At 42.4% G+C, this 142,938-nt stretch overlaps 8 protein-coding genes across 9 annotated transcripts; 3 read left to right on the top strand and 5 right to left on the bottom strand.

Annotated features, from left to right (window-relative positions):
• Positions 1–26,532: 26,532 nt before the first annotated feature.
• Positions 26,533–37,465, bottom strand: qtrt2 (queuine tRNA-ribosyltransferase accessory subunit 2; the record flags this gene model as incomplete). The annotated part of the gene is made up of 8 exons (XM_083901327.1): positions 26,533–26,764; positions 26,849–26,963; positions 30,753–30,904; positions 33,653–33,852; positions 35,008–35,217; positions 35,763–35,839; positions 36,896–36,951; positions 37,248–37,465. The coding sequence occupies 8 exons, from the start codon at positions 37,463–37,465 to the stop codon at positions 26,533–26,535; spliced, it is 1,260 nt and encodes a 419-aa protein (XP_083757453.1).
• Positions 37,466–38,330: 865 nt separating this feature from the next.
• Positions 38,331–54,305, top strand: ccdc191 (coiled-coil domain containing 191; the record flags this gene model as incomplete). The annotated part of the gene is made up of 18 exons (XM_083901497.1): positions 38,331–38,405; positions 40,999–41,037; positions 41,811–41,967; positions 42,060–42,212; positions 43,153–43,331; positions 44,253–44,476; positions 45,439–45,442; positions 45,536–45,601; positions 45,687–45,877; positions 47,451–47,700; positions 48,417–48,814; positions 50,711–50,808; positions 51,052–51,134; positions 51,210–51,311; positions 51,479–51,622; positions 52,642–52,794; positions 52,981–53,135; positions 54,173–54,305. The coding sequence occupies 18 exons, from the start codon at positions 38,331–38,333 to the stop codon at positions 54,303–54,305; spliced, it is 2,604 nt and encodes an 867-aa protein (XP_083757623.1).
• Positions 54,306–55,070: 765 nt separating this feature from the next.
• On the bottom strand, positions 55,071–59,507 carry zdhhc23b (zDHHC palmitoyltransferase 23b; the record flags this gene model as incomplete). Its single annotated transcript, XM_083901496.1, has 4 exons — positions 55,071–55,347; positions 56,811–56,978; positions 57,438–58,118; positions 59,371–59,507. 4 exons carry the CDS (start codon positions 59,505–59,507, stop codon positions 55,071–55,073), a joined length of 1,263 nt encoding a protein of 420 aa, XP_083757622.1.
• A 3,851-nt stretch (positions 59,508–63,358) lies between these two features.
• gramd1c (GRAM domain containing 1c) lies at positions 63,359–77,030 on the bottom strand. Its single transcript, XM_083901415.1, has 17 exons — positions 76,923–77,030; positions 76,559–76,682; positions 75,204–75,304; positions 73,682–73,777; positions 73,516–73,596; positions 69,331–69,449; positions 69,055–69,214; positions 68,104–68,263; positions 67,871–68,014; positions 67,667–67,785; positions 67,439–67,581; positions 67,258–67,361; positions 66,041–66,211; positions 65,484–65,550; positions 64,595–64,714; positions 64,192–64,297; positions 63,359–63,477 (listed from the first exon to the last, which is right to left on the bottom strand). Exons 1-17 carry the CDS (start codon positions 77,025–77,027, stop codon positions 63,409–63,411), a joined length of 1,989 nt encoding a protein of 662 aa, XP_083757541.1. The 5' UTR covers positions 77,028–77,030; the 3' UTR covers positions 63,359–63,408.
• Positions 77,031–78,431: 1,401 nt separating this feature from the next.
• On the bottom strand, positions 78,432–86,400 carry atp6v1ab (ATPase H+ transporting V1 subunit Ab; the record flags this gene model as incomplete). The annotated part of the gene is made up of 14 exons (XM_083901591.1): positions 78,432–79,071; positions 81,081–81,252; positions 81,611–81,705; positions 82,261–82,464; positions 82,556–82,619; positions 82,726–82,840; positions 83,465–83,587; positions 83,672–83,780; positions 84,541–84,703; positions 84,922–85,073; positions 85,152–85,289; positions 85,379–85,593; positions 86,062–86,190; positions 86,319–86,400. The coding sequence occupies 14 exons, from the start codon at positions 86,398–86,400 to the stop codon at positions 78,979–78,981; spliced, it is 1,854 nt and encodes a 617-aa protein (XP_083757717.1). The 3' UTR covers positions 78,432–78,978.
• A 4,073-nt stretch (positions 86,401–90,473) lies between these two features.
• Positions 90,474–93,835, top strand: naa50 (N-alpha-acetyltransferase 50, NatE catalytic subunit). Of its 2 annotated transcripts, none has more exons than XM_083902007.1 (5): positions 90,474–90,679; positions 91,697–91,830; positions 92,038–92,157; positions 92,244–92,310; positions 92,407–93,835. In XM_083902007.1, the coding sequence occupies exons 1-5, from the start codon at positions 90,672–90,674 to the stop codon at positions 92,582–92,584; spliced, it is 507 nt and encodes a 168-aa protein (XP_083758133.1). In that variant the 5' UTR covers positions 90,474–90,671; the 3' UTR covers positions 92,585–93,835. The 2 variants fall into 2 exon arrangements, with proteins under 2 accessions (XP_083758133.1, XP_083758132.1); XM_083902006.1 differs by having other exon boundaries at positions 91,694–91,830.
• Positions 93,836–94,379: 544 nt separating this feature from the next.
• Positions 94,380–103,827, top strand: usf3 (upstream transcription factor family member 3). Its single transcript, XM_083901396.1, has 7 exons — positions 94,380–94,472; positions 95,246–95,371; positions 95,472–95,503; positions 95,595–95,674; positions 95,768–95,864; positions 95,991–100,990; positions 101,952–103,827. The coding sequence occupies exons 2-7, from the start codon at positions 95,328–95,330 to the stop codon at positions 103,758–103,760; spliced, it is 7,062 nt and encodes a 2,353-aa protein (XP_083757522.1). The 5' UTR covers positions 94,380–94,472; positions 95,246–95,327; the 3' UTR covers positions 103,761–103,827.
• A 1,549-nt stretch (positions 103,828–105,376) lies between these two features.
• Positions 105,377–133,888, bottom strand: boc (BOC cell adhesion associated, oncogene regulated). The gene is made up of 18 exons (XM_083901394.1): positions 133,680–133,888; positions 120,848–120,980; positions 119,600–119,872; positions 114,879–115,025; positions 113,908–114,051; positions 113,002–113,301; positions 111,732–112,004; positions 111,388–111,656; positions 110,726–110,900; positions 110,154–110,207; positions 109,659–109,868; positions 109,186–109,361; positions 108,864–109,086; positions 107,975–108,160; positions 107,667–107,878; positions 107,494–107,576; positions 106,463–106,626; positions 105,377–106,358 (listed from the first exon to the last, which is right to left on the bottom strand). The coding sequence occupies exons 2-18, from the start codon at positions 120,960–120,962 to the stop codon at positions 106,183–106,185; spliced, it is 3,180 nt and encodes a 1,059-aa protein (XP_083757520.1). The 5' UTR covers positions 120,963–120,980; positions 133,680–133,888; the 3' UTR covers positions 105,377–106,182.
• Between the last annotated feature and the right edge of the window lie 9,050 nt (positions 133,889–142,938).

The following is a 142,938-nucleotide window of genomic DNA, read 5'->3' as shown; positions in this document are numbered from 1 at the left end:
CCAGTTTAGACATAATCAGTGTTGTTTCTGCAGGACTTGTGTAGCTTGTGTAGATATTGAGACCAGCCGCCTTCTGGGGAAAGGAGATAACGAGAGGCTCTCTCCCTCTCTGTCTGGATCGAGATTGAGATTTTACCGCACAACTCGCAACCAAAGAATAAAACACAAGACAAATTATTTTTGCTGCCGGCAAAAAAAAAAAAAAAAAAAAGTAATCAAATCAGATAAGTGTTCAGTCTGAAAAATATCCTGTGTGGATTCATCTTACAAGACAACAACTAGGATGTGTTCATTGCTCAACTTGTCAATATCCTTCAAATCGTATCGACTATAAATCAGAATTCATGACGTACACACAGAAATACTCTATGCACGAGCGTTTCTTGAGACATCAGAGGCCCCAGAGCTAAAGGGGATTATCTGTGCATCGCTCCCGTACTTCCTCAGAGTCATTAGTCTTCTCCGTACTTTGTGTTTCAGGGTCATTGTTGCACTGCTCGGCCGCTTCACTCTGCTTAGTTGAGTGTTAAATCCAACAAACGTGACTGGAGTTTGTGGCGCGATCGTTATCTTAAACAGGCACAGTGGGTTTAAGCTGCTGCTCTTGATAGCATGTAAATTGTTCTCATTCCAGTGGTGCCCGAACGAATGGACGCTCCTGTGCATAACAAACCTTTACAAAGAGCCGCACCTTCTCATGCATACGCAGTTGTGTGCGTCTTGCTCCTTCAATTAGGAATTCAACCTTCAACTAAGGGTGCTTTCACACATATAGATCGATTGCTTTGGTCTGCACCAGTCAGAAAAATGTTACAATGTAGCAAACAAACGTGGGTACGGTTTGCTTTCACATATGCATAGTTCTAAACAAACCAAAATAGACCACGAAGACCATCGGCACCGGAACCAGATCAACGCGCCTCGTGGAAATTCGGGGTAACATCGTATCTCCTCTCATACCCATAATGCATTAAACTAGACTGTTTCGTTCTATTTCCTCTGGTTGCTTTCACACCAGAGGAACCGTACCAAAGTAGAGCGGATTTGGTGCACACCAAAGTACCGAGATTACTTTCACACCTACGCAAACCAACCGAACCGAGGGACCAAACATGTTTGGTGCGTACCAAATGCTGTTAGTGTGAAAGCACCCTTAAAGGTGAAGTAAGTAGTTTATAGTGACATCTAGAGGAGAGGTAGAGAGATAATAAAAAATAATGACAGACGAAAACTCACAAGAGAATAATAAAAGAGTGATATAATAAAGTAAAGTGCAGAAGTCTACAGGCCATACCGGCAAGATCCTCAATCCGAAACCCTCAAAGAAGTTCGGTTCTTTCACGATGGTCCATAAAACGCAAAAATAAGACACCATACTGTCGTGAAATTATGTTTTCTCTGAAACTCTAACCTCAGCCTTCACCTCCAAACATGTCGAGACTTAAAACTCAAACGATGTAAAAAAAAAAAAACCTCCATAGAGCAGAGCCGTTTCCTGACCGGGCTTATTCTGTGCTAATCTGAAATTATTTCAGCTAAATCTTACACACTGGACCTTGAAGTGACTTTGGCTGTTGGTGGCAGACGCGCTTGGTCTGAGCATTGCAGACTATCATCATCATCATCATCATCATCATCATCTACTGGTATTTTCACACACAACCATCCTGGCTTCACAAAGGACAAAAATATACAGTGAGCAGCCGTTCTCTGAGCAGAAAAATGCCTCTCTGATGCCAGAGGTCAGAGCAGAACGAGCAGTCGGGCAACAGTAACTCACAGAAATGAAACACTCGTTATCAGCCACACATCAAACCCTGGAGCAGATGGGGCTACGGCGGCGGCGGCGGCGGCAGAAGACCTCGCCGAGTGCCACTTTATGAGGTGTCCTGTGCACCTCATAAAAGAGAGATTGAACCTGCTCTGATGAAAAAGCATGTAACATTATCCTGACAATTGAGCAGCAAACACATGCCGGAGACTCCCAACTACAGAGTGAACAGTCAATTAGGAAAAAAGGCCCTGCATGCAGCATGATAAGCTCCTGAGGAAAACTTCACACACACAGCTTTCATTACTATGCACACACACACACACACACACACAAACCGACAAACACACACTATCACACAGAAACACTCAAAAGGTTTACATGCGCTCCATTCCGGTGTTTTCTTAGATCCTTCGCGGGCAGAGGAGGAGGAGGAGGAGATTAAAGGGCAAACGCTGCTGCCCTCAGAATTAGCATCACAATGCGGCCGCGTGATCATTATCAGCCTCAACCAGCGAGCTACTTTTGGAATTAATGAGCGGCGGTGGAAGAAAAAAAAAAAAACACAAGATAGATCCACGACTACCTTTACCAACACCAAACCCATCAGGATTCATCTGAGCAGCAATCTGCTCTCGGAGAGCGTCTCCGGGCGCATAATCGGCTCCATTTCCCCCAGGAGAAACAGATTAATTCTGGGGTAAATTATGGCAATTATAAGTGATTATTCTACCTATCAAGAAGATGCGTTGATTCCTTGCAAATTAATTGCACTCGGTCGCAGATAAGACGCGGTCCGTAAAAAGAGGCACATGTTCGATAATGTGTGTGCATAAGTAATGCATCCCATGCATGGTCACATACACCGTCACACACTATATAGACCCTCAACACATGGGCTGGCCCTCATTCTGTCAGTCTGTCAAGCAATTTAACTCCAGCCTCAGCCTCCACCGTGGCAGCATTGACAGGGAGCAGCTTTCATGTGGACTGATTTATGAGAAAAATCCCTGTGTGTTCATTTACAGTGGACGAAGACAACAGCGGCCAGGAAATGTTATTAAATTCCCCCCCCCCCGTAGAGGCCAAAGTACCTGGATAATTACATCACATTCGATGGAAATCTGCCCCAATAGCTCACTAATTAAACACTTCACTCGCAGCAGAAATACGTCACCAGAACTGGGAGTACATTTCTGCTTTATTAATGCCAGATTATTTCTTAATTTTCCACACACAGAGACAACAAACGCTACTAATTTTTTCCCCTCTAAAGTGGAAGGATGTCTACTCTGTCCATTCACTTCAAGCATGGGTTTTAAGATGGGAAAAACCCAGTCCAGTAAAGTCCAGTCCAGTTTTTTCCTTTGTCCATTTAAGACAGTAGGCAAATGCAAAAATCTATCCTTTACATTTTGAAGGGGGTTAATGTCCATAAAAATGCTTGACACTTTGCATGGAGGTCAGGTCTGGCAAACATGTGATATTGGTATAAGGCTTGAACCTGCGCGTGGCACCAGGGCTCTACAGCACCCCCTGAGGCCAAATGTGGATGGAGCAAGATAAGATGAAGTTGCACCGAATTTCACGAAATTTGGTGGGAACTTGTAACAGCCCAAGACGAACAAAAAAGTCAATTGGGACCATGGCCTCAACGCAACAGGAAGTCAGCCATTTTGAATTTGGCGTCCATGTGAGGTCAGCTGATTGGCTGATCCTACAGATTTTTACTCTCTGGCTTTGACCCAGTGTTGGTGTATTTGTGTATTTATACTTTCTACAGTATTTTATTGTATGGTTTTGTTGTTTGTTCTTAGGTTGTTACAGCTGTTGTTTTTAAAGTGCTTTGTAAATAAAGTTGGACTGGATGGGATATCTGTACAAATCAGTCCCTCTCAAGCACCTGAAGACGACTGCATTTCTTAATCAGCGCCTCTACAGACACACCCCGTCTCTCCGTTTCACAGTTGACCTCGCTGCTATCTACACTTCTGCTCTCACTTTCACATTTTCCCGTCCTGTGTTTTTCACGCTCTGCTGGGTGAGATACTTTGCACATCAGGCCAAGATCCCACACAGTTTTTTTTTATTATTATTAATATTATTTCCCACCTCATTTGTCTCCTGCTTTTGCGTCATCGTGTTTGAATGGTTCCATTTCCAGGTCATTACGCTTCACAATCACACATGTGCTGTGTCCATGTATTGATTGTTTAGTGATGATGCATAGGTGGTTGTTACTATGAGGTCTTATTGGCTGTGCTGCAGCTTACGAGATTGAAACATCATTCTCACCAAAGCACTTTTCATTCCGCACATTTTTTTTTTGCACCGACTCGTATTAAAAGGAATATAATGATATATGAATATACACACAATGCTAAAAGGTTTATCTGCAAGTCTAAAGAGCACAGACTCCGTCTGACAGTCACTGATCTGAAATACAGCTGAGCAGGTTGTGATTTGGTCTCCCGTAACAATTGTAGACATTTTCTTTGCTAAATGTTGGAGATTAACGCCGTTTTTTCAGGATTTTTACGACATTTTAACTCATCTACAGTTGGGAATTGTTCGGTTCGATTCTCGCGTCGGACAAAATCGAACCCCAGTTCGTTTGCAATGAAAATTAACCTTTTATAACCTTTTTATAGCCAAAAAGGTTTCTCCTATGAAGACAAGCCAAATAACCTTATTATGGTTCTACTTAGCACTTTTATTTCTAAGAGTGTAGAGTACAGAACACTATAAAAGCACCAGAAGAAGCCCTGATCATCCAGCTGCAGTGGAGTTCCTCTGAAGCTCTCACAGACAGACTGCCAGCAGACATCCTCTGCTTGTTTTTAAATAAACCTTTTAAATTGTCTGTTTAATGCGTCGCTGGTGGTTTATTGGGAGTTTCCTCGCTCCTTGTTCTCATTGCGATCAATTTTACCGCCCCTCCCCGGCCTGGTTGCAACACTATCTTATAGCCGTGTACTCGTTTCGCTTCATATACAAACGTTCACGTGATCAATCTTCTCGTGTCACACAATAAGCACATTTGCTCCCGAAAAACAAAAAGGGTCTTTTGATTGTTTCTGTGCGTTTCCTTTTCACCTCGCCGCCGCTCTAATCTATCACCTTCTCTTTAATTCACCAGCCGCTCTCTGTTGCCCGAGGCTTCGTCTCCATCTGATACCAAAACGCCTCTTTTGTCTCGCGTATACACCTTTTTCTTGCCATATTCTGCATTTTTATTCCTCCACCACCATAATACACACTCTCTCTCCGTCTCAGTCGGCCAGCTGCAGCGGGCCCCTGCTGCCTCTGTTAGTCCTGTGAAACTTGTTAATTAAATCTGCAGATTGAAAGACCCCGGGGAACAATGTTTAATCGATGGGCACAAATAGATGACTTTCATTTCCACACAATTCCTCCCATAATGCTAGTGCTGAGCGAGTGTGCTTATACAATTAAGAGGCCGTCTGAAGAGGACAATCTCAATCACTTAATGCTAACTGTATCTTCTCCTTTCCTTGTGTTCAAAACATGCACTTTTGCCTTTGCCCTATTTTCCCCGTGCTCCGTTCTCTCTCCTCATCTCATCGCCTCCTCTGCTGTTGATATGTCACTTACAGCATGAAAGATTGCGCCTCCATCGGAGACTTTAATGAGTACCTGGAGCTCAGCAGAGAGAGAGGGGAGAGGGGGGAGCTTCTTTAACCAGCGACTGTCATCTTATTCCCAAAGCCAGACCAACACCACGCGGTGATTCACCGGGAGCAGAACAGAGGTTACATGCAAATCGCGCTCTAACTGTGCCTCGCCGCGTACAAACGAAGACAAATATCCGAGCACATGTGCACTCGCTTACATACCGAGTGTACTCAGTAGTCAGACAGAGGAGAGTAGTAGTGTGTGTGTGTGTGTGTGTGTGTGGCCTTTCTTCAGCTGCAGGCGGCGTCCTGGTTTTCGCCCAGCTGTTCTTTTGGCCCCGCAGCGAACTGTGAGTCTGACCTCAACATTTTTCAGCAACAACAACACAGCTGGCTGTAACATCAGCGCGGCAGCACCCATGACAACGCTGAAATGCAAAGTCACAGACAGAAAACATGGCTGCGATTCATCACAGACGCAACAAACTGCTCTGAGAAAAAGTGAACATCAATAGCCGTCTCGTAAAGATTTAGTTTAGGTGCACAAAATAAATTCACTTATTTAGTTTAGGTGCACAAAATAAATTCACTTATTTTAAGCCTCATGTGAAACCTTTTTTCTTACCATTGCTTAGACGCTGGTAATATTGCCAATGCTTTTATGAAATTTTTCCGCAGCGCTGGTTTGTTGTCACACTAAAGTCAATGAAATCAGTCCCGAGTGCAAACGCAAGAGCAAACATTTTTCATATACATCATTTTATTTCCTCTCAATGCAATTTCATGCCTCGCATATAAACACTACGCAAACCTATGATTTGACTGTGATTGGATTTGTGACATGGTGGAGTCCCAGTGGGTGATTTTAATTGAAAATAGAGCAAAACAGACACTGACTGGAATGAGATGGAAAAATCCAAGCTCCTTTGTGTGTTTGAGCTGAAGAGATGTAAGGTTTCAAGGTTCTGTGACAGCAACAGGGGCTAAGTATCTAAGAGGCTTCTGGCTTTAGGGAATAAAAAGCCTGAAATAATAATATCCTCTCCTGTATGGATTTACCTTTGTGACAAATGGCAGATTTTCTGCCCTTCCCCTACACTTTATATGCATCTTTTTCTGCTTTGTTTGAATACACCTCGTCTTTTCTTCAGCTATCTTTTTCTTTTTTTACATTTAGAGTATATGGAAAATAATCATAAAACTAGGACAGGGAATACAGCAGACCTCACTCTCTGCCTCACTCAACAGTCTTCGATTTTATTCAATTGAGGTTTTTAGGTAGGACGAGTTTGCTCATTTACATAGGGTGCAAATCACCAAAATTCAAAATGGCCGACTTCCTGTTGCGTTTAGGCCATGGTCTCAATTTGCTGTTTTGTTCATCTTGGTCGATAACATCTTCTCACCAAGTTTCAGCAAATTCGGTGGAACTCAATTTTGCCTCCACAACTCAAATTTTCACCTTAGGGGGCACAAAATTCAAAAAGGCCCACTTCCTGTTGAGTTGAGGCCATGGTCCCAATTTGCTTTTTTATTCATCTTGGTCGATAACATCTTCTCACCAAGTTTCAGCAAATTCAGTGGAACTCAATTTTGCCTCCACAACTCAAATTTTCCCCTTAGGGGGCACCAAATTCAAAATGGCCCACTTCCTGTTGAGTTGAGGCCATGGTCCCAATTGACTTTTTTGTTCATCTTTGTCGATAACATCTTCCCACCAAGTTTCGGGAAATTTAGTGGAACTCAATTTTGCCACCTCAACTCAAAATGTTCACCTTAGGAGGCACCAAATTCAAAATTGCCAACTTCCCGTTGAGTTGAGGCCATGGTCCCAATTTACTTTTTTGTTAGTTTTGGTTGATAACATCTTCCCACCAAGTTTTGGGAAATTCGGTGGAACTTCATCTTTCATCATTTTGCCTGTTTTCACTTTGGGGGCGCCAAATTCAAAATGGCCCACTTCCTGTTAAGTTGAGGCCATGATCCTAATATACTTTTTTGTTTGTCTAGGGCTGTTCCAAGTTCCCACCAAGTTTCATGAAATTCAGTGCAACTTCATCTTGGCTTGCACCATCCACGTTTCACCTCGGGGGCAGGGCACTATAGAGTCCTTGAGACGGGGACGGTGTGGGAACTATGCCAATATCGCATTTTGGCCACACCTGACGTCTATGCAGAGTTTCAAGAGGTTTTATGCACTTTAACCCCCTCAAAAATGACCGCAAAGCCAGATATAAGAATAATCTGAAGGATAACAATAGGTTCCTCCCACAGTACCACTACACAATTGAAGTTAACAAGTAATTTGAATTTGTAAACTTAAGATAAACATGAAATTTAACACCTAAAGCAGCATCATTTGCATTAATGTCTCTCACCAACATGGATATGCATACAGAAAATGACGTACTGCCTCACACACAGCACTCATTCACAGTGGTGTAATGACACATGAAGGTGCTTTAATGCTTATTGACATTTCAAATGACTCGGTCTTGTATAAGGCCAGTGCTCTTGAAAGGCAGATCTAAATAAGCCACTTTAAAATCTGTGCCCCCTTCATCCGCCCTGCTGATCACAGCACAGGTGCCACCGCGCCGCTAAATGTCCAGAGTGGGCGGTGAGTAAGCGAGAGCTGGAGACTTGTGGCGCACAAAGGTGGACAAGAGCAGAGATTTGTGGCCCGCCCGACAGCCGCTTCATCAACGACAGAACAAACTGCTGGAGGAACGCCAGGTTTGAAATGAGCGCGGCAGCTCCATCATTCACAGAAATACACTCTGCCCTGTGTGTCGGGAGCAAGAGGGAGAAGCTCTTCTCACTGTACACCACGGATTATTGTAAGCAAACACAAAAGTCACTGAATAAAATGCATCTAAGGCTTTTCCTGCTCACTCTCCCGCACCAAAGTCCAGAGAGAAAATCTGTGTTTTTAACAATAATACATTTGAAGTTAGCGGTGGATGAGGCAGTGGATGGACATTTATCACATTGTCTAGGTTATGCTGGAAAAAAAGGATATAAGACACTCTATATTGCATATTCTTATAGCCTTTGTATATACTAGAGGTGAATTAATCGATTACTAAATTAATCGTCAACTATTTTGGTCATTGATTCATCGGTTTGAACAAGATTTCTGATTGTTTTAGCTTCTTAAATGTGAATATTTTTTTAGTTTCTTTGCTCCACATAAAGAAATCAAGACATCGAGAACATCGTTATTTCCAGGTTTGACAAACACTGACCAACGTTTTTTCGGACATTTTATGGACGATTCATCGAGGAAATAATCGTCAGATTACCCTAGTGTATACGGTACGTTTAAATGTAGCAATGGAAAAGAAAGAAGCAGAAAAAGCTCTTTGTTCTAATAAAAGCAAATGTCCATGTGACGCCCACTTCAAAAATCCCCAGCTGTCACTAATGTATGTGGAGCAGTAAAAAAAACAACACTCTTCCAAACTGCAGCCGCTGAGGATGTAAGGTTGTTGAATATTGTATGTGGAGGGTGAGGGTGAAGGGAATGACCTCTGACAGCGGCTCCTATACGGCCTGAATGCATAGTATCCACAGTAACCGCGCCGCCGTCACATCGTCCGACTCTTGATTTAATCGAAACGCAAGGAAATTGCCTTCACACTTAATTAGTGTCTGTGTTTCTATCACCGTGGCAGGAACAATCTCAGCGCTGCTTCACAAGCCAAAACCTTTACCTTTAAACATCTGTGTGATAGAACCCTCCCTTCCTTCCTCCCTTCCCCATCACAACCAGATACCTGTCGTATATTTGTCTTGATTTCTATGCTCCTGTCCTGAGCTGGTGGAGGAGGAATCACATACGTTCATGATGGAACCCACAAGAAACAAGCAAAGGTTCATCTTTTCTACATGATTTTGTGCAGTTAAAATGCCGAAGATTTCAAGTGTTCAGCTGGAAGAAGAGGTCGTCATCAGGTCTGTAAAATTATATTAAAGGCGCCATATGTAAGAATGTGGCCAAAAACGGTTACTACACTCAAATTCAAAATACCGAGGTTTTTTAGGTTTCGTTTTCTCCGCCATTGTAGCTCAGATGTAACTGGCAACCCGTGGTTGCTCGGCAGCTGAGACTCTACTGACTGCAATGATTGGTAGACAGCGGTAGGTGGCGCCACATGCCAAAACATGATTTCAAAACATAAACATGATTTGCAGTCTGCAAAAGATTTTTTTAATGTGAATATTTTGTCTGTACTGTTGTTGTTGGTGAGTTCAGTTTGTTATATGAACATTATTCCTGAATCTCTGTGACATATTAGGAGGATTTTTACAGCCAGTTGCTTTACATTTATTACATAATGCACCTTTATATAAGAACTAATACGAAATATCACACAACACATTGTTTGCTTTAGATCAGGGGTTCTCAAACTTTAATGCTGTATGTATATTAAGTCATAAAATTACCGGGATATGAAAGCATGTTAAATTTAAATATTAATTTCACTGAGTTTATTCAAGATTTAGAATTTAATTTTAAAGGCTGAATATTCAGTTTATGTTGCGGAAAGGGAGTTTTCTGTGGCTCTTCATGGAGCCGACTTTCCAGATCCACAATCTTGAGTCTCTAAAGAGGAGGAGGAGGATTTTTATTGGATTCTAGTGCCTGCTTTACACTCTAGATCTGGGGTGTCAAACATATGGCCCACGGTCCAGAACTGGTGCACAGGATGAACATAATTATGTTAAAATACCATATTTTTCAGTTCCAGATATCTGTAACTAAACGTTTTGTGCCTTTTCTTAGATTAACCGTGATCTGTAGCTGTGATGCACATAAAGACATCATATTGTTGAAATTGCACTTATTTTCCTCAATGTCACGTTGGTTATGTTTCCTTAAAAAAAGATACTTAATTGAATGTAAAACAAAGGGAAACCTAAACTAAAATGAGCTCTAGGTGCATGTTGGCCCTGCTGACTTCCATGTGTCCTTCTCAAAGCCATAAAAACAACAACACTAAAAATCTCTGCAGTGTAAGGTTTTTCCCTCTGCAATTAACTCAAAATCAATCCCTCCGTCAATCTGCACATCGCAAGCAGTAAAAACCTTTACTACGAGAAAGACACACCTCCGAGTGATATAGCAGTGGGAAGTTGTCCAAACAAACGTGATTGCGGTCTCCTCGCCTTCTCAGAATTAATGGCAGCAGTCGCACAGCTGTGGTCAAAACACAGGTGAGGATGTGGATGCCGGGCGTCAGCTGATGCAGCAGCAGCAGCAGCGATAACCTTGAGCTTGACAGACTTTTGTTCAGGCAGTCATCGCCACTATTTCAACCGCCATCGCACCAGACGTCCACATCGGTCATGAAAGAATCAGGAAGTCTGAATATATACAGTTCTTGATCTTTATGGGACCCCAGATCCACCGTTATAGGATAATATAATGGAAACTGTTCAACTTTTCTATTACTTCAAATACACTACCGTTCAAAAGTTTGGAGTCACCTATATATTTGTTGGTGTTTTCCATTAAAAGTCAGACTTTTATTCATCAAAAGAGTTGCAAAATGAATAGAAAATAGTCAAGACATTGACAGGATTAGAAATAATGATTTTTTTTCCAAATAAAGAAGCAGCAAAACTGTTTTCAGCTGTGCTAACATCATTGCGCAAGGGTTTTCTAATCATCCAATAGCCTTCTAACATGATTAGCAAACACAATGTACCATTAGAACACTGGAAATGGGCCTCTATACACCTATGTACATATTCCATTAAAAACCAGACGTTTGCAGCTAGAATAGTCGTTTGATGTTATATTCGTTGGAAAAAAGTGCTTTTCCATTTCTAAGTGACCCCAAACTTTTGAACGCTAGTGTATCTATCTGCCAATCACACGGCAGCATCTCGGTGTGTTTAGACATGCAGACAGGGTCAGGACGACGCGCTGAAGTTGGAGTTTTCCCAGAAACTGCTGATCTACTGGAGTGGAATTTACATTCAAAGACCATGTAACTCCTTCATTCCTGACAAACCAGGGTCCACCGAGCTCATAAAGCAATCCAGTCATTCCTGAAGCTCAAACGACTTCTTTTCAACGATATAAGTAGACCAGCAGTGACGGCCACCGAGCGGCGGCCCTGTGGCGCCCTGCACATTTGCATATTCATAGACTCATCGTTCTCGCTGAGGGAGAAGATAAAAATTTCTTCGGTTGTTTATCGGACTTTAATTCGTAAAATAATCCATTAAAAACAAAATTCATGTATTTTTTTTTCATATTTTACAAGCTGTGTCTGGAGGGGATCGTTAAAGGGTAATAATAACAATAAGAAGAAGAAGAACCATTTCTGATGAGTCTACTTCACGCTGTGCAACAGATGTGACTTATGTGACGCGCAAGCACGCCATGTGCTTTTGATGTACCTTTCAAACGCATCAACCTCCGATTCTACGCCACCGGCTATAATCACTCATGAAGGAGAGAAGAAAAAGAGAGCAGGAACAACTGGATTCCTCTCCACGCTCATCATTCCTCTTACTTGAGACTTCACTTTCTGCTTCCTCAAAGGCTGTCAGCTGTCACTTCTCCTGCCGTCACATTCACATCATTCCTTTTCATTCCCCATTCATTCAAAACTTTAGGATTTTTACCTCCCATCCATCCCTGCAGATCAAGATATCCCCAGAATGCCCCCCCGTTAAACCGAAACCGTAAAAGTTTACCCATGTGGATCCTCGCCACACAATCCTCCACTGATGCCTCCCTCTGGCTCTCTTCATCAGAGCAGCGATCACTATTTAATCAAGGCTCTGCAAGCGTTCGACAAGATGTTGGAGTTGCACTCTTCACAACAAAAAGCTGTCATTACAATCAGATTCTGTTGATTTCAGCATCACCCCCCCCCCCCCAACAGCCGAGATGTGACAAATCACAAAGACGGTGTGTGTAACATAAATTATAGGTGGGGTTATTGGCAGAAATGTAATAAACTACCAATAAGGACAAGGTCATCTTAGCCCTAAAAGGTTTGCATTTGCCATTTATTACAATTAAATAACTTACTGATTTTAAAAAATCATCAGCATTTTCTTCATTTTCAGCAGGTGTTTTGATAAAGTAATGCAAAGTCTGACTTTACTAAAGGTTTTGGGTGAGACAATTCCTAACAATTTGATGGTCCTCTAATTTTTGTGTCTTAAACGAGAATGTGATTATTAAAAAAAGACTGGTTTCTAAAAATTGTAAAAATCTGAGTCTCCAAGCTTTAACCAATGGATGGAGAGAGTGAAGGAAATGTGTTTAATGGAACAGATGACTTTCTCTTTCAGTTCGAGAGGAGCAATCTTTCCCAGGAAATGGGTGAAAACTACTTTTATCAAATCAATAGAGGACGTGGCTCTTTAACACTTTAACCCTTTAAAGGCATGCACCAAGAAAAAAGCAAAGGAAAATTATTTCTTTGCATTTTTTATTATTTTATTTACTTATGATAACAATAACGACAATCAATATATATATATTTTTTTTTTGTATATACATTTTTTTTAATTAGACCCTACAGTATTTCAGATACAGTTCTCTACCAAACGGTTGAGATGTCTGTTCATAATAAACCTGGTTTGCATAATTCATAAAGTACAACATTCAGAACAAGTCACATTAAGTGTTAGTGAGTTCAGCTTGATGCATTTTTCAAAGACATATAGTGACTTAAAGTTTGGTCGAACAAATGGTTGAGTAGTACCTTAAAGTAAAGTTAAGTAAAAACACTGGACATTAAATATAACGTTATCAACAGAGGAGCCTCCGTGTTTTTGTTTTATTTTTATAATTTATTTTATTTTAAGGAAAATGAAACTTAAGGGACAGGAAATGACATGAGCCACAGAGGCTACTGGGAGCTAACAGCAGTTAGCATTTGGAAAAGTGATCATTTGCAGGCTCTAGCAGGCACATTGCCGTCATATTTAACATGTATCCACTGGACAGATAAATCCTCTGAGGCTGGAAGTTTGTGTAGGACTCTGTGCTGCACTGTGGAGCCAAGAATAGAACTTTTCGCAGACTTCCGTTTTTTTTTCGGGCGCCGTTGCCCTCGCCAACACTCTCTCATGTTTTTTACGGACAAAGAGGAGCTCAGCGAGACAACAATTCCAGGAATTTTGTGCATTGCGACGTCCCAAGGAGCGTGGAAGTCAACATCCCCTGTTTTATCTCCTGTACTTAGACTGAGGAGGACCACAAAAAAACATGAGTGAGTCATCTTTTTTTTACACTTTGGCAACTGGTAGGGCCTCCAGAGTCCAGATATAAGGATTTAAATGATTAAAAAAAGTTGGTTTTGCATAATATGGGACCTTTAAATTGAAAATACTAAATAAAAAGTATTAAAAAAAAGTGACCAACTATAATGAATCAGGTGTGTAAATTTTTTTTTCCTGCTTAATGGAGCTTTAATTTAATAAATCATGAGGGGGTTTGTTTATGAAGCAGAATAACACGCTGACCTTGGCCTGGTTCACAATGGTTAATCATGTGATTCAATCCAGTCGGGGACAAAGACTGTGAATGAAGATGTGAGTGGTTGTTGTTGCTGAAGCAACACAAGAGAAATGACTCATGATGATGTGTGAAGGCATTTTTTCTCCACCTCCTCCCATAAACTTTATATTCTATAAAGGAATTTATATTACACAAACAAGACCATATTGCGGTTTTATTTTATACGCAATAACTTCAGAAATGACTGTAAACAACTCTATATTACAGCCGACTTGTTTATGAATAGGTGATTTGCAGCAGAGAGAGTTATGATTGACGGCAAGGTAATCGCATAAAGTCCTCCATCATTAAGGCTTCCTCCTCTACCACACGTCGTTTTTCTCTTTTTAACAACGCCCCCCTCATGAGCCGTGAAAAAAAAAAAAAAAAAGGAATCAAATATGACTTGCGTGAAGATCCATCACAAATTACCCCTCCGTGATCCTTAAGGATATCTCATAAACAACTCCTTCAAGGTTATATCCCACATGTATCACACCATTAGGAGAGGAGGCATCCATAAATCATCAGTCATTGTGAAACAGGGTGCCTATCAATATATACTGCAGAAAGACAGAGAGCGGCATCCTTGGAGATTCCAGTTTTGCTGTAAACACTTCAAGTACAGCAAATCACTTTTGACTAACTCCCTGAAACATTCTCCGACAGACAGACACCACTGTAGAGATTTTCACAAACGGAGAAAAAAAAAAAACACAAGAGTATAATTAGATCCAAAAGTAATCCGTGTCAATCATCCTCCAGCCATGAACAGCGAGGGGGCGGGACAATCAGGTTACAGCCAGACGGGTGTCAGACGCCGAGCAATGTGCTGCGTCAGCCGAGAAAAAGCTGCTCAAAAACCAGCGGTCAACTGAGGGGTTTGGTCTTCATACACACTGGTGATGAAGAGCCTCTTTTCTGTGCTAGCATGTTAGCTTTCCTACAAAAGTATAGATTGCTACTACTAAAACGTTAAAGCTCCCATAGACCGGAAGTTCCAATTAATGCTGTTTTTTAGTGTGTATCTGCGCTGTTACCTCGGTTATGAAGCCCTACAGTTTGGAAACAAACAGTTCAGCCACTGCTGAGAACGCTGGGTTTTATTGTATTCTCGGGCTCTGCAAGCGCTCTGAAAAAGCCTGGTTTTGTTGCGTAAGGATCCCGTCTCCTGAACAGCGGATGCTCCTGGTCCGGGCACATCCGGTTGCGTACATTGAACCGCAGAAGAAGAAGAACGTCCGTTGTGGAGGTATTTCACTTGCAACAGTGTCTTCTGATTCTGGGTCCGACTCCGGTCAAAGGCGTAAAAGGGACTGAAACAGCGTGGCTGACGAGAGCTTCAGCGAGGAGAGATTTCGATCGGCTCATTTGCAGCAACTAGGAGGTTTTTAACCATAAAAATAAGTTAATGTATGTAAGTAGACCTCCATAACTAACATATATGTGCAATAGGACCACTCTATGGGAGCCTTAAGTCCTGTAGTGCCGAGTTTGAGCTTCAAATCATATGAACCACAAGTCTGGATAGTGCACCAACGACCATCGTTCTCTTCTTCTTTGCTAGGAATGCGTTCCATTCCCTGCATCCAGACTAATACCACCACCCGATGGTTAAGTGGGATACTACAAGACTCTGACGTGCGAGTATACCAGGGTCCACGATGTGGCCGACGATGTGTGCCCCAGTGCCTGATTTTGAAAAATGCCAAGAAGTGACTAAGAGCTGAGCAAGGAAGAGAAAGATGAGAGTTGCAGTCGTCGAACAAAACAAGATGCTCAAACGACATGGAGAGAAAGGCGATGAAGTGACAGCTTCGGTGAAAAAGGGGGAGGAGTCTGGGACAATGAGCCTCGCACTGATGAGACAAGACGGCGTCACGAGCGTGGACTGAGAGCCACTTACAACATGTATAACTTCAATACTTTAAACTACACTGTGTGAGATTTACACATGGATCAACAAATAACATCCCTACATATCCAAATCCTCGGGGTCCATGTCGTGTTCCGTGCTAGTGTACTCAGTCAAATGTGCCTTTCCCACTAGCGGCAATTTCTCACCAGGTGTTACTCCTCATTTGTGTTACTTTGTTTTGTGTGCGCTGGTGGACTTCCTCGCGTAACCTTAAGTAAGTTTCCATGGTTACCGCCTTCTGACAGAGAGTGGAAAGTGTTGCGCTACAGGGAGCGGCGTGCACAGTCGGCGGCTACACAGACGATGACGACGCTGACGTCACCCAGACCCGAGCAGACCTCAGCGTAAAACACACGTGAACACAGAATGAGCGCATGACCCCCGGCTTTAGGACGCTTATTATGAGAGACTGCTGTGCCGCCGGTAATGAGCACAGTGGGAGGGGCCTAGCTTTGTCTCTGCTGTGTTTACAAACAGCGGCACACAATTCACATTCAACCTTTCGCTGAACACCACCTTTTGTTCGTATGAAATTATGCTGAAACGAGGCCTTTCCCTTTCATGATTTTTGATGCCACCTTAGTCGGTCTTTGGCGTTATTTGATATCATTTCCATAAACCCCGAGTCATGGCTGTTTGAAAGTCCAGTTGGTTGGTTGTTCATGTCCATGTTTTTGTAAAAACTCAGCCAATCAGAACGTGGTGCAAGTCAATATATATCGACGATAATGGAGCAGAGAGCAGATTATTGCAGAGCGAGAGAGAGACTGTGTCTGTGTGAAACTAATTAAATATGTAAAAGGTCATTAGACATCTCATTCAGATAAAGCAACACAGCCAGAAAAATAACTCCAAGTATAAAATCCACTTAAGTCCCCTTAAGCAGAAGCCAAATACCTTCAGGAGTCTTCACCTTCAACAAAACAAAGCCATATATGTAACGTATGTTGTGCGTCCTCTCTTTTGTGTCTGATCTTTGTTCTCCATGGTCAAATAGTTTCAAATAAATTCCTTAAAATTAACTCCTCACACACTCCAGGTTCTCCAAAACCTCAACAGCAAAGACAACCTACAGCTTGACCTTTCGTTCAACTTCCTGTGACCTCCAGGGCGGCAGGACAATAAAAATTTTTTGCTAATCCAACATCTACTGTGTGTGACTAGACTAGACTAATTATAGAGCAGATTACACAAATGACCAGAGAGAGAAAAGAAAAGGGCACAAATTTAAAAAAAAAAAGAAACAGCTGTTACTACATCTCACAATAATCAGACCTTTGGGAGCTGAATCGCTCTTCAGACGCATCATAACACCCACCATTTAAAAAGGTGCCAAAAATGAAAAATGCTTCTTTTTCCCCCCACCTCCTCTCTCTCATTGTTCTGCTATCGATTGGTTAAGACAAATATGTTGGGGAAAGTTTTTCCAATGTTTTCTTTATAGAAAATTTTAATCGTTTTTTCTTCTTATGGTGGCATGTTTTTTTTTTCTTTCTGCTGACTCTGAGACAATTATTAAAAACAAAACTTCACTACAGTGCAGTGTGAATTCAGGTCAAGCCCCGACAAACCTGCAGTGTGTTTGCTGCTGCACTCCGAGAGAGTAATTCAATGACTTTGTTTTCTGAGCGCAACTAAATTAAATCCTGATTGAGTGAGTATGTGCAGTCGAGCAGGAGCGATTAGTAAATTGGTATTTGAGTAAATTGAAATTAATCAGTGTTTATGAACTCCTTAAACTGAATAATTGTTTCTTATCCAAACTACGTACTCTGGCTACGTGATAGAACTCCATATCGAGCAACTATCATCCCATTTGTACGACTTTTTTTGTATTTATTTTATTGCATTTACGAAATAAAGACTACAACAGTAGTCAATATCATGAGAATAAAGTCGTAATATTATGAAAATAAAATTGGATTATCATAAGAATAAAGTCGTAATATCATGACAATAAAGTCGTAATATTATGAGAATAACGTTGGACTATCATGAGAATAAAGTTGTAACAGTATGAGAATAACGTTGGACTATCATGAGAATAAAGTAGTAACATCATGAGAATAAAGTTGGAATGTTATGAGAATAAAGTTGTAATATTATGAGAATGAAGTTGTAATATTATGAGAATAAAAACAGAATGTTATGAGAATAAAGTCGGAATGTTATGAGAATAAAGTCGTAATAACATGAGAATAAAGTCGTAATAACATGAGAAAGTCGCAATATGACAATAAAGTTGGATTATCATGACAATAAAGTCGAAATATCACGCAAATAAAGTCGTAATATGATCACGAGAATAAAGTTGTAATATTATCATGAGAATAAAGACGTAATATTGCGAGAATAATGTCAGAAATCATGAGAATAAAATTTGAATATTAGAAGAATGAAGTAGTACTATTACGACTTTTCTATTACGAATATTACACTTTAACTTTAACGTGTTGTGTTTTCACATCACATGAGGGCAGACGTCTGCAGCATTACTGTACATCATGGTCTGCAGCAGAGTCGCAGCCTGATGAAATATTCATTCAGAGTGTCTGGGGGGGTGGGGTTAAAGCGGGGGTTCCCGCCTGAGTCTTTGACGGCTGATGATTTATGTGTATAAATGAATTCTGGAAGACATCAGGGAGCTAATAAGTCGTCCGGCCTCCTGTTTAGTGAGCAATCATTTCTCGGCGGCAGAGTGGCGGAGGAATCACAGCTGCTCTTCTCCGGTGGTCAAGGGTTACCATGGGGACAGAGGAGAAGGTCAGCGGGGCAGCGAGATAAGGTGACACTATGATGGCGTTGTGTTGTAAATGAAAATGGCCAAAAGTGAAGTGGTGCCATGAATGAATGATGAGACAATACTGTAGAGCTCAGGAATGAACAGTGTCTCTGTGTGTGGGATTCTCCCTTGTGTTTCATTTCCTGCTCCTTTTAAGATTATTTATGAATGTTTAGCATAAAATTACTATCTACTACTACATTTAATTACTATCCCAGAGGAGATATGATATGACATGAAGTTGAATATCTGGAATCCACCAATTAAAATACACTTGTAAACACATTCTTTAACATAAGAGGAAATTATAATTAAAAAGGATTATTTACATTTGAAACTAGCAAAATAAAAGTCATAATATGACGGGAATAAATGTGTAATATTACGAGAATAAAGTCGCAATATCACAAGAATAAATTTGTGATATTACGAAATGTGTAATATTATGAGAATAAAGTCGTAATATGAGAATAAAATCGTAATATGAGAATAAAGTTGGATTATCACAAGAATAAAGTCATAATATGAGAATAAAGTTGGATTATCATGAAGTAAAATATATCCATCGATCTGAATGTTAAGCAAAAAGGCTGGAGGGGAGAAAAAAATATCTGCAACAACATTTTAATATTAATGGCGAGGCTTCAGATGTAAAAAAAACAACAAAAAAACACATACATAATAGAATTAATAAACCATCTTATATCATAAAGGAATTCAGCTTTTCAACGTGAAACATGAATAAATGAAGGATGGAGAGTGAGCTATGTAAAAAGTGGGTGGTCAGGAAAATTAAGTATTTATCGAGTCTTACTAGTAACTTGTCAACTGTAGATTTTCCTAAAACACCGCACACTATATGAATTTAACTGATTTTTCTTCAAAAAGTAAAAAGCCTCGACTGTTGTTTATTTGCAAACGGCGTTGGTGTTTCAAGTTTATTGCATTGTCGATAACGTTCCGCGAGGAATAATCCCAACAACACCCTTCTCCTGCATCGCAGCATGTGTAACGGGAGGCTGCGAGGTGTGACCTTACAAAGGAATCGATAATGGCGTCGTCTTCACTCTTGGACACATTCGTCTTCAATTTTATTAAAGGAGCACACTTTAGAACACAACCTTTCCAACACAGTCCTGCCCTTTCTTTTCAGACTTCCTTTTCATCACCTGGATGAACTCTGGTTTATCTGAATGTGTCAAAACAAACTCATACTAAGGCTGTATTTGTCCATATGAGACTTTCATACACACTAATCATGCCAACACAGACCTGGTTCTGCAGAGTTTGTTTGTTTCCTGCCTCGTTCTATTTCATCTTTTTCTTTCTTTGTTCTGTTAATCACGCTAATGCTCCTCAAAAGGAGTGAAACGCTCCACTGGCCTGTCCTAATATTCATGGCTGCGGCGACTGTAGCACCTTGTCAAATCCATGATTCAGACCTTGTAAGAACCATGGACACTTGCCTCTCACGGTGATAAATACTAGCACTTTCTCTGCGAAAGTGTGTGGATGTTCTGCACTGACAACACAATCCCTCACAGATAAAAACAAACCCCTCTGACCATCATTCCCTCCATGACACTCTTATGAAACTTTGTTATTTGCTTTTTCATGAAGCAGATAACAACGTGGTCGCCGCTGTGTGAAGTGGAACATTAACTCCAGACTATTATGAGAATAAAGTCGTAATATCATGAGAATAAAGTCGCAATATTACGAGAATAAAGTCGCAATATCACAAGAATAAAGTCGCAATATCACGAGAATAAAGTCATAATATTATGAGAAAGTCGCAAAATTACAAGAATAATGTCGTAATATGAGAATAAAGTTTGATTATCACAAGAATAAAGTTGCAATATCACAAGAATAAAGGTGTAATATCATGAGAATAAAGTCATAATATTACGAGAATTAAGTTGCAATATCAGAGAATAACAGCATAATATCACAAGAATAAAGTCTTAATATTATGAGAATAAAGTCTCAATATCACGAGAATAAACTCATATTATGAGAAAGTCGCAATATCATGCCAATAAAGTCATAATATCACAAGAATAAAGTTGCAATATTACGAGAATAAAGTTGTAATGTCACGAGAATAAAGTTGTAATATTACAAGAATTAAGTTGTAATGTCACGAGACTAAAGTCGCAATATCGCGAGAATAGCCGCGTAATATCACAAGAATAAGGTTGCAATATTACGAGAATAAAGTTGCAAAATTATGAGAATTAAGTTGGATTATCATGAGAATAAAGTCGTAAAATGAGAAAGTCGCTAAATGATGAGAATAAAGTTGTAATATTACGAGAATAAAGTCGCAAAATCCCAAGAATAAAGTTGTAATATTATGAACATAAAGTTGGATGACGATGAGAATTAAGTCGTAATATGAGAATAAAGGATTGGATTATGATGAGAGTAAAGTCTGTGGATGTTCTGCACTGACAACACGATCCCTCACAGATAAAAACAAACTCCTCTGACCATCATTTCCTCCATGACACCCTTATGAAACTTTGTTATTCTGAGAGAACGCAGCTTTTCCATGTTGTGGCCGCCGTCTGCGACAGCAGATAACAACGTGGTCGCCACTGTGTGTGAAGTGGAACATTAACTCCAGACTCAGAGTGCAGATTTGTCTGGGAGGGCGGCAAAGAGAAAGAAACGTGTAGAGATCAGCAATGAATCGCAGTTTTCCATCTGGATAATTGGTCGAAATAAGCACCGAGGGCCACCTGCTGACTGCCACTCACAGCTATTTTACATGGAAAATGAGCCCAGCGTCAGTCACAGTGCAACAGAGGTAAAGGCTATTTTAAGGGTTAATGTTCAACCTTTAGTTTTAAAAGAGCCATTTGTGTCCCTTCTCCATCTAAATAAATGTAATGTGGAGCCGGGGAAAAAAAACAACTTGAACCATAAAAAACATAGTTGGTTGCATTAATGAAATCTAAATATTAGAATAAGAAAACTGTTGACATTTCATTACTGTTTTTACCTCTTTGAAATAAATAGTGCTGGGGTTTCATTTCTAACACAAGTTTGTCCTCGATCCCTAAAAAAAATAAGCGTTCACTTTGAAATAAATAAAATAAAGATAAACATATTTTTTGCAAAGCTACAGGGAGCCACTGCAGAGGCAACAGGTTGCAGACTCCTGCTTTAGTGGTACTTCAAGTCTAAAACTATAATTTAAGATTATTCAGAAGTCAATAAACAAATAGTGTACAGAAATAAAAACAAATCTATAAACCACAAAGTACGAGAAGGTGCTCTGACACCATCATACTGACTGATTGCTTACAACCTGTAACGTCCTTTTTAAGAGTTCATCCAACTTTCAAGAAAATTGCTTCAGTCGTTTTTTGTTTTAGAATTCCAAAAGTCAGACAAACAGCACTGGAAACATGACCCTCCTCTCAGCTGCATCTTCCCCTTATTCACTCAAAACACAGATGGCTGCCTGAGTTCCCTCAGAACAATAGAAGCTATTATTTGTCAGGCTGTGTGAAAATGTAATTTTTTCTCTCAGGAGTTGTAAAGAAAAAAGGGAAAAAAGTGTGAATATTAAAATTACATTTGCCAGGTGGCCACGCGCAAACTCGATGACAAGCGCACGCTAACTTTTCTAGCCTGTCGTTTTTTTTGTATGCTTGGCTTCGCGTGTGGTACCTGCCACCTTCAGTCCAATCAATCACATCCGACGCTCGGTGTTGCTGACAAGCCGCATCTGGCGGCGTGTCGTACATTAAAATGCTCTGTCAAATCTGCGGCTGCGGCTCACATCGTGGTGATCAAAAAACGTGAGGCGAGTGTGATGTGGAAGGAGACGAGGAGCTTGAAGGTACGAGCTACTGCTGCTGCTAAATAACAAAAGCTCTAACAATTTTAGGTTTTTCCCGCATTTATATTGATATTCTTTGAAAGATCTAATATTGATACACAAAACTGTCAACACCCAAGCCTCAAAATATCAAATTTTTGCTTATTTTAAGCATAAAAGGGCCAGAAAATGATCCTGTAAGTGCTTTTGCTTATTTTTACAGAATATATTTCGGTATCTGGCAATAAAATAGTGTATTAACGATTTAAAATGAAGAAAAACACAAATATACATATAAATACATATAAAACATTAAAAAAAATCTTTTTCGGACCTCAAATAATATTTAATTTTATGTTTTGGCATGTGGCGCCACCTATTGCCGTCTACCAATCATTGCACTCAGTTGCCGAACAGCCACGGGTTGCCAGTTACGTCTGAATGGCCGGAGAAAACAAAACCTAAAAGACCTCGGTATTTTTAATTCGAGTGTAGTAACCACTTTTGGCCACATTCTTACATATGGCGCCTTTAAATTTTAAATTCGAACATTATAAAACATATTTAAATTAATATTTCCATGTTTTCCTGCAACAACACAACTAAAATTACCGTAATAACCACATGTTGGCTTTGACGAGCAAATTCACAGCTTTCAGAAACCGTTGGAATTTTTTCCCAAATAGCACAAACCGTCGCGTACTTACGGTATCGCAAAGTGCGATTGCGAAAAATTCACTCCTTGTTAAAGGGTTAATGTCTGGTGGCGCCAACAGCCGAGTGAGCAGATTTATTACTTTTCCAATCGGGGTTCACAGCCGAGGGCCTTTCTCTACAGTTTGGGTTTTTTCTGAATTCCGTTTCCGACCACAGTCCAAAAACATGCCAAGATTAATTAACTGAACCACAGGTGTGAAAGCGTCAGCTGGGATTGACTCTCAACTACTATTAAACTGAATTAGGACGTGAATCGCAGCCTAAACGACACAGAAACTTGTTATTCCATGGCTATATTTCATAGAAAACAGGTCTGTTACTGTGAACTGCTGATGCATCCCATATGCTCCCTCCTGATTCCACATATTAAGCATTATATTTGCACATGCAGCAACAACGTCATCAGGTGTTGGTGCTTAAACAACAACGCTTTACTTTTACTTACAGTCTATTCATCTTCATTGTGCTGCGGCTCATCATTATTTCCATCACTTGTGTTCTACTTTATATTAAGAGTTGAAGGTCAGACGCTTGATAAACGTGTCAAAATGAATAATGGGGGCCGGAGTTTACTGTTCTACACCTATTAGCAGCTATTTCACTCAGCGGCCATTAGGGAGCGTCATCAAAGGACTTTGAACCCTTGTTTTCCAGGCAATGCATATTAACCAAGTGTGGTTTCATACTATTATGTATAACTATATATGTCTTTGTCAGATGGTGAACGCGTCCACTGAATCGTCTTCTGAATAAAACATGAGAGAGCAGGGAGGGCAAAAAAAAACTCCACTCACTAACTTTTCTATTTATTCTTAACTAATCTGACCACACGGACATCTCGCGGTGAGATTGCAACTCCTCGACTGGTGTCTGCCTTTACAAAGTCAACAGGGAACTACGGTGGCCTTCAAGCACCAGAGAGGTGGTTCCTTCTTAGTTGACCTCTGCCAAGGAGGTATACATTTTCGCTGGAGTTTGTTTGTTTGTCTGTAACTCGAAAAGGCGCCAACGGATTTGGATGAAATTGTCAGGAAATGTCCGCAATGGGACCAGGAACAAGTGATTAAATTTAGGCCGTGATTCGTAGACGCGATCACTATTTTTTCCCCTATTTTATGGGGGACTTAGTTTCAGCTTGGGCTGGTTTGTTGGTTTGAGCTGCTGTAATTATATTACTAGTATATATACACATTTCTTCATGTAACTTCATAAAAGGTTCAACATATGATAGTTTTATACAATTTAAGGTGTGATTTTGTTTGTTTTTGGTCCATTAAAAGGTGAATGTTAAAGTATAAGCGCAAAACTCAAGTCTTTCCTTTTCTCAGACGTTTTTCACGATAATTTATCGATTTGAAAATGTGATTAGACACTTTTAGGCAAACATACTTGTTTAATTTCTGCCAATAAACACTCTCGCGTTTTCCACACATCAGGTCCCTACTTTTATTCCCTCCCACTCTTTCTATGCCTGTATGAATTTCCGAAACATTTATGCACATTGCCCATTTAAAATGCTTCACGCGGTTAAGTTAACCCCGCAGAAGTCAAACAAAAAGCCTCATTGCTGTTCCATAAATCTGTCACACACTCCACTCTCTGTCTGGCCCCTTGTCCCCCACAGACATCTGCATGGTCTGGCAGTCAATTATATCCCCTCACCTTCAGAAAAAGCCTTCCTCTCTCACAGCATAGGAGGCAGCAGAGACCTGTATCTTTAACTGATCTTTATCCTTTTTCTCCAGCAGCAGAAATACTGGAGCTGTCAGCTCAAACCTTCAGTTAACCTCTCTTCCCAGAGACACGCGAGACAGCAGCCGCCGCCGCCACATGCTGAGAGCGATGGCGACTGCTTTAATGTGACGTACAGTCTCATCACGCTGTTTAGTCCGTCAAACTGAAAAATACATGACACATGAGAGACTATTAGAAGGTATATTTGTTACAAATGACAAATGCTTGTGGAACACAGATCAATAAAGTGTGAAATGAAAAAGAAAACGCAAAGACCTCGAGGAAAATGTTATTATGCACAAGATTCTTTTAATGTAATATCAGCAAAATCTATTTTGGATTTTCTTTATCTTCTGTCATCATTTGTCAGTGAGAATGTTCTTCTTGTGGTTTATGCTGCAGTGTCAATGAGTCCAGAGGACATTAGTCATTTACTGACCTGCTATGAGGCCACAGGAAGATGCACGCAGGGAATCAGTCATAGTCAATAGTCCGCCTCCATCCATCCTCGTGTTTCTTTATGCAAATTCCCCTTGACCTCTTATCCATATCCTCTCATTCTTCAGGCACCCAACCGTATCTGCTCAGATCAATGCTTCAAATTCAAAAAAGAGGAGCAGCCTGACTGATGGTGAAACCAGGCCACACACAAACACCCAAGGCCCAAACAGCAGTGGAGGGGGACCTTATGACCTCGTTATGACCTGGTATGAACATCCATACTGTGAGATCCAATCAGAAAGTGGACAGCTCCAAGTACAGGACACCACATTTGGAGGTGGTTTGAGGACGCGTGTCCACGTTCTTCAGCATGTGTGAATGCAAATGTGTCCTCAGAATGCCTCCTCGCTGCCATCCTCTGATCCACTGCAGTTTCACTGTACTCTTCTAAGCTTCTAAGCTTTTAGCTGATTTATGTGGAGCCACCATAACAACTTGAATACAGATCACCATATTGTTAGCCTAATAGAATAATTGCCTAAGTCATTTTTTTTGGTAATTGTGATATCTGCCTAACTTTACCAATGTTTTTTCTTGTTTTCCAAAAACATTTAAAAATGACTTAGGCAGCTATGCTATTAGGCTAACGATATGATATGATATATATATTTTATAGCAACTAAAATCTTGTTTCATGTTACAGCGGCACAAGTAGGGCTTCGTTTCACTCAGGTTTTCCCAACTCTTGGGCAGACACAACTGTTCAGTCACACTTGTTAAAAACGTAAATTCATCTCTAGCAGACGTGACACGATGTGAGACGAGAGCCAAGTTTGCAGGGAGACACTTGCACACACCAAGTATAGTTAATGCCAGGCGTGAACAGTTGAACTCATCGCGGTCCACTTGTGATCAAATTTCCTGGGGAATATGTTAATACTAGGTCTGAACACAACCTTTGAGCTGTAAAAAAAACACTTGAGGGAAATGACTACAGCAACATATGTAGTCTATGTGGCATCACAACAAATCCTCTTACTGTACAGTGAAAAGCAAGTTTTGATTGCCTCGGGGCAAATGAGTCCAGTGATCTTCTGGGGGAAAAGTGACATCAATCCCGCTTCCAAATTACCGATTTATTCTTCATACTCCCGTCTCCCTGTGTGCTAATCCCTCTGCCTAATTACCTGTCTCTTGAGGACGTCCAGTTTGTCACTGGCCAGCGCCTCTCTCAGAGCATCAAAGAAGCCGTGGTAGTGGGTGGTGTTGTGGATCATGAGCAGGACTCCAGCCAGCAGCTCATTGGTCACCAGCAGGTGGTGCAGGTACGCCCTCTGGTGGTTCTTGCAGCAGTAGCAGCCACACCCCTCCACCAGGGGCCTGAAGTCGTCGTGGTACCTGGATACAAATAGAAGAGTTGTATTCATGAATGAACCACAGACGACGCAAGCACAGCTGCTCTTTAAATGATCCACCACAAACCTCTTGTCGTTGAGATTGATCTCAAACGACGTCATCTGTGTTTGATCAAGACAAGGATCTCCGTTCCGTTGAGTCTCTCCCACTGTGTCCTTCTGGTCGCCATCGAGCTCCAGCACTGCAGAAACACGGACGTCTCATTAATCACAACACACCACCACCATCATTCGTTCTCCATACGCAGAAATCTGTCACGCTGTCAGCCGAGCGGCAGAAATCAAACACCAACACTTACTAATGCAACGAGAGCCGGACCCCCTGTTATACACAGCTGTGTGACCTATATTTTCTCCACTGATAGCATTATTGCTATCTGCCTATGCTTTGACGATCAAAGCCTGTCTTGTGCAGATGGATTCTCTAACTGCACTTAATCTAATGAGGAGAGAAAATAGTAACAGAGCTGATGATCTTTTATCACCAGAATGAGAGGAAGAAGAGCAGAAAAGGGGAAAGAGGTCCATAATGACGGTAATGATTAAACAAACAAGATATAAAGCACAATTGGTTGAGTGGAAACTGGAGTGTGAGCGAATGACTAAGTGTATATTAAAAAAAAGCATAAAACTGAAATTATGTAGTGGTTCTTGGTGGAGCTTGTGGAGGAGTGTGACAATAAAAGCCATAAAATTAGGTTTGATTACAGCAAACAAACATGTTTTTCCTTGCAAAAAAACAACAGCGAGTAAAGATGAGAAGAAAATGTTTTTTAGATTTTCTGGGTACTTTGAAACAAATATTTCTAAACCTTTATCATGTGCATTTCAACACAAAATTATCCAACTTTCCTCTAAAACATGTGATTGACAGATAATAAATCGTTTGCAATAACAACGAGGCTGCAAATACACTTCAAATTGTCAGCCATAGTTGTTGGGAGCATAGCAGTGCACTGGTGGAGCGCACAAAAGAACTCACAGAAATAACAAGATTGCATTTCATTCACAGAAAACACGGCCACACTGGAGGAACTTACTTAGCTTGTGATGACTTCTGACATCATAGCACACAAAAATGTGTGTAGAACCGTGTGTTTCCTCAACCCCGATCCGTGCTCCAACTCACCAGATTCAAACGGTCAGCTCGTCGTCAAGCACTGCAGAAGCCTGATAACGACTTCTTTGAATCAGCTGCGTTGGACCAAGGAAACTTCTAAAAAGAACCAGGGTTGAGCAACAGTGGCGTAGAAGATGCATGACCCTGTGACACTGCCCCTACTGTTCGTGCGTGTATTACATCTTACAGACATCCAACGCACAAAAAGGCAAAGACTGCTCCTCTGCTAACCTAAACTGTTTAGGTTTTCATCATTTTTTCTCCCCCATAATGATAAAATTGTGTTGCTGTTGCATTTTTGTACCTTGTGGTATAGAAAAATCAGATTGGACAAACATGTTTTTCATTCTGTTAGGAAAAAGAACCACACAGAGATAAGACACAGTAAAAAATAGGGAAAGGGAAAGTTAAGAGTGTAAGTACGGAGGGAAAAGAATAAGTTAGCATACGGTCTGCTGTGTAAAAAGGAGATTAAATTTGAAGTGTGTTTGGGGGGTGTTGACCCCCCTCGCAGCCTTTAACTACCGGCCCCCAAACCGGCCCCTGTAATTGGCTGGGAGGGGAACTCGAAGGACTCTTTAGGTTTGACACCACCGCTGCTCTCACCTACACTGAACTCCATTAAGCTCCTAGTGCAAAATCGATTAGTGCCGTGCCGACACTTGTTGCTGGCGGATACCAAACTTCACTCTTTCTGTCAGACCGGTTTAACGCAACTTTTTTTAATGAAGCACATGAGTCCACGGCGGGGTGAGTGGATGTATTTCCCACAGCTCCTGTCATAACACTTCTTTTGCGATGCACTTGGGACAGTTGTCTGAACGACAGGCCCAGACTTAATTGTTACCTTAAAAGGAGCTGCTGTGTGGCACATCATTGATTTCATTTCAGCAGCTGAATATCTCCCCCACCCAATTATTTCAACTGACTCTAGGCTAGATATTACACATCAGCTATTTTACACAAGCACAAACATATATATATATATATATATATATATATATATATATATATATTTAGTAGCCATAGGCTCTATGTCTGAGTTTAATGCAAAATGAATACATTTCTGTTAATTGTTTGGACTCTGGCTCCTGCAACAGTCACCTCTGCCCCTTTGTGCACCCAATTAATGTTGTTGATACCTCATAGAAAGTAAAACACTGGTTTAATCATCTTTAGGGATAGTTCTTGGGTTTTCATCTCAGAAAACCAGCCACACGCCTGCTTAAATGAACAATATTGTAGATATAAGTTTGTATTTTATTCACTTTATAAACTGCTCACTCTCTGCAACAAAATCCAATGTAGAAAATAAGCAATTTTACACAACAGCACACAAGAGTTGTTGGTCCACTGCTGCCAAAGTTTGACAGAAATTACTAAACAAGGCTGCAGTGGACCAGCAGCTCCTATGTCCCTGCAAGCTAAAAAAAAAAACATGCTGATTTCTCCATGGACTTTGGTGCAAGACAGAGAGCGGCTTACAAACTTCCTGGCTCTGCACCATTCATACTGTTCCGATGACATTTCAGAGTATTTACACAGCAAAAAATTAAAAAATCTATCAGTGAAATCATCAAATTTCATTACGGTTCATAACAAACGAAGAGTGCGAAAGAGACCTTTACCAACTCCCAAATTACACAGTGACATCATGTCAGTTTGCTCTTGGCACACACTGCCTGCTGCAGGAGAGGAATGCCAGTGTTTTGTGGGGGTAATTGACGTCATCCCACTTTTAAATAAGTCATGCTGTGGCTTTGGGGAAGGTTCCGAGACCTAAAAAAGGTCATTCGGCTCGACAAGAGCAAAAACTGTTACAAAAAAGGTACAGCGAAATTTGCATATGTCTCATGTTAACCCTATGTCCCCATTTAAAAAAGTGGAATAAAAAAAAAAAGTGAATGCCGTGATTCAAGTGCTACGTGTCTCAAAATATAATGAGTTACATATATCTATATGTCAGTGCCAGAGGAAGAAGAAAGCTGTTTTTGCAGAATGTATTTGAACATGAATTATATATTTGTTTATAATCATAGGGGAGTGGGGTTAATGCAACTGAAACAGGGAATGTTACAGCAACAGATAACATTTCTTTGCATTTCAAATATATATATATATATACTATACATATATATATATATATGTGTATATATATATATGTATATATATATATATATATATATACATATATATATATATGTGTATATATATATATATGTATGTATATATATATATATATATATATATATATATATATATATATATATATATATATATATATATATATACTATACTATACTATACTATATATATTATATATATATATATACTGTATATGTGCATATTTAAGCATGTCCATGAGGCTGGAGTGAAGGAGAAAAACTAAGCCTGGAACCACAGCGTCACCGCTTATTGAATTTAAACCAATTTAAACCTTTCAATCGATTCATTTTATTCAGTTTTGTTTGGTGTATTTAGCTAAAAATAGGAAAGGTTAATTAAAATTCAAAGAGCTTCTGATGAGAGACATTTTCCTCAAGCAAAAGCAAAATATATTTGATTTAGTATTTGTGTCGGTGGCTATGTATAATCAACTCAATTGCATGTCCAAGATTATATGAAATGATGTTATAATAAAATATTATATAATATATAATATACGAATTGAATGGATCATAAATAAGCACTCAAATAATCATATAAAACAGGCCTACATAACAAAAACATTAAAAAAAAATTGGGGAATTCAATAAAAAATGCTTCAGTAAAAGAAATAGGACCAGGTCCAGATCTGAACTCAAAAGGTTGTGACAAAACTACTCCACCACACCTGCAGGGGGCGCTCTACCTGCGCGTTCCGGGTCCAGGGAGACGTCAAAGTCGAAGCACAGAGCGCAGCCTCGTTCCGTCACCTGGAACGGGAAGAAACCCTCAAACAGGTCCACGCCGGCCTCCACGCAGGCCAGCACCTCGTCAGGTCGTCCTACGCCCTGCAGCAGTCTGAGAGTCACGAAACAAAACAGTGAATTAATTAACTGAATCATTAACATTAATGGAAAACACACCAGCAGCCTTTGTCTACGCCATAACAGCACATGAATACATATTTTGCGCCTTTGCTCGTCCTGGGATTTCCAGTTAACTGGTTCCATCTGACTCTGACTGCAGGCGACAAGGTCAAGCCCAATTTGGCTTTCAATTAAGACTCGGCTGCACACTTCCCATCAGGAAGCAGCATTTCCCTCACAGCCAGAGCAACCTGCGGGGACGGTGTCCCACAGTATTCAAAAATTAGCTCGTTCACAAACAACAAAGTCATCACCCAGACATGCGCAGAAGTCCTCTGTCATTTCCATTTGTGTGGAGCAGCATTAGAGGAGGAGGAGGAGGAGGAGGACTTTTATAGATTATTCGATGGTTTATTTTTACATATGCAAGAATGTGGCCAAAAACAGTTACTACACTCAAATTCAAAATACCGAGGTCTTTTAGGTTTCATTCTCTCCGCCATTGTAACTGCCAACCCGTGGTTGCTCGGCAGCTGAGACTCTACTGACTACAATGATTGGTAGACGGCGGTAGGTGTCGCCACATGCCAAAACATGATTTCAAAACATAAACATGATTTGCAGTCTGCAAAAGATTTTTTTAAATGCGAATAGTTTGACTGTACTGTTGTTGGTGAGTTCAGTTTGTTATATGAACATTATTCCCGAGTCTCTGTGACATATTAGGAGGATTTTATGGCCAGTTGCTTTAGATTAATTACGTAATGCACCTTTAAAAGTGATATTGACGTCGTTTTCCCTCTGATATTTATCCTACTTAATGTCCGAGAACCAGAGAAGGAAAACTTTCCTGAATTATTACAATGATTAATTGTTGATTAATGAAATAGATTCATCTTTAAAAAGGTCCAGTCTGTAAGAATGAGTGACATCTAATGGTGAGACGGCAGATTGCAGCAAACGTTACACACTGGACTTCATTTTACGTTGCTAACGTTTTACGTACGTTATTAAATCAGCATACATGTCTTATGATTTCAGAAATGTGAGTAAAAGAAAGAATACATTTTCAGCACACTGTCCAAAATTGTTGGTAAATTAAAAAGAGCTGGTGGTAAAAATGGATAAAAGCTTAGCGACACAGATAGCATCCTTAAAGGCTGGACTGAGGTAATGACTGTTGACAGACAGACTGTGGAGGGGCTGAGGGAGCACAGCAGAGAAGAAGCTGCTCTGTTTTTACTTGTCATCAATCAAGCGGGATAATTAATTGATTGAGCAGGACGCAACAACTGGGCCCCATTCAGCATCTCAAACACATTGTTTTGCACACAAACGGCCACGAAGGCATCAGTCGTCGGTGAACTTCACCGCTACAATGGTGTGTGTTCGTTGACTGGAAATCCAACATTAGAAAACATAGTTTGTTCGTAGCCGCGTGACTTCCATCTTAAATGAATAATGAAAATGGAGATCAACGAGTCAGTTAATCAATCAGGTGATCTAGACTTAATCAGTTGGACACTTTTCAAATGAAACACTGTCAGTGGTTTCATCACCTCCTCCGTGGAGGACACCCACGAAAAGACTGATTGGAATAATTTCATTCACTGATTAACTTCTGTAAGAATTTTATACATCCATCCATGCACTTTCTACCAGATTATCCTGCACATACACTCACTGGCCACTAGGGGTGGGGAAAAAAATCGATTCACATAAGAATCGCAATTCTAATCGATTCATAAACTTCAAAATAAAATTTTTATTTTTTTTTAAGTTTCTATTTTTAAAAAACACACAAAACGCCGGTTTGTGTTATTTGTGTACAGTTTATTTTTGTAATTTCTGGGAGAAAAAGGCAGCTAGCTAGCTCAGCTTTTATTTATGCAAGTTATTTTTTTGTACAGTAAGTACGTTTTTATTTGTTTTGAATGAATAAATGTTTACTGTTTTGCCTTTATGCGATTACATCATTGGAATCAATTTATATAAAAATCACATTATCTTATACAAGCTGTATTGTTTTGATGTCATAATTTGCCTTAACACACTATGCATTGTATCAACTTTTTCAGTCGAGAATCGCATGAATCAAGAATCGATTTTCAATCGATCATGACCCTAAGAATCGGAATCGAATCGTGAGACACCCAAAGATTCACATCCCTACTGGCCACTAAACTAATAACATTAATCTAATCTCACATGATAGCAACTCTGTGGCAAGAGGACCTGCTAAAGATTAAACCGAGCATTAAATTGACAGCGTGACAAGGTTCTTGGTGCCAGAGAAGCTGATCTGAGTATTTCACATACAGTATAGCGTTACCAGGAAACTGTCTGATAAAGAGGAAATATCCAGTGAGTGGCAGTTCTGTGGGAGAAAAATTACTTGCTTATCAGAGGAGAATGACCAGACTGGTTTAAAAATGATAGTGAGGCAACAGGAGCTGAAACGATTAATTGTTTTGAAGCTTTTTTCATGATTAAAACAAGATTTCTGATTGTTTTAGCTCCTTAAATGTGAATATTTTCTTTGTCTCTTTGCTCCATTTTCTGACATTTTGTGGACCAAACGATTCATTGATCGTTAGTTGCAGTTCCAATAGCAACCATCTCTAAATCCACAACATCTTGAAACTTGAAGTGCCAATCCTGCTACACTATTAGACAGTCCCTTGTACCTAAAAAAGTGACTGTTGAGTGTATTTCCCATGCAGTAATGGGCAGTGCTAACCTGGGTTTGTCTTCAGGCAGCTCTTTGATCACAGCGCTGATGAGCTGGGTCTTCAGGGCCTGGTCCATGGAGCCCGACTGGAAGCCGTCCAGGCAGAATCCTGCCACGGGCCTCTTCGCCGTCTCCCTCGCCGAGCGAAGCCTCTCTTCCAGGATGTCTCCTCCCTCCACCACCCCGAACACCTCCGCTCCCTCCAGCTCCTGCCAGTGACAGACAGGTCGGTGATTAAACAGCAGACGGAATGAGATTCTACACGATAGGTAGAACGTCAGAGGACAAAGACGGAGGAGGAGATAACTGCTTGGGCCCAACACAGATGTTTAACAGATTACAGTTACATTTTCCAACCACTCATTTTGAATGACAGGATTTGTGGGGACAGAAAAAGGTTCAATTCTTGACAGACGCCCATCTGGAGTTTGATAACTTGAAATTATGTTGACTGAACTTGGCGGCGGTCATTCAGTGCAATGCAGATATAAAGATTGACCTGAAGTACACTGTCAGTTCTGTTTGTTAGACATAATTCAACATTTTACATTCAGTGTCCCAGTGGAAATTTGTTATTGCTCTAAGCAGTAAAAAAAACACATAAAAGCAGTATTTACAAATGACACGCAGGCAATGAAAGCATCAAAATAGAATGTAAGTCTTGTGGTTCTTATAGCCACGTCTGTTCAGACTGTGTTTGCAGTAACAACTTAAGGTTGTTAAGAGTCTTGATAAGAATATGAATTTTAGACTTATGGCCCAAACCATGTGCTCTGAGGTCACAGTGACCTTGAATCCTTGAGCCAGATGTTATGAAATTTCCTCTCGGGTATTCCTGATTAATCACGTTTACATGATCACGTCGACCTTGACCTGTGACCACCAAAATTTGAATCAGCTCAACCCTCAGGTTAAAGTAGATCAATGAAGCCAAACTTGAGCAAACAGTATTCATAAAAGTGGGACACACACAGAAAAGACAACATTAACTAAAGCAACACAACTACAAACATCAATGATGCAGAGGCATTAAAAAAAAAAAACACTCTGGCAATTGCAGAATGAAGCATATTAAAAATTAATGAAGGATTGGATCAACGAGCACCACGGTTAGAAATGCACCATCTTATTCACTGAAGGATAACGCAGTAAAATTGTGATATAAAGAGATATGCAATAATCACCTTCACTGTGGAGGCTGTTTCATTATCTATGATAATAATAATAATAAAAATAAATATATTGCTTTGTTTACAGTATCGCAATATTTAATCATAACCCGCTGCATTATGCATTACAGCCCAAGTTATCTGTAAACAGAACTACTCTCACTGTGTGCATTGTATGTGTGTGTGTTTGTCAACCTTTGAGTTCTGATGCACCAGCAGACACTCGTCCAAATGTGCGAGCGTACGGTCCACAGACTTCCGAACGCGCTTGCGCGAGGTGTTGCTCTGCCACGTCTCTCCGTCGGCCATGCTCTGGTACCAGTCTGGCTGCACGGTCTTCTGCAGAGCCATGAACTTCGCCACAGTCAGTTCCATCCGTCCACCACTGCCCCACACCGACACCGTCTGATAACAGCAAGATGAGGGGGACAATTTGCGTAAATTAGTGTGTAAATGACAAGTAGCGTTACTTGTCCATCGTGCATCCAGGGAACTTGGAGCAGCATGGTGAATGAACAGCAGCAGCTGTGACTGGCACATACAGGCAGTAATTTGGGAAAGTGCAGTTCAAGTTGTTGTCTCGCTTTACTAGCGCTGTTGTGCTTCTGCCTTGCCTCCATCATTCACAACGTAAATGTAAAAAGAACACCACCATACTGAAATAGAACGACACACAGCAGGAGTGTTGCGTGGAGTAGATGGGCTTAATCAGAATTGTGTAAACTAATTTGACAATGCTGTGAATGTAGCAGACAAGACGTTTGTTCATATTTGAAAAGGTAAACAAAAGCTTTCACTGCATTATGTTTATAAGATTATATTAGTAGTAGTTGCTATTAGCAGCAACTACTACTGGATGACAATAAACTTAAATTAAAACATTTGAAAACTAACTGCCAGTAAGTGGAATTTTAAAATGTTTTTTCACTGAAGCAAACATCAGTACTCACCTTGTTAGTAGTGTAGCCTGTCGGGCAGAGGGCTGCAGGATCATGAAGCGAACAGTACAACACAGTATCATGAAGACCTACACAGAACAAAACAAATGGATCAAATTATCGATCAAAAAAGGACAAAACCAGACAGGAAAGTTTCATCCAAGGTGTAACATTTACCACATATTAATGTGATAACTTTGGACGGGGGGGGTATCAGGAGGCCTCATCAGCAAACACAGCTAAAGCACCAGATCAAGAGGTGGCAAAACAAAAGGTCTCAAATGCTTTTATTTCCCTCATTATTTAATCACTACTCTTCCTTTCTAGGGTGTTAGAGACAGATTGTAATGATCTCCTGAAGTGAGATGAAGTGGCACAACAGTGATTACATTTCCAATTTAAAAAATTAGCTTGTTTGAGGCAGGGTAAAGCTTACTAACCACTGATGTTACTGCTACTGATGTACTGAAAAGCCTGATGAGTCCACTCTTTGGGGGCATTCTTATAAACACTCAGAACCGCACTAATTTAGTCGGCTTTTTCACACTCAACTTAGCGTACATCATAATTAAAAGCACAGCAATGTCCTCCAGTATGTCCATTTTGGCCATAGACGGTATATAAAAAGGACACCGTCTGCTGGTTACAAAAAAACTCAATTTGAAAAGGTTTCTATAGGTAAATGATCCAAATTCTTACTTGATTTAATAATAGTAAACATTTTACTACTTATTGAGTTTTCTTTCCAAGTGAAAACCACTTAATTGAGGTTTTAAATGTTCTTCCAGAACAGAAAACAAACAAGTCAACCACAACAGCATTAATTCAAAGTTATGAATAAATGCTTTCAAATCTGGTCGAGTGTTTCATTAAAAATGAAAGAAGAGTTTGATAGATTTATGAATATAAACATATCCTGCATCAATAGCAAGAGAAGTGAATTGGCTATATAATTCCCCGGCAGTTAAAAAAGCTTTTAAGCTTCGACAAATACTGAATTCAGTATTTGTCGAAGCTTAAAAGCTGAACATGCTGAAATAGCACTAGGTATCATCATCGTCATCATCATCATCAATCAGTGCTTTTCCATTGCCTCTGCTCCGGTTTTACTATATGAAGAGGAAAAAGTTACTGAACTTACATACCTGCAAACTTCCTGAAACCATCCTTAAACTCCTCCAACACTTCCTGGTGCTCACCTCTACAGGGAGAAGTGATCGAGATGCAAGTTAGATTTCACAGAGTTCAATTCTAAGAAAATTAAAGGAAAATCAGCTCAACCTTCACTAATGATACGTAAAATATAATTTTCTTTAATAGGTGACCAAAAAAAACGTTCAAATGCTTCTTGTTTATGACTTTCCCCCATTGTCCTCATGTCAGGTTTCAATAAGAAAAACGATGAATGAATAATTCTGCTCATTCACTGATATTAAATAACAATTTCCTACTGCAAAATATTGCTTAACTGTGTGTGTTTGTGTGTGTAGAACTTACATGTGAGACAGGGTGACCTGTGTGACAGAGGGAAGGTTGCTCGCGGTGTGCAGTGTGTCTTGTGTGAGATGCGGAACTGTCCCAAAGTGTGTGTACAGGAGACAAGCTGGCACGTCCAAGGACTGCTGTGATGTCCTGCCGAGACCTGTCAGAACACCCAGGCGACTACTTCCCGAAGCCACCCGGCACAGCTCCAGCTTCATCCTGCTGCCTGCCATTCAAACTAAACTAAATGCACCAACAACAACACAAATAACACCACAGCGTGTCTCTCAACGTCTTTTAGAAGTTGTAGTCTCGACCGACTAACTGTAACCTAGCTAACGTTAGCTCCAAGCACAGACTGTCGAGTGCACGTGAATTAGCCACGCTGCTATCTACACATACACTTCCGCGTTCCGTTAAACTTAAGCCGAGTTAAGAGTTGTTTATATTACTAAACATTAAAGGGCTTCCCTTTTAGTTTTGCCGTATTCCAAATACAAACCGCTTAAAATCCAGAGAGTTTCGCTCACAATTTAAACTCACGGAGGAAACTACAAGTCGCTGGAAAATGACGTCATCATCGCGCGCAGTGACACATCAAAAACTATGGTGGTTTCTTGCGTAGAGCAAAATAAGAGCTTAAACATACGTTTAAGTGGTCAAACTTTACACGATGAACAATATATGTATATATATTAAACATTATATACACATACTCATATTTCTGTTTGCATATACTTAATTAAGGAGTCAAACACGGTTGCTATAGTTACCGGAGCACGCGGAACTGCACACTACGTTTGTTTGGGACATGTAGTCCTGAGAGGCGTCGATTTGTGTGACATTTCGGGCACGAAAATTGTTCATTTCACTGCATTACCCAGAATCCTATGCGGTCAGACGCAGTGGCAGTTGTGTACGCGGCTCCTCTGCCTTTGCCAGAGCGCTTTGTGGCCACTTTTGAGACATGTGTTTTGTTGATCTATATCGTTTAACATTCGGTCTTTATGGTTGACGTATATTCCTGGTGGTCATGTACACTGTATTGGAATACGTACTACGTCACAGTGCAGGTAAAAGTCTATAACAGAGCCGATGATGACGTCCTCAGGTGATAATCCTGACCTGTTTAAGTGGAGGAGCTTCAGCAAGAGTAAAACGTCATCACACAAGGTGAGTAAAGTCTATGAAATAAGGAAACATCTACACTGATGTTAATGTTTACCCTTGTTATTGTTATCTTAACACTTTCTGTCATCTAAAACATACACTAGTTTAATGGGTTGGATATATAATATCCCTGTAGTTTTTTCCTCGATGGTATTTTATGTTTATATGAGGAAATCCAACTTTCCATGCATATAATTAAACCAAACTAAACTAAACTAAACTAAGATAACATAAGCTAAGACGGTCCTTTATTAGTCCCACATTGGGGAAATAATAAACATGCATTTCCACATATGTGAAAGTACAACATAGTATACTCAGTTACCAGAATATCTACAGTATGGGCTTGATATTTGACGTTTGCTAGTTTTTATTCGTTTTTGAGACACAGTGCTCGCTGTACAGTCCAACAGCTGCGGGGAGGAACGACCTGCGACAACGCTGTGCCCAGTGCTGTGATGGTGTCCTGCAGAGGGCGGGAGACATTGTCCATCAGACATGAGATAATAGCTTGGCAGTCTTTTCTCCTCTCTCTCCCAATACCACCTCCACTGGGTCAAGGAGAGCATCCAAGGACAGACAGAGCTGTCTTTTTTTAATCAGTCTGTCCAGCCTCTTCCTGTCTTCCGCCCTCTCTCTGTATATACTGTATAATATACAGTATATATGTACTATATACAGTATATATGTACTATATACACAAATAGAGCAGGATTCCTTAAGAGAATTCAAATATTGCATTTCCTCAGCTGCAAAAGCCAAATGTCCTAAAGATGACACGCAGTATTGTTTTGTTTAGTTTTTGTTTTAGCGACAGCTTAGCAAATTAACACACACACACACACACTGTATGTGTGTGTATATATATGTATAAATACATATGCAAATATACATATACGTATTTACATGTATATATACACACATATATACATATAGACATACATATATACACACATACATATTTATACACACATATATGCACATATATATACATACATACATATATATGTGTATACATACATATACATATGCATATATATATATACACACATATGTATACATAAATATACATGCATACATATACATACATACATATATATGCATATATACATACATATATACACACATACATATATACACATATGTATACATAAATATACATGCATACATATACATACATACATATATATATGTATATGTATACATACATATACATATGCATATATATATATATACATACATATATACATATACACATATATACACCTATATATATATATATACATACACACATACATATACATATGTATATATATAGGGTGTGACAGCCTTTTCCAGAGAACAGATAAATGTTGGGAGAACTAAGGACATTGCCATTGATTGTAGGAAAACTCCACAGCTCCTTCTTCAACAAAAACAACAAGGGCAGGGCTATGGAGGTGGTTGAGTTTAACAAGCACTCGGGGACAGTGATCAATAAAAACTTGTCCCATGACCTCAATACAGCAACAATCGGTTAAAAAAATGTCCCTGCAGAGAGTTTGGAAAATAAAATAAAATCCTTTAATGCTGAAAAGAGTTTCATGGATTTATTCAACAGATTTTGGTACCGAGTCGTTTTCTCGAAACCCTCTCGAGGAATCTCTTTTTATGGCTCCGTCTCTCTAACAAAACAAAAGTAATGTGTCCAAAATTGTAGAAGGAAGCCAAAGCAAAGTAATTGGCACGCAGCGGCTCTGAGACGCACACAAGTCCTGTGACAGTCAAGTTTAGAAGAAGACTCGGGTCGATCCAGTCCTGTTGTTGTCGTCGTCCAATTCATTTATCTTCCCCGGAGCAGAGAAACGAGCCTCAGCCAGGAACGACCTGCTGAAAAACCTCCTTTGTTCCATGTGCATTTAATGCTGCAGTGTGTGCTATGATTGCACTTTATTGACAGTGACTGGCGTTTGATTACGATTGTTATGAGTCGTTTGTTTTTTTTTTTGGTTTTTTTTTAATTGTTTCTGTACTGCCAAATGCCTTTCGCCCTGCGTCAGCTGGGATTGGCACAGCGCCCCCTGTGACCCTCATGTGGAGGATAAATGGATGGATGTACAAAAATTCCCCTGGAAGGACAATAAAAGCTCGACAGTTTCAGCCTAATGTGATAGAAAGTGCAGATTTTTTAATGCACAGTTCTTCATTGTCTTCCAATTTTTTTTGCTTTTCAGCATTATTTAAATCCTCTGTATAATGCGACCCTCTGGGATTTGTGACCGTTAATAGCAGGAATGGACTGGTGGCTCTTTCATTGCTCCTCACACGCCTGCAGCCTCTGACAGAGATAGCAGAGTTGCTGAAGGGCTGTCATTCACACGCCTGGGAAATGATTTTGCAGTAATCTGATGGCTAAGCCTTTCCGGGTTGAAAAAATAATTTGCAGACTTGAGAGAATCGGCTCAGCCCTCAATTTGCACGCTGCACCTGCAGCACAAGGTCTTCTGTGAACTGTCAGGACACGTTCAAGCGTGCGAACCGTTATACATTCCCACTGACCCTATGGTTTCTAACAGCATCGACACGCTTGACACTTCTTTTTCTCTCTCCATAACAGGTGCACGCGAAGAGCGGTGATATCGATCAATGGAGGAAGGTGAGAAGAATGGTGTGCGCTGGTGCAGCTGTGTACAGATGTGGCTGGATTTGGCATCCCCTTCTTTTACCGTTTCATATTTAAGAGAAACAGACACAGCTTTCAGGTATACGGGCTAAGAAAACTGCAATACATACTCGATATTTGGAAAATGGCAAGAAAATTGTAGAAAATTCACATGAGACTGGATGGTATCGAGTCTTTAGCTACTATTCTTGCAGTCACAACCATGTAGGTTGGCTGAAGTTACACTTAATGTTAATAATAATATGTTTATTTGACAACAGGGACAATGCACATTAATAACATTGCTGTAAATGCGCCAGTCCCTAATATCCCCTTATGTTAGTAATTATCTATTTATCTATCTAATTATCTATTTATACTTGGGATGAACGGACACTGATCTAAATCACTGGATCGGATATGGGCGAGATAAACATGCACAATGCACGATACAACCCAAAAAAATCCTATATATTCCATGCTTCATCTCTTTGTAATAGCTCCAAATGGCACAAATTCTTAGTTTTAAAAGTCTAAAAGCACTGTATTGGACTAATATCAGTATTTGTGATATAGAAAAGTGGTATCGTGCCATCCCTGCTTTATATTTCCTCCCTTGTGTTCTTAGAAAACCTGTGTCTCCTGTGTTGAATGATTGAAAACACAATATTCTGTGCAAACCGTGTGTAAAAGGTGCCAAACCTTTCAGCCACGTCTTTTATCTGCATTTGTCACCCAGCATTGATGTGTTTTTGGTTGACCCTCAGCGTGTGGAGACGGCCTCGGAGTTTGCTGTATCTGAAGTCTTCTCCCACAAGAAGAAGAAGAAGAAACCTCCTTCAGGAAGCGGCGGTGGCGGCGGCCGAGCTGTGCCTCTGCAGACCTGTGACCAGTTAAGAGATCATGACGAAGCATACAGTGAAGGTGAGTCAGCCAGTAACGTATAAGAGACGTGATTCATGTGTAGTGGAGAGCGTTGGCCTCACATTGACACATGTGGGTGTTATGTCTTGCAGCTCAGGCTCTTCTTAGTGATTGGTTGAGCAGTAAGTTGCGGCTGGAGCTGGAGATGGATGAGGAAGATGACCCGATGTGCTCGGCTGAGACTGAAGAAGCTGCTGCGCTGGCTCGTTCTCAGCCCGCTGCCATGACCTATGACAACTTCAATGGTATAAAACAAAAAAAAACAATGTATATTATGTCATAGTGTCTGATTCTGCAGTATCTATATTATAGGAATCAATCAAGAATAAATTGAATTTGTGGTCTTGTGGTGATAGTGACATAGTGGCTACTGATAGAGACTATAAATGGCTGGACTAGGACTTCTTAAAAAGAAGAAGTCAAACTAAAGATTAATTTCTTCGACTGGAGGCTCAGAGAACACAAATATTATTGTGTTCTCTGAGCCTCCAGTCCACTCACTGTGTGACAATAATATTATCACACAGTGAGTCCGACCTCAAGGTCAAGCGTCAACCTTTTTCCAAGCCAGATCGTTTAAATATTCAATGTTCAATCGATGCATGCACTCTCAGATTTGAATAATCTATTCAAGTCTATTATAAACATCATGTAGTCATATACAGTATAGGGTCATTTATTTGTCCATTTTGCAAATTTTTCCATATTAACATATAACTTATATATATACATAAGTCCTGCAACCTTTTTAAAGGTCTTTCCAATTGTTTTCCTTCTTTCCAGGCATTGATTTTCATTAGAATATGGACTTAAAACTAGCCAATATTTTGCAATTATCCACATTGTGAATTGTATTACTATCATTTGTTTCAGTCGGTGTCTTCAGAGTTGACTGCAAAATGGCAGAGACTTTGAAACGTACCAGGAAACCAGTGTTTTTGTTTTGTTTGTCACGCTGTCCTGTCTTTTAGGTAACCTCGCATGGCTGAATGTGTTTGTAGCGCTGTGAAAAATAAGTCTGGCTGTGTAAACTGCCAGTCTGTTACAGGCAGAAATTATTAGATTTTTTTCCACCACTGAATGAACTGAAACCAGTGTCTGTTTGTAGAGGAAGAAATCAGTGGAAAAAAGGGTATGAAATCAACATTTTTGAAATGTGACCTAATGCTTTTCTTTTTTTTTAAGACCTCTATAACAGTCTGGCTGAGGACAACGAGAGCAGCTCTGTTAATCACGTCCTACAAGACATGCTGGAGCAAGAGCTGCTGGACTCTGGGATGATGGAGGAGCTGGCACTAGATGTTGGTCAAACGAGGAAGAAGTTCAGAGACCCTCTCATCACCATGGAAGCACGCCACCTACAGGTCAGTCTCAAATCTTCAAGCTGTATGTATTTTGATTCGGGCCACAGAATAATAATAACAAGTAAGAGGGTTCTTGCGGTTTTGTGGCCAAATGACGGCTAAATTCAAAATGGCCGACTTCCTGTTGGGTCAAGTTTGTGTCCGTAGACGTACTCTGGGTCAGTCTCTTGTGTCACGTATGAAGTTTTGTGGCAATCGGTCAATGTATGGCGAAATTATAGGGGCACTTCCTGTTTCGTGGCAAATGGTCGAAATTCTGCAAAATTCTCGATGGTGGCCGTGGCCACGCTCTTTTGAATCCGCAAATTTATTTTTTACATTTTTGCCTTTGATGTGTCCAGTACAAATTGTCGCGTTTTTTTTACGTCAGTACGATAGATGCCCTCAGACGAGTTCATTTACGAAGCATGCAAATGGCTGGAAGATGGATGCCAAATTCAAAATGGCCGACTTCCTGTTGCGTCGAGGCCAACAGGAAGTGGACTTTTTTGTTCGTCTTTGGCTTTTACAAGTTCCCACCAAGTTTCGTGAAATTCGGTGCAACTTCATCTTGGCTTGCTCCATCCACATTTCACCTTAGTGGGTGCTATAGAGCCCTGGTCAAAGCACTATGGCAATATCGCATTTTTGCTAGACCTGACCTCTGTGCAAAACTATCAAAAATGACCGCAAAGCCACAGAATAATAATAATCTGAAGGAAAACAATAGGTTCCGGAGCAGTTTCGGACCCTAGCATTCATGCTAATGTGTTCTGTGTTTCATGTCACAGTCTCATAATACTGTTTTCTATGTTATATCACCAAAAACCTTCCAAGCTGCGATCCAGATGTGACTGCTGCTGGTTAGAAGGAAGACGGACACTCGTCTTGCTTTCACTTTTCCACTAATTGCCCACTGATTGCCACTGATTGCCTCTGAAGGTGCGAGAGAACAGGGCCCGGCGTGACGCTGAGAGGCAGAGGCAGCAGAGAGAGAGGGAGGCTCAGCGGGCTGCCAGAGAGGAGGCAAACAAGAGGGAGCGAGCAGCGGAGACCAGGAGGAAGCAGGAGTTAAGTAGACAGGAGGAAATGGTGCGGCAGGAGATGGTGCGACTGCGACGGCAGATGGACGAGAAAGGAGGACTAAAACAGCTGGTGAGACAAAGGTAGAGTCTCCATGGCAACCGCTCGGTCTGTGCTTAAGTGGTCACAACAATCCCCTGCATCTAAAATTAAGCTCAATTTCGCCTTCCCAGTGTTTTCCTGATTGGCCCCACCTGTCTGTAGTGGACGGAATGGGTTTCGTGGTAACTTGTTGACATGCACGTCCGTGATGAAGCAGTGACTCCTGACGATTTCCTGTAGATCAGAGCAGAGACACAGAGTCTTCAAACACAATATTTAAAGGTGCATTATGTAATAAATCTAAAGCAACTGGCCATAAAATCCTCCTAATATGTCACAGAGACTCAGGAATAATGTTCATATAACAAACTGAAGTCACCAACAACAACAGTACAGCCAAGATATTTCCATTCAAATCATGTTTTGACATGTGGCGCCACCTACCGCCGTCTACAAATCATTGCAGTCAGTAGAGTCTCAGCTGCCGCGCAACCACGGGTTGCCAGTTACGTCAGAAATCGAAACCTAAAAGACCTCGGTGTTTTGAATTTGAATGTAGTAAACGTTTTTGGCCACATTCTTACATATGGCACCTTTAAAGTGAAGTTTAAATGGTAACGTGTATGAAACATAGAGACTTCACATGCCTCCTGCAGAGATACTTGATGGTGTCACCATAATATGACCTCCCTATTACCAAATCATCACCATAATATTGCTTGTTACTGTACTGCATGTGTGTACATAATTGAAAATTAAATAGGTGTTTTAAAATAAAAATTAATTAAATTAAATTAAATTAAATTAAAGCAGTAGGCGCTGGGTTATGATTTTACAATAACACAGTGGACAAACTAAACTTTTCTTTTGTTTTAACACTAACTGAGATTTTGTGATTTATTGAGTTGTTCAACACAGTTTTATATCGACTTCCAACTAATTCCTCTGTTATCTTTGGGACTCTCTGTCATCCGTCTTTGAACCCTGTTTGTTTATTCCACAGAGAAGTTGAGAGAAAGGAAGGACAGACGGCAGCGAGTGACCTCCTCCTGTCAGCTCCACCAACACTTTCCACACAACAACAACAACAACAGCAGCAGAGGGTCACAGAGCAGCTTCACAGAGAACAGAAAATACAAACCATTGTTCACATGAACAACCTTAAGGTCAGTGCCGGTAATACATGCGTGTGGGCGTATTTACAGTTAAGTACCGATGTACACAATTATGTTTTGCGTGTGCATTGTTTAGCTCCTGCAGAGGCATTTCTCGGCGTGGTATTCGACCGTGTTGGACCGGAGGTTGCGTACGGGGAAGGCCATGGCCCTCTCAGACTGGAAGAGGCAGTTGAGAGCATGGCGAGGCTGGCGAACCGTGGTGTGGGCAGAACAGAAGCAAAGGGCAGTGGTGAGGACAGAAGAGGAGCTACGGACTGAACACAGGCAAGAATAACAACAACAGCCTTTTTTTACCCACTGCAAATAGAGTAGAACGGTAACAGTGTAAGTTTAGCACACTAACACACAATTAAACTTGTCACCCGTCCGTTTCCATCATTTTACTTCCGATTTACATTCACTGGCCACTTCTGCATAATGTGTACCGGATAAAGTGTCTGGATCTCAGCTCGAGGGTTTGACACATTTGTGTGTTCAGCTCTTTTGTGACGGACGGCTGTTTGAAACACTGTCTGTGTCCATGCTCATTCACATGGGTCACAATACGTACGGACTTGCAGATTTTGTTTTTCCGAGACATTTGACCTCTCGTCCAAGAGTAGCGTCAACTGTCATTAGGACACGCCGGACCATTCAGATTGCTGGTCAGATTCCTGGGTTGTCGCCAACATTTTTCAGACCTGAATAAACCTCTTAGATGAAAGGTAAAATGTCTTCAAGAAAAGTCCAAGTTGCTACGAATTCAATGGACTTCAATGGACTTCTATCATTTCAAACCAGTCATTCTTCTCTGACCTCTGACACCAACACAGCATTTTCACCCAGAGAAGCTGCTGCTGCTCACTGGGTGTTCAGTCAATCCCAGTGTTGGTGGATGGATGTGCGTTAAAATCCCAGGAGAGTCCAAGCCCCATCTGGCACCAAACAACCACCTTCGCCTTCCATTGTCACTTAAATCACCTTTATACCCACCCCCTATTGTGATGCCCGGTTTGAGCTTCAGCAAGTCTCGTCACGACCGCGTCTGTCAATTTACACCCGCTTCTCACAAATTTCAATGTCGGAGCTCCTGAAAGACTTCGCTGACGTTCACAAACCAAAACTGTAATCTGTATTATCGACCGCTTTTGAAATAGGACAACTTCAAAACACGTCGCTTTCTCTGTTTTTCACCATTTAGGACAGTTAGAAACAGGTGTTTTAGAGGTTGATTCAACAAAAATACTACTTTTGTCTGAATTCTTCCAAATTTTAAAAGGGTTCAGTCTCGGGCTGCAACTAACAATTATTTCCATAATCTGTCGATTATTTTCTCAATGAATTGTTTCATCCATAAAATGTTAAAAAACGTTGCTTAGTGTTTGTCAATCCTGGAAATTTTGTCCACAAACCAAGAATGCCTAAAACCTAAAACAATCAGAAATCTTGTTTTAATCATGAAAAAAGATTAATCGATTATCAAAATATTTTGCAATTAATTTAGTCATCGATTAATTGTTTCAGCTCTAGTTGAATCGACCCAAATCTGCAGCAAGAGACAGGCACGTTCGAAATTTCCAAACTTTCCAAAATACAACTTTCAGTGAGGTTTCATTATCTGATAAAAACATGAAGTAGATGGATGTCGGCGGAAACCTTGATATGGCCTTTAAGGTATCAAGCAACTGTCCATGCGTACCTAATAAAGCGGCTGGTGATAGTAAATCTCTTGGAAATGTCTGGTTACGGTATTATCCATAAAAAGTGGTTTCCTGTCTGAAAAGTTTGGAGCGTCTGTGACCTTGATCAAACACTAACTGCTGTTTGAAAGTACAATCACGAGCGTTCCTCCCTGCAGACAGCGTCAGCTGGCCGTGGAGAGCGACCGAAGGCGGTTGCTTCGTCAATGCCTGAGCGAGTGGCAGCGCTGGTGTTGGGTGGAGAGGGAGCAGCGGGAGCTTTTGGCCCAGCAGCGGGAAACCCGTCGCAAGATGGCCGCTCTGATCAATGCTGCGTCGATGGGCAACCTCAAGGCCGCGGGAACCAACGCTTATCAACCGATAACGTCCTCACCTGAGGCACTGAATCAACCACAGACCACGCAGGAGGTGAGAGGTGCACTCAACCAATCGTTATATAATCATATCATTCTTTTTCTTTAAAAGGGAGTCAAATATTCTGCAGCGGGAATCATGACTTAAACATCAGGTCCGTTCTTGGCAGGCGATGAAGGCGATAAACAAGTGTGGGGACCAAACTGGATTAAAAAGACACTCTCCATGTATCAACAAGGGAGGAAGAACTTTCCCTGTTAATGAATCCACACAACTTTGAGGGTGAAATGGGGACAAAAGTAGTCGTAATGTTCATATAAAGGACAGCGAGGAAGATGGAAAAAGGAAAGGTGACGTCCAAAAGGATGGAGGGGGCAGGGCAGGAGGTGAAGATGGAATCATAGGAGTTGATGGTGAAGAAGGAGGAGCACATATTCTCCTTATGTTTCAGGATGTATGGTGATGATTTTACCCAATATCTCTTGAATCCAAACACTGCCAAAGTTGTCCCTGCACACAGTGGTGGCCTGAATAAGTCAGAGCCAAGTTTGAAGCCTGAGGACGGTCCTTACTTGCATTTATAGATAAATTGATGAATACTGCATTGTTTCTCGTTCTTCCTCAAATTTTGGGTTGCAATTACTGAAAAAAACATCAACAGCAGTTCGCACAAGCTCCACAAATGCTCTTGACCTGAACCTAAAGGCATTGTTTGACCCCCCCCCCCCCCCCTATCTATAATTCACCTATTTCTGTTTTATTTACTGTAGGAAGTTCACCAAAGGTCGGGCACTTTGACTCCCGACGCCTCTGCAGCTCTGCAGGATAAAACGCCAGTGGTTGCCGTGACCTCCAAGCCCACTCAAGCGTGGCAGGTGACCCGGAGGCACGCGGCGCCCACTGCCTCCGAGCTCCACGACGCCCGGCAGAGAGGCGACGGCAGCGCCTTCGCCTGCGACAAAAGCGATGTGGCGCCCAGCAGCAGCTTTGAGAACAGACACGCCGCCCAGCAGCAGATCATCACGCAGCAGAGGAAGCTGCTGAAGGAGCAGCAAGAGCAAATTGCCCAGCTGAACGTGGAGAAGAGGAAGATGGGTTTGGAGATGGAGATAAAGAAAGCCGAGCGGCTCTCACAGCCGTCGGTGCAAGGAGGCGCGAGAGCAAAGAGGTAATGTTTAAAAAGCATGGAGATGCTCTCTCTCTGTGTGAGGTTTTGTTCTATAGGAAGCTTCACAGGTTACATTAAAGGTGCATTATGTAATAGATCTAAAGCAACTGGCCATAAAATCCTCCTAATATGTGACAGAGACTCAGGAATAATGTTCATATAACAAACTGAACTCACCAACAACAACAGTACAGACAAAATATTTGCATTGAAAAAAATCTTTTGCAGACTGCAAATCATGTTTATGTTTTGAAATCATGTTTCTGCATGTGGCGCCACCTACCGCCGTCTACCAATCACTGCAGTCAGTAGAGTCTCAGCTGCCGAGCAACCACGGGTTGCCAGTTACGTCAGAAAACGAAACCTAAAATACCTCGGTATTTTGAATTTGAACGTAGTAACCGTTTTTGGCCACATTCTTACATATGGCACCTTTAACCACCTGATAAAAGCAACACAGAAGTCAACAAAGCAGCCTCACCTTATCCCACTCTCCTCACCTGCACATAGACTTATCATCAATGAATAAAATAAGTCATTTAATTAGGTATGAGGATATTGAGTCATGTGCTGTAGAATAAAGTGAAGTGTTCTAGTGCCTATATTTAAATTTCTCTTTAAAAATGAGAGACACTATTGAACAACGCTAATCCAATTAAATTATAAGCATTTTCCACTAATACTTAAGCACACGTACTGGCATAAATGAACCAATGTTAGTAGAAAATAATTTCCTAGTAGTGCTTTGTCTCTCACTGCTCAGAGAGCCTAATGACGCACAACACTTTTTTTTCCCTCACTCCTGGTATCGATCGAGCAAATGTCTAACAACGACAACAACAACACAAAAACAGGATTCACTGCACAACGCCAGTGCTCCCTTTTAACCAGAGACTCCACATAAAACTGGACAGTCCTCAAGTATTCCTCTGGTTTTCTTAAGGAGTTAATGGTCTAATTTCTTCTACTTCAGTAGCACACAACTTTGGAAATGATGCCCCTATTTAGAGGAAGATAGAAGATAATGTTCAGTGTAATTGACAGCTGGCATCTTCCAGTAGTAGCTTCAATATGGTTTTAGTCTTTATACACCGCTTACATAGAGCAGATTCAAGGACCTTTTTTTGCTTATTCCAAGATAGATTTTCCAGCACTGCGTCTATAGTTCATACACATACATACACAATAATGCAATATATGATTGAACACACACACACACACAATATAAAGTGCTGCAGTAAAAGAGCAGAGCAGCATCGTCACACAATGAAATCACTGTGGCATTGTCGGTGTATATGGAGTTTAATCAGCACGGCGCAGTATGTCCATGCTCTACAGTGCTCTGTGAAGCCAGAGTCGTCTCCTATTCAAGCCCATTTTCTGCTCTCTGCAAACCCTCCCTGACAGAGCATTATAAGTTGGACAAGTCTTCCCAACTCCACATGCCCCAAATGTGCTATTAGCTCTAAAACTCTCTCAAGATGATGAATTAGGTTAGCTCGCTCCCGCGGTCCACAGTGGAGTCTAATAGCTGAACGAGTTGGCAGGTGTGTGTGTGTGCATGGGCTGAATATTGTAACCCCTTATCCAGCGCCTGTTGTCCTTATTAAATACAAATAACATCAGAGTCGGTGCAGAGGAAGAAAAAGATAAGACGAGCAGGAGGTTGTCGGGTCAATGTTCATTCAAGGCTTAGTGACAAAAGATGAAATATGTTTTCAACCTGCATTTACAACCTCAAAGACCGAGAGTTGAAAGGCAGAAAGTTCTGCACGTATAGTCCGCTCTGTCAGTCTGAATAACATTCTCTCAGACACAGGTCAGCAAAATGTGTGCATGTAAGGTTGTGACTGTGCTTTGTTTCCCTGCTTACGGCTGTGAATGCTACTGCTGCAGCAGCACGGCTCTGAAAGAGACCGAAGAGCCCGACGCTGTGTGGACACCTCCGAAGAAAACTGTCAAACACCAGACGTGCCCTCATCCGAGCATCACAGGTCAGTCCGCTTAAGTTCCTCGACGACTTCTGCATTCAGTAGAAACACAACAGGAACATTTACATGGAAACTGAAACCTGTGGGAAACCAGGAAACCTTGAGAGCCACGCACTGACATAAAGCCTGATAGTAGATAGCATGGAAGTAAACAGCAGTAGTACTCTACATGTCGGGAATATTAAGTGTGAAACATACATAAACGCACTCCTGAGACTCAATTCACATTTCTTCCTCGCCGTGAAGCTATGGAGGCGCGTGCACGTCAACGCACAGAGCGGAGAAAGGAAATCGAGGAAGTCAAGAGAAAGAAGGAAGAAGATAATCTGGTAATTGTGAAGTTTTCTATTTGTATTGTTTGATTATAGTAGATGCACATTTTGACCAAAAGACTGTTTCCACAGGCTGAGATGAAAGCCGCAGAGGAGCAGAGAGAGAGGGAGGAGAAGGAGGAGAAACGCAGAGCGGCAGAAACAAGGAAGGAGGAGAAGAGGCGAGAAAGAGAGGTGAGACGTGGTTCAGGTTTTAAATATACAATATTGTGAAAGAGCTCCGAAGTGGCAGCGAGGACAAGACGTCATCGTGCACTGACTCATGTTCAGATAAAGTAAGTAGACTTGGTAGGACGGTGCTCTGGTGACACATACTTTTGTTGTTGTTGTTGTGTGAGTAGAAGGAAGAGGAAAAACAGAGGCAGCTGAAAAGGCAGCAGGAACAGCTGAAAGTCGCCCGTCAACACAGCCACAGAGCCTTGTTGCTATGGCGAGGTCTGACCCCATGGAAACACCTCATTCAGCTCCAGCAAACCAACATGCAGGTAGATCGTCGGCCACGAGGCCACACAACGTCAGAATCACATATCAACAACCACACGCTAGACCGTGTCCAAAAAGCCTCAAGGTTCACTATTTGGCAGACGCCGTGACAGTTCCTGCCACAAAAAGTTCACAGGTGTGATCAGGCACTCTGACCGTACCTTGAAGAGCATTTAATTGTCTTACTGAAAGAGAAAATTCAGCTTTAAGCACTGCATTATCTCACATGAACAGAGTAAAAGTAGCACACACACGAGTCCAAGTTGGCATAAATTTAATGTGAATACTAAAACCTGCCTGATTGTGGACTTGCTTGAACATTACAAAGAGCTCATACAACATTGAATCATGTGCCGTGTAGGGAATAACTGCAGTCTTAAGACATTAAATAATTTAAAGCTTTGACATTTTTTCTCCTTTCATGCACATTTTGCCTTTGCTGTCAATCTAACGATTTATTCTTTGTATTTATTGCTTTCTCTGACCATCCTTCCATTTCACCAATATCTTGTCGTACAGCTCACTCTGAATTTCAGAGGTGTTATGAAGATTATTATTACGAAGTACGACAAACCACACGCTGCGTATCCACAGGCAACCCACTCTTCCACATTTAATAGTCTGATTATTGTGTGCAGTGAGCACACTGTTTTGGTAAAAATACACAATACTTGGCGGCGGACTGAAACACCACACAAGCCAACGATACAAAAACACACAAAAACCTTCCTTAGTCTTGCAATTCACACTTAAAAAGCCCCGGCCACACACACACTCAAACACAGAACGACAATACACAATCATTGTAGCTCTATTTCTTTAACGGAATTTGTCATTTTCATCTTTCAAAACGCCCTCCTTTGTCACATCACGGTAAATAAATGCATACATGCTTCACAGTGGAATTTAAACCCTCTGGGCACTTCCATCTTTTCATAACACTCCATTATTTCCTCCTGGCTCATGTGATTGTTTGGATGCATTTATCATTGCCGCCGGTTTGCTTTTCAACCCCCGCCAGCTGGCCCAGAGTCATCACAATCTCTTCCTCCTGAGGCGGTGTACACTAGGCTGGCAGCAATCAGCAAAAGAGTCGCTGTCTGAGAAAGAAGCTTCTGCTGACCAACTGCACCGGCACTTTCTGCTTCGGAGGAGCTTAAGCTGCTGGAAGAGAGTGCGTATACACACACTTTTGCACACACGCCAAGTACTCCTCATCTACTTTCACTGACACTCCTGCATCTCCTCCTCTACCTGCGCTCATTGTCACGGTTTCCTACTTAGTCAGATTAATCGTTTTGTCTTTCACTGTCACATTAAAGTGTCCTCGTCTCTCAAGTAAGCGCCGTTTCTCTTTCAGCTCAAGGACTGGCGGATGGTTCGGGAGGAGCGAGCCGAGCGATTCCATCGAACACGCACACTGCGGAGGTTTCTGCTGGCTCTGCTGGACCATGTGACCCAGGAGAGGCTGGTGCAGTGGGACCTCCAGGAGCTGGCTCAGGAGCACAATAACAGGTCTGCTGTCCACTGACTATGCCATATGCTCGCTGTATGGAGGCTGTCGTGCACTCTGTTAAGTAACGGGGTGTCGTTAAATTGAACAGCTTGTAAAAACTTTAATTACAAGCTGGATTGTAATATCAGACCAATCAGATCACGGCACACAGAGACGCAACAGCACCTCAAGGGACTGACGACATTAACATTAGTTTCATGACTTCTGAAGCCTTTTTTTTTTTAGTATTATAACAAGTTTTATTTGCCTACTTTTGCTCCATAGATTATGACAAAGAGTAGCCACTAGAACATGCACCGCATGAGCAATTATTGGACATTTAACCAGTATGAAATATAAGTGAAGTGGTGATTTTCTAGATTGAAAATTCCAACATAAAATCTAAAGTCTTCAGTGAGGTGTTTCATATCCGCTGTCGGCTGTAAATGTCACATTGCATTAGAATTTATGGAGTCAGTTTTGCCACCGTGAAAACTTTAATATGGTTTAAATTGTTTGGCAGAGCAGAGAGCTTCCTCTGGAGCAAATGGTTTGTGACTCCAGGTAACAGGAAGTGTGTTTGCAGCGATAACTCTCCACCTGGCTCATCTCAGACTCAATTAATTTTGGAATACGGTTGTAACAAGAAGAGGAGTACATGTTGCTACGCTGCCAACTTTTTTGTGGACTGTACTTAAGGGCAGAGGGAAATTTGTGCTTAAAGCAAACAAGCATGCTAATGTCCACACAATGACGAACGCTGATAAGCAGGAATAAAAGTTCACCTTTTTAGTGCAATATGATGGTATATGCCATCATGAGTTAATGATTTGCTTCAACATGTGTTTGTGAACTTTATCTAGCGCTCTGAAGTCGGCTAAACGACTTTGGCCTGCAGGTGAGTGGGATGTCTGCCCAGCTGCCGCTGCGAATGGGCTCCTAGCAGCATCATGTGAAATCTCATTAGGTGTTGTCAACTCAGAGGTCCCTATCATTCAGTTTCTCATTGCTCACTTGCTCTGCTTCCATCTGTCCCCTCCATCTGCGTGCCATTCAGACGGGTGTCGCGGCGATGTTTCCTGTCCTGGAGGCAGCTTCCGCCGGCGCTGCGCGAGGAGAGAAAGAGGGAGGAGCGGCGAGAGAGGCTGGGGCGGAAAGTGGCCGAGGTCCTGCCGGATTTCTGCTCCTGACCGACGCTGCCGGAGATGAACTGCAAACTCCCACAGAGGACACAGTAGCTGTGACATTCCCACACACACAAAGAAAATGGACAAAAAACACTTTTCACATAGATTTAATAAAAAAAATAAACCTGAGTGGTGATAGAATGAGGATGCATATACCAGCGTCCTTTCTGACATTAATGATATCATAAAATAGAAGTAACTTCTAATAACCATACCAGTCATTACGCTTAATGCAGACATTTGCTGAATTTCCCCATAAATATGCATGATACACTTCAGAAGACCAAGTTCAGTTCAGTGCAGGGTGATCATCAAGAGGAAATGACTCTCTGAGTCACTGACCATTTCCAGAAGCATCACTATTATATGCTGCTGTTCTCTGGAGGACAATGTCCCCGTGAGGATCAAGCACACATCACTCACGGTCACTGTTTTTCGTTCTTGTGTTGACGACTCCGACCAAGGCACTAGAATGTAGAGGAAACATAAAGAGATGAAGTCAAAAGGAAGACATCCGGTGATAAAGGTGAATGAAGGAGCTCAGAAATGTGAGTGGACGTAGCTGCATAGAGGAGATGTCCATGACATTAAGAGGCAGTGAATGCATCATATTGTGGTTATTATCGCTATGTACTCCAGTGGCACATCAGTATCTGCAGACACAGTGTGAAAAGTGACCAGCAAAGTCAAGGTTAAAAGGGCCCATGCTGCCATCCAGTGGACAGGAGCACAGCAGCAGCAGCAGCCATTCTCCGATTATACGTTCTCTTACACCAGGTCTGTTTGGAGAGGAGAGGCAGAGTTCACTCTGTCCCCCATGGTCATGAACTCAGCCCAGTTGCCGCAGAAAGCTCGCGAGTAGACGCCGCCCGCGTCCACGCCGAGTCCCCACAGGGCCCTGCGAGTGCTCTTCTCTCGCAGGGCGGCGCGCGCCTCGCGCTCCGTCACGTTGCGGCTGACGTTGACGACCTGCACCAGCAGCAGGTGAAGCACACCCGCGGTCACCACGCTGCAGTACCAGGCACAGGTGAAGCAAAGTGCAGAGCTGGGAGGCAGACAAGGAGAAATAATGGTTAAAAAAGAAAAAACCTGCAGCAACATAACAATGAATCACAACACTGACAAAATGTAGCAAGGTTATTACTCTTTATATAAATCACTGGCCGGGTGCAGGGGGATGCTTGATTTGAACTACAAAGAAGTAATTTATTCCTTGTCTGGTACGAATGATTAAAAACAGTTGAACAGTTCAAGTGGACATTGTCCGTTTATTGAGATTCAGCAACTACTTTATGTCCACTGAGCACAAACAAGTCTCTCTCTGTCCAATCCACTTCGCTTGATGGGGTTCACTCCAGACAGCCTCTGTAAAGATTGATTTTTAAATAGTGTCTGGAAAATTGTGTTTGTGTTTTTACAGCGTCTGGAAAGTTGTCAAAAAGCCACACCGTGCCTCAGGTAAAAAAAAAGAATGATTTCTATGAGCTTTAAGAGAAGGTTATTTCGCCCTTGATTGCTGCCAAAAGAGTAATCTGCACTTTCCTGTTTCCATGGGATCCATCTGAAGTGCAGACAAACCTTTGAACGTAGTTTTAGTCCCGGAGCTTCGCATAGCCAATTATTGAGTTGGTCTTTGTGCAGTTTAAAAAAATAAAAATAAAAAAATAAAAACTTGCACAGAGTGGCTTTGGAGAAATGTATTCTTTTGAACCTTTCATTAGAAATAATCCTTACAAGAGACTGAACAATGAAAGGAGGTGCCTTGAGATCAGTATTGACATTCACTTTTAAAGCAAGTTTCTTTTTTTTTTTGTGGAAAAATTGCATACCATTTCTCATCACAAGGCTTGTAGGTTTTTAAAATACCACTATAATGAACTAACTTACTCATCCATTCATTGGAAGAACGGACTAAATTAAAACCCTAGGAATTTAATTTCACTTTTTCAAGACTGCTTTTATTTTGAAATACACTACCGTCCAATAGTTTGGAGTCACCAATCCAATTTTTGGGTGTTTTCCATTAAAAGTCACACTTCTATTCATGAAAAGAGTTGCAAAATTAATAGAAAATATAGTCAAGACATTGACAAGATTAGAAAAATAATGATTTTTATCTAAATAAAGAAGCAGCAAAACTGTTTTCAGCATCATTGCACAAGGGTTTTCTAATCATCCAACAGTCTTCTTACGCGATTAGCAAACACAACGTACCATTAGAACACTGGAAATGGGCCTCTATACACCTATGTACATTTTCCATTAAAAACCAGATGTTTGCAGCTAGAATAGGCCTTTACCACATTAACAATGTATAGAGTGTATTTCTGATTCATTTAATGTTATATTCATTGAAAAAAGTGTGCTTTTCCTTCAAAAATAAGGATATTTCTAAGTGAGCCCAAACTTGTGAACAGTAGTGTACATTTGAAAGAGATGCCTCTACGCCAACTTTTCTCAAATACTGACAATTTATGAATAAACTCGATTAGATTAGTTTCCAAATACCTGTACTGGTCGTAGACCCCGGGGCAATACAGCAGAGCGGTAAGCAGGTGTTGCGCGGGACAAACGCTGCGCAGCACCAGGCCGATCCCGTACAGAGACGTCGAGAGGAAGAAGACGAGCGTGAGCAGGAAGCTGCGATGGTTGGCCTGACCCACGCAGCTGTTTATCCTGCACACCAGCAATGATACAAGACAGAACATTGTACTGAGACCACAGGGATATGCTTTACATGCAGGAGCACATGAATAGTGGAAAGTGGGAGGGGATGGCAGCCAGAAAATTCAAAGATAATTATTTTGTCCAGGTTCTTTAGTGAAGAAGGAAAAAATTGACTTTTAAGAAGCTGTAAAATGCCAGTGTTTTTCTCAAAATAGTTGGAGATTGATTTAGTTATTGATTCGTCCTAAAGCAAAACATAATGTTTGACTTAAGCAGGATATAGAAAGCAATGATATATTGTGAAATTGTGCATTTATATAACAATTATAAGGAATGATTGCACTTTTTCACATGTATTGGAGTGGATTTGTGTGAATGTGAAAGAAAACTGTAGTGTTTGAGGTGTGAGGAAAGAATGAAGGAAACACCAAAGACACACAGGTATTTAAAACAAAAAATGGAACCCACCAGACACAGTGGTGGTCGAGGCGCAGCACGCAGACACCACAGATCCGACAATGTCCCGCCCTCGGGGGTCGCACCACCCTGCACAGGGAACACCAGTTCTGACTCTCCCTCTCCTTCAGCTCCATTCCTGACTGCTCAGCCCGGTTCTTTACCGTCATCGTCACATCGTGTCTCCCCTCATTGAAGGCAGGGTCCCTGTCTGCCAGAGGGCTGTAGTACGTCACTGTGCTGTGGACGGACTCTTGGTTCGGCAGCACAACGCCAGGTCCTCTCTTACAGTGGACGAGAGCTACTAGGGTGAGGATGAAGCCTACAGTGACCCCCGACAGCTGGACGGGACCAATGTCGCCGCGGGGAAACACCACAGTGAGGAACACGTAGTACATGTAGGCCAGGGAGAAGAGAGCCAGGCTGAGGAAGAAGAGCGTCCGCCCCTTCTTGCGGTGGGTGAAGTAGTAGTACCACAGCACCAAGACGGGCAGAGCAGCCAGGCTCACGATGCCCAGCAGGAAGTGGAGAGCAGCGAGACGCAGCATGACTGGAAGGAGAATAAGAGGAGGGACGACGGACAGGTCCAGTTTCCGGGCTCCGCCCCACAGCCACGGCACACGGATCCTGTCTGTGACGACCTCTGCCACCTTCGATAGAGACTCTGGTTTCTGCTGCTCCTTCTTCAGAAACCTAAAAATGTTATATTTTTGTTTTATATGGTTGTTTTACGAACTGTCCAGGGTGTACCCCCCTATTGCCCTAGGTCTCCTGAGAAAGGCACAGCACCCCCCACGACCCTCCGGTGGAGGATAAAGCGGTAGATAATGGATGGATGTTTTAAAGAATTAATATATATCCTGTCCAGTGTCATTATTGACCTCCACCAGGAGGTATATATTTTGTCTGTCCGTTTGTCTTTCAGCAACATAACTCGGAAAATCACAGACAGATTTGGATGAAATTTTCTGGAAATGTCCACAATGGGACCAGGAACAAGTGATTACATTTTGGGCCTGATCCGTAGACGCTATCACTCTTTTTATTGCTATTTTGTGGGGGGCTGAGCTGCCCTGGCGGAGGTTTGTGCTCTCGGAGTGCTTTTCTAGTTATCTATAACTTTTTGAACCTTGTGAAAGTGTCTCAGTTCAGGGTCTGCATCCTTCGTCCGAGTGCATTTGGAGGTCGGAGAGTGTGAAAACTTCTGAAAAAGGCCTTAAAAAGTGGACATAATCTTCCACTTTGCTGGAAATAACAATATCTTGAAAAGCCACCAGGGGGCGACATCACTAATTGCAAAAAATAGCTCAGTTTGAATGGAAGTCTATGGGGAAATTAGCCTGGTTCACATTGGATTTATGTCAGTAAATCATTCAGACATTTCATGTATTCTTCAATAGAATGTGATATAAATTTAGTAAATTGTGTTTTAATTTAGATAAAAATAGACAATAAATGCCAGCACAAGTGATTAAAAGTGTGAATAGTTGCCAGGTTGCAACATCGCCAAGATCGAGGATTCAACCCTAAATGAGACACGGTTTATGATTGGTATATAAAAATCAATGACATGACAACTCAGTCAAAGCATCTTGACCACTTCCTGGTGAGTGACGACCTGCAGTGTCCAACTGCAAAAAGGTAAGCTCTACTTTTCTAGGCACAAGACAGCACTTGAATCTGGTACATAGCTGTGTCCCATGAACTGTGGATACATCATCCATCTTTTCTTACGACTGACAACTAAAAAGACGAATACAACTCAATTACAGTTTGTCTTGACAGAGACATTTTGCCTGAGCTGACCATTTTCCATTGTTTTCTGACAGTTTGCAGATAAATGGAGAAAAACGTGACACACACACACAGACACACACACAAAACCATAACTCAAAAATAATCAGTCAGTCAGCAGCCTCACAGTTTTGTACACAATATGTCTCACCTGTCAAAAGCATCATCCAGGTCCTCACAGTCGCAGCAGCAGGCTGCTACATGGCTGCGCTCGCCGTGGCTGTTTACATACTCACAGCAGCACAGGGCCTCGTCCTCCTCCTGCCGCCTCTTGGCTCGTTTCTTCATGACCAACAGCTCGGCAGCCTAAGACAACAAGTTAGTTTGTACTTTAATTATCAACAGAGCTGTGTTAAACGTGAGAAAAATTATATTAGACACGTGGTCTTGTCCCACTTTATATTCTAAATTGGTAACAATGGTGTGTAGAATTTCGGGACTGATTTTCCAGGGCCCGATTTCCAAAACTGCAGCGCCCGCTCGTATAATCCTACCTATTCAACTGCTCCCTCACATCTGTCACACATCTGTCACGCTGTGATGATTAACAGCCAAACAAGGCTCTCAGCGCTGCAGCTTTTCCCCAAGAACTGCTGGATATCAGCATTTATAACAGTCTTCAGAATCTCCTCCATCACAAAAAAAACGCCGCTACAGTAGTAATCCTTCCGCTAAATTAAATCTCTCTGCTGAGGATGTGATTTTGTGGAGGAGGTCTGAATGAGACTGATTACCAAAGGGTTCCAAAGCATGACATCGCGTGTTATTGCGATTACTTGGATACTGATCAAGCCAATATGGCGTAGAGAGAATAAAGAGCAGCAGTGTGTAATTGGTAAAGTCTTGAAGGGCCTACAGAGAAGACGGATAGGGCCCCTGCGCTGATTAATGACTGTGTGGTAGCACTCAACAACACATCTGCTGCAGGGGGATTCATGGCATGAATGAAGTCCTCAGCAGTTTTATCTGCTATTGTTACACTACACAGACTTTCTGTGTGTGATTTTGAGTGGGAAATGCTGCAGGGAATGAATCAAGAAGCTTTGCAGAAGAAGGGAAAAAAAATGCATATCGTATGTAAATATACTGTAACGCAGGTGGCTGCTGTTGAGGGAGGCCTCACTGTGATTAGCAGCTGTGAATATATTCATTAGACATGAATTACCCAATTAGTCATGAAACAGATGAGGTGCAGTGTTTGTTTGGCACGTCTCTAACCTAAACCTGTGACTGCTACAGCAGAGAAGTGGTCCACGAGTGTGGCACTGTATGGATTAAATGTTAAAATGTGCGTCCAAAACATACTTTGGCACTTCCAAAAACACACCTGTACAACCTGCCCGAATAAATCTGTGGGGAAATTAAACATGGAGAAGCAACGTTCAGTTTCTATGCTCCACAAATCTGGAACAAACTACATTAACTGTGTTTTAAACCAATTCGAAATGCCCTTTTTCCCCGTTATTGATTGATAATTGGCTAGCAAAATCTCATTTGGGTTATATTTTCTGTAGAACTTGTTGAGATGTGCTGCAGGATTACATTTGCCTTGCCTCTCCTCCACCACAACCCACAAGTCCATCATTAGATAGCGATCTGGTGAAGATGGAGGTCATTAAAGTACAGTGAATTCACACATTCATGTCCAACAATCTATTTTGATGTGCACCAAACCTGTAGGTCATACAGGCATTTAAACAATGCACATTGGGTACTAAAGGGCCTACAATATGTGCCAAGGAAACACACACACACGCACACGCACACGCATACACACACACACACACTTCAGCAAAACAGGTCAACATGTTCAAAAGCATCCAATTGTTGCCACGGTAACCAAACAAGTAGATATTGTATGGTAACAAGCAATTAGGCACGTGTACCTAATAAAGTGGCACTATTTCTGTATTGTTAACTTTGGTTATACTTCCTGTATTTACTCATAATACCATATTTGTTGAAGACACTGTGGCTTAGAAGAACTTCTTTAAGTTTCGTACAGAGTTATCACCTGGATGCTAAAAACACAACAGTGCTAACCTGTTGTGGAAAGGTTTGTTCGATTTGTACCTGACGACGCGCCGCTGTCTCGCGCGAGCGGAACACTGCGTCGAATAAGGCGTAAATACGTCGTCAAACGGGACAAAATAACACATATATGTACATTAAAACAAAGCGTTCACATACCAGGACACTTAGCTGCTACATGAGGACGCTTTGGAATCAGTGTCGCCTGAAATGATTCGCCTTCTTCTGGCCGGGGCGGGCGGACTCCTCCTCACTCAGCGGAAGTGTCTTTCCCGATGTCTGCTGCCGTGTCGTCGTATCCGGTTTCACTAGAAGTCGCTGGATTCTTAGCAGCGTTTGTTGAGCTGGGTTCAAATGTCCGGGTTGATGCAAGTGGAAACCCCCGCAACCGGGTTTCGTGTTTCGTTTGGAGGAGACGGTTTACCCTATGATTTACTCCTCCTGACGTCGAATGAGGTGACTTGACCCCGCCCACGCAGGACGCACTCAAAGTCTCACGAGCACACTGGTGCGTTCACACTCCATAGTCCCCAATTAACCTTATTAAAATACTTAAAGTGCAAGTAAAACACCTACAATATAATGAATACTGTGTATTTTAATGTCAAATGTATGAACAATTGAGCTCAATACCATGTTCCAATCCATATATCGTATATTAAAACATCTGAACTTTGAATCAGGCCTTTGTATATGGTGTAAAATGTATTAACATTCATTTACATAAGGGAGTGTAGTTATAGGTTCTTCAAAATTAGAATTGCTTTCATGTGTTGTTTCATAAGGATATTATAAAAGTGGCACATGTAATCCTATATAAATATGTTAAGATGTAATTATAGTTATATATTTAACAATTACTCAGAATCTGCATTCCATCTGCTAATTTCCATCCATTTTAGAAATACAGTCATCCAAATGTTTCATTTTGCACAAAAAACTACTAGATTTGACAATTTCTGGAGCAATAATTACCCGGCAGAATAAAAATCACTACTCGGAGCAATTTGCAGCCCTAATATAATAGTGTTTCTTAGAAAAAATGGTGGCAGCACATGCAAAGAAGAGATTTTGTTTATTACAACACTGCCCGTCAATATAGTATACACAATATACACAAGAGAAACAAAGACATTGAAGTGATTTTAGGTCGGAAAAACGCTGGAGAAGTTCAAACAGTGTAGAGGTGTCCGGCAACACTGTAAACATCAAAACGAGGCTCAGAGGCAACAAGTGACGAAGAAAAAATAAACCCAAATAAACGTGATCATATATCATCCAAAAAAAAATAACACAGACCTAATTTGCATCTTGTGCTGACGGAGTCAAAAGTGCAGCACTGAGGTAATCTGAGGCAGTCCCACCGACCCCACACACACACACATGGAATTAAAGGAGGAAGACAGACAGACAGACACAGACACAGACAGACAGACAGACGTACGCAGTGTGATTGTACATAAAGAAAACGAGGGGTCAAATCAAGTGTCACTTAATTTACATAGAATCCCCTCAAATTTGTCCATAATAAACTTAACATAAAAACACTATCAGCCGTCATCATCTGATTGGGCTCATCATATATTGCACTAAAAACGTACACTTTTTTTTCTTTACCTGCGAAGTAACTTTAGAATAAAAAATATTTCGTGATTACAAAAGAGAGAGAGAGAAAAAAACTTAAAAAATTAGAGCGGACGTTTCTACTTTTTTTATTAAGGGGAAAAGTGAATCTTAAAAAAAAAAAAAGGATGTCTAAAACACAACCTAGTCAACAGGCACTTGTGCAAAAAAATTAAAACGTGTGCAAATGTATTTAAGCAAGAGAAAGTTGTTAAATAATCTCAAATCACAACAATAGTGTCCACCATCATTTAAGGTCCATCATGAATGCACTGCGGCACATCAAGACATCCAGTGTCACTGTTTTACAAGTCTCTTTAACACACTGTCTGCGCACCGATATCGCTTCATCCTCCCGTCACTCATGCAGTCCTCGCATTATTTAAAAACATCCCGTCACCTCATGCCCCCACCACAGGCGTTAGGAAGCGTGGACTGTACGTGGCAACGTCAGAGGCAGTTCAGAGCCACAGTCCTTTAAACTTTCCTTTCCTCTGCAGAGCCGGGGGGATCGGTTGCTTCCGCGTGTGCAGCGTCACTGCGGCGCTGCCGTCTGATTGGCCATGGCAAAGTTTTGCTGCAGCACGACGAGGGAGCTGCGGAGCTGTGGAGGACGAGGAGAACTGGTTTAGCATTTATATACTGTAAAAAAGGACATTAAACAGCTAAAAGTACACTAAAATTATTCCAAAATAACTATTCTTAGCCTCTAAATATCACATTGCTGTGGACGTATATCAAATAAAGTTGCACACAGGTTGTTTCTCTGGAGTAATTATTTGAGATATTTGTACTTTGTAAAGGAGCGAGTGACAATACAATGTAAAAAGGCTCTAAAATAAAAAATATATACCGTTTATAATCTGTATTGCATGTTTAAAATACAGCCATTACATTTAATTCCAGCTAATACATGTGAATTATTTGGCTTTTTAACATTAATTGGCTGTAAATATGGTTAAAATCTGCTATAACATGAATCATTTATTAAGTAACTTTGAAATATCCATGTTCATTTTTAATCATTGAGTAATATTTGATTTATATTGAGTGTATTTCACCAATTCATTGACAGTGCGACAGTCTTTAAAACCAGAAAACTTCATCACAGTTTCCTTTTAACAATATAACGATATCCAAACTCTGTATCCTGTCTCACGTCATGATATAGATAAAATATCTCTATCTATCTATCTAGATCTATCTATCTATCTATCTATCTATCTATCTATCTATCTATCTATCTATCTATCTATCTATTTAAATATATATATATAGCCCAGTCCTAGTTCTCAGCTTCAAAGCTGAATGTTCTCACCTGCTCTAGAAGGTTAATGGAGTCCTGCAGAACCGTTTTCAGCAGGAACATCTCGTCTTTGGTCCTGTACACAGGTCCCTGTCTGGATCCATACTCAGGGGCCAAGCTGTCAAAAAAACAACATAAAAAAATAAATAATAATAAAGATGATGTTATGAACTTTTTCTCCATAAAAGAAAGCACAAGATACAAAAACAGACGTAAATGGAAGAAGAGGGCCAAGGGCTGGTGTAAGGCCATGACAGTTAAATAAAAACATTGTGACTCATCTGCTTGTACACTATGTGGGTTACACAAATAAATAAATACAAAAGGACTGAGAAACGAAAAGTTTAATCCCCCTCTTCACCCTCACAGACTACAGCAAAGACTGACGCAGCATAAAAGCAGAGCAGTGTCTGACCTGGCCTCACTCCTCTCCCTCAGCCGCTGCTTTGTGCTCAGGTACATGCGGTGGGCGACGTCCTCCATCGCCGATAACTTAAAAAACAGACCCAGATTCAGCACCGTCAGAATGAGCAGACTGGAAAGCAAAAAAACAGGAAGCATCCAAGATTAAAGGGAGTTCTTTTTTCGTATATACACATATAATGCATATGTACACATATATATACATATATATCCTTTTTTAAATTTTTTGAAATTCAGGAAATGATCCATTTGCCCTGATGCACTTTGACAGTGAGCTGACTTTCTTCACAAAAAAAAAAAGCATCTCGGAATGACTTAAAATTTACCATCATAATAGTCGGCATCGCCCTGAACAAGGATCCGTTGAAAATATTTGCAAACCTCTTAAAGAATAATTTTAATGAATTTTTGAAATTCAGGAAATGATCCATTTGCCCTGATGCACTTTGACAGTGAGCTGAATTTCTTCTAAAAAAAAAGTATCTCAGAATGACTTGAAATTTACCATCATAATAGTCGGCATCGCCCTGAGCAAGGATCCGTTGAAAATATTTGCAAACCTCTTAAGGAATAATTTAAATGAATATTTGAAATTCAGGAAATTATCCATTTGCCCTGATGCACTTTGACAGTGAGCTGACTTTCTTAAAAAAAAAAACATTATGAGGTTGCACAGGGTTTGTATTATGTTAGCCTTTACATTTCTTATCATGCAATAACTGAAAAATCTTCTTCAGCTCTCATTATATGAATACATACTTCCTACAGGCACTGCACTAGTTTAAGAAATCAAAATAAGTCAGAGTTTGCGTTGTGTGCTTGTGTTGTGTGAGAAACACAAACTCTGGCTTTTATTTTCTTTTAATCACTTGTTTACTTACATCAGACTCATCACAGCGACTATGGTGGTTGTGCTCCATTGACACGAAGCTTTCATTTCGACGGGGCCTGAAAAAACAGTACAGAACAAATCAATATCACAGATAGACTGTCTCAAAAGGTTTAACGCTGAGCTGTAGTCAATGTTAGAAGAAAACCTTGGAGTATGCGGGGTTTCGTAACGACTTTGAGATATAAACGTTGTGTCAGGATGTGTCAAAAGAGTGTGAGCACATACAACAGTGATACAGATGCAACGTCCTCTGTGGTTTTCAACTGCAGTGATTCTTCTGTTGTGTGCGTTGCTTTCTTGCTGCCGTTGAGGTTATTGTTTACTTACAATTTAATTTACCCCTTTTAACAACTTAGCGGTTAGTTCGACATTTGTGTTGGTGAATTTACGACCTAGCTTTACATGAAGGTGGTGGAAAACAAAGCATTTACATCATATTTAGGTTTTAGGGATTGTATCAAATGTTAATTTTTGTCTTTCTAGCATTTTAACAGCTAATCCCTCCTCCAGATTAGTTACAACAACAGTAGTATTTCATTCATGTACCCATGTTTCCATCTCTGAGCTGCTCTGCCTCCGGCCCGTACTGCTTGTTTGGCTTCATGTGCTCCGGCAGCGTCCGGCTGTACGTCCTCCTCCGTCTACGGAGTCCGCCGATCTTCCCAGAATCACCGCCTCCTTGATTAAGCTCCGCCTCCTCCTCCAGCAGTTCCATTTCTGTTACATCACAGATAATAATAATAAGAACATTTTATTTAGGGATGGGACCATACCACTTTTGTGTCCGATACCGATAGCACAAATTTGAGTATTTCCGATATTAGTCAGATTCAGATTCAGATACAGATCCGATACAGTTATTTTAGCACATTTATTAACGTGTGAAGCTGTTAACACATTTGTGCCGAGTAATTTTAAAGACGGTGTAACCAATATTGTTCTCTTGAAAAGAAAAAAGAAACAGCCCAAACAATGACTCGGCTTAAAATGCTTTTGCTGATTTTTATTTACATTTTTACGATGTGTGCATAGTGAAGCATGCGATATGTAGGTTAATTAGCAATTAGCATTTAAAACGCATAAGAATCAATACAGTACTAGTAATAAATGTAGTGCTGGGCGCGTTAACCCGATAGCGACGGTTAACGGCGTCAACGTTAACGCACGACACGTTTCCATGACGACTTTATGTGACTCAGGATTGTTAAAATGAGTCTCTAAAGTAATGCTAAACTTTACAGGTACGCTGGTTATTTGTAGAGCTGCTCTTTTCATTTAATAAACAGACTGCTCCAGTTCCACTGTAGGCACCCTAAAGGAGCTAATGCAGCTAACGGAGCTAACCGGGAAAAGTTGCCTGGACTCTGGTGCCGCAGCACCTAAACATGACATCATGCGCGTCTTTTTTTCCGGTCATGGAAACACGTCATGCGTTAACGTGCGTTAATCTAGTGCCCAGCACTAAATAAATGAGAAAAAGAAAGAACGCAAACAAATTTTGAGAAGTTCGGGGAACGAGTTTTGAGAAGCAAAAAAATAACGTGCCGAGTCGAGTCGTGCCGGGACCGTGTAGTGAAAAAGTGCCATTAGTCTCCTGGGTGGTAAAAAAGTAAGTGTGTAAGCGCTGTTTAATAAAAGTGGTATTAAAGTAAGAAAGCATTAATGATCATTTACTCAAAGGGTGACTAAAACAAAAACCTTCTTTGCTTTCTTGCAAAGAGCAGCAGAAAAACGTCACATGCTTTCAGGGGCTTTCTACTCACCTAGCTGTCGGAAATACTCCTCTATGCCACTCCAGGAGTTCTTGGTGATGAAGGACTTGACCAGGCCCCACGGCTGCTTCTTATACTTCACATCGGTGTAAACCCTGGCAGCACAAGAAGACTCCTTTAAAATCCCCCCAAAATATCAACACGTAAACTGAACTCTGAAACGTGTCCTTACCTGAGTCGACACTTCCGTTTGGAGTTACTTATGATGCAGTACCGGTTGTGAGTGTAGAAGTAGTCGTGGTAAGGGACGTCGTGGGTGTAGACCTCAGCGTCCACAAGGTAATACTGACCGTCCCTGGACTCTTTGTACAGCGTCTGAAAGAGTGAATAAATAAATAAAATGTCTTTATTCGTCTGACGGAGGACGTAAACACCGTGCGTGACGTGATGTGAAACACACCTGGTTCTCTGTGGCTGTGGAGAACTTGCCGATCAGCGGGTTACTGATGGTGATGGTATAATTCAGATTCCTCTTCATGTTTCCCGTTGCGTCTTTTTGCCAAGCAGCAAAGGTTGGATCTAAAAAGGACACAACATGGCAGCTTGAACTGTGGGGAAATTCGTTTTTGTTTTTTGTGGAACGGCCCAAAGAGTCAACTCTTACTCGTGATCTTTCTGATGTTCATGAATCTGCGGATGAACGTCGAGTCGGAGAAGAGCAGCTCAAACATTTTGGTGGCGCTGATGTGGAAGACCTTGTTCAGAAAGACTCGACCGTGCACCTCGGACAGACCCACTCGCTCCTCGACTGTTCCAAGTCACAAGGGGAGAATATTAAAACACAAAAACACATCCATCCTCCTTGTTTTTTTGTCTTTTGATCTCGTCTTTCCTGACCTTCTTCGACGCTATCTGAACCGCTGGCCTCGGAAAGTCCGTTCTCATTGGCGTTGAGGTCCAGAGAATGCGGCGAGTGCTTGGAACTGCGTTCGGGTGCGACGCGGTCCAGCGGCGGAGCGGGACTGTGTCTCAGAGACGGGGTGTTGCGAGAGTCGTCCTGCAAGAGAAAGTGGTTTTCAAAATTTGAGCTTCAAAAATGTTGTTTTAAAAGTACTTTTAAACATCCCTGGTTTTATTTAGGATACTTCCATTATTGACCTCCGCCAAGAGCTGGAGTTTGTCTGTCGGCTTTGGATGAAATTTTCAGAAAATGTCCGCAATGGGACCAGGAACATGTGATTACATTTTGGGCTTGATCCGTGGGGGGTGGCTGAGCTGCCTTGGTGGAGGTCTGTGCTCTCCGAGTACTTTTCTCGTTTGAAATGAAACTACTCCGCAAAGAACAACTCACTCCAGTTCTTGGCATCTTTGCATCTCCTTCTCCTGCTTCCCAAGTGACAACTCAAACCCTTTACTGTAGATTATTTATACTATGCGTAAATAAACCTCAGATTTAACTTGAATTTAAAAGGTTTGGTGTCATCGTTACCCACCTGCGGAGAAGCCTCCCCAATTTTGTTGTGTTTTTACCTGACGTAATGACAATACAGGCTATTCTAATTCTATTCTAAATGAAGCATTGTAAAGTTAAGCACATCATTGCACAACAGTAGTTTGTTCTATGGCTCAATAAAAAGGTCAGTTTTTAAATGGGGGATAATCATTTTGACCCTGGTAGTTTTGGGATTTTGGGTGTTTGTGTTAAAACCTATTTGCTCTATTTAACAGCACTTGAGAAATACCTTTAAAACAATAAGGGGGGTAATAATTGGATAAATACATTTGCACAAGAAACACTGTGAGCAATAATAATAATAATAATAATAGAAAAAAAAGAACATTAATTACCGTGTTTGCTGAATTCTGTGAACCAGGAGAAGGCAAATCCTCCCCTTGAGGTGTCGATGTCTCCAAAGGCCCAATCTCCACCCCGGACAGCCGGAGGTCGCGAGGTCTCTCCATCTTCCCTAGACCACCGTCATCACCGCCACCAGGCCTCGCAGTCGGGCTGCAGGGGAAACAAACAAACAAACAAACGAACAAACAGGTGGTGTTGAATGCATTTCCATGTATGATAATGACGTGCTATAAAGGAGAGTGAGAGAGAGCCAGGTGCGTGCTCACCTGCTCTGCATGCTCGATTCTGTGCTTATCTGAAGGCTCTCCATTTCGTCATAGCTCAGGCCCAGTTCATGCCCGTAATGCTGCTTCACCATCTGCCAAAACTCCAAGCAGGTCAGAGGCTGAAAGACAAGGGAAACAACAAGTTAATCAATCAATCAATCAATAAATAAATAAAACCTTGAAGAGCAGAGAAGCAGCATAGAAGATGCATGAAGACAGATAATGGTTGTATGCATGAATTACATTTACACACTGTAATTTTAAGTTACTGTAATTGAGTGGATTTTTTTTGTGTACTTGTACTTTTTAAAAGTCATTTTTAAAAACGTAAGTATGTTTTAAATCATATTTGAAAAAAAAAAGTTTGCCCACATTAAAAAAAAAATGGTTTAAAAACTCATGGACCAGAAACTGTTCAGTGAAGGATGAGGTCATGAGGACAGGTGAATGATAAGGACAGACAGGTGAATAAGGACAGACGAGTGAATAATAAGGACAGACGTGAATGATGAGGACAGACAGATGAATAATAAAGACATATAGGTAAATGAGGACAGACTGGTGAATGATAAGGACATGTGTATGATAAGGACATGTGAATGATAAGGACAGACAGGTAAATGAGGACAGACTGGTGAATGATAAGGACTTGTGAATGATAAGGACATGTGAATGATAAGGACAGACAGGTAAATGAGGACAGACTGGTGAATGATGAGGACAGACAGGTAAATGAGGACAGACTGGTGAATGATAAGGACATACGGGTGAATGATGAGGACATGTGAATGATAAGGACAGACAGGTAAACGAGGACAGACTGGTGAATGATGAGGACAGACAGGTAAATGAGGACAGACTGGTGAATGATAAGGACATACGGGTGAATGATGAGGACATGTGAATGATAAGGACAGACAGGTAAACGAGGACAGACAGGTGAATGATGAGGACAGACAGGTAAATGATAAGGACAGGTGAATTGGCGTTAATCAAGTTCCCCGAGTGAGTGACATTTGCGACCTTTGACCTATTTTGACTGATACATTACGTTTATATATTTTATTTTGTAAAGTTTTGCCTTTAATGAAAAACAATTCATGAGAGATTCGTGTTCCCTTGTCCTTTTTGCATGACACAAGAAAGAAATGTTTACTCTGAGTACACAAGTAAACAAACTACTAGTACTTAAGTAAAAAATGTATCAAAACAGCAGTAGAATACTTCTTTCCACCTCTGGTTGTGTGTGTAACCAAGGGCAGCCACGCACACAGGACAATTTAGTCTTATCTTCAAACATTATGGTCTGTGTGTGTGTGTGATTGTGTTAACCCTTGACAGCTCAGTGTGATTACATTAAAAGTCCCCTGAGTGAAAATGACACAGCAGAACAACATAAAGAAGCATTAAGATTTAAATAATTAATACTCTGCTTGCTTTGCGGCAGTTTGGGGTCAAAAAAACAAAAAACTGCTGCCATTCCAGGCGAAAGAAACACATATTAACACAGATATATTCATAGTAAACCACGTGGAAAACAAACGGGGTTATATTTATGATAATATTTCATTTCACTTACTTGTCCGTGGACATTTCCGCACAGCTGTGGTCTTTCACTGGCCCTCACACACACACACACACACTCACACACACACACTGATCTATAACATCCAGGAAGTGCTGGGTCTGCGCGAGAGAGACGCGATGCGCCGCCCCGATCCTGCGCGAGATAAAAGGTAAACAAGAGCTCGTTCTACCTGTCCAGAGTCAGTTTGAAGGCTAAAGTAAATGCTAGTAGCAGCTGCGGGGGGGGGTTTGTGTTTAAATTGCGTGTCTTCGGGCAGTTTTTACACACTTTCACCGACGCTAACGGGAGAGCGTTTGCGCTGTATGTGTGTGTGTGTGTGTGTGTGTGTGTGTGTGTGTGTAAGGAAACAAAGTCCGCAATGCAAATGAGCCGCTGTTGCCACACCTGTGCGCAGAGAGGTCAATGAACTTTAGACGGCGATGTTTTCACTGCACAGGTGTTTGTGCTCCTGTGGTCCCCGCAGACACACACACACACACACACACACACACCCCGTGGGTCGCCCGTCACACTGCCTGTACATATATTTACATAAGTGTGTGGGACCATTATATTATATGCATCTATCTATTTAACAGAGGTGGAAAAAGTACTAAAATGTTGTACTTCCAAGTAAAAGTACCACTGTTATGATTAGGGATGTGAATGTTTGGGTGGCTCTCGATTCGATTCCGATTCTTAGGCTCACGATTCGATTCAAAATCGATTCTCGATTCAAAAATTGATACAATGCATAGTGTGTTAAGGCAAATTATGGCATCAAAACAATACAGTTTGTATAAGATAATGTGATAATGTAATCACACAAAGGCAAAACTTAAGACAAAAGTTAACATTTATTCATTCAAAACAAATAAAAACTTACTGACTGTACAAAAAAAAACAACTGCTTTTTTCTCCCAGAAGTTATAAAAATAAACTGTACACGAATAACACAAACTAGTGTTTTGTGTGGTTTTGCAAAATAGAAGCTTTAAAAAAATAATAAAATAAATCGTTTTTTTTAAGTTTATGAATTGATTTAGAACCTTGGATGATTAGAATCGTTTGGTCCATAAAATGTTGGTGTTTGTCAAACACCAACACCACAAACCAAAATGATTCATTTTTTTAACGACATCTTTGTTACGTGGAGCAAAGAAACAAAGAAAATGTTCCCATTTAAGAAGCTGAAACAATAAAAAATCTTGTTTTAATCATGAAAAAAGCTTCATACCGATTAATGGATGATCAAAAATAGTTGTAATCGATTAATTTAGTAATCGATTAATCATTTCATGAGATAATATTAAGTGGCGGGCCACATGCAATTGAATCGGGGGCCACTGACAAAGACATATCAGTCAACATGGGTCAAAGGTCACAAATGTCACTCACTCACGCCTAATTCACCCGTTTTCATCGTACAAAAACAGTGACAGAAACAACGATCGTGCACAGAATCATCGCAGAAGAGCAAATATTTGGTGTCATTTGTTCTCCGGACTCCCAGGAGAATGAATCCACTGTCGTGTGTTTACTTCTGCTCGCGTCAGCATTGTCCGCAATTGATTAATTAATGACGTGGACGCCGCCGTGCTGCTCACTTTACCACACTGACGCTGTCAGATTGAAACTGCACAGTCATACTGGCCTATATATGAGGACATCACATGGGTTTGGACCATTCCTAAACCCAGAAAATCCAGATCAGCATCAAAATTCAGTAACTTCAATAATCTACACGCCTCAGTTAATTAAATAAAAATAAATAAAGTCTGCTATACGAGGCTTTCACAGCACCATCATCACACCAGTGTTACCGTTCACAAGTTAACCGACAATATGATCTGGAGAATACGTCATCAAAACACAACACGAGCCGTTTGAAAATGATTACAGTGGTTTGCGTCGTCCGCGAGCGTCGACACATTACATTACATTTGCAAAGCTCTATTTACTTTGTGCAGTTTACTCAGAACAGTGCAGTATTTGTCGTACTCTGTCGTACGTGGAAACAAACGATTCCCAAAACACAGTACCTGAGAAAGTGCGTTGTTAGCGACGGATAGAAAGCTCGTCTCTGTCGTCCTGCTGTGAGTAAACCATGCTGCTGTGTCCTCAGAGACACATGGTGTGTGTGTGTGTGTGTGTGTGTGTGTGTGTGTGTGTGTTCTTGTACTTGCGGCATACTGAGGACCAGTGAGGGTTTTTAACCAACAAAGTGAGGTCATTTTTACAAAGTGAGGACATTTTGGCCGGTCCTCACTTTGTTTTCATTGAAATCACTTCCTTAGGTTGTAGACATACTATACTCTAACTAAACTATAACAGAAATCCTCAATTTGGTACAAAAACCTGTTTTCCAGTCCCGGTGTTTCACACACTTTTTTGCCACCTGCAGACATTTTATGGTACTGCACCCAGTAGTTTTTTTTTATAGATGTCATTCATGAAGTAGATATTTGTAATTGTGTTGATTTATAAAGTGTAAATGCTGGTCCTCACTTTGCCAGCACTTTATCCTGGTCCTCAGTATGCAGCAAGTACAAGCATGTGTGTGTGTGTGTGTGTGAACTCTGGACAGACCAGATGATTCCGTCCTGCAGGACTTTTACCTTGTTCAGCAGCGTGTTTTGCCACATGCGGAAAACGGTCTGGTACGTTTTTTCTCGCGCGGAGAAAGACGTGAAGAAGAACTGAAGAGAAGACAGCAGAAAATAATAATGAATAATCAATGACTCAGTTTGGACTTTGACTCTTCTCTTCTTCCAAACCACGCACCTTCTCTGAGCTCATGCTGATCTGGATGGCGTTGGGAATCAGGCGCGCCGTTTTCTCTTTGCTCACCGTCATGATGTCTTTCAACGCCAGCGTAATCTAGAAAGAGGAGGTCAAAGGGCACAGCAGTCAGTGCACCAACACAGAATCCACTTTCAGATTATATAGAATCATAATACAGAGGAGAGCTGTCAGCTCTGGATTGTAAATAACGCATATAAGAAGTTATTTAACGGCGCCATATGTAAGAATGTGGCCGAAAACGGTTACTACATTCAAATTCAAAACCGAGGTCATTTAGGTTTAGTTTTCTGACGTAACTGGCAACCCGTGGTTGCTCTGCAGCTGAGACTCTACTGACTGCAATGATTGGTAGATGTGGCGCCACATGCCAAAACATGATTTCAAAACATAAACATGATTTGCAGTCTGCAAAATATTTTTTTTTAATGCAAATATTTTGTCTGTACTGTTGTTGTTGGTGAGTTCAGTTTGTTATATGAACATTATTCCTGAGTCTCTGTGACATATTAGGAGGATTTTATGGCCAGTTGCTTTAGATTTATTACATAATGCACCTTTAAGCACGAAAACGTGGCGAAGAAAGACGACTGAAGTGACTTTAAGGCGTCACTTTGTTTCCTCTGTACCTAATAAAGTGACCAGTGAGCACATACACTGTGATCACGTGCTGCAGCGAGTGAATCCTTCCTGTAACTTCTGTAACCTGTTGCACGCGGTTGCGAAACATTGCATGACGATTGTTTTCCCGTATAATTACATCATCTCATTAGCATCATCACGCAAAAAAATCACGCATTATAAAAATGACTTTTAAAAGTAGAGCTGCAACGATTATTTTAGTAATGAAGTAACCAAAATGATTCAGTTTGAATGATTTCTTTGTTATTTGGAGCAAAGAAATGAAGGAAATATTAAAACAATCAGAAATCTTTCTCAGGATCTGAAATTGTTTCAGCTCTAATTTAAAAGTACTAGTACACAAGAACCTACTCAGTTAGAGTAACGCGAGTAAATATAGTTCATTATAGGAGATGAGGCTGGCTGAATCAGTGTCTTCTTTTAAATCACTTCTTAAAACCACTTCTTATAGGCTGGCCTTTATGGAATGCTGTCTTTTTATCTGTTTTTACCTTTTTTTTATTATTCTTTTTATCCTTTTATCTCATCTCTCTTATCTCATGGAAAAAAACATTTTTGACAAAAAAAATTGATGAAAAAATAGATGAAAAAAAGTTACATGAGAGAAAAAAAAGCATTGCGAGATGTCGAGATCTGAAGTTTAAAACGACTAAAAAAATTGACAAAAAAATTACAGACTGGGAAAAAAGTGACATGAGAAAAAAAAAGCATTGTGAGATGTCGGCTTTGAAATTCGAGATCTGGACATTTGTCATTGTTGAAATGTACAGTATATAAGAGGAAATAGAGGAAGAGGAGGAATATGTACTGTATATAAGCTCTACATCTATGCATGTGTTGCCAGTGTGTTTGTGGTGTTTACCTTGGTGCCCCTGAACACATTGCTGTAGAAACAGAGCCACTTCTCTGACAGGTAGAGACGTCCCTGAAGGAGGATGTCCCTCTGGAGGGCACATGGGTAATCTACAGGTACAGACAATTATACATGTCATCTATTCATGTTTACATATTTATAATCAGGCCGTCGTTTTCAACAACCACCATGTTTTTATCCTGAGAAACAAACTAAAAATATCTTCTGTGTTTTGATTCTAACACTGTACATTTCATATTATTATGGTTCACAGGTGTAGAACTCGTGAGTACAGAAGGTTTGTTTGTTTTTTGACCTTTTCCTTCTCACACAACACCAGTGGAACAGTTCAGAAGTTCATAATGTTGTTAATCTGTGGATGTTGAAAGAAATCCATCAAGATTTGCCAGAAATATGCTCTATAACAAACAAAGTCCTGGATGCTGTTCCTCCATGTTGTGTTTTACTAAATGTAAAAATAGGAGTCTTTTATTTAAAGTTTTTACTCGAGCCTTCAACTAGCTCCTTTTTATTTCACCCTGTGTTGTGTTTTCTTTGCATTTTTAGTTGTTAAAGTTAAAACGGGTTTTTTTAACCTCTTGACCCTTGAGACTTTTCCTATTTTATTCCACCCTGTGTTGTATTTTACTGTTTTATTTGCATCTTTTAATTTATTTTAAATTTAAAACAGTTTTTTTTTACTTTTTGACCCTTATTTTGACTTTTCCTTTTCATTCCACCCTGTGTTGTGTTTTATTTGCATTTTTTTTGTTAATTTTAAAGTAAAAACAGAGATTTTAACCTCTCTTAGCCTTTTCCCATTTGATTTCACCTTGTGTTTTATTTTACTATTTTATTTGCATATTTTGTTTTATTTTAAAGAGTAAACGGAGGTTTTAACCTTTCAACTCTTACCCTTTTCCTATTTTATTTCACCTTGTGTTTTATTTTAATGTTTTATTTGCATTTATAGTTCATTTCAAAGTAAAAACTGAGGTTTTAACCTCTCGACTCTTAGCTTTCTCCCATTTTATTCCACGCTGTGTTGTATTTTACTGCGTTATTTGCATATTTTGTTTTATTTTAAAGTTAAAACAGGATTTTTAACCTCTCGGCTCGTCGCCTTTTCCTTTTTATTCCACCCTGTGTTGCGTTTTATTGCATCTCGTCTCTTCTTAAGTTTCATGTTCCTTTTATATTGAAGCACTTCCTTGAACTGTAAGGGACTAATAAAGGTTTATCTGATCTTCTCTTGATCTTAACTTTCAGGAGCGTAATCACGGTTTAATTCAGCAGTGAATGAATTACTGAATAATAGTGTGTGGATTATTATTATTATTATCACGTGGGATGATGACACTCACCTACGATGAGCCTCTCTGACTCTGGCAGCTCCTTGAAGAGCTTCTTAAACTCGTCAAACCTCTGTTTGTAGGTGGGCAGAGGAGTCTGAGGTGCAGCGAGACACAGACCCTGAGGATCAGAGCTCTGATGGAGGACAGGAGGACATTACAGAGACATTAAACAATGAGGTGAGTTTAACCTCTGACCACAGATCAGGGACAAACACACAAACACCGTCATTAACCCTCTGGGTCGTTGCTTCCGAGAGGAAACAGCCGTCCCGCTTGTACGAGGTGAAACATGAAGGTGTGACGACGCTGAGCCACAAGAGGGCACTCAAAAGGGTTTGTTTATCATCATCGTTGTCGTTATTTAAGTGTTTACCTCATCTTCCTCTGAGCTCCACCACCTGTCGTCCAGTATGGACGTGGTCTCATCTGTGATGTCGTCGCTGCCCACTCCTCCTGACCGGTTCGAAACCTGGTCCATCTGCTCTTCTGCACTGCTGCTGGGATTAAATCATCACAACAAGGACGGATTAAAATGATAATATGTTTCTGTCAGGGAGAGTTCTTTTGAGATGTTAAATATGTCATCAAACAGGGACAACCAGAGGCAGCAGCAGCAGCAGCAGCCACAGGGGAAGTCATTATTCCGCTGCTACAGAACTGGTTGGACTGGGATGACAGCTCAGGGAGTTTGCTCATACCAAGGAACACAGAGTCATGGTGGATTAAAAACATCCGAGGTGAAAAGTGAAGTGGAAAGAAGAACACACACATGAAACATGCGTGGAGCTGTTTTTGTCAAATCTGGATTTAAAAAAAAAAAACCACACTTTATCTTCACTCTTAGATTAAAGTAGATGAGAAGAACTGAAACAACTATTTTGATCATCGATTAATCGGTTTGAAGCTTTTTTTCGTGATTAAAACAAGATGTCTGATTGTTTTAGCTTCTTAAATGTGAATATTTTCTCGGTTTCTTTGCCCCAAATAAATAAATCATTAATTTTTTTGGTTCGTGGACAAAACAAGTCCAATTTTTTTTAATGGACCAAACGATTAATGGAGAAAATAATCGACAGATTAATCGATTAGGGAAAATAATCGTTAGTTGCAGCTCGAAACAAAACCGAGATTAAAAGGTTTTATTATCAGCCATGTCTCTTTAAACTCCGCATGAGAGAGAGCTTTTACGCGCAGCGCCATGCGCGCACAGGTGAAACTGTGTTTGTTTGTTTCCTTGTTTCCACTCCACACGCGGCTCATTATCACAGAAAGGTGTCTTACCTGGCACGGAGCGGACCCAGGACTTCTGTTGTCTGTGAGCTTCAGCGCGTAAAACCAAAGAGGAAAGGACCAAAGAGGAAAGAACCAAAGCGTCTCCACGCAGCTCTGAAGCTCCGCCGCTGACAGAGGAAGTGTGTGTTTCACAGGTTACAGCAGGTGCATGTCGCCAAACCGGGGGAACTCACTTCAAGGGAGTTGTCGCCTCATTTGGAGACGCCTCATTGGTCTCAGTGTAATTAGTCCAGCAGTTCAAAGTGACCTCTCCCTTTGTGAGTTCACGTGTGATCTAAACATAGACCATCCAAAACGTGGGCGTTCCCTTTCATTCAATCTGTAGAATCATAAGGCCAACATTTACTTGGATTAATTTAATCCATATACTGTAAACTCAGAAACTCTGAGATTAACGTGAACACAAATGGACAAAATATAAAGTAGAAGTTGTGTTTTAACAAAGAAAGTTAGCAGGAAACAGTGTGGAGCAGACAAACTGGATCAACAGCATTTCTACAAACCATGAGGTCAAAGAGGAAAGAAAACAAAGACAAAAATGTTGTTGTTTTTTTTGCCATGTTTTTAATTATTTCGGAGTAACACGATGGAAGCGTTGAACAGCAGCGAGTCCACATTCACACAGCAGAAATATCCACGATACGACACGACCATTAAAAACAAAAACAACAGAAACCTTCACGTCAAAAAATGCTGGCAATAAATATACTGATCTTATTAAATTTATATTCAAGACTCTTCTGTACAGATGGTGGATGATACTACGGTACGTCAAAAAACCCCAACGAGAGAAAACACACACACACACACGGCTACACGAGCGGAAACGATGTAAACAGATCAAATCAAACACAAAGACACGATCAGTGACCATGCAGAGGATCCAGAGTACGCCATGATCAGGCGACAAATAATAATAATAATAATAATTATGAATACAGTACATCTTTCTCTTTTCCCTCCACATGAACTTTATGTGCACACACACACACACACACACACACACAATCACCCACAGAGGAGAACGGGGGGAGCACGCGCTTTGTAGGAATACGAGGAGGTGGAATGTGATTCTGCAGGAGGTTTGGGGTCATGAGATGAAAACTGATAAAGGATGGCGAGGAGGCCGCGGCAGTTTATTCCTCCAACGTACGGAAGGCGTTCTGCATGTCCTCCAGCAGCTGAGCGTACTCGGCCTTGATCTTCACCTCTCCGTCTTTCACCGGGTCCTGCACCAAAAACACACACACACACACACACAGATATATACATGAGACGTGAGGTTAAAAACAAAAACAAGGACCTGCATTCTCACCGCGAGAAGGAAGTCGGAGCAAAAGAAAACATTTAAAAGCACTTCCCTTTCCTCGTCATGATAATAAAGCGTGACTGGGAGGCTTTGGCAGCTCGTACTTGACAATTAAGTCGATTATTATTTGATTACTTAACTGTTTTGTAACCATTTTGTTCTTGAATGTGAAGCTTTTTTTTGGTTTCTTTGCTCCGTATAAACAAGGAAATCATTCAAACTGAATACTTTTTGTTAATTTGTGGACAAAACGACACATTTTTCAACACTTTCAGATTTTTGAAGGACGGGGAAATTGTTCTGACAGATTAATCGACCATGAAAATAATCCCCAGCCCGATATAATAATGCATCTTTTGTTCTTTTCAGCACATGACGTGAATGAACCGAGTCATGTTTCTGTTGTTGCACTCTTTGCTGTAACTGACTGCTGTAACTCTTTTTAAAAAGGTTAATTAAAGCAGAATTTTGACAAAGCATTTCTGAAAATGAACTCCAATACATCTTTCTCTCTCTCTCTCTCTCTCTGTCCTATGATTGTTCCAACAATTCTCTAAAAGCTCTAAAAGCCAAGATAAGGTGAATATAGTAACACTTTCTCTATTGTATAGATAAACCTCATGAAAAAGGAAATCTGGCAAGCTGATCCGGTGAAGTGAGTGCCTTGAAAAAGGTGCATAAATATCTTACATTTGCTTGCTAATTTGACATAAATTTGATGTATATGTAAAAAGGTTCAGTGTGTAAGAATTAGTGACAACTACGGTGGCCTTCACAGGCCAGAAAAAGCTCTGCACACATGTTCACAACTCTCTCCACACTCAATCTCTATTATTCTTTTTCTTCCATTTCTTTTCATTTTCTTTTTTGATGGCGGCCTCTGTAAAACAAGGCCCTTGAACTAAAGTACAACTTGTTTACTGGTTTAAATACACTTATACAAACATGGTTATGGTTAAAATGTGCAATATCTTCCAGTAAAACCTTCTAAATGTTACACACTGGAGCTAAAGTGACATTGTTATAAAAGTACGAATCATAAAAGAAAGCAAAAATATTTAAAATAAATCCTTCATTACAGGGATAAGTAAGTACACTCTTAGAAATAAGGGTTCCAAAAGTGTCCTTCTACAAGGACTGAGGTTCTACCTGGAAACATTTGCTTTTTTCAAGGGTTCCATTTTGATCCAGAGAACCCTTTAAAACTCCTTTCCTGAATAAAGGGTTTAAAAGGGTTCCAGGTTCTACCTGGAGCCAAAAAGGGTTCTCCTATGAGGACAAGCAGAAGAACCTTATATGGTTCTACGTAGCACTTTTGTTTCTAAGAGTGCAGAGGCTCTGAAACATTGCTTGCACACACTCTGGTCCTAATGACAGACTGGAGTCTGTGGCGTCGAGGATCGTCGCTACAAGCTCGACATGTATTTTGTGTTCGGGGACAGAAACATGAGCCGTCTGTCAAAATATCTCCGTCTCACACAGCAGCGCGACTCCGTTTTTTTGACAGCGCCACTTGTAACTCGGTTCACGTCGTGTCTGTGTGACGCCCTCGCACGGAGAAATCACACAAAAACAGCTCAATGGTAAAAAATTACCATTAATAAAGTTTCCATTTTGGAATATTAAATAAATTTAGCAAAAATGTTCCGCTCCTTTGCAACCCTTATTAAAAGTAACATTTTTTGCTGGCTGGTGAGTGCTTTGTATTCATATTTTAATGGTCAGAGCGTCGCAGTTAAGAGCAGTTAGTGATTCAGGGCTTCAGGTGCCCAACTGTCACAGTGAAGTCTATACAGTGATTTGTCTTCCAAAACATAGCTTTTTATCCTGTCAAAAAACACTTCTTTCATCATTCAAAAAGCATGTTTGTCCAGATCAATAAGCAGCAAACGGGAACACAAAAACAAGTAGTTGAAAGCACACACAAACCTTGAATTTCATTGAGCTGAGCCTGTAGAGGATTTCGCCCATGTGCTCCTTGATCATGGCCCAGGTGATCTTGTTGTCGCTCTGGGCCGTGGTCTCCACCGCGTGCCTCGCCATGTCGTAGAACGCGATGGTGTTGGAGAGAATGCCCACGGTCTTGAAGAAGGGGCAGAACCTGAGGAGATGAGACATAAGTTTCAGCATTCAGCAGATGATTTTTACATGAGGACGTGCGTCACAAAGCAGTGGTGAAAAGACCTTTTTTTCTGGGCGGGATGAAAATATCAACTCAACTTTTTTTTTTCTTCACCAACTAGCAAACCCTGGGTGACCAGCGTTGTCTTTTTTAATTTTTTTTTAAACATATTAGTTAATTCAGTGATGCCGCAGCAAGTTCAATCATCTCTGTGGCTCCCGGGTTTTGGATGCTTAAGTCAAAAAAGACACGATAGAGATGAACTCTGACACTGCACAGTCAAAAGTTTTCAGTCATTACAACTCGTCTTCTTCTTCTACATTTCGGACGGTGTTACCTGTCATAAGGAGTGTAACCGTTCTGCTGCAGGAAGTCGTCTTTGAGCAGTTTGGCCACTTCCAGGGTGATTTTATCTGTCTCAGCCAGCGATGCCTGTTAAAAGAGGTTATTTTTTATTTGTAAGTGAAACTTTATAACAAGCAGATATATAATATATACATTACCTTTCAAAAGTTTGTGGTCACTTAGAAATGTCCTTAGTTTTGAAGGAAAAGCACTTTTTCTCAATGAATATCACATTGAATGAATCAGAAATAAACTCTATATATTGTTAATCTGGTAAACGACTATTCTAGCTGCAAACGTCTGGTTTTTAATGGAATATGTACATAGGTGTATAGAGGCCCATTTCCAGTGTTCTAATGGTACATTGTGTTTGCTAATCGCGTTAGAAGGCTATTGGATGATTAGAAAACTCTTGTGAAATGATGTTAGCACAGCTGAAAACAGTCTTGCTGCTTCTTTATTGAGAATAAAAATCATTATTTCAAATCTTGTCAATGTCTTGACTATATTTTCTATTAATTTTGCAACTCTTTTGATGAATAAAAGTCTGACTTTTAATGGAAAACACAACAAAAATATGGTATAGGTGAGCCCAAACTTTTGAACGGTAGTGTACATACACACCGTCACCGTCTAAATTACCTTTCCAACAAGCTGCACAATCTCGGCCAGGTCCTCCTCCTCCTGCAGGATCTCCTTGGACTTGGTGCGCAGTGGCACAAACTCTGGGAAGTGCTTGTCGTAATACTCGTCGAGAGCGCGCGTGTATTTGCTGTAGCTGATCAGCCAGTTCACGGACGGGAAGTGTTTCCTCTGAGCCAGCTTCTTATCCAGACCCCAGAACACCTAAAGGGAGGGTGAAAAGCACTTAACGTCACAAAAATAACTGAATCTACTCACGTAGAAAGACAGCAAGAGCTAGGATGTGTTTGTTTACCTGAACGATACCGAGAGTGGCTGAAGTAACAGGGTCAGAGAAATCACCACCGGGAGGTGAAACACTGTGGGGGTGAAAGAAAATAAGTGGTTTTCATTTGTTTCAGTCCAAAAAAAAAGGATAAATGTGTGGGGTAACGTCTCCCTCTAGTGACCTAAAGCGGTACTCACGCTCCTACGATGCTGACGCTGCCCTCTCTCTCGGGGTTACCGAGACACTTCACCCTGCCGGCGCGCTCGTAGAAGGAGGCGAGGCGAGCGCCCAAGTAGGCGGGATAACCGCTGTCTGTGGACAGTTTTATACACATTAATAAATCACATTTAAGCATTAAAAATGGAAACCTAGAAGCGTTAAGGTGTAATGTTAATTAACTCTAATTAACTGCAGCACAGCCTGCCAACTTGACGATTACTCTATTAATGGTTTAGTCCATCAACTGTGCACATCATATTCAAAGACTCAATAAGCTATAAAATTAAAAGAAGCAGCAAAAATCATATATTAACAGTAATAACTACTCCGTAGAATTTAAAGGCCTGTGTCAATTTAAAGAACCGTGGCCTTAAAAAACTTTAGATAAGATATACTTGAAACATGAATCTCTCCAGTATTAAACAAATAAATGTCTGTTTCCTCTGACAATAATAAGAAGGAAATGAGAGTGTGAGATTGTGTAAAGTTTGGCGCCACGCTGTTACTTCCTTTTTCAGAAAGCAGAACCTGGTCAACGACGATGATTTTCTACCCACCAGTTATTCCCTGTTAGTATTTCAAATTCACATCAAACCTGACACCATGAAAAGAAACGTGGCTGTTTTTCTATTCCCCCACTGCGCCAGAAATCCATTACACATTCATGAAGCCGTCTTTTCGCCTTTATTCACATCTGCGAGAGACGTCAGAACTCACCTGCGGGCATCTCAGCCAGACGTCCAGAAATCTCCCTGAGAGCCTCGGCCCAACGGGAGGTGGAGTCGGCCATCATGCTCACGTTGTAACCCATGTCTCTGAAATACTCTGACAGTGTGATTCCTGCCAACGTAAACTGGAGTCAGTGCCCGTCATTCATCTACAGCCCAAGTATTTTTTTTTTTACCCACTCTTTTAATCAGGCACCTGTGTAGATGGAGGCTTCTCTGGCAGCCACAGGCATGTTGGAGGTGTTGGCCACCAGCGCTGTTCTCTTCATGATGCTCTCCGTCTTCCCGTCCACCTCCATGGTCAGCTGTTCATGACAAACAATGACAACAACAGTGTTTTATATCATTAATGCTGGGTGGGCACGTTAGCGGTAGTTAACGCATGACGACTGACCGGAAAAAGTCATGTTTACGCGACTCCCGATTGATAAATTGAGTCTCTAAAGTAACGCTAAACTTAAAAAACAGAGGCACACATACGCAGTACACAGATAAGCTGGTTATTTGTAGTGCTGCTCTTTTCGTTTCATAAACAGACCGCTCCAGTTCCACTGTAGGCGCGCTAACGGCGATAAAGGAGCTAACTGGTAAATACTGCCTGGACTCTGAAGCCGCGGCACGTAAACATGACGTCACATGCGTCTTTATCCGGTCAGTCGTGATGGAAACGCGTCATGCGTTAACACAGGTTAACGCTGACGCCGTTAGCGCAAGTTAACGTTGACGCCGTTAACCTGCGCTAACCCAAGTGAACCTGCGCTAATGCAAGTTAACGTTGACGCCTTTAACCGCCGTTAATGCAAGTTAATGTTGACGCCGTTAACGCAAGTTAACATTGACGCCGTTAACGCAAATTAACATTGACGCCGTCAACGCAAATTAATGTTGATGCTGTTAACCGCCGTTAGCGCATGACGAGTTTCCATGACGACTGACCCGGAAAAAAAGAAGCATGTGACGTCATGTTTACGTGCTGCCACAAGTTAACGTTGACACCGTGCCCATCATTAGTTATTATTAAGTCATCCTAACTAGTTAACACCAGTAACTTGCGCAGCAACTCACCTCGGGGAAATCTCGCAGTACTTCAGACATCTCGTTACCACGCTCCCCGCAGCCGACGTATATGATGACATCGCTGTTGGAGTACTTGGACAAGGACTGGGAGATGACGGTCTTACCGCAGCCAAAGGCTCCTGGGATGGCGGTGGTTCCTCCCTGCACACATCTACACAAAAGAAGAAGAAAAAAGAAATCTTGAGGACAAAAGGAAAGCGTCTCAAGCGTTGGCTATAGTATGTTTTCGTGTACTGGTGTGGGTTTTGATGAATAAAAGTGTGACTTTTAATGGATAACACAAAAAAATTGTATAGGTGACCCCAAACTTTTGAACGATAGTGTAGACAATAAAAAGATTTTTTAAAAAGAACAGGAAGTGGGACTCACGGGAAAAGGGCGTCCAGCACTCTCTGTCCAGTGAGCAGTGGGTGGTTGGCGGGCAGCTTCTCTGTGACGGGCCGTATTTGTCTCACAGGCCACACCTGCACCATGGTGAACTTCTCCTTCACGCCCTCGAACTCCAGCTCCATCACCACATCCTAACACACACAATAATAATCTTCAACACAAAGCATGGATGACTCAGGAGCGACACTGTGGAGGAGCGTCAGACTCACAGAGACGTCGTAGTTTCCCGGAGGGGCCAAGTACGTCACGGTGCCTCTGTTTTTCGGGGGCAGCATGATCTTGTGCCTGATGAGGGAGTTCTCGTACACCATGCCATAGATGTCTCCTCCTGTGATGTGACTGCCCACCTAACAGTGAAGGAAACACGAGAGAACATTCTGTCAATCTTAATTCTCCAGAACTACACTTCCTGCTCGAGTCTGACACGGACACGTACCCGCAGGCTCTTGCCAGGCGTAAACTCCCATTTGATATCTCGGTTCAGGGCGCCGATGTTGACGCCTCTGGGGATGTAGATGCTCTGTGTGATGTCATTGATGTCCTTCAGGGGGCGCTGGATACCGTCAAAGATGGAGCCCATGATTCCTGGACCCAGCTCGACGGAGAGAGGCTTCCCGGTTCGCAGCACGGGGTCTCCGACGGACACGCCGGCTGTGCTCAAGCTCAGGGAAATAACATTCTAACGCTTAAAACTTCAGATTCAACTACAGGCTACAAGAGTCCATTCTGTATTAATTATCGTGCTAAAATTTAATTTACAACAACTGGCACAACGAATTTAATTTAGCCCAATGAATAAATCCAATTTTTGCCTCATTAACTGCTATGTTTTAGGTGATAACTGTGCTGCTACTGGCTTCTACTGCACAACTCAGGGTGTTTCTAGTATTTATTCAATTTTGATTGACAATAATGACAACAAAATACCATTGAACAGCAACATAGATTGCTGTAGTGGCAGTTTATGCATAAGCAGGCATTAAAACCTTAGTCAACTCTCTGGAAGTTCCCTTTTTGTCTCTGGAAAGTGTCCTTGAGAGTTTGAAGGACGATTGTAAATTCTCTTGTGTAATTTCTGGCGCCTGACTGAAGTAGTAAACACAAAATGAGTAAGGATACAGGTCTCCTCGTAGACCTGGATGGTGGCCATGTCTCCCTCCAGCCTGATGATTTCTCCCACCAGCTCGCTGTGGCCGACACGGACCAGCTCGTACATGGCTGCTCCCGCCATGGCTGTGGCCGTCACCACTGAAAGAAAAAAACAAGCTAGTTTAACAAATATTGTTTCCGACTGTCAGATATATACAGGAAACAGACAATCCTTCACCAGGGAAAGAAGGCAAATACAAGAAATAACAAAGCGGATGATGGCTAACCTGGTCCGGAGACTCCATGAACATATCCAAACTGACTTTCTCTCTCCTCGTCCTGGATCTTCGGCAGCTTGGACATGTCCATCTTTGCAGGGGGTTTAATCGTCTAACTGTGAGAGGAGAGAGAAAAGAGCAGAGGAACATAAAATGTTCCACATCCCCAATTTTATTATGACTTTCGATATCAGCATATATATATATATATATATATATATATGCAGTAATAGCAGTTTTAACCAATAACATTTACTCTACTTCACTACTGTAACTGCTGCTAATTCATCTGAAACGACACACAAATACAAATCCTATAAGACATCTAAATCTTCCCTTTTTTATGCTGTTGCTAGCACATTGAAATGTCTCTGTCGCTGTAACTATATTTAGAATTCATGAATCAGACGAAGGATAGGCTGCAGATCCCGCTGTGTGACCAGCATGTCGTCAAACTGCAATCAAATTGGTGAAACTGTCACTTCTCTACGTGTTTGTTTAACACGTGGTTCGATACCAGGGTGTTTACATCAATATTCTGTACAAATACTGACAAAAAGTGACTTTCCTGTGCTTCGGTCCACACTAGTGTGTTTTATTAATCCACCCATAATTACAAGTTACGCATTTTAGCAAAAAAAAAATTTTAATAGCCCGTTTCATGTATTTAATATGTAGTTCATACATCATTTTTATTGAAAATATTGTTATATAATAGCATATATAGCAATATTCATATTGACAGTCAGAAGAACCATTTTCTATCATTTTACACCGACTTCAGCTAACTAATCCTTTTTGCTCCTGGTGCCGAGTTGGCACACATCTTGTAACCGTGGAAACCACGAGGAAAATACAGCAACATCACTGCTCACTGGAGCCTGATGAAGACTCTTCTCCTCCTCCTCACACCTCAGGTCCACACAGTCAATCAGTCAGTGTATATGCTAATATAGAGGGGAATCCCACAAACTGCTGCGGGTTCCTCTTTTTTTTGTCTTCACATAACATCCTTTTTTCTGCACAATACACTTTAGTGCAATATTTTCTGGTTTCTTTGCTCCATGTAACACAGAAATCATTTAAACTGAATCATTCAAACAAGACATTCGAGAACATCATCCTTTCCAAGTTTGGGAAACATATTTCAACACTTTATGGACCAACGATTACTCGATGAATTGAGACAATAATAGACAGATTAACCAACACACAGAAGCTGCTGTGCAAACACGAGCTGCCACCAGTCGTGACTTTGAACACGGTGACGGAGAGCAGGGCTCCAGATGGCGTTCAGAGAGCGAGAAGCAGCTTAATCTGCATCGGCTGAGCCAGATCCAGAAAACACTTGTGTTTGTCTGTTTCTGCAGCTTTCATTTCTCAGTCAAACAGTCTCATCACAACACACACACTAATACCTCCGTGTCCTTTTCTTGTCCTTCCCACTGATGCACACACACAGATCTTCCTGTTTCATGCTCAGCTGTGCAGGAATACAGCAGCTCCACCAAGAGGCCAATACAGGTAAATACACCTAAAAGATGCTTCATACTCATCCTCACAATCAGAGCATTATTTTAATGTTTTTATCAAGTAAGTATGATTGTTTTAAGTCAGTGACACGGTGAATATTCACAGGTATTTTGAAACAATAGAGGTTTCAAAGACTACTTGTTTATTTTTAAAAGAGCAGCCTACAATGGGGAAGATAAGGCCTATTGTTTTCATGATTAATTTATTTATGATCACAGTCAACTTTGGTTCACGGTCAACATGAACCCAGACAGTGAGTGGCCTGTAAATGCATTATTTCCATTCCAGAAACATGGTTTTATTAAATAAATGTATGCACATTAATTAACTGTAACCAACCAAGTATTTGGGGCAAATTAGAATTTAAGAAAAAGTGTGATAGGCCACCATTTAGGGAGACAATTATCAAATAAAAACAATGAAACAAACAATTATCTACATTTATTGTATATTTTCTGGTCGAATTTCAATATAAATGTAATATTGTGACAGTGATATCATATGTTAAAATGTCAAATACTGCCAACTTACAACAGTACATTTGTTCACAACACCCAGAAAATCGGAAAAATGGCTGGAGGAACAACACTTGGTCATATGATCATGTGATCCTGGCACATGACTTACTGCTGCTGCTGCTCTCTGTCTGAATATCTTTAAGGAAGTGGAAAACTGGCATGGTGCATGACTGGGAAGTACAGACTGTGTGAGTGTGGAAACACTCCTGACAAGAAGACTTAACACATGATTAACTATTATATATGACTGTTGTGATGTACTCCTTCAACTACCTTTACTACTCATTACTACCAAATACAATCAGAAGAAGAAGAGTTGGTAATGGTGGTCTGTATCACCCATTCACATGCTGCAACATGGGGTTTGCTTAAGGACACATACAGACGAGCAGAGCCAGGAATTGAACCCACAACCTTCCTGTCAAAAGACAACTCACGCTACCACTGACTTCAACTTCTACCAAAGTCATTTTCTGGTTAAGCTATTTGTACTTTTACTCAAGTATCCCTTTAAGCTACTTGATCAGGTTATTCGGGTTTATCATTCGTTGCTGCACCACTGACCTTATATACTTTTTATATAGGCGTTTTGTTGTTATTTTGCGTATTATCTCTCTATATAATGGACTATAACTACACGGACGTGTATGTACAGTATGTTTGTGCAGAAATGTTGCATGTAGATGACATGACTGCACAAAACCTCCTGACACACTGATGTGATGTGACTTTCTCTGAGTGCAGGGAGTTAAACACCTAGCTAAATGCACCTATGTTCATCCAGGACAAACACATTCCAATGCTACATGTTCAATGATAAATGTTATGACCTGGTATAGCTCATGTATACAGTGATACATTAAGATTTAAGACCGGTCTTTGGAGGCGTTTTCTATTCAAAATAGCTAACAACGAGAGTCGACATACGTGCTAACAAAATGTCTGTGGTTTCCCACTCAGAATTATTCCACTTGACGGTAAAACATGTTAGCTAGCTCCGTGGGTTTCTCCGTTAGAATGCAAACGATAGCAACCCTGGTCTCTCCGGCCTGACATTCGCTGCCTCTGACAGTTTTCGCGAGCGAAATCATTCTAACACACCAGGACACGAGTGACTGTTTAAAATGTCGACATTTATAAGCACAGGCGAATGTAACTAAATATAAAACACCTACCGTATGGTTGCGCAGTGGTGGCTTTACCGTGTCGCCTCGGCTGAGAAACGATGTGTTACTGCGATGCGTGTCAGGCAGGGAGACAGCAGCAGACTGATCAGCTGACTTCATTCACTCTACGTTTGGCTGGGCCTCTGCTGCAACTGCCGCCATTTTGGATCCACCACGGAGACCTGCCGCAAAGATGTTCAAATGCGGAGCATCAGTGAAGGGTCACTCTGGATGTGGATCACAAACACAAGAAATTGATTTCTTCCGACGTAGCACCGTCAAACATAAGGGATTATATATCTTTAATATTTCAGTTAATACAATATATTATAATTATTAGCATTTGTTACTCCCTTTTTAAATTCATAAAATATAAAAGAAAGGGGAATGGGTTCATGACGCCCTGCAGTTAAGACAAAAATAAAATAATAATAATACTTCTGCATCAAATATAGTACCGGCCACTCCGGTCTTTTGCCTATCTCCAATGCAATAAATATCTTTGCAGCCGCATTTGAGCCAAAATGGTGGCTCTCCCTCTCTCTGACTGACGAACTGCTGTGATTAATTATTTACCCCATAGAAGTGACTCTTTGAATGTGAGCTACATATATCACAATTTAATTGGGCTACAGTGATACAGCTTTAATATTCTTTAGCAAAATGTATTAAACTTGATTTTATATATATTTGTTGTGTGTGTGTGTGTGTGTGTGTGTGTGTGACACACTACACTCTAAAACATTACTATTATTAAAAAAAAATTAAAAGTTGTGTATTTTTTTATTATAATTTTTTTATTTATTTATATCATTATATTATTTGTGTGTGTTTTCTAATAATAAAGCAGTAGATTGATGGACGATATGTAGCCTGAAAGACTAAACCCGGGTCAGAGAAAAGAGTATGAAACGGACATGCAGCAGTGGTTGTACTGCGCATGCGGGGGTCAGAGTTGACAGTGTCCACAGTCGTGGAGGAGTGCGGCGGCGACGGCTAAGCTAACTGCTACCATCGCATCTAGCTACATGTGGAGGGTAAAACGGGAGGCATCCCTGACCCTATCTCTGTTAATTTCCCCCCTTTTACCCGAAACAACGGTGAAGTTCGGCCTCGTCAAAAATAAGGAATAATACCTGTTTACAATGAAAGGGTGAGTGTAAGCTTTCGAGTCACGTATAAGTAGCTTAGCACGAGTAAAGTTTTTCTGCTCTGTGTTTTTTTTCCCACTAGAGGAGGCGGGGAGGAGACAAGCGAGGTTAGCTAGCTAGCTTTGCATAGATCCCTTTATTTTGGTGTTGGGTGGAAAACCTCACAGCGCCGTCATTAAAGCACACCTGACGCGGATGATGTCGTTCTGTGACGCCGACACTCGCTTCGTTTCAGCCGGTGAACCAGCTAAGATAACGAGCTAACTGCTACAGGGAAGCTGAGTCAGTTAACCCAGTTTAGCGTTAGCATCTCAGATAATGAGTGTTCTCTCGCCTTTTTGTTTAAGTCGACAACAGCTCAGCTGAACTTTGACAAAAAACAACCAACATATTTACACAAGTTACTACACAGTCGACCGAGTCCTTGTCAGTTGTCTAAACACATTCCACCCGACAGCAACTTAAGAGTTTGCTTGGTCAGTGTAACTCGATCTGTCAAAGTAACGCTCCATCGGTGGTGATCCACGTTTTGACTAAAACATTTCTGGCAATGGTCTCGACTGTCAGGTCGATTCCATTTCTAAGAGTTCACTCTCTTGTGTGTGGGTGGACGGTGCTTTCTGTACATCTTAATGATCAACACACGTGACCAGCAGCTGTTTTTGGATGTGTATTCGTCCTAAAAATAAACACTATAGTGACACTGAAGCAGACGAACGAACTGCTGTGTTAATGTGACACAAATCCAAGTCCTCTTTTTTCCCCTACAGGTTCAGGCATGCTTGTTGTTTGGACTGATAATTTAAATTAATCAGTTACAGTTATATCAAATATAGTGATGGGACAATATACAATATCGTTACTTCTTTAATTATGCTACTCACAGACTGGTAACTGCTGGCAAAACATATAGGCTTTTTGGTAAAATTAATCACTTATGTACAATGATTGTTTCTAAATGTACTGATGTTCCTGTATCTGTTGTCACCAATTTGACCGTTTTGCTCTTGTTCCAGTAGCCGGATCGAGCTGGGGGACGTTACGCCCCACAACATTAAGCAGCTAAAACGTCTGAACCAGGTCATCTTCCCTGTGAGCTACAATGACAAGTTTTACAAAGATGTACTGGAGGTTGGAGAACTTGCAAAGCTTGGTAAGATACTTTTACATTTTTTAAGTTAACAGTAAATACTCCGTAAAACAGATTTAGCTATGTGAATAGAAAGCAGTACCTCATACATACTATTTTACTGTAAACAAAACCTCTTTTGCTATGTTGTCAAACAGTCATTGTTGTTAAGGTTATAAGATAATCTATGTTTTGGTTGTGCTTCACTGTTGCCGTTTCTATGTCTTGCAGCATACTTCAATGATATCGCAGTGGGTGCTGTGTGCTGCAGAGTGGACCACTCTCAGAACCAGAAGAGACTGTACATCATGACACTCGGCTGTCTAGCACCCTACCGTAGACTTGGAATTGGTAAGAAGCTCTGACTCTAGAAAAGGCTACGGTGAACTTAACGATCTTGTGTGTTGTTTTTCCAACTTTTTCTTTGTCTCGTTCAGGTACGAAGATGCTGAATCATGTGCTAAACATCTGTGAGAAGGATGGCACTTTTGACAACATTTACCTGTGAGTTTCTAATTGGAGAATAAGAAAATTGTATTGATTTGATTTGTAAGGCAGATGAATTTGACTTTTGACTTGACTTTCCCCCCCCCCCTACAGTCATGTGCAGATCAGCAATGAGTCAGCCATTGACTTTTATCAGAAGTTTGGATTTGAGATCATCGAAACAAAAAAGAATTACTACAAGAGGATAGAGCCTGCAGATGCCCACGTGTTGCAGAAGAGCCTGCGCAGCCCGTGTGCACCCCCCACCGGAGAGCTTCAGAAGGGCGAGTAGGGGCACATCAATGGAAAGAGCACAGATGTGCTCACCTACACAGAAACAGAACTGTGACAATTGCCCCAGGGTCGACAGATTCAACACTTTCTTCAAAGGACGCTAAAAAGAGAAAACAAATTTAAAGTACAAAAGTTGCTGCATTTATTTTGCAAAGGGTTCCCCTTTGATTTTTGCATATTTTATTGCTCCCCTTTCCTCATGCCGATAATTGACAGTGACAAAAAGTTCAGTCGCCAAAAGTGTTCCTATTGACAACGTTGCCAACTTCAGACAGTTTTAGACTTGGTGGAGGGGGAGGGTGTGGTATTTTCAAATCATACTGTTTGTGTTTGAGTTGTTTTTATGCGGTTATTAAAGCTAAGGGGACATATCTATACTGTTGAGCAAGTAAAAACAGTTTGTTTGAAGCGGTAAAGTGTTTGAAAGACCATCACTGACACACTAAATCCGAGCTGGTCATTTTGGAGCGATGCTTTGGAGTTGTTTTGTGGAAAACATCACAACTCTCTTCCCTCACCACCTGAACCGTGGGATTCATGGGAAATCATTTTGACCAGTTTGTTGATATGTCCATCGGGGAAAAGCAGAAATGCGTCCCCCAAGTTTCGGGTGCAAGGAAGGCTGAACTGTTTTGGGGTGGTGGTAAGATGCGTTCACCACATCATAATTTCTGAAAACTATTTTCCAGCCTGTTAATTTTATTTAATTCCCCTTCAGCTGTTTCTGTTTATTTTTATTTTTTACATTGAGAAGGCAAAAGGTTCAGAGGTTCTTCTGGGTCGACTACCAAAAGGGAAAAATATTGAGTGAGAAAATCAAAATATTGCGTTGAATGTGTACAATTTTGTGAGGAATGTCCAAATAACAATAGATTGGCAGTTTTGAGTTTAATTTGGGCATTATTTTCAGCGGTGCAACAAAGGATCCGTGTCTCGAGACACATTGAACTGTTTTGAGACATCTTGCCTTTGGCGCCTTATGTAGCCACCTTGCAGAAATGGTCTCCTCATACTTCTGCCTCAGTCGGCCTGCAGTGTTTAATTTGGTTTCGAGGCTGATGGTTTCTCAGTTTTTAGTTTGGCCATTTAAACGATGTATCACCCAGAGGTAGCTCTGTTCCCTCTGCATGCAAGGAGAATTGTTTTCTCCACTGTAGTATAAGCATGTTTTTCCTTTCTTTGAAGAATTTTATCTTTTCTGGAGCTCTATATTGTAAGACTTTTTAACATCTAAATAAAGGAATTACTATTTGCAGTACATGTATTGCTATTTTTTGTACCTTGCATCAGAGTTATTGTTGTTTTCCTGTACACACAGTATCGGATCTTCACGATTACAATTGGCTTATTTGCGATTTTCTATTTCTGTGTGTACTTGCACAAAAAGACGGCTATTAGGATGAAATATTGAACATATATACATACAATGTGATATTGGGATCCAATAATTAACAAACACAAAACACTGACAGTAAAACAGTTATCCCTGAGGTATTAGTTACAGTGACACCTGCATTCCTAAAAGAAATGTCGGTAAAGATATGAAGAAATAAATCAAATGAAAGATAGTAAATATAATAAACGGTAAAATACAATTTAAGGAATTTGCCAAACATACAGAAAAATGAAATATTCAATAACATTCACTGCATTAGTAGCTACACATCACAAACGTCCTTGAGTCACATCGCCTGGCGTCGTGATTGGCTGATAACTCTTAAATCTCTAATGCCATTGGCTGCCAGCTCCCCAGAGCCCGCCCCTATTTGTAAAAGGTTAGGTGACTCTGGATTGTTTTGAGAGATGAGTTGAGTGGAATGCTTTGCTAGCATTCACACCCAAAGTTCCCACAGAGACAAACGGTCTCGAAAATGTCGAGGTTACAGGTCAGTGGACGTCATTCTCCACGAGCAGTTTTTAACCAGCTGTGCTGCGAACAATTCCGCCATTAATTCGCGTAGTAATCATGTCGGTGACGGAGAGCCAAGCTAGCTAATAGCCAGGAGGGTAGCTAACATAAAGCTAGCAGAATAGGTGATTGCTCAGGGTTGCTAGTTTCTTGCAAGTTAAATGAAGCTATAATGATATGAATGAATGCTTCGTGTTTGTTACAACTCGCCCGACAGAGCTGTTGCACGTCGCCCAACATGCCGTAAACACGTTGTAATACATTTATAAACGAATATACGTAAAGCGAGGTGAATCCACAGCAGCTTGTTAGCATCTTCTAGTTGCATCGAAAGCTAAGTGCAGCATCTTTTTTTTTACTTTATTATATCTGCTGCTACATCACATGACAACATGACTGCGAGCGATCGCATCTCAGTGGTTTCGCCTTGGTGTTACACAGTTAGCATCATGCTATAATACACTGTAGGTGGTGTAATCGATACATGGTCCACCATACCAATAATAACAGTGATACAACGATCCTGTGATAATCAATATGTTGGGAGACATGTCATATAGTGATATCTGTCTAACTGAAGAAAACAAATTGTCTTGGAAAAGTTAAACGTGCAGGATTTCTCTGTTTTTCCACAACATAGAAAACAAAGTGCATAAAGTCTATGTAATTAATGTGAATGAAGGCATCTCTTAATGTTCCCAGCGAGTGAAATATACTGTATCGTCTGTTGAATTACTCTCTTTGTTGCAGGACGTGCACAGAAGGCATTTAAGGTCCAGTTATTAGATGTGTTGACTGGTACCTTAACACAAAAGGCGTCTGTTAGGACAGGATGCCAGAGATGACCGACACACAATCGTCTGGTCGTAAAAACAAGTAAGAATGACGTCTGCTCTTTGCTGATGTTTCAAACCCATTTATCAGTTTGAGTCGAGTTGATTAAACATATTTAAAATGTGAATTATCGTTTTTACAGACGGAGGAAAAACAAAGAAACTCACAATGCAGGTAAATATCTCCTGTTTACAGTTGCAGTGTTGTTTTTCTATAGTAAGGACTCATTCACACACGACTCTACTCCCCCCCCCCCGTTATTTAGTTGAGAGACACAGAAAAGAGAAGATTAATGCTGGAATTAACCGCATCGGTAATCTTCTGCCCTGCTCCCAGCAAAATCAGGTAATCTACAAGTAAATATTGTTCTTTCCAGGAGCAGCAATCTGTACATGTGGTATATATTTTAACATTAAATCTTCATCCTCTTGTCTGTAGAGTAAGATCATGATCTTGGACCAGGCTTTTCGCTATATAACTGAGCTGAAGAAGCAAAATGACACAATGCTTCTTGAGGGAGGAGATAAAGTCCAAGGTGAGGTTTGAACATTGTTCAACTTGCATGTAGTTTTTGGTTTTCTTATCATTGAGGTTCTTCATGTGGAATATATTATATGAGTTATGATAAACACACTTGACATATTTTTGTGTCTTTGTGCAGCGGAGGAGATTCGTCGACTGCGACGCCAGTTGGAGGAACTCAGAAAGGAGAGCACGAGCTACATTGAGCTCCTCAAAGCACATGACATTAACCATCTGGAGGACCCCACTATCCACTGGAAGGGAAAACAGCGCTGTGCTAAGGTGGCAAAAGTAATGCCTACCCACCAGCTTCCAAAGGGGATTATTGTCTATTCGAATGGCAATGTAATGTGCCCAGCGGGGATGGAGACCAGTCCAGGAAAACAGCCTACGGAAACCTTAATTCTTCAGTCGCCATCTGAGGTTAGTGGCAGGTTAAGGGTTAATGGAACCCTGCTGCAAGTCAACACCTCGTCTTCCACCCCTGCCCTTCTGCCCGGATCGACTGTCACGCCCGCCCAGTCTGTGCCAGGTTTGAGAGTCGTGGAGCAGTGTGTGGTTGAGACGCCAGTTGCAGCCCCCAACCTGCCACCCTCCGTTTCTTACATCACACTTCAGATACCTGCAGCCACCACGACCCTGGCACAGCAACCCCAACCTACTGCCCCAGTCCAGACCTTCACATTAGCAGCCACCACAGCCCCACAGCTCCCTATTGAAAAACCTGCTTCACCCGTGTCCACCTGCCCCACATTCATCCAAACAGTAACCGGAACAACAGCCTCAGACGTTTCCTTTTGTGTTGCCCAGGCAGCGACCATCAAAACTGTAAGTTACAGTGCTATTCCCAACGGCCAAGCCCTTCTTAGGGCAGGGGCGGCCGGGAGCACACAGACGACATGGACAACACTGCAGATGACAGGGAACACCGTACAGCCTGTCTGTCAGAGTCTTACCACACCAGAGGTCAGTAACACCACCCAGGCTGTTCAGCAGGTGACTTTGTGTCCCGTCGGCAACAAACAACACCCAATTCAAATACAGCTGCAACCAAATGTCCCGATCCAGCAAGCGCCTATCATGACCCACATTCAAGCACACTCCTTTCAGAGACCACCCCAGCTACAGCCAGCAATCCTGAACCAGGCACAGCCTCAACCTGTCTTAGCCCCCCAAACTCAGTGTGCTGTCCTCCCCCAGTCAGTCATCGTACCCCAGTCTGCTGTGGTGGCCCACCCTGCTGTTGTGACACAGCCCCAGCCTGCCATACTTAAAACCGGGTCGTTGCTTTCCAGTCCTGCAACAGCCATCATCCCTCAGCCTCAGCCCATCCCTCAGCCAGCCCTGGTGCCGCTTCTCCAGACCATGCAGGTGCTGCAGGTCAAGCCAAACGGAGCAGCAGCGTCATCTGTAACAGCACCACAGAACACTATCAACCCAAGTGTGGTCATCCTACAGCAGCCAAGCTCTTGCCCGGCCCAGTCAGTTGTAAGGGAGGAACTAGCGAATCAGACGCCCTGTCAGCATATTGTCATCATACAAGCGTCCAACCAGACTGCACCTGGTCCTCAGAATTCTCAGGTTGGCATTTTACCTGCTGCCATGCCCTCCTCAGTACCTCCTGTGTCTACTCATGTATCCACAACAAGCAGTTCAACATCTGCTCCGTCTTTACAGAGTGTTGGGGGGAAGCAGCTGGTGCACATCCTGCCACACCCTGTTCCACCTCAAACAAACCAAGCCCTGCAGGTCACGCAGGCGTCATCGTCTCTGTCGATGCCTGCAGCGCCGCAGACGATCACTGTGAACGGCCAAGTGTTTGCTTTGCAGCCCATGAAGACCTCTGACAAAACCAGCTCCAAGGGAAGCCAGAGTACACTGCAGCTGGTGCAGCCCACCACCACCGAGGAACCAACGACTAATGTGGCCCTTAAGAGTTTAGGGGCCCTCAGAAGTCTCAACCAGAGCATCTCTCAGGGCCCCCCACTTACCATCTCTAGCCAGAACAATAGTCAGCCTCCAGCTGCTCAGCTATCAGCCGTCCAGCAGCAGCAGCAACCTACCGTTTCAGCACCTGTCCCTGTAACATCGTTGGTTCTACCTGTTCAGCAGCTACAGGTCCCGTTCACATCAGGGCGGGTGGTTACTGCCTCTAAACCGTCAAAGAAGAGGGTTCGCACTGTTTCAAATATAAAGAGAGCGACAGCTAAAAGGAGTAAACCTGTCAAGAGGAAGGAGCTCGATCAGGTGCAGCCCGCTGTTGTCGTTTCAGCCAAACCTACGGCCGCTGCAGTGGAGACGCAGACGGTTCCTGTATCTCAGTTTGTTCAGCCTTCTACTGTAAAAGTCACAGACAGTCCCACCACGTGCACCACAGCTGTCACGACTGCAGCTAGCAGTGAAACGACAGGAAATGTCTCTTCTATGCAAAACTCAAAGAAAATCATCGTCTCTAGTTCATCGAGTGAGACGGTTGAATTAAATGAGTCTCATTCACAGAGTAAAAGTTTGGTCAGCACATCTCAGAGTGAAGCCGTATTCAGTCATACCAACACCGATGCTATGGTAACGACAGTAACGACTGTAAATACCACATCAGTGAAGCCATCAGTTAGCCCCGCTGTGGTCGTAGAGAGTAAACCATGTGTAGTTTCTGACAACTCGACTGTAACCAAAGTCTCAGTCGCAGAAGTTAAACATGCAACCACCACCAGTGCAGCAACTAGCTCAACGCAAAGCAAGTCAACTGCTGCTGCTGCCACTACTGCTGTGTCCAGACAGAGCAGATCTGTGGTCAGCTCTGCAGGTGCCGTTGAGGCATCAGGGTACACCCCCATCACTGTGTGCACTGCACGTTTATCTCCAGTTTGCACCACAAGTATTACAACAATTGCACCAGTGTCTTTAAATCAGGCCACACAATCCACCACAATGTGTCCTCCACAGGGATTGAATACCCAAGCTCCTGTATCCTGTAGTAAACCTCAGGCTCAGCCCACCACTTCACCCCCTGTATCTCTATCTGTGACACTGTCATCACCTGCAACACAGTTTTCTGAAACTCATAACTCCGCTCCAGCTCCTTTAACAAGCTCAGAGTTTAGGAAAAGGATCAGTGCGAGCAGAGCGCCATCGCAACACGGCAACACAAACATGCCCAACCTCTCCCCCTGCCATCCTGTGGAGGTTAAACTGCAACAGGCGCCCAAAAGAGACAGAGAAACTCAGGAAGAGAAACACTCCATAGTTGTAGAGAAAGAAGGCTTGGTGACGGACACATCTTCAAGAAAGGACTTTGCTCTATCGCAACAGGTGTATACGAACCTCGACGATCAAACTTTGGAGCACCCAATGACGTCGAGCAGACAGACGGATTCTCCCACGTCAACAGGGGCTGGGGGAGGCAGAGGCTTCTCTGTGGCGTCCATGCTTCCTCAGGGCCACACTATGAGCGCATCGTCTGGCTCTTTTGGATTCACATTCACGTCTGAGCAGGCAGAGATGCTGGCCTTGGCCATGCTCGAGCAGGACAGCCCTGGGAGGAGGAGCGGAGGCTGCAGTGGAGACGTCGCCGCTCCACCAAACCATTCAACGTCACCGTGGGAGTCTTCTAAACCTGCACCAGTGTCAGCCAACAAAGAAAGAGGCTCAGCCGGCCAGCAGGTTAAAGTGACCAAGCCTATGTTACAATGCAAAGTTCCAATCAAACCTGCGATCCAGGTGTCTGTCAGAAGGGAGGCGGGGTCTGTCAGTGGCCCTAATGCGACCAGACATCAACAAAACATCTCATACTCCCAGCCTCAGTCCCTGCCTCAGGTCCAGGCTCAGACTTCATCTCAGAGCGGCACAGTAGCAAGCCTCAGCGTCAACAACCTGATAAGACCCAGCTCTAGTCAGCAGCAGCAGCAGCAGTACCCGGGCTCTCCCAGTCTGGTCGGCCAACAGGGCTCAGTTCCATCCCCTGTGGGAACCTCCGCCCACATATCTCAACCTTCAAACAACACCCTGTCGCCCTGCTCCGGTGCTGCTCAGCCCAATGAGTACACACCGCTGAAGTCTGCGTTAATGAGGGCTCAGGCAGGAGTTGGCGTCGGGGAACGACAAGTGAAGATTATCTCTAAGAGGCAGGCGCAGGAGGCCGTGATGGTCAACACTGGAAAACGACCCAAGCCGTGTCCTCCTCCATCAGCTGCCCCGGTGAGCCACATGGACGTGAAAGTTCCCGATCACAGCCAGATGATGGTGGGACAGCTGCTGCCCACCTCCTCAGGCGTCATGACGAGGATCAACTCGGACAGCGGAGGGCCCCTGTTCTCCACAAACTCTTTCATGAGCCCGGTCGTGCGGCCCACTGACGGCCACTGTCCTCCTCAAGGACCTCCTGAGCAGAATCAGCCCGGCGTGCTTCATCTGCCCCAGGGTCATCTGCAGCATTCTGCCCCACAGCCTGGCCAACATCTGGACAGGAACCTTTACATGAAGCAGCAGCAGCAGCAAGAGCAACAGAGACACCATCTGTATCATTTGCAGCACCACCTGACTCACCCCGACCCTGCACAGCGCCACTCACTACACCAGAGGGCGCTTCAGCAGCAGCAGCAGCAGCAGCAAGAGCAACAGCAGCACGTCCAGAAGAAGCGTGGCCTCGTCAGGGGCAATCAGACTGGTTCACCTGCAGGTCTGCAACAGAAGCCGCATCACCTGGATAAATCTGGAATTCAGCAGCAGCAGCAGCACTCGCATCAACAACAACAACAAACGCAGCATCAACAGCACGCACAGCAGCAGCAGCAGCAACCGTCACAGCAGCAGCAGCATCCACAGCAGTCCCACCAACAATCGCAGCAGCAGCATCAACAGCCGACACAACACCAACAACAGTCTCATCACCAACAGCAGACGCTGCAGCAACAGCCGCAGCATCAACAACACCAACAGCAGCAGCAACAACAACAACAACAACAACAACAGTTACAGCAGCAGCAGCAGAGCTCCCACTCCAGACACCAGCAGCATCTTCAGCAGCAGATCCAGCAGCAGCAGCAGCACTTTAGACACCAGGAGAAGAGCTGTGAGGCCCAGTCAGCAGGATCCAGAGCTCACCATGGAAATCACCTGGCTCAGCAGGAGCACATCAAGGTGAGTGCAGTCACCATATGGGTGAAATATTTCATATTTCTGGCTGTAATTTAATGAGTCGTCAATGTTATAGATTTAATATGGAAATATGAACAATACATACACTACCGTTCAAAAGTTTGGGGTCACTTAGAAATGTCCTTATTTTTAAAGGAAAAATAAGGACAAGGTCAATGGATATACCATTAAATGAATCAGAAATACACTCTATACATCTTTAATGTGGTAAACGACTATTCTAGCTGCAAATTTTTAATGGAATATGTACATAGGTGTATAGAGGCCCATTTCCAGTGTTCTAATGGTACATTGTGTTTGCTAATCGCTAAACTAAGGCTATTGGATGATTAGAAAACCCTTGTGCAATGATGTTAGCACAGCTGAAAACAGTCTTGCTGCTTCTTTATTTGGAATAAAAATATTATTTCTAATCTCGTCAATGTCTTGACTATATTTTCGATTAATTTTGCAACTCTTTTGATGAATAAAAGTGTGACTTTTAATGGAAAACAACAAAAATTCTATAGGTGACTCCAAACTTTTGTATTTATTAAATGTATGATTTAATACAATTGAAATCTGTCCGACTTCTTTGACACCGACACTCATGGAAGTGTTTTCCTCCGTAACAATAGCAGAGCAGACCACATTTATTCCGAAATAAACCCGAGACGAAAACAAAAACGCAGCCCTGCCCCCTGTAGCCACAGTTAAGACAGAGGACCATAAACTCCAGGGTGTAATTATACAAATTCACCAGCTTGTTTCAAAATGAAAATTATTATAATGCACCAGCAACTGTCAGTGTTTGTCTATTCATAAATAGCTGTTGTGTTTCAGAAAGGAATGTGAAATTTATGTTTTTTCGGACGGCACCGCATGACTCACACTTTAATGACTTTTACACAATATCCTGGCTTTATTGTTTTGGCAGATTGATGACTCGTATGTTCTCCTCCCTCCCGCTCAGGACCACGGTGCAATGCAGAGGATGATGAGCTCTAGGACGCTGGAGCAGCAGCAGCAGCAGCTCATCTCACCTCCCAGCAACCCTGTGTCACGCTCGTCCGACCTGGCCTGCGTGCCGTCGCGTCAGGAGCGCCATCGCGTTTCCAATTACTCTGCGGAGGCGCTCATCGGGAAAAGCTCCAGCAGCGGCGAACAACAACAACAACAGCAACGCATGGGTCTTCACCTTCAGCCCGGACACGGCGCCGCGCAGGAGCAGCAAGAGCTCTGCGGTTACCTGGACGCGTCGCGAGGGAAGGCCAACATCGCTCACAACGCACAGACTCGCCTGCCTTCAGATCACCCGGGCTCAGCTGATGTTCAGCGGGTCTCAGAGTGTCCGCCGTTCAAACCCATGGGCGGAGGAGCTCATCAGCTCAGTGGCTTTGAGGCCCAGGTGTCACGCGGCAGTGACATGGCACCAAAGTCGGTGCCTTCGTCTCAGCGAGGCCCTCAGGGGCAGCAGCAGCAGCAGGGAGGCTTCAGGATGAACGACGGCAGAAACCGCGGCGGCTACAGCGGAGCTCACCCTGGCTCACAGGGCCTCCAGGTGGGCCCGCCTTTGCCCCGAGAACAAGACGGTTGTCACCAGGGTTTCATGCAAAGCCTTCTTTCTCCGCACCTGCCCGAGCAGAGCAACCACCAGCGCGCGGCGCAGTGCTGTCCGCCGGTGAGCATGGAGTACAGCTGCGTGCCGGGTAGCTCTTCCATCGACCTGCAGGCCAAAACCTCCGCCTCCGGCGTTCCAGCGACGCAGAAGGCTGCAGCGATGCGGCTCGGGGAGGCCAACAAGGGCCATATTTCTCAGGTTAGCAGTAACATGCACGGAGGCCCAGTCATGCGCCCCCACCCTCCGACCCCGCACAGCAGCTCTGAGCCAGGCCGCTCCTCTGCCGCGTCCAGGCCGCCGACCGCCGTCAGCCAGCACTCTCGCCACATCCGGGATTCTCAGGCCGCCAAGCTGAGGCCCGGCGACCGGCCTCGCTCTGGTGCTCTGAGACCGAGCAACCCGTTCGAGTCCGACGGCCACCTGCCTCTGCCGTCTGGAGGCGGCGTGCTGATGGGCCGCCTGCAGTCTGGAGGCGAGGCGCGACGCAGCACCATCGTCCGCTTCATGGCGGACGGCGCTCAGGTGCAGAGTGACAACCTGGTTTCTGAACAACACATAACGCAGAACTTTGGTTTCCCTTTCATCCCCGAAGGAGGGATGAATCCCCCGCCTCCCATCAACGCCAACTCCACATTCATCCCTCCTGTGAGTCAGCCCAACACCTCCCGCACACCCTCCCTTCTGCCCGTGGAACCCCAGAACACTTTACCCTCCTTCTACCCCTCCTATTCTCCGGCGGCCCACCCGAGCCTTCCCAGCGACGTCACCCTTCAATACTTTCCCAACCAAATGTTTACCAGCCCGAGCGCCGACAAAGGCAGCGCTCCGCCTCCTCTCAACAACCGCTTCAGCTCCATCCTCTCCCCGCCGCGCCCTGTGGGTTTTGGTCAGGCGAGCTTCTCTCTGCTGCCAGACATGCCCCCGATGCCTATCGCCAACTCGTCGGGAATCACCCCGCACATCTCCAACTTCAACCTCACGTCGCTGTTCCCCGAAATCGCCACGGGCATGCCCAGCGACGGCTCGGCCATGCCCATGTCCCCGCTGCTGTCGCTGTCCAACACGTCGTCCGCCGACTCCGGCAAGCTGCCCAATCGCCCCGCCCACAACATCAGCCACATCCTGGGCCACGACGGCAGCTCGGCCGTGTGAGCGCAAGCTTCCTTAAACTCATTCATGAATCACAACAGTTTTTCTCGGCTGATATCACACTTCAAAGCCACACACACGAGAGAGTGATTTTTGTTGTTTACATGTTCATATGATTTCAATCAAGTATTTTCTCTTTGTACATTTGATGTTATTATTTGTAATATTTAGATTTTTATGGGGTGTAGTCAAACAAACATGTAGGTTTAGCACTTGAATTCAGTGTTTTTCCTCGGCACACAAATGTAATTTACTAACTTATATCAGGTTAGATTGTACAGAATCCGTTTTTTTGTTTTCTTCCCCAAGAGATATTTTGTAAATACCAATGTTTCATATCAGAATTGCTAGATTATGTATGTATTTGTATATACAAAATGAAAAATATGAATAAAGTTTATAAGAAGACTTTGGCATTTGCTGCAAACTATAGAGTTTTGTGTTTTCTCATACACGTTTGCTCCACTAGGGGGAGTCTGCATCTTTATTCACCAGCTCTGCAGAATATGAAGAGGAGAAAACTGAAAATAACATATGATTATTGTGTCTTTAATCTAAAAGAGTGGGTTTTAATCCAACGAGACACCTTCAAAGTCTCAGTCTCAGATTATGTCACTTATATTTACACTTTTCCCTCCTTGTATACAAACAAAAACACTTTGTTCATGCATCAGCAGCAGGTCCCTGACGCACAGTTCCATTGGTGTCACTTCAGTATCATTCTTAAATTACACAATAGCATCATTTAGAACACTGACCTTCAAAAATAAAAGCCTTTTTTACCTGGAGCAGATTTCCTCACTCCTGATCCTGAGGAGACACTGACACGGTCCTCCATGTTTTTAGGTGAGTTTCCTCTGCTCCAACACCTGATTCAAATAAACGGGTCGTTATCAGACTTCAGCAGAGCTGACCATTTGAATCAGGTGTGTTTGAGCAGGGAAACATCTATAAAAGTGACATACATGATATTTATGTCGTCACTGGTTTTTTTTTAAGTCTTACTTTGGTTTAACTAGAAAAGCACTCGGAGAGCGCAGACCTCCGCCAAGGCAGCACAGCCCCCCACAAAATGGCGAGAAAAGTAGTAGTAGTAGTGATAGTGATAGCGTTACGGATCACATCCAAAATTTAATCACTTGTTACTGGTCCCATTTCGGACATTTCCGAAAAGTTTTTCTACATACTGTTTCACATTCATGTTTTGTAAATGCTATTTCAAGCAGGAAAAATTACTATTTTCACCAAAATGAGACAAAAAAGGAAACTTATTTACACAAACATCAAGACATTTGAATGTGTAACACGTCTTAACGTGAGTAATTTTAACCTAGCTAAGTTTTTATTGCATATTGTATATTTATTTGACTTTTAAATTTAGGGGTTTTTTTTGCAAGAGATTAGTGAAAAATACTTAAATTGTCAGGATTTGTTTTGAGGTTTTGAGGGAAAAAGAGCCCCCGTTTTCTAGAAAAATGGACAGAAACATTCAGGGGAGATTCTTTTCCAGTAAATATGGTCCTTAATGATTAATAAAAATGAAATAAAAATGAATATTTAAGTAGTACAATGATGCACCAAAACACAATATCAATTTCATAAGCCTTTATTTACATGCAATAGTGCTCCAGCATGTGCAACCATTTAAAAAGAAAAACAGCTATAGTTTAAAACAAAACAACAAAAGGAGGAGGAGGGGAGTGTAGATTCAGGATCTCCTTCATTTTGATTGCAGACACTTTAAGCACCGACCTGCGAGGGAGGAATAATACTGACACACTCTCACTCTCACTCACACTCACTCACACACACACCTGTCACAGCGCCCTCACCTGGCTGTCTTTTGGTAACCAGCAAAAATGAGTAAAAACACAAGTGGTCGCAGTATGGAGAGAAGTTCAGCTTATCAATGACTGAGTTCAAAAGATTTTTTTTTTTTGTTCCAGAATCTCTCCCTGTGACTTTTAAAAAAATAGAACATCAAATTAAAAAAATAAATAACAGTACAATATATATATATGTATATATATAATCTCCTGTACACTACTTAAAAAAAAGATTTACGTTGCATACACTTGTTAATATTTTTTTTTTGTTGATGAGCGACGCTTAATAGGTTTGTGTTAGGGTTATACGCTGCAGCAGACGGGAGGAGGAGGAGGAGTCGTGTCTCGATAAAAGCAACAGGTGAAAAACAAGTTTGTGTAAAGCTAACGTCTGAAAAACTACAAACATGGAGGTGCCGACGATCGTCTACGAGGTGAAATGAGAGCGGGCGCTGCATGGATAGAGTCTTTCTTTCAATATGAAAATAACCTTATATACAGTATAAACATACAGTTATGTACAAACGCATAAATATATAAATATCTGTGATACAAAAATAAATATTTGCTTCTGTTTTTGTCTCTTTTTTTTTTTTCCCTTATACGTCCGTCGCCGTGCCTCTCCCTTCGTCCTGCGGCGCCGCTTCGTTCGGGAGGATGCTCACGTCCTGTATCGTCGCCGCGTCGTGAGACTCCGGCGTCGTGGCGGCGCTCGAGGAGGAAGTGGTGAAGATGCCTTCGTCCTCCAGGGATAAGAGAGGGAAAGACGTCGGCTCTGCAAGGAGAAGAAGAAGAAGACGAAAAACGTATGAGGAAAATGTCCTGATTACAGTTTCTTTTTTAAACGGTTAAGTTTCTAAAGAGAGAATCCGCTTATACTTTGAGTGACGTCATCGTCTGATTTATCTTGGTCCCCGCAGACGCTGTCGTCGTCGTCGTGGCCTCCCAGCTCCTCCTGTGAGCTGAAGTGCTGGTGAGAGTCGAGGAGCTGGAGGGTGGAGACGTCGGGATGAAAACACGTCTGATCGTGGTGATGTGATCCACTGAGGAGGAGGGAGGACAGTTTAAGTAAAGTTATTAAAGACATTGTTCAGAAATACACACTCACACACTCAGGTGAACCACTGTTTAAATGAAGACACGAGGACAGAAACGAGGAAAAAACGCTCACGTATAAGTGAAAACTCTTAGAAATGAGATGATTCTGACAGTTAATGAACTAGTTTAGTTGAGTAAAGTCAACAAGGTATAAAACAACAGTACAATAATAAAAATGTAATTTCATACATTCTTAATGCATTGAAACACTTCTGAACACATGTATATCTTTACTCATCTGATCCATTTCTTTAAATTACATACCTTTTTGGGCCTTATAGCCTCCAGAATATAAGACATACCTACAAATAACTGAGTGTTTTGACACCACTTTATATAGAATACTTAATCTTTCTACTTAAGTCATATACAGTACTGTTCAAAACCATTACCATTACCACTTATTTTTCAACGAATATAACATTAAATGAATCAGAAATACACTCTATACATTGTTAATGTGGTAAACGACTATTCTAGCTGCAAACGTATGGTTTTTAATGGAATATGTACATAGGTGTATAGAGGCCCATTTCCAGTGTTCTAATGGTACATTGTGTTTGCTAATCGCTAATCGAAGGCTATTGGATTATGTTAGCACAGCTGAAAACAGTTTTGCTGCTTCTTTATTTGGAATAAAAATCATTATTTCTAAATCTGGTCAATGTCTTGACTATATTTTATATTCAATTTGCAACTCTTTTCATCAATTAAAGTCTGACTTTTAATGGAAAACACAACAATAGTTGTATAGGTGACCCCAAACCTTTGACCGGTAGTGTACAAAAGTGTGTGATAGTGTTAACTTGTACCTGTAGTGGTAGACGGGCAGATGTCCATTAGACAAAGTCTGTGGTAACAGAGTGTCACACTCCAGGTCACAGTCCAACTCATTCTGTAAAGCACAACAACATTTTAATTATATACTAAACGCATAGAAATAAAGAAATACAAGCTGTGTTTGTTGTTTATATGTTCCGTTTACCTGCTGCAGGCCGGGCAGCCCGTGTGTTTGGTGGTGAGGTTTGCCGTTAGGAGTGTATTCTCCGTTGCCGGCGTAGACGCCGTGTGGAGCGGTCATGTGGGCGTCCAGAGGACAGTGACCGACCAGAGCCAGACCCTGCAGAGGGACCATGGTGTACTGACAGGAGGACACTGGTGTGGCCACAGGGGGGAAACACAAGTCTGCAGTTTGCTCTGAAATTAAAAACACAAAAGGGAGAAGGACATTACACACAGGTGTGCACACAAAGACTCTTGACTTTCCTGTTTTGGACTGTTTTGAAGACTCACTCTGTTTGGCCCAGGCTCTCCACAGGCAGAAGGGGATGAAGGCGACGATGATGAAAACAAACGCTCCCAGGACGATGCCGACGATGAGGTAGGGGATGTCGCCGGGCCGAGGCACCATTCCACTGGGGAGCTCCACGCCAGGATCTGGAGTCTGAGAGGGATCGGGGCGATGAGGGTTTGGACGAGCTGAGGAGACAAAGAGCGGGAAGATGGTTTTTTAACAAGGCTAAGATGCACCACAGAGGCATTTACTGTCGGCATGCTCCAAACCACTAGGTGGCGTAAGCTAGAATGTCGAGAGAGGAGCTACATAGAGCCAGTGCAGGTGATGCTAACCTGCATCTCTGACAGAGGTGACCTTCGGACCATGAAAGCACAAACAACATGTTTTCAGACTTTTCATTGACAGTAGTTAAAGAACGAGTCGTCTCCAAATTACTGTCAAATAATTAAATCAATGATTTATTTTGTCTTGTCGAGAGTTTTCCGTGTCACGTGACCGAGGTACGGAGGGTTGGATTTCCAAACTGCTTGTGAAACAGTCATCAGGGATTTTGGGCAAATCTACCCTGAGGAAGAACACCCACCTCTAGTATATATTAATATATTTACATTTTAGAAAGTGAGATAATAGTCTGGAAACACAAACATTTTTCCATATTTATCCAGACCTGGAAATTACTCTAATTAAATTCCAAACTTTTCCATGCTGAAGGAGTCAGACTCGGCGTGATGTATTTCTGGTAAATTCAGCAGCATATTCATCGTTTATTTCTCATTTAGTTCATAATAATTGGATTTAATTGTTACGTACAGTACGTCTATTCCAGAATATTCTATGTCCAGCATGAGAGCGCAAACCGCAGCACGACAACGACCTCGGCCTCACCTTTGGTTTCCCGTATGACCACGTTGCCAAACTCGCTCTCGCCCTTCTCGTTGAAGCTCTGCATCTTGATGTCGTAGGACGTCTCGGGCTGCAGGTCGGTGATGGAGTGCCAGTACCGGTCGCCCTCCACCACGTCCTTCTTATAGTCGCTGTCGTTGTCGCTGTCCGTCGGCCGGTAGTAGATGTAGAAACCGTAGATGGGCGTGTTGTTGACGGGAGTGTACTGTCGGGAGAGAGAGGGAGACAAAGGACTTGAAATAAGACGCCAAAAAAAAAAGAACCTTTTCTCATTTTTAAAATTTCTTTCCTGCGAGTAACTCACCGTCCACTTGAGGATGACGGTGGTTTCATTGATGGCTTCATTGTAGGTGATGTAGGGTCCATCTACAGGGCGCTCGTGTGTCCTCCCTCCCACCACAGTGTAGGCCTTTGAGGGAACACTGGGAGGACTGGAGCCGATCACGTTCACGGCCACCACGCGGAACTTATACGATGTACCTACAGAGGGACACGGGGCTGTTGGTGAATAAAGTCCATACACTGTGTGCTGACTAATGATGTTTGTTTTCACATTACTTTGCGTTTGCAAATGTGATGGCGGCTGTAATTCAGCTGCAGCCCTCGTGATTGATGGCGGCAATTACCCGAGACAACTATAACAACATTCATTACGCTGACGAATTTACGGGCCGTGGGAATGTAATGATGCAGGACATCCACTTTGTAATTACGTGCAGCGACGGCCTCCTCCCCTCACGCCTCCGCCAAAAAAAAAAAAAAAGCGCGTCTTTTTACCTTTCTCCAGGCCCGTGATCTCCACGGAGAGCCGCGACGGCGGGATGTTCTCCACCGCCGTCACCCAGTCCTCGCCGGCCTTCTTCACCTTCTTGTACTCCACCCGAAACGACTGGATGGGGAAGCCGCGGTTACCGCGAGGAATCCAAGTCACGTACGCCGACGTCTCCGTCGCCGTGGAGACCGTGGGCTTGTCGGGGGCCTCTGGAGCTGCAGAGGGGAGGAAGGAAGGAGGAGGGAGGAGTGGTGTCAGACGGAGGACAACAACAGACACGGAACTCACAATCTGTAATTATGACAGTGGAGGCAAAAACACACCGCAGTCAAACTTACTGAGAGCTCATCCTTCAGTGACACAGAGAGAGAGGAAGGAGAAATGTAGAAATGTTAGTCAAAAGCAGAACGGGGTTAGCTGTGAAAACGAGCGGCAGACGTTAGCGTCGTTGTTAGTGTTGTTACTTTGTCTCAGGAGCCGACGAGCGACAGCATACGTACGAGAGAGGCTCGGTGAAGGCACGGCGGGAGTTTTGGGCGGATCTCTGGAAACCCCTGAATAGAGAGAGCGACACGTCAACAACTGTCACATCTCACTGTGACAAGTGGATTAATGCACTATAAAGACTTTTCACTGCTGTAGAAGTGTGTGTGTGTGAGTGAACTGTCGATGAGTTTGGATGTTTTATTTGGTCTTTTCAAAACATCTTTCCCGTTGGACACAATCAGATTTGTCACAATGCAATAAAAAAACACATCTAATTACTTGGTTTTCAATTCAGTGTGACCTCTTTATTTAGTTTAAACCACAGCAGGTCTTAAATCCTGTGTTTATTCGACTATTTTCACGTTCAGCTCCTATCAGCAACTCTCATTTCTGCTTCATTTTTGGCAACCCATGCAAATTCCAATGTCATTTCCAACACATTTAACCATCGTTTCTGGTAGACAGCGACACAAAACAGTAACCGTCATTAACATCATCACTGAGCTCCACTGTGCTGCTGCCGTTGTTTGTGACATGGTTCACGAGTTCAAATAGACTTCTCGTGTGAAAGGAGGGCCGTGCGTACCTTTGTCACCTTTCCCAGTTCTGAAGGTCATCATAGCAGGCTGTCCCAGACCGGCACAGTTCTTGGCCGTCATCTCCACCTCATACAAGCTGTCGGGCTGCAGCTTCACCAGAGTCAGCTTGTGAAGAGAGCCTGAGATGCTGCTGGAGATCCACTCTGCTTGAGGGTCGCCCAACTGACACAGAGAGAGACAGAGAGATCGTTTAATAACAGAAAAAAAAAATAAAAAGGAGCTAAAAACTAGTGCTGGGCGCATTAACTTTGACGCCGTTAACGTGCGACGAGTTTCCACGACGACTGACCGGAAAAGGCGTGCGTGACGTCATGTTTACGTGACTTCCGATTGTTAAAATGAGTCTCTAAAGTAACGCTAAACTTTAAAAACAGAGGCACACATACGCAGTACACAGTACACAGGTACGCTGGTTATTTGTAGCGCTGCTCTTTTCCTTTAATAAACAAACCACTCCAGTTCCACTGTAGGCGCGCTAACCGGCGCTAAAGGAGCTAATGCAGCTAACGGAGCTAACTGGTAAACAGTGCCTGGACTCCGGTGTCTCGCACGTAAACATGACGTCATTTTTTTTGGGTCAGTCGTCATGGAAACGCAACGTGCGTTAACCTCGTGCCCAGCACTCCTAAAACCATGATTTTATGTTTACCTTTCTGTATTTGACCATATACTCCAGAACAGGGGCTCCTCGCTCGTGCCGCGGCCTCCATGTGAGCTCGTAGAAGTCGGCTTTGCGCGTGCGCGGCTGGCTGAGGATGACGGGAGCTTCTGCAGGAAGGATCTGTCCGGGCAGTTCAGAGCAGTCCAGAGGCAACATGGCTCCTGCAGCCCCAGGCCTCACAGGCGGCTGCTCTCTCAGGACTTTGTCTGGACTGAGCGGCCGATAGATGGAGGGTAACTTCCCCCGCGATGAAATCCCTACAGAGACAGAGAATAAATATAAATATACATGTAAACACAATACATTTTTTTATCTTTTTCTCCACGACTTACCAGTTGACACCGTGATGAGGCGAGTGGACGCCTGCGAGCTGCCCACCCCGTTCTCAGCCATGCATTGGTACAGTCCGTCGTCCTGAGGCCCCACGTTGGAGACGCGCAGCACTCTGGAGGTGAGGCGGTGGCGAGCGGACGGCGCCAGGGGCCGAGCGTTGTGGAGCCACATCACCGACGGCGCGGGTTTACCGCGGGCCTGGCAAATGATGCGCACGTTCTCCCCGTACGCGACCTCGTGCTGCTGCAGCTCCACGGTCACCTGAGGAGGCTCTGCAGGAGGAGGCGGAGGGAGAAATAGAGTTAAAGAACGGAAACGTGGGACTGTTTTCTCACCTCAGGGACAACAAGTCACACACAGAGACACACCTACAGGCATTTGGCAACGCTAATATCAAACAAGTGATTATGCTAAATGAACTGCTATTCACAATATTATTGACCTCTGCCAGTAGGTATATGTTTTCGCCGGAGTCTGTCTGTAACCAACATAACTCGAAAACTCTCAGTAAGTGTGCAAAAATATGGAAAGAACAAATGTTATAGACATAAACCAACATGTGGAAATGTTACAACATCGCTTATGTTAGCAAAAATGGTATAAAATGTCAGTTATAAACACACATAATCAAGGAATTACATTTTTTATGGACATTCTATAGTAAAAACAAGGACATTTTAATGAATAAAGTCATTATAAATGCATAAATAAATAAATAAATAAATTAATTAATTAATTAATATATTGCCCAATCTCTACTCATTATTACTTGGTCTGATAAAATAAAAATAAAAACAAAATAAATGACTTTTTTCATTTCAGCTTTAACCATGTGTAAGCTCACGTGTGTGAGAGTATGATCACAACACAATACACATGTGTGCGTATGACCGGAGGGGGGGGGGTGTGTAGCAGTGGGGGGTGAACATGTAAAGGCAGGCCAGCGAGTTGATGGTTGGCTGCTCGTGAATAAGGCAAAGACAGAGCTCATTACAGCCTCAGCAGCTCTCTGACTTTAATTAGAGCCAGCTGCGGAGAAACAAGCCCACAACACACACACTATATATACACACACACACACACGGAGAGAAATTCACTGTAAAAACAGTCATCCATAACTTTGCAATCAAGTCCTGCTACAGAAAGAGAGCTCTGTCTCCACTGCCTCTTTCTAACACAACATCACACACACTGTCGTCTCTGTCCACCAAACTATTAAATCCATAACAGTCAAAAAAAAAAAAAAACAATTTTCCACAGCTCACTCACCAAACACTTGCACGTCGTAGAGCACGGCCGCCGCCGCCGCGCTCGGCGAGCCGATGCCGTTGTCAGCGCGGCACGCGTACGTCCCCGAGTCGCTCTCGCCCGCGGCGTCGATCAGCAGGTTGCTGAGCAGGAAGCGCGTGTTGTTGTGCGAGTGCAGCTCGCGGCCGTCCTTGGCCCACGTGACCTGCGGCGTCGGGATGCCGCTGGCCACGCACTCCAGCACCAGCCGCTGGCCCTTGGTCACCATGATGGAGCGCGACGCCGGCGGGTAAATGATGCGAGCGGCCTCCGAAGTGGAGCCTGGGGAAAAAAAGACGAGGACGAGGTCAAGATACTGAGTCGGGATCTTGGATGATACACATCATATAATATTAACACACCAGTGGTTTAGATGGTGATGCTACAGCACACCTGATTCTAATGATTAGCTGATTAGCAAATGCTATGATAGCCTGATAACGAGCTAATCATTTAAATCAGCCAAGTCTTATTGAATCAGTGTCTTCTTTTAAATCACTTCTTAAAAGTTTATTATGCGTGTATTTCTATGTGTATGTAAAAAACACTGTAAACTGCTGTTTTTAAAGGTGCTATACAAATAAAGCTATTATTATTGTTATTATTACTACAAAATATGAAGATGCAAGTGTGAATCAAACACATTATCTAAATAAAACCTGGCAACAATGCCGTGGCAAAAGAAACACACATGTGCACCACATGTTTCACACACACACACACACAGTCACTTAGAAGCTCTCTAATACTGGGTTATTTGTCTCTGATGTGGTTTCTAAATTAACCGAGCGGGGTAATATTTCACAGTGAACTTTGACATCTCATGACTACAAAGCACGCGCTAATAAATTAAAAATATATTGCAATCCTGAGACGGTGGTGACTCACGTCGTATGCGCAGGCGGTCGGCGGAGGCGGACGTCTTGACTTCCTGAGTGACGGGGTTGTACGCCGCGCACTTGTACGGGCCCTCGTCGTCCTGCGTGGCGTTGGCGATCTGCAGGTTCCCCGACGGCATGATGAGGTAGTTCCCTGCAGGAGAAGAAGACGACGAAACGAGTCAGAGTGGACTCATAAAACTTTAAATTAAATTCTTAAATGGGGGAAGTTAGTGTCTGTGATGGTTTTGAGACCTAATATAATTGTAATTATGTACAAACCGATTAATAGTTATTAACTTTACCTACATAGAACTAGATTACAATGTTACCAAGTTCTTAACAGGAAGTAGTAAAAACAAAATAAAACTGGTTAAAGAATATTAGAACTAGAAAAGCCCTTGGAGAGCGCAGACCTCCACCAATGCAGCTCAGTGCCTACAAAATAGTGCGTATCACTTGTTCCTGGTCCCAATGCCGACATTTCCTGAACATTTCATCCAAATCCTTTCCTGACTTTTTGAGTTATGTTGCTAAAAGTCACACAAACTCCTGTAAATCCAGTCGATGTAAGACTAAATCTCTGCAAAGAACCAGATTATTTCATATTCCTGCACTGCCGCCAGAGGCCACTTGGTGGAGCCCTCCAGTCTGACCAAAGGCCTGCTGTCAATGTGGTTTTCATTTCCTTGTGTGCGAGATAAGCTGCACATATCAGTACCTACAGCTCCCAGGCATCATCAGCATACCACAGCCAAACCACAGGAGCCTTTTCTTCTCCTCTTCCAGGCGACTTAAGACGTAAATAGTTTGAAAAAATAAACAACCGCATTCCCATGTTTCAACATTCAAGATAATCCCCCCCCTCCTCCCTTATCACTGGTTTTATAATGGGTCAGATAGCGGGATTATAGCATTCCAGTAAATCATCATCCTGATAGTATGGGAATCATCAGGGAGGGAGATGGTGAGACCGGGTACCTTTGGAAGTCTCCAGCCACTCCTGCTTGACGCTGTAGCGGACCTGGGCCTTTGGCTGGCTCTCGGGCAGGTGGCACTCGATGACCGCCGTGTTGCCTTCGTCCACCTCGATGTCCTGCTGGTCTTCGGGCTCAAAGTCCCGCAGCTCTGGAAGACAAAAGCAAGAGAGGGAAGGTCAGTGCTGTGTGTTAATCACATGTACATGTGTCAGTCAGAGCGCAATATTCTGAGGAATAATAAGAACTGTGCCGTTTCCATATCCAAGCTCTTTTAAGCACATAGGCCTAGTCCCATTTCTCATTTTGACCTTGACCCGTTGGAACCGAGTTACAGAGGGGTAGTGGTTAAAATCTAGCTCAGCAAAGTGGAACGCTCCCCATTATTTTCGTAATCAATTAATCATTTGGTCCATAAAATGTTAAAAAACATGGAAATGACAATGTTCTCGAATGTCTTGTTTATGTCCACAAACCAAAATGATTCTGTTTTAATGATTTGTTTGTCACGTGGAGCAATGAAACGAAGAAAATAGTCACATTTAAGAAGCTAAAACAATCGGAAATCTTGTTTTAATTGTGAAAAAAGCTTCACACCGATGAATCGATGATCAAAATAGTTGACATCAGCAGAAAAGAGAGCAGATAACAGCCTTTTTAATATCTTTAGGACCCAGTTTCCTTGGAGTGCTGATGAAAAACCTGGGTTTAGCGCTGACATTTCATTCTCCCCCTATACTTCTATAAGTGGGTCTCAAGAAAGATCAAAATGGAGGGTTAGGGAGGGGTGAAATGGAATTGAGCCTAAGTCCCCACAGAATGCCTTCTCATCAAAGCCAAACTCAGGCTAATTTTTCACTTTCACTCATTTCCACGTCACCGTGGATGAGTCTAAATCCCTGAGATTGGTGTCTGTAACATGCGAGTGGATGCGAGTTAATCCTCTCTCCCACATTTACACTCGGAGACGGCGGAGTTTCTGTGGGAAAACGGAGGAGTGAGATTACTGAGGACCATGTGCTGCAACTGTGTCCCACAGACACACAGTCTGCACAGCTTAGACACTCACCTGACCTCTGACCTCCTAAACTCCACCCCCCCCTCCTCCCACCTGAGCAGCCAGAGGGCTGGCCACGAGGTCAGAGGTCAGAGGTGTTCATGCTATTACATTTCAGGAAAAAGATATCCAGTTTTTTGGGGTGGGGTGGGGTTTGGAGAGGAAACAACAAAATGTTGCTCTGAAGAAGCCCAGAGGGAAGAAGATGATGCTATTTTATAGAGTCACATGTAGCCTAGCTCCTATTGGACGACACCGGCTGTCAATCACACTGGTGTCCATGCACATGTGCTGCACTTTGGTCTAAAGTCCTCTAAACGGGAACATCATTTACAAAATTGACATTCAAACTGAGTGCTATGTGCCCCCTGGTGGCTATTAGTTATATATATTCTTACTTCCAGATTCGCCTCATTGTGCAAACACTAAAGACTACTTCAACTTTCTACAACAGTCCGTGGAGTGAAATGAAAGATAAATAAAACGTATCCAGGAATAATTAAACATCTAGCAGCCTGTGTTAATTAATTTTTAACAATCCGCCATGTTTAACTAAACTTAGCTCTAATTCAACGAGTTAATTTCAGTTAAAGCCACAGTATGCGAGTTCGATTTGTGCCGATATTTTTAAACAACACGTTTCACTCCGCTTATTCTTTGCGCCGTGTTTTTGTGTGTGTGATTTTGGCCATAGGGCTTAGGAAGCTGCCTGCTGATTGGCTACTGAGTTTTAGAGTGACAGCTCAACAGACTGGAAGTAGTCACAGGTTTGGAGTCTGGAACTCGTTCCACCGAGTTCCCCCCCCCCCCGTCATTTATAATCTGACAAACGTTAGATCTATTAGATTTATTATTTTTCTCCAGACGGACAGACAGATAAAATACAATCTTTTGAATGATTAAACCGATATTATAGTTGCTATTCGAGTATTTTGAGGTTCGTTTTGTTTGTACACAAATGTAAATTCTGTCTTTTTTTTATTCAAGATTCTTTATTGTTATAATGCAAAAACAAAATGTCCTCCCGTTCCTCACATGACTGTGTTTTGTTCTCTCCAGTTTCTGTATTTGATGGAAAGCAGCAAACGTAGGGTTAAGGAATTCTTCCCAAGATCTCTGAAACATGACCTGGACCTAGAAACCTCATTCTATCGTCATTGTGCATAATTAATATAACACATCTCAAAGAACAACAAAAAGAGTGTTTAAATTGCAGCTCATTGAACAGTTTACGAATCTCATTTTTCGATTTAAAAATGAATTCTTATTTAGCCGAAGTCTAGACACTTGGACACTACACAAACACACACACACACACACTTCCATCTCTGAGTGTGTTTCAGCTCATGCTCTGAAAGATGAGAATCCCAGCCAGGACATGTCAACCTAAGTAAGAGTGTGAGTGTTAGGGGAGGAAAAAAAGGGTTGTGTGGCGCTCCATTTGCTAAATCAATCAGGTGCTGTTTTTACAGCCACCTCCCTCTCCACCTCCTCCTCTCTCGTCTCATGTACTCTCTCCGTCTGCCTTCTACATTCAAAGTCCTCAAAAAACAAAAAAAAGCACTTTTTTTTTTACCCCCACCATCGCTCCACTGCCCCGCATTCTTGACAGGAACAGCCCCGCATGTGTTGCCTCTCAGGTGTATGTGCGTGCATGTAAAGTGTACACGTGTGTGTGTGTGTGTGTGTGTGTGTGTGTGTGTATCCTGGAGGATTGATGGTATTCATAAAGTGAAGCAGACCTCCCGCACCAGGGCTGCTTGGCAAAGCCTTCTTAAATATTTCAAGAGAGAAGGTGCATTCATCATCTTTATGCACAGCAGCAGGAGGAGGAGGAGGAGGAGGAGGAGGAGGGCGGCCTGCATCTGAATTATAACATGTTTGTGCAGCGTTTCGAACGCTCACGTTGAGCAGATACATGTCTTATGTTCTCTGCCGCTCAAGGGGGAGGCGGAGGAGGAGGAGGAGGGCGATTGTCTGCACAAGAATTCAAGCGAGGAGCTTTTAAGTCACGCCAAAGAAGCGCAGTCTGGAATCAAAACCTCTGCTGATCACAAAAAACATGTGCGCACACACACACACACACACACAACTAACTAAGAGTGGGCTCATGTGGAAAAAGGCAAGCACGTACACACTCCCCATGGAGCAATTCCTTAGGCAGTCTGGGGGTGGCCAAGGAGAGAGCGTTATTAAATTAGAGAAGTTTTTGTCGGGGGCGAGCAGTCTGGCTCCACATGTGGTTATCTCAACACAATTCATCCTCCGTACTGGAGCTATCAATAACTTTTAATGCCTTTGTACATGTGCAGCACACTGGCTCGTAATCGCAGCTGGACACAATATCACTCTGCGCAAAGAACATGAGGTGAAGTCAACAAAAGAGGAGGGAAGATAATGAAAGGAGGGGGAGAAAGTGACAGAGTGCAGAGTGAGAAACCTGCGTGTGTGTGTGTGTGTGATGCAGTGAAGGATTTGACAGAAACAGAGAATGTGACAGCGCATCTTCTCGTCTTGTCCTGACTGGCCTGAAAACACTTCCAGTTCCTCCAGCTATGACAGCCTCATACATCACATCACTACAGGGAAAACAATACAGTTGACAGCGTCTGCACCCTTTTTCTTCTATTTTTTGTGTGCATGTGTGTTTATGTCCCGACCTAGACTACCGACTACAATTTTTTGTTGTGTTTTCCATTAAAAGTCACACTTTTATTCATCAAAAGAGTTGCAAAATGAATAGAAAATATCATAATTAGATATATATCATTAGAAAGAAGCAACAAAACTGTTTTCAGCTGTGCTAACATCATTGCACAATTATCCAATAGCCTTTTGCAAACACAATGTACCATAGAACACTGGAAATGGGCCTCTATACACCTATGTACATATTCCATTAAAAACCAGACGTTTGCACGTTTCTGCCTTTCCTTAAAAAATAAGGACATTTCCAAGTGACCCCAAACGTTTAAAAACAGTAGTGTACACCCAGATCCTCTCCTCTCCGTCCACCCCCTCACACACAAACACACACACATCATTTCCCCTCTAGCCCTCTGCCCAATTACGGGGCCATAATTTCTGGTGAGCCTTGCTGTCGGGGGCCTGTGGAGAGGAATGTGGTGTTGTGGGGAGAAAAGGGGCCAGTTGAGCCCCCAAGGCTGAGTCCAGGTCCCTTCTCACTGCCCTGATTGCACCAACCCCCCCCCCCCCCCCCCACACACACACACACACCCAGGCCCCCCGAGTCCCCCTCCATTCCTCTGGCTCAGGTTACACAGCTTCAGGCCCCTCCTGAGTCCCATGATGCATCTCAAATATAACAACACGCACTCGGAGCAGTAAAAATGTCAGCGTGGAGAAAGAAAGATCGACTCTGACTTCATTAGATCAATATGACGCCGCTTTACCACAGCTGTCGTCTAATAAATACAGTCTGACTGTCGCTAATCAATGACGTGCGACATCACGAGCGCCGAGGAGTTTTTCTACTCGTGCACAGTGGAAAAGTACAAGAAGTTTTTTTTAAAACTAACAAATACCGCCTCTGCACTGTTTTTGTTAAAGAAGAATGAATACTCTGACAAACCAACAGAACACCCGTGTGTGTGCGTGTTTATTTGTCGCAGCGTTGTGTGTGTGTGTGTGTGTGGGTGGTTACTCACTGGCAGCGGTGACATTAGCAGGCACGCTGGCCAGAGCTCCAGCGCCGGTGCTGACCACACACTGGTACCTCCCCAGCGTCACGTTGGACAGTGTGGGAATGAAGAGGCCGCCGGGCCCCAGAACCACGCCCAGCTCCCCGTCCAACAGCTCCTGACCGTTGAGACGCCAGCTGATGTTGGCGGAGGACGGACGAGCGGCGCATCGCAGGGTCACGCTGCCGCCCAGCTTCTGCACCACGGACGCCGGCTCTTCGGTGAAGAGTGGGACCTCATCTGAAGAAAGCAAACCAGGGGAAATTGATTCATTTGAAGCTTTTTTCATGATTAAAACAAGATTTCTGATTGTTTTAGCTTCTTAAATGTGAATATTTTCTTCGTTTCTTTGCTCCACACAACAAAGATATCGTTAAAACTGAATCATTTTGGTTTGTGGACAACCAAATCCACAAATTGACAGATTAATAGATTAGGAAAATAATAGTTAATTGCAGCTTGTGGTTGCAATACAGTGTCAATTACTCTAGATAAAATGGAAGGGATAGCTCTAGAAAAGACACATTTTTATTTAGATAAGACTTAATGCAGTACAATTTTTAATCCATATTATATTATTTCTATTGATATGTATGTATAAATGTGATTTGTGTCTTATAAATGTAATTTTTTTTAAATGTGAAAGTGCTCCCAAATAAAAATAAACTATAAAAAAAAACGAGTCAAGACATAAAGACATGTCTCACCTGTTGAATTTTGACATATTATGCAATCGTCATCATTTGTCTGTAAATTAAATTAGAAAATCATGACCAATGCCCATTGCAACATCCCAGAGCCGAGATTTTGGAAATCTCTGCTTGGAAAACGACTCCAACGATTCATCAGTCATCAAAAATGTTTACCAGTTTTCTTTCAATTCACTCATCGACTAACGAGGGAAAATTCTCGTACATACACATAACACTTTCCCCCCCAGTTTCAGTGCACGCTTGGTAGCTCGTGCAGCTTATACACACGACCTACTGCTTCAGATTTATTTCAAACAAACTGCTGTTGCTGCTGACAGACACATAAAACACTTCCCATGCCTGGAAGCCACAATCATTTTTCCTGGCAGGATCTATCCATGTTCCAGGTGTTTAAAAAAAAAAAACTAATGTAAAGGCGTCAGTAATAAAGTAGGACTTTTTTTATATATATATATAACAGATTGTTGCTTTAGAGATTCAGGTAGTTTTTTTGTCTACTCACCAGAGATGGAGGCTGCGGCGCTCTGGAGGCAGCATAGGAGTACTGCACCCAGAGCACACAACACTGGAGCCCTTCTCTTTTTCATCCACGGAGTCCAGTCTCTCTTTCCAGACATCTTCCATACACGTCCCCCCTGAAAAACACAGAACGGAGGTGTCAACAAACAGCATAAACCACTTTATTCTGACTGAAACTCACTCAGAAATAGAGCGATTATTTTCGTAATCGATTAAATCTGTCGATTCTTTTCTCGATTAATCGTTTGGTCCATAAAATGGCAGAAAATATGAAATAAACACTATCTAAAGTAGCGCTAAAGTTTACAAACTGAGGCACACATATGCAGTACACAGGTACGCTGGTTATTTGTAGCGCTGCTCTTTTGGTTTCATAAACAAACCGCTTCAGTTCGACTGTAGGCACGCTAACGGCGCTAAAGGAGCTAATGGGGTTAAATGGTAAACGGTGCCTGGATTCCGGTACCGCCGCACGTAAACACGGCGTCCTCGTTGATGCCGTATTTACCCGCAGTTGACCAGAAAAAGACGCGCGTGACGTCATGTTTACGTAATTCCCGATTATTAAAACGAGTCTCTAAAGTAACGCTAAACTTTAAACTAAACGCACACATACGCGGTACACAGGTACGCTAGTTATTTGTAGCGCTGCTCTTTTCGTTTAATAAATAGAACGCTCCAGTTCGACTGTTGGTTGCGCTAAAGACGCTAAACGAGCTAACAAGGTAAATGGTACCTAAACATGACGTCACACGCATGTTTTTCCAGTCCGTCGTCATGGGAACGCACCATGCGCTAATGTGCGTTTACGTTAACCACCGTTAGCGCATTAACCGCCATTAACTGCCCAGTTTTAATGATTTATTATGTGGAGCAAAGAAACAAAGAAAATATTCACATTTAAGAAGCTAAAACAATCAGAAATCTTGTTGTAATCATGAAAAAGGCCTCAAACTGATGAAATAATGTTGACGATTAATTTAGTAACCGATTAATCGTTTCAGCTCTGCTTTATTCTGACTGAAACGCACTCGGAAATGCCAAAAAACATTTGATTTCAACTGCGTCTATCGTACTTGTACAACGTACATGCACACACACGTACACAAAACAGGCAGCCATTAATGAAACACAACCCTCAGCAGCCGAAACCTCCAGACACAAATAAAGCCTTTCTTTTCTGTCAGCCCCCATCTCGCCGCTGACCCCGTCTCCTCTGCCTCGCACCCGCACCCATCCGTCATCAAAGGAGGCGCCCTCATTCTGCGTAACCCGTAACCCGAGCCCCTCTCCACCTTCCCCCCGCGCTCAGGTGTAACCGATACAGGTAGACGCTCCGGGAGGAGGAGGAGGAGGAGGAAACACACACACACACACACACACAGGCTGCATTTAAGAGTCAGGACAAAGAACAACTAATGATACATGGGATGGAGGAGGGTTCTTTCATAGTTTTCCGTCATTATTATACGGGAGGAAAATTAAAGACGATGGTCAGTGTATTCACAGTTAAAGCAGAGACGAGTTTCTCACTCCCTTTGTCGTTTGCTGCCAAGTTTCCCGAATTCTTTCCTGTCAGGTTAAACTAACAACTTCCCGTCAGAGAGAAAGAGAGGACCACCCTCCTCATTCTCTGTCTCTCTCACATGTTAGAGAACATGAACACACTAAAGGCTACAGCAAAAATGGAAGTAGCGCACACACACAAAAAAAAACGTTCTCATACATATTTGTCTTGAACTTATTATGGCAAGGGGATGATTAATGAAGCCCAGGGAGGAGGGACTCTACACACACACACACACACTAGGGGCCAAAGCAGGACAGTGGAGTGGAAACTCTTACAGCACCTTCATCATCTAATGGCAGCCGTTTAGCTGCCTGGCACGTCCACTGAAAACGAGCAAAGCAGCATGGCTGCCGATGGAAAATCAGCAGTTAGCTTCGCCGACCGACACAATAGGCCTCACAACAGCCCTGCTGCACCGAGGTGAGGTCAGTACATTCTGTACAGCCTGGAGGACATCATCTAAAGTACATTTAAAAAGTACGTTTATTTGGTGAATCAACAAAACATTAGCCCCTTGTGTTTTCGTCCCCCATCCCCCGGTCAACTGGGCAAACAGGTGTCCAATATTTTGTCTTCCTCTCGCTCCGTTTGATCCCTGTTGCTGCTCAAACACTTGCTGCTCGTGGTTTTGACGCAGTATGCGGTGGAATTTCAGAGAAACAAAAACAGAAATGCTGACGGTTGCTGAAAAACATAGCTGAAGACAGCTGTGGTGTAAAAAAAAAAATGAAAACGGTGACCTTAAAGATGCAAAAACAGATTCAAATAGTGATAATTCTCTGTGGGTTATACTAACACGAAGTGACCTCATTTCACATTCTCGCAGTTATGCGGGTGTTAATATAAAATGTCGCTGCAATTATCAAACATTCGTGACGTGTTCGGTCTCTGAATGCATTCCCGTTCAAAAGTTTGGGCTCACCTATACAATTTTTGTTGTGTTTTCCATTAAAAGTCAGACTTTTATTCATCAAAAGAGTTGCAAAATGAATAGAAAACATAGTCAAGACATTGCACAAGGGTTTGCAAGGGACTTCTAATCATCCAATAGCCTTCTAACGCGATTAGCCAACACAATGTACCATTAGAACACTTGAAACGGGCCTCTATACACATATGTGCATATTCCATTAGTCGTTTACCACATTAACAATGCATAGAGTGTATTTCTGATTCATTTAATAATAATAAAAAGTGCTCTTCCTTCAAAAATAAGGACATATAAGTGACCCCAAACTTTTGAACATACATGTACGGCTTCATTGACTCACTGGTGGACTCAGAGAGGCCCATCAGTCGTGGGCTGACTCAGTAAACAAACAGCACACTGCTGTGGGATGAGGAGCGAGCATAGGTGAAGGCCTGTGGCTTCTGTGGCTCGTGGCTCTATGGACGCAGCCCAGAGGACAGCTGCCCATAAAAGACACACAACACAACATCTGTATCAAAAGCACCTGTCCCTGACCGTGAACCACAGCGATGTGCGTGTGTGTGTGCCAACTGGACATGGACACGCAGTGGGACATGCTACCTCAGGTTTCTGTCTTTTACATTTCAAAATAAAAGTGGAGATCAGTTTCAAAGGCCGCTCGTACATCACCACTACAAAAAAAAAACCCTCTGTGTGATTCATTAGTCAGCTGAGCCTGTGTTTGCTTAGCAGATACCACGGGATGAAAAGTTAGCCCTGACATCCACGTCCCAGAGAGGTTACAGGCGGCGAAAAAGAAGAGCCTCCTACGCACCGACGTGACTGATAAAAACCAGAGCACAGACACAGACAGCTCGTCTAAATTAAGAGAAGCTGTGTGTGTGTGTTTTGTTCCTTACCAGAAATGAAAAAAAAAAAAACGATGCGTGGCAAACACTCGCAGGCTCTGTGGCGTGAAAAACATTTTTCAGTGACAGCGCTATGAGGAGTTGTGTGTGAATTTCTCAAAAAAAAACCTGTCAGTTGCAGCGCAGAAGTATGATTACTGTTCGCCAGGACTATTCTCTCTGCAATCACGCAGCGGGATTGAGACTTGACAACAGTGAAGACTCCCCGAGTTAAAAGCAAGATAAGGACAAAACCTGTTTAATTAGTGCATTGGTCACCTCTACTACGTTGGTGATAAGTTAATTTTCAGGTTAAATTTAATATTTGAGAAGTTGTAAAGAGCTTTAATTTAAAACCAATCCCAAACAATAGAAATAGGTGGACTTAATACAGCTTTATATAGTGTACTTTGCTAATGCATGTTTATTATCTTTATTTGTACTGCCTTTGCTGCTGTAACAGTGTAACTAACAAAGGAATATCTTATCTTATCTCATCTTGTGTATCAGAAAAGCCTCAAAGTAATTGAGCAGAGAGTTTGTCAATATCTGAATTCACCAATGTACACAAAACATCACACCAAGTCCATCTTTATACACAGAGATCTCACCGTGAAAACTCTTCATGACGATGCCTTTGCTCATTTTCAGACCATTTACACCTGAATATAAATAAATATGTCGCCATCAAGCTCTGCAGAGCTCTGATCAATGCAGAACATGGTGTCCATTCACCAATACGCGAGCACATATTTATTTAGCGTTAGCGTGCTACTATTTTGCGGCTAACTTGGCGAACCGGTTTCCAAAGGTAAGCGAGCGAGGCTACAATTAGCATTAGCATTAGAGTAGCTAGCTGTTTTTAACTTTATATTTTAGTCACATAAACTGCAAACTGTCAGGTAAACGTGGGCTAAAACTGGGGGGGGGGGGGGGTTCTCATTGCATGTTTTGAAGTAGAATGAGGACAATGGTCAAAGGCTGTGTCACTTTCCAGACCAGAGCATCTCTGCTTGTGAAAACTTGACTTGGCCCCTCCCCCCCCCCCCTCCACTCCACTTCCTGAACTCACGACTCAACTCAGACTTGTTTTGAATAAACCAGGCACTTGAATTTAACTCAAACGACAAACACGCAGCTCCGTTAGCACAGGTGCAGCATCTGTGGCGTACCGTACAGTACAAATATTGTGGAGGAGAGAGAGGAGGTTTTTCTTCTGCGGCGGCGGCAGCGGTGTGTGCAGACGTGTGTCGGTATGTCGGTGCCTGCATACGTCGCTGTGGCAGAATGTTCATAGCGAGCGTGGCAAAGTAAAGTAAAGACACCGGGGGCCCCCCTCCCCGTTCTCCCGGAGCCACTGCCGGTCCCATTGTCCTCCTGTGTCCGTGGATAAATTCATTTTGACAACCCTGCTAATTGGATAAAACCCGACTGGAGCCTCCTCCCCGAGCGCTCACATTCCATCTGCTTTCTGGCATGGAGAGGATACACGGGAAGGGAGGGGAGGGGGGGGACAGGATAGTAACTCCTTCTGAGGAGCTGAGCTGTTGAATATTTATCACCTCCCCAGTTTTACGTCTTTTTACCCCCCCCCCTTCCCCTCCGCCTCCGCCGAGGTTCTCCAAACACCACAAAGCCCCCCTTTAGATAAACACATGCGGTGTCAAGTGTGAGGAGTGCCGGGGGTTCAACTGCCCCGCTCGAGCCCCCGTGGGCCCACAATGCCACGCTGCATATCTGCCATGCGGGAGGCAGGTTGCCCCTGGCGACGCTAACAGGCAGAACGCACCTTAATAGAGTGGAGAGTCATTGTAAAGCAGTGAGCCGGTGCACGGACAAAGACCCCGTGGACCTCAGGAGAAAGGGGAGACGCTACTCTGAAGGGCCCGGGGAAGAGCTGATGGGCCTTACTCAATGACCAAAGAGAAGAGGGTGGAGGTGGTGGGGGGGGGGGGGGGCTCAATGACCAAGAGGTTTGAGAGGAGTATGTGGAGAAGTCTGGGGATTGATGGTGAGATGGGTGAAGGGGGTTTATGGTCAGAGTTTGAGGGAGAGCAGAGCAGTGACTCAAATTAATAGAGAGGATGTCAACGGGAGAGAGCAGGGCCTCGTCAATGAGAGGGCTTGTGTGAGTGAGTGTCACTGAATGTCCCAACATATTTTCCCCCTCACTCAGTCAATCCGTTTGCTGGCCTCTGGGTCTGACTCGAGAGGATGAGGACAAGGTCTGGAGAACACACCAGCTTAACCGTGCAGGGAAAGAGCAATAGTGAATCTCATAATATCCCAAGTTTTGTATATTTACATACATTTTTGATCAAAAACTACATAAGAACAACAAGAAATGGTCACTTTTTTGTCAACTGAAACTCAAACTATTCACATATTTCCACAACCTTTCATCAATTCCAGTATTACGTCGTTTGTTTTTCCACTTTTATCAGATGAATTGAGGACAGAAATGTGTTGTAATTGTTTAGTAAATCACTCTTTGGCTTTCGACCATTAGTTTTTATCTTTTTTATAGTTTTATTCTAAGACCTATTTATTTGTGTTTTATTGTTTGTTCTTAGGTCTATTAGGTCACACGTTTTTTTATTTATCTCTGATGTACAGCACTTTGTTTCAGCTGCTGTTGTTCTTAAAGCGCTTTATAAATAAAGTTGGATAATCTGGTCATATCTGATTGGCCAGGGTTTGCTTGCTGCACAAGGCCATGTCTGTTTCGAGGCCAAAAAAGATGGAACAGTCTGCTGTGGAGACTCCCTCCTTACTTCACACAAGCAAAAACTTGGCAAAAAAACCTAATTCCCATTTATCTCTCCTCTTCTTCTTCATCATCATCATCCCTCAGATGAGTTTTCTCAGAGTGGGACAAGAAGAAAACCTGCTGCGGTCTTATCTTGGCATGAAAAGCTCTGCCCAACAGGTGGAACGAGGACCGGTCCAAATCCTCTCCTCCAGACGTCGTTGTCGTTGTCGTTCTCATGGTCGCGACGTTACACATCAAAAGCATCAGTGTGTCCCTAACGAGGCTGAGAACTCACACACACACACACACACACGCTTCACAAAGTATTAACGAGCGATATGCTCGTCCAACCCCCCCCTCATTCCAACACTAACGAGCAGCAGAGTGTCAGGGATTAACGAGAGAGATGTGAGAAAGAAGGAGGGCGTTTTTTTAATCAATTAGGCGCCGCCGCATTTGCATAATTTAGATAACGAAGCTGAATTAACCACGGAGAGCTAATTACGGTGCCATGGTGAACGCTCGCTCGCACCCGCCCTCCTCTGCCCGCCGTGGAATGCCATGGGAACGGGCGGAGACGATTGGCGTTTTCTGATCCAGACGGAGGATAAAGAAAAGGAAGGAAACAAAGCTTATGGTTTGATTTTTGTTCAATAAAAAAAACGAGGGAGGGAGTGGTGCAGGCATGTCCACGACTCTGTTTTTCCTCATGTTCGATCATTTTCTATGAGTTTACTTGTGTAAAAATGAAACTAAAGCTGACTTGGACTTTGATTATTGTGAAGAATGTAGGGAAAAAAATAACTGGAAGGAAGGATATTTGAAGAAAGGTTGATGACCAAGGATGGAGGACTGAAGCACAAGTGATTGGTTTTAAGAAAATATAGAGCATGGGATGACAGGTGAAAGAGGTAAAGGTGCATTACCACGCAACAGTGAGGTTCAACTATTATGCCGCTTTTCCACTACACGGAACTGGCACGGCACGACTCGGCATGCTTTTTCATTAGCGATAGCACACGATACCGGTTTAGAGCGTGCTCCGACGAGCTGAGCCGATAGTGTGCGTGACATCGTCAGACTGCCGTCCACTGATTGGTCAGAGAGTGTCGTCCCTGGAAGAGTCACGAGAGCGACGTCCGACACAAGAATCAAACCGAACAATTCCGAACTGTAGATCAGCTAAAAAGACTTTATAAACTAAAATATCAATAGTTAGCAGCAGGCTGGCGTATTTAGCGAAAGCACTGTTGAAAGACGGCGATCGCGAGCGGCGAGTTGCATCACAAATTCTGCAGCTGTATTTCAGTTCAGTGACTGTGTCAGAACTGAACAAATCTTTTAAATGAACTGATTCAGTACATCGAAAATCAACTGCTTTACAAGTCAATAGTTTGTGTGTGTGTCACGTATAAAATGTCAGTCTGTGATGCCATGCTGTGCTGTGCCGGTAACATGTAGTGGAAAAGCGCCATTAGGGGTAAAAAGGGAGCTAACCGAGCAAAAGCAGGGTGGATGGACTGAAAAAAGGGAAACATGCTAGGGATGTAGCCAATAAATTAGAATTCCAGAGGCTGACCAAACAACAAATATGCATTAAATGTCATTATTAGCCCCACAAACATGTTTGTTTTCCTTCTACTTCACCTCAACTCAAACACTGTTGCTCATTCTACATCCGTAATTGCTTCTATTAATTCAGTCAAAGTTATTATTATTAGCGCTGGACTCTCCTTATAATCTGATTTTCTTGTTCCTGCACCAAAACATTTTAAAAAAGACAACATAGAGCATAGTAAAGTGTGTGTTCTGATGGAAGGTGAACGGTTTATAAGAAGCTCCGACTGCCCACAGAGAGTCTGGATTACACTCGTACTCATAATCACTCCCATACTCTGCTGGGAAAACTAACTAATACCCAGGATTTCACAGTGCTCATCATCACACACATGCAGTTACATATTTCATCTGCCCACAACCATTCTTTCCCTGCTTGTGTTCTCTCTCTCTTTCCCCACACACACAAACACACACACACACACACACTTGAAGACACATAAGCAAGCAATCACACAAACTCCTATTACATGGTAAAAGTATACTCACAGAGGCACATAAATATGCAGACCTCAGGAAGTTTTTCCAACACCAAATGTCAACATGCAAAAAAACAGGCTACCACTTATCTCCGAACCCAAAAGACAAACTATGCACACGCATACGAGTCATATATACGTAGAGTTGTGTAGCTGTATCTGTAGCCTGTGCTCGCCATGTGTGTTCCTGTGTCATTTTGGGGAAAGGGGGGGGTGTAGGGTAAAAGGGGCCCCCCAACTCCTTTGGCAGCTCATGCATCAGAGTGAATGGAACCAATTATAAATCAAGAGCAATTTCTCCCCATTATTCAGCAGGAACCGAGAGAGGGAGGAAAATAAAAGGGAGGAAGGGAGGGAGAAACTTGGCCGTACAACTCTCAGTGGGAGATGAAGCAAAAGAAGGAGAGAAAAAAAAAGGCAGAGTGAGCAAAATATTATATGAAAAACAGATATGAGCAAGCAATAGGAAACGGAGATAAGGCAGTAAAGTTATATAAAAAAACGACGGGGAGGAGAAAGTTATGGGAAAAACAGATATGAGAAGGGATTATAGAGCAGACATGGGGCAGGAAATTGAGCAGCGAGCAGAGGGTGTGTGTCAGGGCGTCAACCGAGCGCTCAAGATGGTGCAACCGACTTTAGGAGTTGTGAAGCGAAAATCCGCCGCGTCTGGAAGAGCCCTCTCTTAAGAGCAGAAACAGCTGGAGGAGGCTGCTTTTCAAAGAGTTGGGTTGAGTTTTTCAAGAGTGTGTGTGTGTGTGAGAAAGAGAGATGCGGTAACGCAGAGCTACCATTTGTCCCGTCACTCAAGATGTGCATTATCCTAAAGCTCTGTAATGTCATTAAACGAAAAACGTCACGACCGCACAATTTGGACAGAGCAGACAGGAGGGGAGCGCTGGTGTCGATGGAAAATTCCAGTTGTGATAACCTCGGGGGCCCAATAACGAACTAATCTGGTGCCCAGTGATTTATTCTGTCGGATCATGTCTTCTCCTGCCAGTTTGACATTCTTGGATGATGAGTTTCTTCTCTCGATCTCTCTCTCTCTTTCTCTCTGGGGCAACACTTTAAATCTGATTATTGGATAAAGCGTTGGAGCTCTACCCAGATTCCTTGACGGGTTTTTTTTTTTGTCTTTCTGAAGCTTTTATTGTTTTGTTCACACATGCTCGTGCACTTCGTTTTCATGGAACGTGTGAGGGCTTCACGTCGTACAATACACCAATTGTAGCGGGAGAATAAGCCAAGAAATTTTTTTTACAGTGTGTGTGTGTGTGTGTGATGGAGCCAAATAAAGGGGAGAAAGTGAGTGATGGAGGCTTAAGCTGAGCAGTCCCAGTCAGAGAGCAGCCTCATGCCTGTGTGTGAATGATCTACTGAAGCGTCTGGGTTGCTTTTGGCTCGTAATAACACCCCTCTAATCTTTGTCCAAATATCTGCTTTGCACACACAGAGCTATTTGTCCACACACACACACACACATACACACAGAGGCTTCTCACTCCAGTCTGGAGTTGATCAATGATCTAACAGCGCTCACACTTCACTCACAATGCATGTGTGTGTGAGCATGGTTTGGTTTGGGCTAACTTCATTATCTATTCAAGAGCCTCTTGACTCTTTTTCTTGAAGTAGTGGAACAAATCAACTCAGCTGGGTTTTTTTAAAGACTACGGGTGATCGCATTAAGCTGTGGAGACAATGACTAAGAGAGAGTCTGATTATTATTTACGATAGCCATCTAAACAGAGGACAGGCAGCGTTATTCGAAGCCGAGAAAACAATGACACCGTCCAACTCTCTGTCAGAACTTTCTCCTTCACTGTTTTTTGTTTTTTTTTCTTCAAACCTCACATTCCTCTCTGGCTCTCTGTGGTCCTGGCTGACAGGGAGGATCATGAGGAGAGAGGTATGCAGCCCCAGGGGAGGCGCTTGGACCTCGGCCACCTGCCGGTCCAGGTGTCCCTCTCTGGTTCTCCAGTGACTGGACACAGGAACCCCCCCCTCCCAAAGGAGGCGCCCGAGCCTCCAATCTGTTGGCGCTGGAGGATTTAATGCGCGGCGTATGTCAACGGGGCCAATAACGTCCACCTCTGAGGGAACATGGTGGCCCTTATTTAGTTGAGTCCGGATCACGAGAATAATAATCCAGAGATGCTGAAATTAGAAAAATGCAAACTGCCTAAATGTCTCTCCTACGCAAGCGCAATCTTTTCCCTCTTCTTTCTCTGCAGGTGAGGACCGAAAACATTCCAGTGCTGAGATAATCCAGATCAGAGAGGTACTGTCACTCACACAAACACACAGAGTCTACCTGAAAGCCATTATGGGCTGCCGCGAGTGTACCCGCTGTCACCGAGATGAAAGCATGCCCTCGGGACAGACTCTTTTACCTCCTTTGTCAATTTACACCAGTGCTACACCCTGAACAATAGCAATGCTGCCTTCCAGCACCACATCTGAAACTCTTGAAACTTTCAGCTCGGAGCTGATCGGCCGCTCCATTCCCATAATCTCAAAGTGCATTCTGAAATCCATCTCCCCCATCTTTTCAGGCTTTGATTTACACCCAGGTGACACTCAGACAAGTTAAATCATATCCTTCCACTCGGGTCTGATACATCACACCAGTAAGATTTGCTGCTTTTACCTAAATCCACAGTAACTTTTCTTGAGACAAAAGTCAGCTCCTATAGAACTGAAATGAAAAACTATCCTCCTGATATTCTGGCCAGGAGAAGTTTGGCAGCTCACCAAGATCAATCACATTTCATTTAAAATGTCACGTCAGACTCTGTAAGACGAAGATGAAGTTACTTTACAGCGTCTGCACGTCTCTTTTCCCTATAAATACACACATTTTCAAGCTTTTATGCTGCATAAAGTAATAAAAGAAACATACATTTCCGGTAACCGAGTTAATAATCTAAAGATAATCCAGATAGTAGCATGTATATGAGAATAAAGAGAGCATGCTTCTGATGCTTTGCGAAAGACGACAGCCTGTAAACTTATTTTATTCATTCTCATATCCACCCTTCAGAAAAATCATTGTATAAAACACATCTGGAGGAGATTAACATGCATCCAGGGAGTACAGATATTTATTGAGTCTGCTTTGTTGTCTTTTATCCCCCCCTCTGTGTTATAACAGCAGGACTGTCTGTCGTAAAATTGATTATGAAAGCATACAATTATGTTTCCCATCCAGCCCATAATTCATCAGAGGGGACAGAGGCAGTGTGAGAAACGGCCATATAATCAGACTGAGATCAATTAGTTTGACTTTCATCTACCCCGACAGCCAGAGATGATCATCAACAACAACAACAACAACAACTGCTGAGACCAATTAATTCCCTTATGAAGCCGAGTGCCTAATTGGAGGAGGCCTGGCTGTTCGCCCCAACTTTTAATCCAAGTGACATTGATTCAAGGGGGAACAATCGGAGGCCCTCTTGTTTCATGCCATGTCTTAAATGTAATCCAAATCACAAAAACGACACCTGGGGTTGGAAACTCGAGCCTCCTGCGGCTGCTCCTGTAGACACAAACCTCTGCTGTCCCCTGGCTCTGCACCAGGCCCCCACGGTGAGCGAACACCCCGGCCAACACTCATTAAGCTGGCCCCCATTGGGATTAAAACAAACATTTTCTCATTAAAGCAGACCTGGATGAATGAGGGGATGATATCGGGAGAGTCTCCTGACAGTGAGACTGGACACTGCTGCATTCCTGTGCCGAGCAGCTGTCACTTTAATTAGGTTATTCTGACAACAGGACACTGGTTTCAGGGTGAAGGAGACACACACAGGTGGCATTATTCTTCTTATTTTGGTGCATTTCAAGACAATAGATTGCAGCAACGTGAGATTATTGTAACTTGAGAACACCATGATATTCTGGAGCATTTACGCACAGCACAGCCATAATATGATAACATGAGGGGGGTAAATGTGGCTCAGCTCAGCATGTCTGTTTTCTGTTACCCTATGGGAACGACTATAGGCTGCGGCCTGCACAACACAACACACTTTTTATCCCCAACAACAACAAAAAAAGGCGCACAAAAGTCCCAAAAGGCGACTTTAAATCAGTGCAACGTGTCACACAGTGTTGTTTGTGAGCCTCGCGTTCGGCTCCCATTGTCACACGAAGTCAAAAGAAGGTAGAAAGTTGAAGAAAAATGTCTGGAAAACACGGACGAAGGAGCTCGACCAATCAACAACAGGCTTCGTCCCGAGAGATAAAGTTTTTCACTTTTCTTTTTTTTTTTACTAAAAAAGCGAGACAAAGTAACAACGCGGCGAGTCGGCGCACATCAAAGAGTACACGAAACGTCCAGAAACAAATTAGAAAACGTTACTTAATGTGTAAATAATGTAAAAAGCCTAAAAACAAACGCGGCTATGAAAGGTTTCCTCAGCGGCATGAAGTGAAAACTTTACCACAAAGACGACTTCAGAGCGGCGTTAAAGTCGTTAGAAAACAACGCAAACAGGGCACATGTTTGCGCGACTTTGTAGCAACACATTTAGCTCATTTATAAGAGAAACACGGCGGGACAAAAACTCACCAAATCTGCTCTGGTTGGTGCTCACACCACGCTGTAACCGCCCGACACAACTCTCCTCTCCTCTCCGTGTTCTCTCCTCTCTGTTTCAGGTTTTAGTCCCAAAAACGCAGCACGTCTTCGGGTCTCTTGTTCCCCCTCTAAAGCCTCACTATTGCCGCCGCTGCTGCTGCTGCTGCTGGGTTTCGGTAATTTACTGCGATGCCACCGACATTTTCTTCTTCGTCTAACCCCAACTTCTCACATTGAAAGGCCGTTTTTGGATGACTGAGCTCTCAAACAATTCTCCCTTTTGCGACGCCGTTTTCGGGTCCTCCCACTTCCCAAGCAGGAGGAGGGATCTGAACAATAGGGACTGGCTCCCACCCCCAAAAAAAGAGAAAGATGCCGGAGCCTGGTCCTGTGTGCACCGCCTGTTCGCTCCCCAACACTACACAGGACTAAACACAGACTGATGGTCCAAGAAGATAACTGGCCAGTGCTGGTCAAATGCACCAACACTTATTTATTAATACACGTGAGGGGAAACTTGCCCTTAAAAAAACCCTTCAAAACTACGGTGTCCTTGAGGGGAGAAGAGCGCCCCCTCCCCCTCCTCGTGCTCTGTTCCCCCTGATTTGCTATGCGTTGGTCCCCACAGAGTTTGTGTTGACCCCCATCCATTGAGGCCTGCAGGCTCTCTGGTGCAGCTGTGCACTGCTGTGTTGTCATGTTGTGGACAGTCTGCACACACACACACACATACACTTACCTTAACCATCACAGTTAAGTGCCTAATCCTAACCTTTACCCTAATCCAAAAACCAGGTCTTAAGGCTGAACAATCCATTTTTAGGGGTGTCCTCACTTTGCCAAAATGTCCTCACTTCCTTAGATATATATAAGGAACTCATACTAGACTACTAACACTATAAAATAAAGTGGTTTCTCTAACCTTAACCTTAACTTGACCATAACTCTCAATTACTGTGCAGTTCCTGGTCCTAGAAATTAGGTTCTGCCTCATTAGGACCAGGTTTTGGTCCCCCATGAGGACTACTGCTAGTTGTGACAGGTAACAAATCCAAATACACACACACACACACATGCATACTAACTTGTTTTTATATCTAAGTGAGGACACGTCATAGATTAATGCGTTCCCTCGCCCCTTACCCTAACCCTAAAACCAGGTCTTAACCCTGAAAAAGGCATTTTTAGGGGTGTCCTCACTTTGCCAAAATGTCCTCACTTCCTTAGATATAAAAGTTTTGTTCTTATTCCTCATAAAGACACCAATACAAGAACTAAAACTACAAAATAAAGTGGTTTCTCTAACCTTAACCTTAACTTGACCATAACTCTTAATTGCTGTGCAGTACCTGGTCCTAAAAAATAGGTTACCTGCCTCATTAGGACCAGGTTTTGGTCCCCCATGAGGACTATTGCTCGTTGTGACAGGTAAGAAATACAAATACACACACGCATACTAACTTATCATAGACTAATGCGTTTCCTAGTCCGTTAGCCTTACCTTAACTGTTACAGCTAACCCTTAAACCAGGTCTTAACCCTGAAAAGGGCATTTTTAGGGGTGTCCTCACTTTGACAAAATGTCCTCACTTCCTTATATATAAACTTTTTTTTTGTTGGTCTTCACAAAGGCATTCATACTAAACTACTAAAACTACAAAATAAAGTGGTTTCTCTAACCTTAACTTGATCATAACTCCTAATTGCTGTGCAGTACCTTGTCCTAGAAACGAGGTTCTGCCTCATTAGGACCAGGTTTTGGGCCCCCATGAGTTAACAAATCCAAATACACAAACTAGTGTTTACATCTAAGTGATGACACATCATAGACTAATACATTCCCTCGCCCCTTACCCTTACCTTAACTGTTACAACCCTAACCCTTAAACCTACTTTTAACCCTAAAACCAAGTCTGAAAACTCACTGTAATGTAATTAAATTTAATTTAAAGGTCCAGTGTGTAACTGAATACACTATACAAGTCACTATTCTATAAATTATAATTAGTTATATAATAGTTATAATTGCTTTAAAATAAAATTCAAAAAGATAGCCTTATCCACTAATATATATATAAACTCTGGACCTTTTAGGAACATCTGCGTCACCAAAAATCTGGATGTTTGCACAAATGAAGACATGAGGACTTTAACAGAGAGGTTTACTCTGCTCGTGCCCAAACGCAATCACAAATCAAAATAGAAAAATGACCTAAAGCAAAATGGAAACTCATTCTAAGGAGCAGCTCCTTTATTTATTTTGTATGTTTTTTGAGTGATTTATTATATTGATTTAATGTCAAACATAACATTTTGTGCTATTTTTCTTGACTTTATCATTGTGTTGTTATTGTTACACCGTACTGTAAACGTTCTTCTCCTTTGTGTCATTTCTGTCTTTTTGTCATTTTCTAGTGTGTATTGTTATTGGTGGCTTTATTGTGTTGCCTTGTGTCGTGGATAAAGGGGGATCCTAATAAAGTGAACACACACTCTCACACACACACACACACACACACTGACACACTTCCATAGCAGAGTGATCACAGCTCAGACACCCGCATGCCCGGCTCAGGAATTCTCTTCAGCACCACTTCAATCAGCACACTCCTGTTCCTGTCCACTTCTTTAATAACTGACTATTCCCAGATCACAGGCTCTGATGGAGATGGGGGGGGGGGGGGGGGTGTCGGGGTTCTGTTGGTGGGAGGTCAGTTGCATCTCGGATCTGTAAATGCAAGAACTCCCACCATGATGCACCTGAGGCGTTACTGCAAACTCAGCGGGGGGGCCGCCATTCACCGACCAGCTCTGGCTTTTTTTTTCCCTGACAACACCTGCGGCTCTTGTTCAGGTGAGTCTGTGTTTGTGTGCAGACAGACACACAGTTAGTGGATGTTATTTTTTAAATCATCAACATCCCCAGACTGTGAGCATCACACCCAGCGGGATATTCCAGCTTCGAGATGTTTCCGAGGAGTCATTAACTGCGAGTGGTGCCGCACTTTGCCAGCGCTCTGCACAGAACCTGTGCCAATGTTTTGGTGTTGTTGCTAGCAAGCAGTGGCGTTTGTAACGCGGCCGCCTCCTCACACTAGCGCCACCCTGCACTGCAGAAAAAAAAAGGGGTCTCCCAACCCCAGAAATAAACCCTCCATGCTGACCCCTCCCCCCCCCCCCATCTCTCCATGCTGGGCAGGATGAATTAGCCCGGGACAAAAGGCTTTGTGGGGCAGCCATGAAAGGCCCATTAACCATGCAGCATCCCCCAGAGGCCCTGCCCGCAGGACACCGCCTCCCAGAATGCCACTCTCGCAGCAGGCCGCAATCCCAGCATGCACCGCTTCCCTTCAGCGCTCAAAAAAAAAAAAAAAAAAAAAAAAAACCTCTGCCACCCCCGAGCCTCACTACGGCGCCCCCACACAGATTGTCATGTAGATGATTATAAATGTCGTTATGAAAGTAGCGGGCGAGCGCGAGGACGAGAGGAGGCCGTCAGGCCGTGTGTGAGCGCGCGTCGTGATTTGTGTGTTTCACCAACAAAGACTCTCGGAGTTAGACGGAGTGAAAGCGCAGGGTGAGTTTTCAGCTGCCAGGTGTGAATTCCTCCAGTGTGCGGTGTCTCACTATTCAAGCGTTGCATTGTACACCAGTGTGTGTGTGTGTGTGTGTAGAGAGTATGAGGTGATCTTTTTCCTCAAGGGCCTGAAACCGTGTGATGTTGTCTCCTCCGCGACCTTCCCTCTCCATTGTTAAGGCGCCCGGCGCCATGACAACGACCCGCGCTCTCCTTCTCTCTCAGTATCCTGCTGACCTTAACAGCTGTGTCACTTCCTCAGTGTGACAAAACCAGAATGAATCGCCGCATACACATTTTGTGCTGTAGGTGTACTAAATCAGCAGAAGTCTAAATCACGCACTGTGTGGTTTTTAGAATGTTTTGTGTGCGCTGTTCATCTGAAAAATGTGAAAATGAAGGTCACTGCATGTTCATAGTTTGAGCCCGAATCCGTCTTATTTGAATACCGACATTTACACGGACGCTCGCCACGATTCTGTTCATGCTGTCTGTGAAGTGATTAGTTCCAGTGCACCATCTGCATGTCCTGACATTACCACAGTGGGAGAGCTGTGTGAGTCCTGCACCGTTGAGTCGTAATTAAAAGGTGGCTCTTAATCAACTTCAGCTGCATCGCAATGTTAAATCGTCGATTTGTTTTGTGCAACGTCTACACTCGGTGTCATAGGCGTTGTTCCTCTGCCACTTTGGCTTCACACAAACTTGAAAGACCTTTCTGTTCCTGACAAATCTTTGCCTCTTTCAAACATGCAGTGAACTCTGGAGATTCTCCGGACGGACGGTGTCTAAAGTGACTGTATGTGTGTGTGCACGCATTCATCTGCAGTAGTCGCTTCAGACCTTCACTCTTAGAAATAAGGGTTCCAAAAGGGTCCTTCTACAAGGGCTGAGGTTCTACCTGGAACCATTTGCTTCTGAAAAACCCTTTCCCGAAGAAAGGGTTTTTCAAGGGTTCTTGGTTACACTGATGGTTCCAGTAAGAACCATTTCGTTCCAGAGAACCCCTTTCCTTAATAAAGGTTCTTGGTGGAATCCTCCAAAAGGGGTTCCAGGACAAGCCGAAGAACCTTATATGGTTCTACCTAGTACTTTTATTTCTAAGAGTGTTCTTGTGCTCTCACTCTCATGTGATCTCCAGAGAATATACCAACCCAAAATCTCTGGAAATCACCCAGAGTTCATGGCCCTTAGCCCAAGGAAATGTATTAGCATGTCCAAAACTAAATTTGTCGTTATCCTTCAAGAATGTGGAAAAAAAGGAAAAGCCATCATGCCGTCATGGAAACGGAGAAGACATCCTGTAAACACAGGCAAATCAAGAAGTTTTTTTTTACAGTTACAGCATCTATATCTGTCTCACATATCCACACTTCCTGCTCCTGTTTCAAAGTAAAAGCACTTTTCAAACAATGGACCAATGGATACACAGCATTTAATTGCAGTGCGGAGGAATAATCGCAATATTATTTTATAAGCAGAAGCAAGACACTGTGTGAAACCGTACGCCTTACAATATACAGTCTCGCCATTAGATGTCACTAATTATTACACAGAAAAAATAAAATTTGAAGTTTGCAAACACCTTAAATCAATAGAACTTATAAGCAATTCCAGTCAGTCTTATAGATAGGTAGATACTTCAGGAAATTCAAGCGATCAGAAGCAGCTCAAAACACAACATACACTAACTTTAGACATATGGGGTAACAAAAAAATATAGTATTATAAAATATACTATCAAAATAAAGTGATATGCATCAACCCTACATTATCTATATTTCAAATCCTGGTAATAGACAGGAGGGAAGGAAAAGTATTCCCTTTCAAGGTATGGAAATGTAAATAATGAATCAAACTTGACAAAAGTCCGACTGTATATGATATAAAGTGAATCTCTTTCATCAGAGATAACAACACCAGCCTGAAGCTCAGTGGGAGTTTCAGGGTCCGTCTGCACTGACAGGAGAAAATGTGCTGCCGGTGGCTGCATAAACACCCTCAGTCACGGTTCACGTCTTTACAATAACGCAGACGTTCAAACAGCAGGTGTTTCCACAGCAGCCCGGTGTCATCCTATAGCACCTTCCTCCTCTATATGGTGCAAAAGAGCCACTACAGTATCTGAATAAAGGATTAAATGAAGCATGGTGGGACGTAGAGTCAACAGTGCCGTGGCAGGAGAACCCTGCTGCCTGGCGTTTTCTTAGCATATACATCTAAAAATAAATGCAAGCCAGCTGAAAAAGTGCAGAGCACATGTCAGAGCTGTCCAGTGAGAGATTCAAGGCAGGCGGGAGTCGTCTGGTTTTTTCCACCACTTCTACTTCTACTTCTACTTCTTCTTCTAGCTTTCTTTCCTCTCTTAAATTACAAAGACAAGAAAATACAGAAGGTGCTCATGGGAAAACGTCTCCATAGAGGAGTGAGTGATGGAGACACATGACCTTTGAACGGTGTAACATCATGCACATAACTTATGTAAAGTCCAGTGGAGGAGAAAGTACAAAGATATTTTTTTATCCGAGTAACAGTAACCAGTCCTGCATCCAAACTGTACTGAATAATTATGCACTTACAAAATGAAAAGTTCCTGAAGTAACTGAATTTCGTTTCATGTGAAAACACTGACTGCAGCATATGTATCTATCTAATTATATACATATATAATTAAATGCTGTTGAGTGTCTCAAATTGTCAATGTCTTGTGGTGTGCTGTACATTTTTCATGCAATGAAAACATGCTGTATGACTAGCTGTTGACTGTTAGCTTTAGCTAGCTAACGCAAGCTAGTAGTAAAATGTTTGTAGTGCATAATATATGTAAAAAATAATTAAACTGGCTAGCTATGGCCTGTTTTAAATAACATCCTAACATTACAAGTTTGTGACTGCTTTATGAAGTTTAAATAGGAATTGTAGCTCTTCTCATATTACTATAGTCACATTGTCTAGTCAGACTAGCCGCTAGCATGATAAAGGACTTTATGTGCTGCAATTCTTACTGTCTTTGGGCTAGTAGTTTGATACTGCTTCCATGAGGTAGCCAGCTAAAACATGCTGTATGACTAGCTGTTGCCTGTTATCTTTAGCTAGCTAACGCAAGCTAGTAGTAAAATGTTTGTAGTGCATAATATATATAAAAAATAAATAAACAAACTGGCTAGCTATGGACTTTGTTATAAAAAACATAGTAACATTGTATCACAATTTTAGACTGCTTTATGAAGTTTGAATAGGAATTGCAGCTATTCTCATGCTACTATAGTCACATTGGCTAGTCAGACTAGCTGCTAGCATGATAAAGGCTTTTATGTCTTTGAGCTAGTAGTTTGATAGTGATTCATGCCAAATTCCTGGTAAGCAAATAAGGAACAGGGGTGTATGTAATTTTCTATTTAAGTCAAATATGAGTTTTTGTTATTAAAAATTATTATTATTATATATTTTTTTTTTAGCCTGAGCAGTATCCTCCACCTTTATGTCTCTGTTGCTACGATACACAGGACTCACAGTGAATCAGACGACCAATTTACTACATATAACAAGCTTTAATTGTCCTTTCTTTTGTTGGTGACTTATGTAAGATGGACAATGTTTGTATTTACATGAGTTGACACTCGTTTTCTTTCTGATAGCCTTTGGTTTCCACACACACACACACACACACATGTTCAGATATCTGCACCATGCCCTGAGCTTTTCAATACAGACACACAATCAAAATTCTTCCTACAAGTCTATGGGCAGAGATTTATGACATTTTCTTTCTTCCAGATGTCTCCAAAGCTCACACTCAAAGGGAGGGAACATCTTCTGATATGCATTGTTGCCTCGGGAGCTTTTCATATCCGGAGATTTTATTGTTCTTTCTGATTCTTATTGATGTGAAGCTCACAGTGAGTGTGTGTGTGTGTGCTGGAGGGATATGGGGAGTAATAGGCTGTTATTGGCTCTCATTCCAGTGCGATTGTGCTGTTGAGACAGAGATCCAGGCTCAGGTGGGGTCCGACCTCAGGCTGAGTTATACAGTGCGTGTGTGTGTGTGCGTGTGTGTGTGTCTGTGTGTCATGATGTGGAATGTGCTGTGTGAACGCTTTGATTAGATGTTATTGCTCTGCTCAGCGTTAACTTGCATCTATGGGATGTAATTTTCTGCAACTGTTCTTTATTTTATTGCACAGTTCTTCTACCAAGGTGGCAATGATGTCATTTGTTTGTTGAGACACATTGGCTTAATTTGCTTGTTTATGTGTTTGTTCCAAGAGTTGATGCAACTTGACGTCTATAAAATTAAAGTGGGACTTGGGTCATTGATTAAAGCTGAAATCAGTCACTTTTCCCTTTGCTCTTTGAATTGCTTTCCAGGCTATACGCTGTTTCCACACACACACACACACACACACACACACACACACACACACACACACACACAGTGTAACGTCTTCAAAACTAACATTAATTTCCATTTAACATCTTTTTTTATACATCAATTTGGAAACTTGTTTGTTCAGATCGACCAAATTTTTAACCCTTTAAGGTACTACTCAACCATTTGGTCGACCACACTTTATGTCACGATATCTCATTGAAAAATGCAGTCCTAGAAATGGGATTTTTCTGAGCTTATAAGAATGAAATCTGAGGTTTTATTTGCTAAAACAACAGAAAATATTCTACAAATCTACTCTTATGTGCCATACAACACACACACACACTCACACACAGAAAACAATAGAGATCTTCTCCATGATGTTTCTTCAGTGTATATAGATCTCGTGTTTCTTGGCCTGCGCTTGTACACTTAATAAACACTTGGGGGACAGCTCATAGCATTGTTATTGTAGAAATTTCTGCCTTGCAATTTTTTCCAGTAATTGTTTGCCCTCAGCAAAGCCTCAAACATAACTCGTGTGTTGCAACGTGGAAAAACAAAAAAGAAAAAAAATCCTCTTATTGACACGATCTGACAGCAGCAGCAGGCCAGCCTCACTCCATCCCTGGCTCTCAGGTTTTATCAGAGCGGTCACGTTATGGCGGACGCAGAGCCGTAAATATTCCCTGCTCTTTGTGGTCTTAAAGCTTAATTGGCCCGCAGTCCAAAAGTTGTGACTTTATATCCTCATTGGAAGGACGTGTGAGTTTTGACTCTAAAAAGCTAACTGTGTCCAGATGCAGCAGACAGTCCTAATTGGACCTGGAGCCAGTTAAATCCCAGACCCGCTCAGCTCAGCTCAGCTCATGTAGCTCTTTGGCCTGAATTGTCCTTGCAGCGCTTCACTCTTTAAACACATTAATAATTGAACGTACAGTCTGCAGCATTTTACCTGGACTATACTTGTGTTTGCTCTCAGATGAAAAATAGGTCAATCAGAGGCGCTGGAGAGGTTGCATGGTAAATCAGAGTTATAGGTGCAAGCCCGTGCTGCTTTAAGGGTCAAAAGGTCGAAAGGAAAAAGCCAAGGTCAGGCAGTGTGCGCTGTATATTAGGAATCAAGGAGTGAACGACCTCGAGACAGAGTGGCAACGCGAAGAGAAAACAGCCAAAAGACCTGACGCGGCTCCAGTCTGACATTCCACATTTTTATCAAGCACCTGGTTTTATCATCCAAAGCCTCCCCTGCATGTGCATGCTTTTATTTGGATCTGTTTTTCTATCACTCCCCCGTCTTT

Source organism: Microchirus variegatus, assembly GCF_963457635.1.
Source record: "Microchirus variegatus genome assembly, chromosome: 15".
NCBI classification, from domain to species: Eukaryota; Metazoa; Chordata; class Actinopteri; order Pleuronectiformes; family Soleidae; genus Microchirus; species Microchirus variegatus.
This window is presented reverse-complemented; position numbering and strand designations above follow the sequence as displayed.

Coding starts and splice junctions, on each gene's coding strand:
- usf3 (XM_083901396.1), top strand. CDS start 95,328: ATGCCAGAGATGACCGACACACAATCGTCTGGTCGTAAAAACAA. Junction 95,504..95,594: donor CAAAGAAACTCACAATGCAG/GTAAATATCTCC, acceptor CCCGTTATTTAG/TTGAGAGACACAGAAAAGAG. Junction 95,865..95,990: donor GGGAGGAGATAAAGTCCAAG/GTGAGGTTTGAA, acceptor GTCTTTGTGCAG/CGGAGGAGATTCGTCGACTG.
- boc (XM_083901394.1), bottom strand. CDS start 120,962: ATGTCTGGAAAGAGAGACTGGACTCCGTGGATGAAAAAGAGAAGGGCT. Junction 109,869..110,153: donor GCCTTCACCGAGCCTCTCTC/GTACGTATGCTG, acceptor TCCCCTCTGCAG/CTCCAGAGGCCCCCGACAAG. Junction 108,161..108,863: donor GGTCATACGGGAAACCAAAG/GTGAGGCCGAGG, acceptor TTGTCTCCTCAG/CTCGTCCAAACCCTCATCGC.
- naa50 (XM_083902006.1), top strand. Junction 91,831..92,037: donor TGGAGAACTTGCAAAGCTTG/GTAAGATACTTT, acceptor TATGTCTTGCAG/CATACTTCAATGATATCGCA. Junction 92,158..92,243: donor CTACCGTAGACTTGGAATTG/GTAAGAAGCTCT, acceptor TGTCTCGTTCAG/GTACGAAGATGCTGAATCAT.
- gramd1c (XM_083901415.1), bottom strand. CDS start 77,027: ATGGACCAGGTTTCGAACCGGTCAGGAGGAGTGGGCAGCGACGACATC. Junction 76,683..76,922: donor GGAGCTCAGAGGAAGATGAG/GTAAACACTTAA, acceptor GTCCTCCATCAG/AGCTCTGATCCTCAGGGTCT. Junction 68,264..69,054: donor CACAGAATTCAGCAAACACG/GTAATTAATGTT, acceptor TTTCTCTTGCAG/GACGACTCTCGCAACACCCC.